At 56.4% G+C, this 122,172-nt stretch overlaps 2 protein-coding genes across 2 annotated transcripts; one reads left to right on the plus strand and one right to left on the minus strand.

Annotated features, from left to right (window-relative positions):
- The first annotated feature begins 3,006 nt into the window (after positions 1-3,006).
- Positions 3,007-14,601, plus strand: LOC121485703 (cholesterol side-chain cleavage enzyme, mitochondrial). Its single transcript, XM_041746407.1, is given in 10 exon segments — positions 3,007-3,275; positions 6,696-6,851; positions 8,213-8,412; positions 9,264-9,467; positions 10,089-10,246; positions 12,746-12,912; positions 13,129-13,144; positions 13,146-13,208; positions 13,617-13,814; positions 14,235-14,601. Coding segments are annotated over 10 exon segments (1,563 nt in total). The 3' UTR covers positions 14,367-14,601.
- Positions 14,602-16,193: 1,592 nt separating this feature from the next.
- On the minus strand, positions 16,194-120,453 carry CCDC33 (coiled-coil domain containing 33). Its single transcript, XM_041738670.1, has 20 exons — positions 120,150-120,453; positions 118,950-119,208; positions 99,171-99,334; positions 85,417-85,550; positions 80,943-81,052; positions 78,763-78,879; positions 75,626-75,717; positions 74,407-74,527; positions 68,275-68,404; positions 67,564-67,697; positions 66,589-66,660; positions 54,584-54,778; positions 20,785-20,929; positions 20,422-20,531; positions 20,109-20,240; positions 19,923-20,013; positions 18,854-19,020; positions 17,735-17,821; positions 17,283-17,396; positions 16,194-16,403 (listed from the first exon to the last, which is right to left on the minus strand). Exons 2-20 carry the CDS (start codon positions 119,097-119,099, stop codon positions 16,296-16,298), a joined length of 2,373 nt encoding a protein of 790 aa, XP_041594604.1. The 5' UTR covers positions 119,100-119,208; positions 120,150-120,453; the 3' UTR covers positions 16,194-16,295.
- Positions 120,454-122,172: the final 1,719 nt, after the last annotated feature.

Consider the following 122,172-nt stretch of genomic DNA (forward strand, 5'->3'; position numbering starts at 1 on the left):
AACTAGTTTTGGATTGGACCCAGCCTCATACGTGTGCTAACTGAATTTTTAAGCCACTCTACGGATTATTTGGATAAAACTAGACAGTGAAGTAAAAAATAAATGCAATTTCAAGCCCTCAGAAAAAGAAAGAGGAAAGCAGAGAAGAATTGATTCGGAAAGGACTGGAAGGAAATACATGAATGGATTTTGTGTTTATCTCAGGGTGGTGGAGTCACACGCATTCCAGCTGGTGGTCCCCATAACAAACCTCCCCCCACTCCCGCCGTCCCCCCACTTCCATGGCACACGACTTTGTCATGGGACTTTTTCTCTTTGGTTCCCAGAATGTCCCCTTCACGAGTTCAAGCCTGTGTGGGGCATAAATTAAAAGTTGGATGCAAAAAATTAAAATTAAAATTAAAATTAAAGTTGGATGGTTCAAATGGATCCTACTTGGCCTTATTAATTTAGGTGCAGATGATGTTTGACACGTAGAAGTGTGACAGATTTTTAGCAACCAGATTGCTTACTCCTGTATCAGAGTTCCTAGTCATCAAGAACAGAATCCAGCCAGTATTTCCCAGAGGAGGGTTTATCAAGAGATGCTACGTAGTCCACAAAATCTCTGGGAGGGTGTGGGGAGCCAGCTGCAGAACCTGAGAGCTGAGTCTTGTCGTCCTCGGCGCGCTGGGGACACGGGAGGTCCTGAGTGGGCACCCTGACTCGTGACCACACTATTCTCCAGCTGCAGCTCCTCCGTGCCCTCTTCCTTGAGGCAATAGCCTATTCTTTGACCTTTTGTAGTAAATATGTTTTTCTCTGCTTCCCAAAGTCAATCATTCCTATAGCCAACCTGTTAACTCTCTTAATAAAACCTGGAGGAGATAAAGCCTTGGGTCCGAGTCTGAGCGTGGTTTGAGTCCTATTCCAAGTCTCGGTCCCCCGCCCCCGAGGTTAAAATTCAGTGAGACCCCGAGTCTTTCTTCATATTGTTACCTCTGACTATCCTGGATCTGTGGCAGGAGGGTGGATAGTCAGGCTCGGATGCCAAGGTGTCGGGAACGTCGTTTGAATCACATCCCAGGGCTGCCTCGCTGGCCACCCACGGACCCGCACAAGGCACCCACGCTGCAGCTGGCCTGGGCCTGACGGCTCTGCCACCACATGTGCCACAGTGGGTTTCGCGTGGTGCTCACCTCTTCATGCCACCACCTTCCCAACCAAAATTTCCTCCAGAATTAGGGGAGCCTAATCCATCTGCCTGCATCCTAGTCACAAGGGACGCTGGAGAAGGGAGTTTGCAGCTGCTGCCTTGAGACAGAGGGTAGAGTCCTTAGTTGGGGAATTGCTAAAAAACCCAATCTATGAGCATCTGTGTCTGGGCAGCCCCTCCCTGGATGCCCAGCAGATTTTGATAAAAGCAGGAGCACATCCGTCGGCCCATATATGGTGACAGTCCACTGATTGCCACCTGGACCAGCTGGACAGATGTTCAGGTGTGGCGATGCCATCATCCTTACTGAGACCCATGGAGCAAACTGCTGGCCTTCCCTGCCAGGTGGCAGTGACCTGCCCAGCTTCTCGGGCCAAGGCTCCCAGTCCCCTCCTCATTCTCTGTGGGGACGTCCAGGGTGGGCCCTGCTCAGCGCCTAGTGACTATTTGCTCTCCCGTGACTCAGGGGACTTCCTTCTCCTACTTACCTTAGGGAGAGGGAGAGGCGCCAAAGCTTGAGCTGGGTTTAACTTCTACTTGGGAAGGCTGCGTCCTCTTTGTCAAAGCCTGTTGTTTTTCTTAGGAAAAGGAGTTTCTTAGGAAAAAGACAGATTTTTTTTTTTTTTCATTTTATTGTGGTACCCAGGAAGTTCTCTGATGCCCTCCCCTGGTCATTACCCCACAGGAGAAGCATTTCTTTCTTTCTTTCTTTTTAAAGACACAGAGGAAATTTTTTAAAAAAGATTTTATTTATTTGAAAGAGAGAGAGAGCGAGAGCACATGAACAGGAGTAGGGGCAGAGGGACAAAAATCCCAAACAGATTCTGCACTGGGATTAACACGAGGTTCCATCTCAGGACCCTGACTGAGATCATGACCTGGGCTGAAATCAAGAGTTGGACACCTAACCCACTGAGCCACCCAGCAGCCCAAGGGGAGCACTCCTGTCACCGCATGTTCAGTTCGCTGATTCTTACATGTCACTTGAGCAGGGTCCAAAGCTCCCACCCTCAGGTGTGGGGTTCTTTCACTCATCATGAAAGTCTCAGGAGATTTTGATTTTTCTTGTTGGTCCTTTTTCTTAGAGTTCTACAGTGAGCAACCTTGGCTGTAATTTTTTATAGATAGTTGTGTTTTTAAAAATAATGTAACAAAAAAAATAAAAATAATGTAACAATACTTGTCAATTATGACATTTTCAGAAAATACAGGGTTTTTTATTCTGAGCAGAAAAAGTAGAACTTTAAAAATTGGAGAACTATACAAAAAACAGGTTATAATCATCTCTATCTATGTATCTATGTATCTATCTATGTATCTGGCTATGAATCTATGTATCAGTCTATCATCTGTCTATTTATCTATCATAAATAAGTGCTGCCCAAAAGCTGCAGGGTGGCTCTCACTTCCAACCTGGGCCCCAGGTTGTCCACACATCCTGAGGGACGTCTGGCAGAGCCTGGGTCCCACTGCAGGGAGGAGCAGGAGGCCCTAGCAGAGGAACGACACAAAGCTGTGCCATTGCAGGGGCCTGCTGGGGCTGATAGTGAGGGCAGAGTCAGGGGAGCCTCCTTGTGCTTCGGGAAGCCTCTCTGTCTGCAGAAATCTCACACTGAGCCTCGGTACCCCAAGTCTGGGAAGGGCTGTGTGTGGGCTGGAGCCAATAGGAGAAGGAGGGAGGTTGTCTGCTTTGTCAGCTCGCTTAGCCTTGAGCTGGTGCTTATAAGCTGGACTGCAGGGGCCCAGGGCCGGAGTCACCCTGGCAGGCCTGCTGCAGTGCGAGTAGGGACGGTAGCGATCGTGGGGACGGCATGCTGGCCAAGGGGCTTCCTCTTCGCTCAGTCCTGGTCAAAGGCTGCCAGCCCTTCTTGAGCACCATGTGGGAGGGTCCGGGGCATCCCAGGGTGCCCACCGGGGATGGAGCCAGTATCTCCACTCAGATTCCTCGCCCCTTCAGTGAGATCCCCACCCCAGGAAACAATGGCTGGCTAAACCTGTACAATTTCTGGAGGGAAATGGGCTCACAGAAAATCCACTATCACCAAGTCCAGAATTTCCAGAAGTATGGCCCCATTTACAGGTAAGCCTGGCAGTGTGGGGCTGGTGGGATAGCAGGGTAGAGGGGCCTGAGAAGCCCTTCTGGACTCCCTTTCCCCAAAAGTTCTGTCCTCCATTCTAGGCTCTTGTCTATTTTTTTTCTTGTCTATTTTTTAAATTATTTTTTAAACATGTATAATATTAAAATTATTTTTAAATCATATTTTCTTTTTTTAAAGATTTTATTTATTTATTCATGAAACACACACACACACACAGAGAAAGAGAGAGAGAGAGAGAGGCAGAGACACAGGCAGAGGGAGATGCAGGCTCCATGCAGGGAGCCTGATGGGGGACTAGATCCTGGGACTCCAGGATCACTCTTTGGGCTGAAGGCAGGCGCTAAACCTCTGAGCCACCCAGGGATCCCCTATTTTTTTTTTTAGAGGGGAGGAGGGTAGAGGGAGAGGAAGAGAGAGAATCTTAAGCAGGCTCCACACCCAGCATGGAGCCCAATGCAGGGCTCGATCTTGCCATCCTGAGATCATGACCTGAGCTGAAATCAAGAGTGAGACACTTAACCGACTGAGCCCCCCAGCACCCCTGCTCTTACCTTTTCTGACTTTATTTCTTCCATGCCTGAGGACAGTGGCAGAAGGGACAAGGCTTCCCAGACAGTGGGTTCAGTCCCCAGCCTGAGGCCTCTAGACTACTCAGGTCCTATACCCTGTGTAACTTTACTGGGGTGATGGCGGTAAGAGAACAAGCCCTGTTAACTGCCTCCCTCCATCCAATATCCTCCAGATGCCTTGGCAGGTAAGGCTATCATCCCCCCTGTGGGAGGAACCCGAGGCTCTGAGTGTCCTTGCCTGGTCACCCAGCTATATCCCTGTCCTGCTGGGATGCTGGCCTCAGCCCTCAGCCCTGGCTAGCTCGGGAGCAGCCGACTTTGTGCCCTCCACTTGGCCTGGCTAGAGCCCCTCTCCAAGCCTCTGCCTTGGTTTCTGCCAGGAGGACAGGCCTTTGGTCTTTCAGCCTCTGAATGTGCTCCTCCTCCCCCCAACCCTGGAGGTGGGTTTGAGGGCTGCCCTTGACGGGAGGCCTCGCTCGCTCTGGCTTGGCAGCTTCTCTGGTGCATAGCCTTCAAGCCACACCTGGGTTCTGTTCTGACGGGGTTCTGATACTCAAGGGATATGGGAGGCGGTGGAGGTGCCAGTTGGGGGTGGGGAGAGGACCCCAGGGGTGACAGTGCTTTTTACTTTAAGTGAAAGGGTCAAGGTGGGGAAAGGGCATTGATAGGATATGTTGGCCGGCTCGCTGGTGGGGCTGGGGCGGGAGGGCAGGGGGTTTGTGTAGGGTCCAGCTGCTCATTTTTCAGGGCTCCTGCCTCCCTCTCCCACGAGCCTTTCTGAAGTCCAAAGGGCCTTCTGCACAGCTGCTTGGAGGCAGGGAGCCCCGCAGGCTGAGTGCCAGGTTTGGGAGAAGGTTACTCCTCTCTTTAGGGAGATCATTTGTTATTCCTGCTTCCTTCCTTCCTCCTCTTTCCCTGCTTCCTCTCCCTCGGGCAGGAACTCCTTTTATCAAGCCCCTTTCTGTTTTCTGAACCTCTTGACGCATCCTTAAGTGCGATGTTACTACTCACATTTTACAGTTGGAGAAACTGAGGCCGGGGAGGTGAAGGGTCTTGCCCAGATCTCACAGCTCATCAGGACAAAGCCAGGGAACCCCAATCGTCTGATTCCTAGTTTGGTATCGTCGTTCCATTCTAACGTATGGCCCAGAAATGATAAACTTCTGAATACATGTGAATAAACAACTCAGAAAATACCGACAAGCACAAATGGAAATTGCAATCAGATACATCTCAGTGTTGATAATATTTATGTAGCATTATGAATGTGAACATATTATGTATGCTGTTTGGTGGGGTCCCACAACAACACCTGGATGGCTTCTCTTTTCTCTCTTTAATGTGACTGTTTTTTCTTTAATATGATTTTAAAAGGCAGCATGGTAGCCTGTAGTGTGGATAAGCCATATAATGAAGCCAGTTCTTTAGAGTGGACATCCAGCTCTCTCTGGGATTTTTCACTATTAGATGCGATGCCTAGAGGCATCATTGTCCTGCATCAGATCACTGCCTTGGGCTAGATTCCCAGAGTTGGAATTGATAATAATAATAGCAGTTCAAGGATTTTGCTGAGCTGGGGTGGGGGGATGGAGCTAGTGGTGTGAGGACACTTGGTAGCTGGAAAAACACTGAGGGGATTTTCTGGGAGGCCATGGACGAAGCCCAAGGAGACTTGGGAAGGTAGGCTGGGGCTTAATGGGTTTGTGGTTAAAGAGCACTCTCTCGCTCTCCCCTCATCCTCTCCCTTCCTCCCTTCCTCCCTCCTTCCTCACTTTGAGGAAGGGGAAAGAGAGAGAACTTGGCTTATACCTATATATTTTGCCCTTATACCTATATATTTTGCCCTATAGTGTGTCCTGAATTAACTTTCCTTTTTTTTTTTTTTTTTAAGATCTTATTTATGAGAAATGCAGAGAGGGAGAGAAAGAGCGAGGCAGAGACACAGGCAGAGGGAGAAGCAGGCTCCATGCAGGGAGCCGATGCGGGACTCGATCCTGGGTCTCTAGGATCAGGCCCTGGGCTGAAAGCAGCGCTAAACCGCTGAGCCACCCGGGCTGCCCTTGAATTAACTTTCTTATGCAAAAGGCAGATGTATATGAGATTTGGACTTTTCTACTATTTCCTGACTGTCATGTTTTAATAGAGACCACCCACAAAGTGCTTTGTGACATATTTCTATGCTTGAGGTCTGATGTTTAACCGTGGTTTTGTTTGAATAGAGACAAAGTGCTTTGTTGGCATCCAAGGAGAGGCAGGGTGGTCACTCCCAGAGTTTCAATCCTAGAGTCTAGAAGAGACTGGCTGGCCAGGTGTATGGACTGCCTACCAACAAGCCATACCGAGTCACTCCAATGGTGACATGACCGTGCTGTTCCTGGGCTCTGCAGGGGGTGCGATGGGGGGAGTGTGCTGAGGGTGTGGACACGCAGGAGGAAGAGCATGGGAGCATGGATTCGATGGCCAAGGTAGACCCTGGGTAAGGTGGAGCTAGCCCTGGGGGCATGCCATGGTACAGCAGCAGCTACTGTGACGTGAGCATAAAGCTGTCACTGTAGAATGCCTTAGCAGGAGTCACATCCATAGACATTAGCATCTTGCCCTTCAGCAACCCTGTGAGACAGGGACTGCATTTCCATTTAGTAAAAAAAGGAAACTGGGACTCAGAGTGAGTGAATGCCTTTCCTCAGGCCACACAGCGAGGGGGTTGCGGAAGGGGGATCTGCTCCCAGGACTGTTTGATCTATGCTCTAGGCTATGAGCCCCATCCTGATTGCCCAGGGTCACCTTGGCTTCCCTGGAATCCACCGTAGCTCCTCTCCTCTGTTCCTCCAGGGAGAAGCTGGGCAGCATGGAGTCGGTTTATATCATCGACCCGGAAGATGTGGCCCTTCTGTTTAAGTTTGAGGGTCCCACTCCAGAACGATTTTGCATCCCGCCTTGGGTGGCCTATCACCAGTATTACCAGAGACCTGTCGGTGTCCTGTTGAAGTGAGTCCTGGGCCACCTCAGGGGGCTGGAGGGAGATGACGGGCCGTCCCTGCCCTGCTCTTTCTGGCTGGGGCTGCTGCGCAAATCCCTGGGGTCTTCCTGCCTCCATAAAACAGCTGACGGTGAATTACTCTGTCAGCCTCAGGGAAGCACTCAGGGCAAAGATCCTATTGAGTAAATAAAGACCTAGGAAAGTTCTCATTGATTGGTTCATGCATTAAGTCTCATCTTATTGAGGACCTACTATGTGCCAGGCTCTGGGGTATAGTGACCAGTAGGGCAGGGCACTGCCACCGTGCGTCTACAGGGACAGTGAGAAACACAGACAAGTCCATATATTTAAGTGTAACGGATACCATTTTCTACCAAATTGGTCATCAAAAGTTTAAGATGGGCAGGTCAAGTGTTGCTGAGGATACAGAGAGATGAGAGCTCTCGTAGCTTGCTAGGGGAGTGAAAGCTGGTGCCACCACTTCAGAAAATGGATAGTCATTCCTTCCTGCAGTTGGACGTTCACATACGTACGAGACAGCAGTTCTGTGTCCAGGGATAGACTCCAAAGAATGGAGTCCCAGGGGGACATGAGCTAGAAGGATTGCAGCAGTGCTGCTCATGATGGCAAAGCCCGGGAAACCAGCTAAATGCCCGACAGGAGTGAGGCTGAGTGAGCGGTGGCACACACCAGTCACGGTGAATGGACTCAGCGAGCCACAACGATCCAGATGATACTTAGAAATATAAAATCGAGTGGAAAAAGCAAACCATGGCAGCCTTTTTAAGGAGTTGAAAACAAGAATACAGTTTTTGAAAGTATGTCTTGGAATAGATACAGATCGGATAAAACTAGATATAAAAGCAAGCAAGGGAGTCCCCTTGGCCAGGGAGGCAGTGGTGGGAGGACTGGGTGGGCACATGGAAGTTACTGTCAAGTTCCCAGTTTCCATGCTGCCTGGTGAGTTTGTGATAACATCCTTATAAACAAGCAAACCCTGAAACCACAAAGAGAGCTTTGCATGGATCTACTTTCGAGTATGGGCCATAAGCAGAGACTTATCACTGACCCAGCTCGGGGCACCTGAGATCCCCCACCAGCGTCAGTAGTGGGACATGTTGGGGGTGCGGAGGAGGGGAGACTGGGGGTGTGGAGGAGAGGTGGGGGTTTTGTTCCCTCTCTCACCTTCTTTCTTCCTGTCTCCTCCCCCGGGGCCAGGCGGAGGCTGGGAGATGGGAGACCCAGGGAGCTGGGGGTGGGAGTGAGTACCCGGCTCTGAGCTGTGGTGCAGCCCAGTCAGCCCCTCTCGGTGTTTGCCAGGCGTGCAAGGCTTGTGACCATCAGGGCCTGAGGGCTCGTGTTTTCTCAGGAAGTCAGGAGCATGGAAGAAAGACCGGCTGGCTTTGAACCAGGAGGTGATGGCTCCAGAGGCCATAAAGAACTTCATTCCCCTGCTGGACCCAGTGTCTCAGGACTTTGTCAAAGTCCTGCACAGGCGCATCAAGCAGCAGGGCTCCGGAAAGTTCTCAGGAGACATCAGTGATGATCTGTTTCGCTTCGCCTTTGAGTGTAAGGGGCTTTATCTACCTGGCAGTGGTCCTGTGGGGGGCAGAACCAGCCTCCTGCCTGGAGACTCAGCACAGATCCTGAAGAAGCATCGGGATGAGCTGCCAGACACATCCTCTACCTCTTTCTGTCCCGGGGCATTGACCTTCGAGGTCTGGGAGGGAAAAGGAGGGTTGGGTGGTTCATCTAAATGGGGTATTTGAGGATATGTAGGAGTTTTACAGATGGGGAAGGAGGCCAGGCAGTGTGGGCAGAGGGAAGAGCGCCTGCGAAGGCCTCGTGGGAAGATGGTGGTTTCCTGATCGCTGCTGGAGATCTGGGATGCAAATTCCTGACCTAGTCGGCAGGAAACACTTGGGGTGGCTGTAGTCACAACCACAGGTCCAGCCACAGTGGGTCTCAGATGGCCAGTTCCCGTTGATTTGTGTGCCTTAGTCTCCATCTGACCTGTTTCAGGAAATTGTGAGCCAATTTGGTCAGTTATAGATGAGCAATCTACCTCTCTGCCCACGATGAAAGCGCAGAGGCTGCTCCAGATGCTGAGAGAGCGGTGGGGGGTGAAGCAGTTTCACGCCTCCTGGTCTGGTTCCCAGCTTTGCCCAAGACTCTGCTTCCCACCACCCTCTGCAGGGTCTCCCGCTCTCCTGTCTGAAGGACCTGAGTGTTGCCAGGGGGCAGGTTGCTCAGCCCTGCAATCGCAGCCTTTGGGGACTCAGGCCTCAATTTCTTTTCTGAAAGAGTCTGAGGTTGGGTGCAGGAGATCCTCTGTGTTAGTCGGGGTGGCGGTGAGGTTCCTGGGGGCTGAGGCCCTCTGATGGCCAGGTTGGAAGCGCCTCTTCTGTGTCCCTCTGCAGCCATCACCAATGTCATGTTCGGGGAGCGCCTGGGGATGCTGGAGGAGAGAGTGGACCCGGAGGCCCAGCGGTTCATCGATGCTGTCTACCAGATGTTTCACACCAGTGTCCCCATGCTCACCTTCCCCCCAGACCTGTTCCGTCTGTTCAAGACCAAGACCTGGAGGGACCATGTGGCTGCATGGGATGTGATTTTCAACAAAGGTGATGGCTGCATCCTGGGTAGCCAAGTCTGGGGGCCAGGAGAGCCCTGTCCACCTCAGAGGGTGGGAAACCCAGGCTGGGGAGAGAGAGAGAAGGCTCTGCGCTCTGGTGGGCAGGGAGGGGAGGCGGGGAGGCCCTGGAACCACTGGCCGTGGTGGGCTAGAGGCTGACTGTTGGAGGTGGTTAGATTTTTCCAGAGAAAGAGGATCAGAGGCATTCAGCCTGTTCTTCCAAAGTAGACCAGGATCCCCGGAGGGTCAAGGACCATGCATCAGACACGGCTGGGCGTGGTGACGGATTATGACTTTGGTGGTAGAGATGGTAAGGCAGGGTGGAGAAAGAGGATTGGGGTGTGGTGCTGATGCCAGACCGGGACTCCAGTCCACTCTGCCCCTGATGCTGCCATGACCTTGGGCAAGTCACTACCCTCTAGGACTTCTGGTTCCTTATCTGTGAAATGGGAATGACGTCACTTACCCCTTAGAGCTGGGGTCAGGAATTAGGTGGCTACAAAGGGCTTAGCAGAGAGTGTGTGCTCAGTAAAGCGGCCCAGCTTTCTAGGTGCCGCCTCGCACCTTCCCTCCCGCCTGCAGAGAGCTCACTCCCTTCCCCCCTGCACAGCTGAGATCTACACCCAGAACTTCTACTGGGAACTGAGGCAGAAGCGAGACGTCGACAATTACCCGGGCATCTTGCACCGCCTCCTAAAAAGTAACAAGCTGCTTTTCGAGGATGTCAAGGCCAATATTACAGAGATGTTGGCGGGGGGTGTGGACACGGTAAGATGGCCCTCGGCGCGTCCTGTCCCCTCCTGCGCCCTGTGCCCCTTACTCGCCAGGCCACCTTGTAGCGTGAAGCCCTATCTACGTGGGGGTGGGTCTCCCTTTCCTGGCTGCATTTCTTAAATACCCATCTTCTAGAAGGACAGATCACATTCGTCATCCATGGAGCTTGCCTTGAGGCTGACCCACACTTTCTTCTTTGCCGTTGAAAACGGAGTGACTAGGTGTGTAGATGGCCGGCTTGTGCCTGGTGTCTACAAGGGAGAAGGCCTCCAGTCACAGGCGGAGGACACAGTGCACTCATGCACTGTGAGTGCAGGAAGGCGGGCTGGCCCTCAGAAGAGCGAGGAGCCAGTCGAACTTGCCCTGGGGTCTCGTTGCTGCCTCCAGTGCTCCCCCTTCCAGACCTCAGTCCCCTCGACACCCGCCTCGACACCTGAAGACATGCTCTGTGATGTCTCCTTCAGGTCCTCTCCACAGGCAGTGCAGTACCCCAGAAACTTCTAGAATGTCAAAATGTCTCTGGCCCGTGCTCCTCCCTTTTCCCAATATCTTGAACTTTCTCATGCTGCTGTGATAGTGAGAGTTAATTATTTAGTGTTTATTATTAGTTGGAATTCAGGCACTGAGACTATAAAGATGAGTATGATAGACCTCAAATGCTCCAAATGGTTCAGAGAGGAAGGGCATATTAGTGTGCTGGTTTGGTTGCGGCCTCTCCGTGGCTTGCGGATGCCTGTCTTTTCCCTGTGTCTTCGCCACACGGTCTCTGTGCACGTCTGTGTCCTACTCTTGTCTTATAAGCATGCCAGTCCTATTAGATTAGGGCCTGCCCTAAACGTGAGGACCTCATTTTACCTTTCTTGGCTTGGTAAGGGCCCTATCTCCCGATACAGTCGCTGTGTGAGCTACTAGGGGTTAGGACTGCAACTTGTGAGCTTTGTGGGGCTGTGATGAGGATGATGATGATGATCATCCCATGATGAGGAGGAGCACGTGCACAGAGGACCACCACACCGTGTTGTAGGGCGGATGACCAGGCATGTGCTGGGGACTGGCGGTGCTGAGAAGTGGGGAGAGAGAACATGGCCTAGGATAGGGAGAGTGTGCCATACGGGACCTATCGTTCAACCTGTGTCTTGAGGGCTGTTGCCAGGAGGAGGGCGGAGCAGGTGCCCAAGCTCCCATGTTAATGACTTTCTTTCCTAGGTACCGTCTTTCTACTGTGCTCTAACAGAGGGGTGTTGGTCTATGGGACAGGCTGCAGATGCACCTCTGAGCATATTTTAAACATTGTCAGTTATGTAGAAGGCATCTCCAAAATCGCTTTCCTGCACCAAAGCAGCTTATTATTAATGTATTAACCCTGTCCTATATGGCAGGCAGGGGCCTGAGCTCCTCATATGTATTAGCTCATTTAGTACCCACAAACGACACTGGGAGGTATGTTACTATGATCCCTCATTTTTAGTTGAGGCACCTGGGGCACAGAGAGGGTAAGTAACTTAGTCGAGGTCACACTGCTAGTAACTTATTTGACGACCTTATAAAACAAGTATCTCCTGACCCTCCCACTCTGTGTCAGGCCTTGGGGGTAATAAGACAAATACACATGTTTTCTCTGAGCCTTAAAGAAAGAGAACATTGTTGCTTCCTGGGTTCGGGGAGGGGAGTTCTAGAAAGAGGAAACGGCATGAGGAAGATCTCTGGGCTTCACAAGCTGCATCTGGGGCCACATAAGGGTTTTAAGCAGAAAAGTGACCACATGGCATTTTTTTCCTGAGTGCTCCTGCGGGGAGGTAGGAGAGTGTCCAAACCTCTTGGACAGAAATATAATCCTTGGTAAGATAACATGTCCCAGCCCTAGGAGGGAGTCTGGCTCCAACCTGGGGTCCCACCACCAAAGAATCTGGGGCTGTGGGGTTTGATGAGGGTCACTCCTACCTCCATGTAGGGCTAATGGTCACCACCTCTGGCTAATACAGAGATGAGTTGGTTCATCTTAGGATCTACCACAGGCTAATTGCGACGCTGAGGGGAAACAGGTCTGGTTGTTCTGGTTTTAGGATCTTTGGGTCTCACTTTATTTTATGCTCCCCAGGCAGATGCTGAGGTTGGGGGAAGGTCTATTATGCGAGGGGTAGAATGGCAGTAATTTGGGAGTATGATCGTCACAGTAGGATCTGGCCCCAAAGCTCTCCGGGAGTCCTCTGGAAGAAGGGTGACTGAGTGACTACTGGTTGGGGAAACAGGTGGGCTCTGGTGACATCAAGGACGAGGACCGGGACAAGTGCTGCCCTAGACTGTCCTGCGGTGGGGTGGGGAAGGCTTCTGGGGCCTTCGCCTTTAGAAGTGTATTTTGCTTTTGCGGATGTGGTCTCTGGATACAGGGATGAAGATGGGCAGAGATTCTTGGAAATGAGAATTTAGCGTGGGTTTGGATGTCTCAGGAGTGACAGGTCCCCCTTGCCTTCTGCACCCCCACACTCCTGCCAGACGTCCATGACACTGCAGTGGCACCTCTACGAGATGGCACGCAGCCTGGAGGTGCAGGAGGTGCTGCGGGAGGAGGTCCTGGCCGCGCGGCGCCAGGCCCAGGGAAACGTGAGCACGATGCTGCAGCTGGTCCCGCTCCTCAAAGCCAGCATCAAGGAGACACTGAGGCAAGCCCGTCGGCCATGCCTGCCCACCTCACCCCCCAGGCCCCGGGCAGGGCAGAGGCGAGATGTCTGCGGAGACCACTGGGCGCGGGGAGGGGGGAAGGGGGGAACTAAGGGGACAGTCCTGTCTCCAGGTTCCGGGGTGAGTGCAGTAGCTGCCCCCCCCCCCCCCCGCTGCTGGCCTCGGGCCATCAGCTCCCTAATGCCTTCCTTTGGCAGACTCCACCCCATCTCCTGTGACCCTGCAGAGATACCTTGAAAATGACTTGGTTCTTCGAAATTACATGATTCCCGCCAAGGTAGGTGCAGCTGGGGCGCTTCTGGCTCTGCCAGTCGTATGGGGGAGGCTGGGTGAGGGCAGATGGGCCGGTGGGGTTCCGTCCCCTCCTAATCCCTGGTGGCAGCAGTGCACGTGTGGACAAAGGGCTGGGGACCGGGCATAAGGGGGGACGGTGTCTGCAGTGGTGCCGGAGCGCTGTGTTAGGAGGGCAGCCCCTCTGGGACAGTCCCCAGGGGCATCCTGGCCTTGAGTCTTTGGTCCTGCCCACTTGCTGGGCAAGGCTCAGGGACGCCTGGGGCCTTTGTCAAGGTCATGCAGCGGGGAGCAGGACAGCCTGGCTAGGGGTGGGAGCGGGGAGCCGGGGTATGTACGCCCCAGCTGCGAGAAGGTGACGCCTGTACTCAGGCCTCCGCCACCCTGTGCTCAGACGTTGGTGCAGGTGTCCACCTATGCCATGGGCCAGGACCCCACCTTCTTCCTCAACCCGAGCAAGTTTGACCCAACCCGCTGGCTGGGGAAGGACAAGGAGCTCATCCACTTCCGGAACCTGGGCTTTGGCTGGGGCGTGCGGCAGTGCGTGGGCCGGCGCATTGCTGAGCTCGAGATGACCCTCTTCCTCATCCACGTGAGTCCTGCCCCGGATGTCGGGCACCCGGCCTGGCCGTGGCCCTAATGGAGGCCCTGAGCCTCCTGTTCCTGTTTCTGCCCAGAGCCCAGGGAGTGCAGGGCTGGGGACACCTGCCTCCTGTGACCTGCCCTCCACCTCCCCCCACAATTTTGGGCTAATCTGCTTACTGCCCACGGGTGTTCTCTGGCCATCTGCCTCCTGGAAGTGGTGACAGGATGGGTGCGGGGTGGGCTAGGGTTTCGTAGGAGCTAAGGTGGACCAAGGAAACAAAGCACTAGTGGTGTGTTTTCAGGAGGAGCGGGCAGGGGCAGGTGACCCCTTAGAGCTCCCCTAGTCACCCCGCACGGGCGACACCCACAGGTGAATGGGCCTGGCCCTGGGGGGACAGCCCCTCCCCATCTCTCCCCTCTTTCTCAGATTCTGGAGAACTTCAGAGTTGAAATGCAGCATCTCAGGGATGTGGGCACCACATTCAACCTCATCCTGATGCCTGACAAACCCATCTTCCTCACCTTCAGGCCCTTTAACCAGGACCCACCCCAGGTGTGATGAGAGGGTGGACACTGTCTCTCCCCCCATCAGGCCAGCAGGGCTGCTGGAGGAAGTCCCGAGGGGGTGGAGCTGGGGGGTGTCTGCTCCCCGGTCCTTGGTGCCCCTCCCCTGCTCCCTTTGGACCAGCTCTCAGGAGACAGAGCTGGTGTTCAGGGGGCAGTGGCTGCGGCTCAGCGGGGACAGCCCCCTTTCGCACCACCTTTTCCCTGCACCCCCCCCCCAGGAAGGCAATAAATGGCTGAACTACAGAAAGTGTTTTCATTTCTATTGGACCCCAAGATATCCGCCCTCCTGTGGAGATACTCCCTGACAGGTCAACAGTGGGATCTGAGCAGGAATGGGCTGAGCCTCGGGGCCCTCTCTGTTGGGACCCCCCCACCTACAGCAGCTGGGAGCCCGCAGGATCAACCTCCCTGCTGCCTGGGGTGGGGGCGAGGCGCGGCAGGTGGTGGGCTATTGCCACCGTGCAGGGAGCTACTAGAGCAGTAGGCAGAGGTACAAAGGATCTGGCTGCTGAGGAGGGAACAGGGTGGCCTGAGAGGGGTAGGCTCATGCTGGCTTCGGGGCAGGGCCACCTAGCAGGACTGAGGCTCTTGCTGGGCTCTGATCGGCTGAACCTTGGGCGGGAGCTCCCCGCGGGCTCGTGAGGACTTCCTGCCAAGGTCCAGCTAGAGTTTTGGGGTGTGGCCAGGGCCACAGCCTGTGAGTGAGGGGCTGGTGTGAGGTGGCTGACCTGGAGGAGAAGCATGCTTTCCTCATCCCACCTGACCTTTTCGGGGCTTCCCCAGGCCCCGGCTTCCTATTCTAGGGAGATGTGCCCACTTGTCCACACTGTGGGCAGGAGGCAAGAAGACTTGGCCAAGTCTTGGGTGTATTATTTGGACTGTCTGACACTGGCCCTAACATCGGTCCTCTTAACCCCTCCCGAGCCGCACCACTCCTGGCCTGATCAGGTGCCTGAACCTGCCACGTTCAGGTTAGCCACGTCTAAGTCCTGCAGGCAGGCAGGGGCGCTAATCCCACTCAGTAGAGTGGCCCTGCTGCCTGGATCTCTTCTACCAGCATCTGCGGTCTCGGAGTCCACTCTTGGAGCCTTTCTGTTTTCCCTGCCATGCAATCCTCTTTCTCATTGGCTTTCTCTCTCCTTCCTGCTTCCTCTCTCTTCTCTGGGCCCTAGTTGTCTATGATGCAGAAATGTTAGGGCTGGAAAGGCCCTTACCATCAAAGAAGGCAAGCTCTGCACGGGATAGATGGGGAAATGGAAGCCCAGAGAGGTTGCTTGAGTCACTCAAGGCCACACGGCATGCTTGTAGCTAGAATCCACGGCTCCTGACTCTCAGGGGAGGGCTCCTTCCCCTGGCCCCATCTGCTTTCCTGCTCCGGCTGTATTTGGATTCAACATTGCCAGCTCAGCCTAGCCCAGGTTAATGAGGGTATTTGACACTAACCTGTAATTGATTGCCACAGGCAGGCTTTACGTCTTCCCCTTCCCAGGAAACAGATAAATGAAACTTGAAAGAAGGGATTTCAGCTATGAGATGTTTGGGGGCAAGTGGAAAGTCGCAGCCTCCCTCACATTTCCCAGTGGAGCTGGCCTCTGGTGGTCTCATTTCCTCTGGAGGTCTGGAAGGGCTCCTACTTTGGGAAGCCTCTTCTCTTCCCACCCTCCTTAGTCCTCTATGGCCTTTGGCTCTCGCAAGATAGTAGCTTCTGGGATAGGCAGGCAGCTATAGGGCCGTAGCAGAGGGTCCGGGCTCAGAGTGGGACCTGGACAGAGGAAGCCGGGCCCCCTAGGCTGCCCTACTCCAGGAAAGAGGCGAAGGCTCACTGACCTACACCATTTAATACAGTCATTTGTGGGGTGGAACGAGACTCTCCAGCGCACAGGGAGGGAGGCCTGCTCCAGCTACTCAGATCAGCCGAGACTCAGGTGTTCTGGGAGTTTGAAGGCTTGTTGAGCTTAGTGTCTGAGCTGGGCATCAAGGGATCCAGCTTCAAGGGTCGTCTGTGGTCCTTGGTGTGGACCAGGGAGTTCTGTGGTATGTAAAGCAAAGCAAAGTGAGTGCACCTCTGCCCCTCCCCTCTGGGGGAGGGGTACCCATCAGAGAGCATCTTGCCTGGCAGGCCAGGCCTCAGAGGATCCAAACCAGTGGGCCATGCCTTCACAAAGGGTTCCAAACCTGTCTAACCATGGCAGGCCCACCCAATTCTCTATGAGCCCCCAGGTCTTAGCAAGCGAGTTTGCAAAGGTAGCTAGCCCTGCTTTCCCTGTTGGTCCCCACCCTCACCCCCCCATCCTCTTCAGCCCTTCCCGGAAGTCTGGAAATGAGCAGAACCCTGACAATCAAGAGCAGGAGCTAGCAGGGGTGTTGCTCTGGGAGGCTTGGGGACTTGGGGCTGAGCTTGAGGGGGTCGTGAAGAGGTCTGTTTGTGTGTAGGGGGCCAGCAGCATTCCTCTCTGACAACGTGTTCCCATCCCCGGCAGGTGTGCAGCATTGCAGGTGCCAAGTCGCTGTGCTCATGGGAGAACACTCGGGCTCTGGGGTTGGGTGGGGGCCACAGCTACTCTGCTCATGAGCAAATCCAGTGCTAAAGTACAGCCAGGGCCAGAGCATTCCAGAAATGCCTGTGTGGACAAACCCTTCATCCACGGCCATGTCCCCTTGATTCTCACCACCACCCGTGGGAAGGGGGTAGGGTCAAGGGGGGCTTTCTCTTCCCCTCAGGCAAGTGGGGCGTGCAGACCAGGCCAGGGCTTCTGACGGTAACAGGGCAGAAACTGGGTGCAGGTGTTCTGACTGCAGGTTCCCCTGACAGTGCTTCTCGAGGCCTAGTAGTGACTCAGGGTCAGGGGTGGTGGCTGCCAGCCCCACTGCATGCACCTCACGGAGCTTGTCCAGAGGGATCACTCACGGGCAGGTCAGTGATGATGGAGTTTGAGGGGTGCCCCAAGCCGTACTCCTGCTCCTGCAGCCGTGTGGCCAAGTCCTGTTTCTCTCGTCCCCAGCGTCGAGCTGAGTCCTCTAACTGCAGACACGGAGAGGGACAAATGGGGAACCGCTGGGCAGCAGGGCCCATCCCTCGAGCCAGGACAACCAGAGCCTGAGCCTCCTCTCCAGGTAGAAAGCAAAGCCCTGGCCACCGGGGGCCTGCTGCCTTCCAGAGACATCAGGTGTGGCAGGGGTGGGTGGGGAGGGGCAGCCTGATCCAGACACGGACAGACCTTCTCTGAGTTCCAACAATACGCTGAGCCCTGACCCTGGTCACACACGGAGTCACAACCCTGGCCGGACTTGGGAGCCTAAAGGTCAAGGGCTGAGTGTCGAGTGTGCCCAGCCTGACTGGCCCCTGCCGGGCTCACCTACCTGGCTCTCCAGGGACAGGATCCGGCTCTGAGCTCGTTCTAGCTTGGCCAGAAGGCTGAACTTGTCCGAAGTGCTGGCAAGGAGATCCTGTGGGCGAAGCGGAGACTCACCCACCCGGCTCCCACGGGGTCCGCAGCCGTGGGGGCTCGGGGGGCTGTGAGCCACTGCAGAAGACGCCAGCCAGGCCTGAGTTCCCAGCTCCCCAGAGCAGAGCCTCATGCCCAGCGCCGAACCCTCCTCCCGAAGCTGACCTGAGATGGCAGGTGCTTTTGTCACCCCTGTCCTCCCCCAGGGACTTTGCTTATGTGGAGTTTCTGCAAGTCACTTTCTAAATGTAAACCGCACTAAGCAGCCCCCAAGAGCGCCCAGCAAGGAATCTTGGAGGAGGGTGTCTTTTTTGTAAAGTGAAGACTAGGGAAGCAAGGGCTCCCCTGTCCCCGCACTTTACCTGGATGTCCATGCATCAGGTGTGCTTTCAAACAGAACTCACCTCCTGCAAGTCCCGGGATGAAGAGAAGAGCTCTCCTGGGCTCCCTGCCCACCCCTCTTCTGTAATTCCAATGTCTTGTCTTTGGGTTTGCATAAAGCAGGGGCGCTGGCAGCAGCCTTGGAGATGGAGCAGGGCTCGGGTACTTCTGGGGCCGGGACACCCACCTGTGCGGGCGAGGTCTCTGTGCCCTTGGAGTGGCCTGGGCCATCTGTCTCTTGCAGTCTCTCTGCCAGGTCTCCTCCTGTTCCTAACTCCCCAGGGTCCTCCTGGGATGGGGAAAAAGCTCTCCAAGGCTGTACCATCCCAGGGAATGCTCCAGGACAGAGCTCAGAGAGGCTGGCGCCGAGTCCAAGTGCAGGCCAGCCAGGTGGCAATAGGGATCAAAGGTCAGGGGCCACGAGGGACCTGCTTTCTCCCAGGCTGCTAGCCAAGGGCAAATGTGGAGGCTGCAGGCCCACGTGTGCTCCCCCCGGGAGAAAAGAGCAGGCCTGAGGGCTGGGGGTGCGCTGGAGACCCCGGAAGCCCAGCGCCTGGTCATGGTCTTCTACTCAGATTGTGCTGGGTGCGACCACTAAGCACCCACCACCTGTTGGGCCGGCCCGGGCCGAGTGGGTGCTGGTGGCTCTTACCGGCAGGGCCTGCTGCTGCAGGATGATGGGGGCCGGCTGGTGGCGGTTCTTCTCCAGGTCTGCCCGCAGCCGGGCGTTCTCTGCCAGCAAGGCTGAGTACAGGTCAGCAGGCAGGGGCTCTCCTGCGGTCCCCAGCGGAAGGCCGGAGGCTGGGAGCACGGGGAAGGCTGCGGACGGGGCCACAGGCTCTGAGATGGGCTTTCCCGTCCGCACGCCCCTGGCCTGCTCCGCCCCGGTTGTGCTCCATTCTGCTCCTCCTCTGCTCCCAAGTCTTCCGTGGCTCCCTGCCGCCAACGGAACCGGGGCCACAGGCCTCAGGCATCATTCTAGGCTCCTTAGAACCCGCCCCCAGTGCTCCCCGTTGGCCCTGGGTCTATTGTATCTCTTAGCTGCTCTCTTTCCTTCCTTCCCGCCCCTGGCCTGCCCACGCTCTGAGCCCTCGGCCCCCCTCGGCCTCCCTAGGCCCCGCTCTGGGATGACGCTGGGGTTCCTGGAAGGCAGCCCCGGCTTGCGCTGCTTCCTGAAGGCCTCCCGAAGCGCCCCCCGCCAACACCCCATGCAGTGAAGGCTGACGCAGGGCTGGGCACACAGGGCTTCCAGGTGAGGCTGCACGGGAGGCTCGGGGGCTCCCTGCCTGGGCACCCCCGCTTCTCCCCAGCTCGTCTGAGCCACCCAGTTGGCCAGTTCTAGGTGGCTTTGCTTAACATCAAGGCCAGTACTGTTTGTTCTGTAAAAGCAGACTCTCTGAGAACTTGGGGAGACGAGGAGGTACCGGGAAGGGTTAGGCCGCCCCTCCTCTTGGGCAGCCCCTGACTGCTTGCTCCAGAACAGGGGGCGTCTCCTCTGGGGTCTGAGCAGGACCCGCTCTCTTTCCAGCCTGGCTCACACACGGTCCCGATGCATCCTGAGGGGCTCCTTGGCAGAAGAGGGCCCAGGGGACCCTTGAGAGCCCCTCCCTGCCTGCATCCGTAGGGAGGTCGCATCCTTTGCCCCAGTTCTGCCCTTGGAGCCGCTGCTGCGGGTTGCCAGGGCCCCCAGGGGTGGGACAAAGGCTGGGGAGCAGACGCACCCATGGGAGGCTTTCCCTGAGGCCTGTTTAGCAGGGGCTCCCTCCAATCCCGCAGCTTGTCCTCCAGCACCCGCTCCATCCTCTCGATCACCTGGAGGGCAGAGCACAGAGGCTGGGCTGGCCGGGGGTCTCCCCACCTTGCGCTCCAAGGCTGGCGCCCGGCGGGCTGGCCCCTGTGACCCCTGCCTTCTCCTGGTGCCGCACGGTCTCCTCCAGCGCCTTCATCTTCTGCAGCTTGTCCTGGTACCGTTTCAGCAGCGTGGCCTGTGGCTGCTGAGCCTGGTGCAGGAGGAGCAGCTCCTTCTCTCGATCATTCTTCTGATGGTGGGGGAATGAGGGGGTGGGGGAAAGAAGGGGTGCCTGGGGTCACCCTGGGCCCCTCCACTGAGCCTTCCACTGCAGTGAGCCCATCCCTCCATGCCTCTCTCCCATCTGCTCCCAGACACTTGGCTGAATACCCCCCAGCTCCCCTCCCCTCAGCCCCCCAGCCCCGGCTCACTCGAATCAGCTCATTCTGCAAATACTGCACTTTGTCCCTCAATTTCTTCATGTCCAGCTCACTCAGCACCAGTTTCTGCTTCATGGACACTGGTGGGGGAGGGAAGCTGGCTCAGGGAAGAGGCATCTCCAGCTCAGCACAGCTGGGTGGGGGCAGGGGTCTCTCAGTCCCGGGGCTTGAGACAGAGGACTGGAATCTCCATTCCCCGTTCCTGAGAGGGTGGGGACCCCTGCTGGTGTCCAGGGGCAGGCAGGGCTGGGAAAGGCTCCCCCCACCCTGGCCCACCATCCAGAGCCTGGGCTCAGCCCGGCCCCCGGATACCCTCCGTGGCCCGTGTACCCTCATCCAGCTTCTGGGCATTGCTGTTGTTCTGCTCCTCTTCCCCCTCCTCTTGGGTCAGCTGGCTCCTCAGCATGCGGTTCTCGGCCTCCAGCATGCTGGTCTGTTTCCGCAGGGACAGGATGTCCTCTGCCATCTTCTGCATGGCCCGCCGGTAGTTGTTCAACTCCTGTGGGTCCCAGAGCTCAGAAGCGAGTCCCCAGCCTCCCTGGGGTCCCCACCCCACAACCACACTTGCAAGTCAGCGGGCCAACGAACAGACTGAACTCCAAGCTGTGCCCTTGAGTCTTAGCAACTCCTTAGGTGGGTGGTTATGACATGGTCTCCCCCCTCCTGGTCACGGGAGAGGAGTTACCCTGGTGGTCTCTCCCAGGGGCTGTGGCTCTTCCCGTGATGCCAACAAGGAGGGGACCTGGGGCTCACACACCTGGTGAAGGAGCCCACAAGTGACAGTCTCGAAAGGCTGGGTTCCAGAGTCTGGCTAACTCCAAACCATTTCTCTGCCTTTTCCTTCTCTCCTTTTCTAATCCCTGTCCTCCTTACTCATGTCACTGAGAACCCACTGAGTGCTACTTGTGGCTGAGCCCCGGCCCCAGCCCCCGACCATCCCAGGGGGCAGGAAGAGACATTGGGTAGGCCCAGGAGACTCAGATAAAGACTTGAGGTCAAGGCTGGGATCCAGCTACGAGATCTTGTGTATAAAGTCAGGCCAGGCTGACGGGCTCTGTCTTTGGTTAGGAATAACGATAGTCCTAGTATCTGGTGCTCACCAGACACCCAGTGTATTCTGGGTGAGGCCCTCCCTCACTTAGTTCCCCACACTGAGCCTCAAATCTAGCCTGTCATCATCCTCATTGTACTGATGGGGAAACCAAGGCCTGGAGAGGCGTGTAACTCACTCAGTCATGAAACTAATGAGTGGCAGAGAGAGGTTCTGAAACCCAGGCCTGCTGGCCCTTGAGTCTGTGTTCTTAAGCACTGTGCCATCCTGCCACATGCCCCCATCCAGGGAAACTGCACAGTATGTTGAGAAGTGGTAGAAGCAGGGGCACCCGGGTGGCTCAGTGATTGAGCATCTGCCTTCGGCTCAGGACGTGATCCCAGGGTCCTGGAATCGAGTCCCACGTCGGGCTCCCTGCATCGAGCCTGCTTCCCCCTCTGCCTGTGTCTCTGCCTCTCTCTGTGTTTCTCTCATGAAGAAATAACAATCTTAAAAAAAAAAAATAAGTGGTAGAAGCAGCTTCCTAAAAAGGATGATCACGATAATCTTGGTGTGGGGAAAAAATTAACATCTACCTTCATGTATGTGTAGGAGATGAATGGACTACATTAATGACATTTGTTTTGTAATACAAAAATTCCCTACTGTTATTTAGAAAAAAATTTTAAAAGGAAGTTTCTTAAATATAAATATGAAAGAGGGATTCAAAATATGAGACCAGGAAGGTTGATAGAGGGAGAGGAGGTGGGAGGAGGGAAGTGAGGCTGGCAGTTTGCTAAGCCCTGGTGGCCTGTGGCTTTCCTGAGGCTTCGGAGGCCTGGCATGTGGGAGTGAGGGCTCCTAGGTCCCACCAGGCGCACAAGTTTCCAGGAAGCGGAGCTCTGCTCCCAACTCCTACGTGGGCCCCCTGCTGACCGGGGATGTAGATGGGCTCCCAGCTACTGCCTCCAACCTGCTGCCCGTGGGCCACTGGCTCCTTAGAGAAGGGTTCCCAGACAGCAGGGACTCATCAGACACCACTTGTCACCTGCCACTGTCTAGCCTTCTGGCCAGACTCCCTCTAACTGGTGCCAGTGTGGGGCCCATCTCCCCAGCACCTGCCCCAGTTGAGTTCCAGGCCTTGGCACCTCTAGATCGGCCCATCTGGGCCCAGCATTGTTCACTAAGAGGCTCAGCTTAAAGACACAGGGGCTTTGTGGTCAGGTTTTGGTCAGAAGCCCAGTGTGGACACTGACTCACTGAGCTCAGACAGGTCCCTTCATCTTCTTGAACTTCAGATTTCTCTTACAGGCTAATCACAGGGTTAGCTCAAAGCTCAGAGTCAGTCTGTGTGGCAACCGGCATAGGACCCTGCCCAGGACAAGTATGACTTGGCTTCTCATCCTATTCTCTTCTCGCCCCACTTCTGCTCAGTGGCTGCTTTAATCACCAGGTCAGGCCCCTTCCTCCTCATCCCTGCTGCCCTCACACTGGGCTCCCTCGCCCACTCCTCTGCCGTGCTCTACATCTTCCATTTCTGGCAGTCCCGTGACTGACAGCCCAGGACTGTCAAGAAGAAGCAATGTTATTTTGGAAAGGGAAATTCATCCCTCTTCTCGTTCCCCAGCCTACCTCAGACTTGTATTATGTATGCTCCGAATAATTACAGCAGTATCCAAATGGGTTTCTTTGCTTATAGGATTAAATCTCCTAAAGGAACACACAGACATGCAAGAAAACATGTTCCAAGATGCTCAGTGAGTTCAGTCTGTAGATTTCTACTCAGGCACACTCAGTCTCTAGCTACAGGCAGTACTTACAAAGAGTGACCTAGATAAATTGTTCTGACACAGAGAGATGTCTACACAATATTGTTAAATAAAAAAGCAAAAAAGCACGTGGCAAATTACTATGATCCCATCTAAAACTGGTGTGTGTGTGTGTGTGTGTGTGTGTGCATATAGATATATAAGAACAGTGGCTACTGTTGTGTTTAGGAAGAGAAAGGAATACTTGTTTCAAAAAAAAAAGGAATACTTGTTTTATTTCTAGTTGTATATTATATACATATATTTTTTTTTGAGAGAGAGAGAGAAAGCATGTGAGTCATAGGGGAGTGGGATGGAGGGACAGAGAAAGAGGGAGAGAGAGAGAATCTTAAGCAGGCTCTATGCCCCCAGCACAGAGCACGATGCAGTGTTTGATCTCATGACCCTGAGATCATGACCTGAGCTGAAATCAAGAGTCTGGCACTTAGCTGACTGAGCAACCCAGGCACTCCACTCTAATTTTATATTTCTTTTTTCTTTTTTAAAAATATTTTATTTATTTATTCATGAGAGACACGGAGAGAGGGAGGGAGGCAGAGACACAGGCAGAGGGAGAAGCAGGCTCCATGCAGGGAGCCTGACATGGGACTCCATTCCAGGTCTCTAGGATCAGGCCCTGGGCTGAAGGCAGCGCTAAACCGCTGAGCTACCTGGGCTGCCCTCTAATTTTATATTTCAAATAAGAACATATCCATTCTTTTTAAATTAAAAAGAATTTAAATCTAAATATATTGAGGGTCATACCATGTTCATGGATTAAAAGATGGAGTATTTAAAGAATTAGTTCTTCCCAAAATTGATTTATGGATTCAATGCACTCCCAATAAAAATAATAACTGTGTGTGTGTGTGTGTGTGTGTGTGTGTGTGTAGGAATAGACAAGCTGATTCTATAATGTGTGAGAAATAAAAGGGAAAGTATAGCTAAAATATTATTGAAAAGGAACAGTTGGGAAGACTTGCTTTATTGGCTATCAAGACTTAAGATAAAGCTAGAGTAATTAAGACAGAGTTATATCAGTGCAAAGATTGATAAGTAGGCCAAAGAGGCAGGATAGAGAGACTTGAAACAGACCCACATGTATATGGACCCTTAATTCATGACAAGGGTGGCATTTGAGGGCTTCAGGGAAAGGACTGCGATGGTAGTAAATGGTGCTGCATCCATCTGATATCTATAAGGGAAAGGGAAACTTGGCTGCTCTCACATATCATAAACAACATTAAGTTCCAGATAGGTAGAGATCGAAGGGTAAGAGGTAAAACAGTAAGGCCTCTAAAAGACAAGGCCAAGAATATCATTAAGAACTAATGGGAACTAATGGGAACTAAAAAAAAAAAAAAAAAAAAAAAGAACTAATGGGAACTAATTTGAGCAACAGGACACAAAAAAAAGCACAAACCAGAGTGGAAAGGATTAATAAGTTTAGGCTATTTAAGTTAAGAGCCTCTATTCATGAAAAGACATTATTTTCTTTTAATATCTTTAAAGTTTGTTTTTTTTTTATAAACCTAGAAAGGTATTTTTTTTTAATTTTTATTTATTTATGATAGTCACAGAGAGATAGAGAGAGAGGCAGAGACACAGGCAGAGGGAGAAGCAGGCTCCATGCACCGGGAGCCCGACGTGGGATTCGATCCCGGGTCTCCAGGATCGCGCCCTGGGCCAAAGGCAGGCGCCAAACCGCTGCGCCACCCAGGGATCCCTCTTTTAATATCTTTAAAATATTAAAATATTTAATGTGAGCAGCCTGGAGGGCTCACTGGTTTAGTGCCACCTTCAGCCCCGGGCCTGATCCTGGAGACCTGGGATCGAGTCCCACGTCAGGTTCCCTGCAGGGAGCCTGCTTCTCCCTCTGCCTGTGTTTCTGCCTCTGTCTCTGTGTCTATCATGAATAAATAAATAAAATCTTTTAAAAATATATTTAATGGTGAATGGGCAAGACCAGTAGGAGATATTTGCAATACACACGATGATTATAGGCTCATATTCAGATGGAAAAATAACTTTTGCGAATTAATAAGAAAAAATAGACCACCCAAGAGAATAATGGACAAGAGATTTGAACTGACACTTGATAGAATAAGTCAATAAACATGTGAATTGGTGCCCACCCTCATTAGTCACTTAAAACCACAAGAAGATACTACGATACACCAATTAGAATGACAAGAACAGAACAAAATGATCCCAATGGTGTCAAATGTGGGTGAGGGTGTGAAACAGGCAGAATACTTATTCACTGCTGGGGGGACCTGAAGGGCCACCATTGCTTTGGGGAAACACCTGCCTACTGGATACTATTCGGGTTGAATGTAGGCGATTCTCACCTACTTCTGTGTGTGTACCCAACACAAACGAGTGCATCCATACATCAAGAACATTCCTTGAAGCATCACTTGTATGAATCCCAAATGGAAATCACACAAACGCCCATCACCCTAGAATGGAGACACACTCTACTCATACAATGGAGTATAGACAGCAGTAAAAATAAATGAGCGCCAACTACATGAAACCACAGGGGGGAATCTCTCACACATGATCTCGAACCAAAGGGGCAGCCAGGGTGGCTCAGCGGTTTAGCGCCGCCTTCAGTCCAGGGCCTGGTCCTGGAGACCCGGGATTGAGTCCCACGTCAGGTCCATGCGTGGAGCCTGCTTCTCCCTCTGCCTGTGTCTCTGCCTCTCTCTCTCTGTGTCTCTCATGAATAAATAAATAAAATCTTAAAAAAAAAATCTCAGGCAAAAGCAGCTGGGCATGAAGTATGATTCCATATAGATTTGGCAAACTTGGGGCATCTGAGTGGCTCAGTTGGTTAAGTGTCTGCCTTCAGCTCAAGTCATTATCCCAGGGGCCTGGGATGGAGCAGCACCCCCCAACCCTTGACTCCCTGCTCAGCGGGGAGTCTGCTTCTCCCTCTCCCTTTGCCTGTCCCCCCTGCTTCTGCACACATTCTCTCTCTTTCTCAAATAAATGAATAAAATCTTAAAACAAACAAACAAACAAAAAACCCCAGGCAATCTGAAGCACTAGAGTTAGAAGTCAGGGTGTGAGATCTATGTGGGGCAGTGGGGGCAGTGACTGGGGTGTGAGGGAGTTTTTAGGGTGTTGGCAGTGCTACACTTCTTGACCTGTGGGACACATGGGGCTTACACACACATGTTCACTTTGTGATAAATCATTGCAGCAAACATGCTTATGTTCTGTGCATTTGTTTGAATGTGTGTACTTCACATAAAAAAGCTAAAAACATCTAACAAATTCAAAAATAAATGAATCCTGGCTCAAGTCTGTTTATGTACACGAAGCCTCCACATCGTGGTTCTCCTCCCAGCTCTCAGCAGTAATGGGTTCTTCTCAGTCCTGAGTTTGGATGCTCCCAGTGGGCCCTGCCCCCAGGCCCTCATGGCCCCTCCTCCTGCTGTGAGGCCCTGTCCAGACTTCTGTGGAGCGCAGGGAGGGTTCTGCTCCGCCTCCTGGCAGGGCCCTCTGAGGAGGAGAAGCATGAATACTGATCCTTGTTAGGGGCCTACACAATGCCTCAGAGGATCCTGTGAGACTCTGATGGCTTAGGGACATGTCCAAGGTCAACTGGCTTGCAAATGTGGCTCTAGCCCTGGAATCCAACTCTACTCAAAAAGCTATGCTCCTTGTACCTCCTTGATAGAGGAGGGGTGGAGGCCTCACCCAGAGAGAAGAAAGAATGAGTCCTGGCTTGACTTGAGCTCAACTGGTCTACAGAAGTTGAGTGGCAGTGATGGGGGAGTGGCCAGTGTCCATCTGATGTCCTCAAGCCCCATTCTGTCCTTTGTCTCTGAGGTCAAGACTGCCTCGGGGTGGAGGTGGAAGGAGTTCTCCCATCTGCTCCACAGGGAGCCATGGGCCTCCCTGATCGAGGACGGAGTCCCCAGGGTAGGGGTAGGGGGACAGCGGCCCTGAGCAGGGAACAGCTCTGCCAGATGCTGGAGCCCCAGGCCTGGCAGTCGGGGTGTGGGCGGGTGGCGGGCTGAGATCCTCCTGGCTGGCCTTGGTCCCAGCCATCTCCTCAGGTGTGGACCAGTCTCCTTCCAGCGCTGTGGCAACTCAGATGCCAAGTCTGAGGGCTCGCATGGAGGCCTCTCTCAGGCATGGGAGCCACGCTTCCCCTCCCGCACACACTCTCGTGCCCTCCTTCATGCCCGCGCTCATGCTGAACATGAGAACCCCCATTCCCACAACTGCCCCTCATCTTCTTATCGTCCACATGGGGGTGTGCGTGTGCACGTATGCACGTGTGCATGCAGGGAGTTGGGGGGGTCGCCCCTCCTCTCATCCGGGCCCCGCTCTTAGGTCCTATTGTTCTCGAGTTCCACGGTCTTGGGGGTGAGCGAGCCTCTCTTTCTAACATCCTCCCCTCCTGACAAACGAAGAGAGCTGAGACTCAGAGCAAGGGAAAAGGAGGCGGAGGGAGAGCATGACTCCTGAAGGGGTGTCCTCGCCTCAGCCAGATGGCCCCTGCTAGGGGGAGGGCAGCAGGTCCTTTGGGACTCTGCGCCTTGGAACTCAGCCCTAGAGACCTCCCACAGGCTGCTTCGGCACCCTGGCCTGCTGCTGTCTGTGGTGCCGCCTCCCTGGGAGGGTGGAGAGGACCCTGGCCTGCCTCCCTGCGCCTCTGGCCCAGCCAGCGCCCTCTGCCATGGAGCCCAGAGGAGTGGCCGCCCAGCGCTGTGCCTCCCTTCTCAGCTTCACCCACCTCCGCAGCTGAGCAGCGCGACCTCGGCAACGAGGCCCTGACCTGTCCCCGCAGCCCGGCTAGGCTCTCTGCCCAGGGCCGCGCTCTGCGTCACAGCCCGGCCTTGAGATCACGACACCGCGTCCCAGATTCCCACTGTGGTTCTGCCTCTCTGCCCTCTCCTTCCCCCAGTTCCCGGGCTGCTCTGGAGCTGGTGGGTAGGGTGCCCGCTCTCCCCGCCTCCCCTCTAGGCTAGCACATTCTCTGGGGACACCGACTCTGCCCGTGTCTGACCCCGAGCACCCTCTGTGCCGCTCTCACCCCAAGGCCCCTCACAGGACTCTGGGCTCTCAGGCTCTGTTGAGGTGAGAAGCATCAGGTAGCCCCAGATTCAAATAACCCCTCTGCTACCCTGCGAGGGGGGCAGCTGAGCTCTGAGCCTCCGGGTCCTCATACATGGAGCGGGAAAATAGCCCTAACTGGGGGCGGCTGCAGGGTGAGTGGGTGTGCGGAGGGTCAGCTCGGGCCCTAGCCCAGAGGACAACGTTGGCTCCGGTCCCTGTACCACCTGCCAAGTATTTTATTTTATTTTATTTTATTTTATTTTATTTTATTTTATTTTATTTTATTTTTATTTATTTATTTACTTTATTATTCTTTAAAAAAGATTTTATTTATTTATTCATGAGAGACTCAGAGAGAGAGGCAAAGACACAGGCAGAGGAAGAAGCAGGCTCCATGCCGGGAGCCCGACATGGGACTCGATCTGGGACTCCAGGATCACGCCCTGGGCCGAAGGCAGACAGTCAACTGCTGAGCCACCTGGGTATCCCCTTACAAGTGCTTTAAAAAAATTAGTCTTATACTAGCCCTGGGTACCAGGCATAGAAGGTATGACATCACCCATGTTACAGACCCGGGAGCCTGCCCACTCCTCCCTCTCCTCGTCATTAATTAAAAAGAAAGGGTCGTGGTTATCTTTCATCAGAGCCTGAGAGAACAATACTTACTCCCCCCTCCCCCTTCAGACATTCTTATGGTGGGATCTGAGGGGTGTCATCCAAGTGGGGGCGTTTAAACATACCTGTAGCCACTACGGTTGACCAGGTTGACCAGAAATGCCTTGAGGCCCAAAGTCACAGAGACTCAGTTATAAAGCCCAGGCTGGAAGCAGCTCCTACTCATGCAGTCAACCAACACTTGCTGAGCACCACTCTGTGCCAGGTCTGTTCCATGCTGGGGGGCCAGGGAGCACAGAGGAGCCCGACTGTCCCTCCCGGCCTGTGGGGTGTCCTATCTACACAGAGGAGATGGCAGGAAGTGCCTGTGACAGGGGGGAGCTCAAAGGAGGCTCTTAACCTAGGCTGGGAGGCTTCCTGGAGGAATTGATAATCTGAGTTGACTCTTGAGGATGAGAAGCTGTTACGTGGGGGTGGGGGTGGGGGTGTGGGGGTGGGTTCTCTGGGCAGAGGAGACACCGTGCCAAAGGCAGGGAGGTGTGTATGTGATGAGGAACAAAGCAGGGCAATTTCTGGAAAGAAGGGTTCAGGGAGGAGAGTGCAGGGGTGTGGCTAGAGAGGGGGCAGGGCAAACAGAAGAGGACCTTGAGGGCTAGTGTCAGGGCCTTGGACTTGTCCTGTAGGGTCACTGAAGGGCCAAAGACACAGGGCAGGTGTGTGTGTGCATGTGCGTGTGCGTGATAAGACCCTCCCTGCCTGCCCAGCCCAGAGGGAACCAGGCCAGGCGCAGTGGGCCAGCGACAAGAATGGGACCTGAGCAAGCAGAGGCAGCGGGCATGGAGATGAGGGCAGGGGCTGGAGGAGGAGGAGGAGGAGGAGGAGGAGGAGGAGGGGTCTGTGGTCTTGGGGGACAGGGAAGAGATGCATGCACCCAGTGGGGAGGAGGAGGTGCCGCCTGGGGAGGCATGAGGCATGTGGGGTGAGGGGTGGTCACAGGCAGTTGAGGGTGGTCAAGTTTGGGGAGCATCATGGCTGGAGGTGGGGTGGGGAGGGCAACCTGTGGAGGTTCAAGGGAAGCCTTGGAAGATTTTCCAGAGGCTAAGTATAGAATGGGGGGGGGCACTCCAGGATAAAGGAAAGCGGCAACAGGAGAGGAGCCCTCAAGTTCAGGACAAGAGCCAGAAAGCGGCTGGCAAAGCCAAGGCCGCAGAGCTCAGAAAGGAGGGTCTTTGGGTAACGGTATGTTGGGTAAAAGAGACGCTCCGCCTGCCGCCTGCAGATGACCTTAAAACCTGGATACAAAGAGGAAACCCCGTCCTCAAAGCATTCAAGAGCTGGCGAGACGCTGAGGACCTCCTCTGGGACAGGGCGCAGGGACGCAGCAGCACCACTCAGCCATGAAAAGGACCCGAGCCCCGGGCAGCCTCACTGACGGATCTCACACGTGAAGTGGAACAAGAGAGCCACACGCAAGATGACATGCGGGGTGTGATGCCCTTTAGAGAAAGGCCAAGCCATGGGCTGTTAGGATGCAGGCCGGGGAGGCACACTTGGCTGGTGACAGGATAGAGGCCCGAAGCCAGGCAAGGGGCCTGTGCTCAGGTCCTATCTAGGGGAGGGGGCACGAGGGGCTTCAGGGTGCTGGCGACGCTCTATTTAGTGACCTGGCCGGTGGTTACAGGAGCATCTGCTTTATAAGAATTTGGTTGTGGTTGTGTGTGTGTGTGTTCGACGCAACCCATGTGGGTCACATTTCACAATTTAGGTTTTTGGAAAAAAAAAAAAAAGGCGAAAAGGCTCAATAGCTTCTCTTCTGATCTGCAGAGAGAGCCTCTGGGTGCAGCCTCGAGGGGGTGACCAGGGGTGAGCAGGGGTCACCCTGGCCAGGGCTCTGAATGCCACAATGTGGGGGATGGGGTGAGGGGTACAGTGAGGTTGAGAAGGGACAGAGGGAGCTGGGGACACAGGGTAGGGGAGAGACGTGGGGGTACACAGAGAGAGGACTTCTGGGAGAGTGAGGAGCGTATGGAGGGCTGGGGCTGGAGCGGGGGTAGGAGCAGGGGGGGACTTTACTCTCCAAGGGGAAGGAAGAAGCCTGAGGCTGGGGCAGGTGTAGACAGGTGTCTGAGCCGAGGCAGTGAGGGTGGCAGGGCTCTGCAGTGGGGGGAGTGGGTGCAGAGCGCAGGGGGGGGGGCGGTAATGAGCCTGAACCCGGCGGTGGGTTTGCTGGGCCCAGCACTCGCCTCCCCTCCTTTGCCCTTCCCTGAGCAGCCCTCTAAGGTCTGGGTTTCGGGGCACCCCCAGGCCCCGCAGGCAGCCTGGGCTCCGGCCTTGCTGTCTGCCTCTGCCGCCCGCAGAGGGCAGCCGCCTCCCACAGATGCTCTGCCTTCAGCGAGCGGGAATGGGCGGAGCGGCTCAGCTCCGGCGGGTGGGGTGGCGCTGGGGGTGGGGGAGAGGCTGGGGCTGTCCTGCTGTCCTGCTGTCCAGCCCCACACCTGTCCTTCCTCCGAAAGGTCCTTGTTCATCTTCCCGCAGCTGCCTGTGAACTCCATCTCGGACTCCTGATGGGTGTCCTCTGCCAAAAATCGCCCATGGAGCCAGAGAGGACGTGACTTGCCCACGGTGATACAGCAAGTGCCAAACCCCGCGAGACCTGGGTGTCATCTACAAAGTGTACTAAACACACACGCGCATGCACCCACACACCCTAAGTCTTTGCAAATCAGACCAGATCCTTCTATCCACCTCGGAAGTCACACTATGAACACTAGGCTCAGGCGGGGCCCGCGAGGGCCACGGGCCTGATAACCGGAGCCCCCTCCTGCCCTGCACCCCCGCTCCCCACCCCGCCTTGGTGAATGCCTGCCCTGGCCAGGCCCTTTCCCTACTTTTTCTCTGGTTCAAACAAGGAGCCTGCAGGGGAAGCATTTTCATTCTGACTTCCCAGGGAGGAAGCTGAGGCCCACAGGGAACGGTTGCCAGAGCTGCGGTGACGTGGGGCTCACTGGACGAGGCTGAAGGACTGTCCTATAGGCCCAGAGAGCCAACCTGCGGTGGGAGAACCGGGGCTACGGTCTTTAAGGGGGCCGGGTAAGGTGCCACTCTGCCCTCGACCTTGCCCCTTCCCCTGGGACTGGTGCTGTTTGTCCTGGGCCCCGTGTCTCCCGGGGGAGGGCAAGTCTACACATCACCCAGGCCCGTGTGATCCCCTTCAAGCCGTGACGCACTCTTAGGGTCCATCCGGGCTGCTTTTCTGAGTCAGAGATAGAGAGATTGCCAACCTCCCACTGCGCACCCCCACTTCCCTGCCCCAGGTCTGACGAAGCTTGTTTCCTGGCGTTGCTGTACCTCTACACCAGCCTGAGTGGGGCCTGAACCCAGCCAATAATAGAGTGTTTCCACTCCCATCCCGGGATTTCCTCTGCTTGGAGGGGCATCTCCTGGTGGCATTCCCCCTCCGACTGCTGCTGGCCAGCTGGTCTGATCTCTGTAGCCTCCTCCTACAGGCAGGCCTCCTGGTTCTCTGCTTCTTTGGGCTTTCTCTGTGCTCAAAGCACAGGCACCCTGTCTGGCAGGTGAAAGATGGCTAACAACGCTGTGCTGCTCCTCTCAGGGAGAGGTGGCGTCGAAGCGCCCTCCCCCTGGACCTGGGCCAGTCTCAGAGAACTGCAAGGGCACCGCGCACTGTGCACGGTGAGGTTCTGGGACTTCTCGCGGCTGCTGCCTCCCTCCTGGAACACTTGCTGTCCCCCAGGGAAGAAACCCTGCCACCCCGAGACCCCGGGGCTTTGAGAAACCCCAACTAAGGGTGGGGGAGGAGCCACACCCCCAGCGTCGGCTGCTCCGGCCCCCTGCCCTCCGGGTCCGGGTGGGTAGAGACCAGCCCGCCCCACTATGCCACTGATGCAAAGAACAGAGATAGAGAATACGGGAAAAGTGGTCACTTCAAGTCACGATGTTTGGGGCGGTTTGCTGGTTTGCTACGCGGCAGTAGATTAATGGAACATTGTCCCTGCGCTCTGCAGCCCTTCATGGCTCCCACGTGCCCTTGTGATGAACTTCCAGTTCTGAACTTCAAGGCCATCTGTTCTGGCAAAGTTAGACCCCTTCAGAAATTGGCCATGACCGCTCTGACCATGGGCCGGCCACCCTGGGCCTTGGCCCCTCTCTATCTCTGAAGCCTTGTTACCTCAGTCAAGAAGTCATCCCTGATCCCCTTGCCCCCAGCCCAGAGCTCCCCTTCCCACCAGGGACTACGGATACGCTCTCCCTCCAGCTCCCAGGAGACCCCGACAGCATGCAAGGGCCTCCCCTCCACTCTGCAGACTCTAGTGGCCGTCCCAGGGTGGGGAAGAAGGCCAGGCGGGCGCCCCCTGGACTGGCGACACTGCTCCGGCCAGATTTGCCATCACCTGATGGACGGAGTTCCTGCAGGTCCCCTCAGGATGCCTGAGAGCCCACTCTCGGCCAATCTAAGGTTTCCAACACCTTTAATGGGACTTAGCCTCATCTCTTTAATTTTTTTTTTTTAATTTTTTATTTATTTATGATAGTCACAGAGAGAGAGAGAGAGGCAGAGACACAGGCGGAGGGAGAAGCAGGCTCCATGCACCAGGAGCCTGATGTGGGATTCGATCCCGGGTCTCCAGGATCGCGCCCTGGGCCAAAGGCAGGCGCCAAACCGCTGCGCCACCCAGGGATCCCAGCCTCATCTCTTTAAAATGAAATGGATACGTGCAGCCTGTGCAATTGGTACTGCCTTCCCCGGATCCTGAGATCCGAGCTCTGAGCAAGGGCCCAGTTCTAGGGCGCTGCCTCAAGGGGACAGGGCGTGAAGGGTCCGGGGAGGGGGATTGTGCTAAACATCTGCTGAAAGGGGTGCCTTTCCCGGGGCTCAGGGCCCATGCTGGCCAAGGATCCCCTCACTCATAGATATGCCCAAGGTCACACACTAAATCCATGACCTCTCTGCCCTTGGCCACTGCCGACCCAGTGGGGCTCCCCTTCTGTCCCATGGAACAGTGTGACAGCAGAAATCTGTGGCCGTGAGACTAGACTCTTCCTTTCCTCATTCTTTTTTGAACCTCATCACCACCGGCAGGAGGACCAGGGAGGCCTGAGAGCCCCATCGGCTGGAGGGGATGTGAGCGGGGCTGGCCCACTTAGGTCGGGAGACGATGCACGGCCAAGGGCGAGGGGCTGGGCTCCAAGCTGCACTTGGCAGGCTTGGCAGAAGGCAGGGTGCCCTGGGCGCCTGAGGGTGCCGTGGCTGGAGGATCACACACCCACCACACTCTTGAGGCAGCCAGGGCCTCTGCTTTAGGATCGAGGGCAGTCCAGAGCTACAGAAGGTCCTAGAGCCAGGGCCCTGCTCGCCCCAGATCCCTGCTCCCGGTTCCCCTTGAATGTCAGCTGAGTCTCCAAATCACAAGCGACTCTGTGCAAATTGCTGTTTAAAACAGGTTCCCCGAGGGGGAGGCAGTCGCTTCTTTGTTCAGCCCAAGGTTATGGCAAAGAAACAAAAGGAGTGCATTTTCTCTTCCTACTGTTCTTTATTTTCCTTTCTGCTGCCTCAGAGATGGTGCCTTTTGTGCTTCCGCACAGTGAGGCTCAGAGGGGTGGGGAGGCCTTGTCCTGCGCTTACCCTGGCCCCAGCCTAATTGGCCGGGCTGGAGCCAGGGGGGCTAATTGGAAGGGGTCCAGACAATGAGGCTGGGGGTGGGGCTTACTTGGACGTGGGCTTCCTGGAGGCCCATCTGTGTTCTATTCCAATTCCCCTCCCAAGCCTCCCAGAATCCTATCCCACCTGCAAGGCTCTACCCTGGGCCCTCCTCCTCCAAGAAGACCCCCCAGACCCCGAGCCCAACCATCAGTCACTCCTCCTCAGGTCTGTGGCTCAGAGCCCTGCCTCTCCTGGACTCAGCTTGGGGCCTGAGGAAGTACAGGGCTGGGCGCTCACAGGGCTGGTGAGGGGCTCGGCCCCAGCTCTGGCCTCGAGGGCCCTGCTCCCCTGATCCCACGGGTCGCCTCCTGCCGTAATCCTCTCTGGTTAGAGCTTTGCTGCCTCTGACTATCCCACGTGGCCAGGGGTGGGGGTGATGGGTAGGCAGAGAGCCCTGTCTAGAGTCTAGAACCCTGGGTTCTAATCCAGCCTCTGCCCACATCTGTTGAATGACCTTAAGCAAGTCCTTTGCCTGCTCAGACATTCATGGGCAAGCTGGGGTGATGATCTGGGTCAGGGTGTGCAATGGTGTTCTTGCCACAGAGGAAGAGCAAATGCTTTGGGAACCGGGGTCCCAGGGAGCAGGTGTCACTGAGGCGGGCAGCGTAGGGCCCTGGCCGGGGCTGACCCACTTCCTCTCCCATGCTCGTCTACCTCACGCCCCCACAGCCCCCATGAGCTGGGCCCAAACTGCAAGCCCTCTCTGCCTGCCCACCCGCCTGCCCGCCCCCGCTGGCCCAGGCCCAGGCACTTTCTAGGATGCAGGGCTCTGGACCTCCAAGAGGAGGAGACAATGGTCACTTTAAGGCATTTTCCCAGAAGCCCTTTGTCTTCCCTTTCGGGGTTCCCAGGTGTGGGCTCAGGTGGCCGGGGCTGGGGCTGTGGCCCAGTGGAAGGTTCCTGGGACCAGGGGCCTGGGGGGGCCAACGCCCGCAGGCCTGATCTTCTGGTCCTCCCTGTGCTCGCTCTGGGAACACTTCTGGTTGCCAGGCGGGACACCCCAACTCACCTGCCCTCTAGGTAAACCCCTCCTCCCAGAACCAGCGGGTGTGGAGGCAGACTTACAGAGCCGCTGTCCGGGAGGCCTGGGGCAGCTTTGGGGGCCGGAGGGGCTGGGGACTCTGGCTCCCCCATCTTTCTTGCTGGCTGTCCTGTTCCCTGGGATGCGTCCCCAGGGACCGTTGCCACAACAAGTGTCTGCTTGGTGACTGAGCCCAGCCCCAGGCTGGAGTAGGCTGGCTCCAGGGGCCACTTCCCTTTTGTTCCAGGGTGGGGAGCATCTGGGTGGGGTAGCTGGCGTCAGGCTAGGCTCATTCTTTGGCCAGGGAACTGCAAGGAGATGGTGGGGCCAGGAGCCCAGGAAGGGACCAGGCCCGGAGGGCTCTGGCTTTCTGTCTCCCGCCGGCTCTGGTCTTAGCAACCCTCTGCCCCCAGCCTGCCCTGTAGCCGTACCTCAGTGCCCCCCTTCTCCGCTTCCACCTCCTTGCTCTCTGCTCCCCCATCCCCACCCCCTCCGCGATCTCCCCACCACAGCCGGGCTGGGCTCCTCTCGCAGCTGGACAGCATGGTCTCAGGCCCCATGTCGGCCCCCAGGGCTTTCCCATCTCTGCTTTCCTCATGGTCTGGACAAATTCCTTTCCCTTTAGTTCAGCCGAGACATGGGTGGATGTTTTTGAAAGGAACTCACTGGGAAGCAAGGGAAAACAAACCCAAACAGAGCAGCCCACCACCTAGAAACGGTCTTGGTCACTAAGGCAGCCATCTGTTTGCACCACCCTTGGCCTGGGTTGCAGAGACCCCCTCCAAGGGCATGGAGGGGGTCTGTCTGGCTTTTTCCCCTGACTGTTTTGGGTCCAGACTGTCTGTCTCAGGCAAGCCTGGCCCCACAGCCTTTCCCGAGAGGCACCCCATCTACACCCAGCTAAGTGCCTGCACGGGGCTGGGACTCCATTAATATTCCTTCACCTACTTAACGAACAGATGAGTGAATGCCAGGGGTCTGGGGCCTCAGTGGTGGCACAGTACTAATCCCCGACTGGACAGTCCAAGGCAGGCAGCTTGATCTGTTTCAAAGGCTCCACCCTGGTCTAAGGAGCCCCCTACCCCTGGCTGCTGCGTGCTAGCTCAGACTCCACATGCATGGGGGGCCTCTGGCCTCTGTTGCTGGTGCAGAGGTGGGGAGGGCTTGCTCATTTGCAGGCCTCAGTTTTCATGTAATTCACTTGGAGATCCTTGGAGAGATCCTTTTTCTTAGTGGGGTTACTTCCTTCGTATAATAGGACAGTTGGACAGGACAAGCCGCACAGTGCTTTGTGGCTCTACTCAAGGAGCAGTAGAAAGACCGTGGGCCCTACGTTTGCTCAGGGCTCGGTTCTCGTCCCTGCTCAACTGCTCATTATCTGTGTGATGTTGGTCAGGGTAGTCCTGAACCTCTCGGAGCCAGTTTCATCCTCTGTAAGGTGGAGAGCATGACCTCCCCACTCTCCCGGAGCGGTGGGAAATTTAATGAGCTTGTGAGTGTAAAGCTCCAAGCAGGGTCCCTGGAGCAGATGTGCTACTGGGAATGTTACTCCCACCTCTGTGTGACTCATGGGGGCTCCAGGGGGTCAAATACTTCTCTAAAGTGAAAATGAGCTCGTGATGGAGACGGCCACTCTCTCTGGGTGGCACAGAGATGAGTCCCAGATGTGCGCCTATGCCCCCCGACTCTGCCGGGGGGAACGGGCTGCTCTATTCTGCTGTGTATGCGCCTCCCATCCTAAGACCTGGGGCCAGAAGTCGCGGATCAAGGCAATGCCACACGGGTGCCCCCTCCCCACCCGGGCTTCAGCCACCCCCTCACTGAGAGGGGCCCAGTGCTCCCGCGCCCGCCGCGCTGCCCATCGATTGAATCCGCTCCCATCCTCAGGCATGCCATGAATTTTTCATCAAAGGCCTGTAGACTTTGGGAAACGTACAATTAGAGGCCCCATCAATAATGTACCACGTGGGGGCATCGGCGGCGCTCAGCCAGGCCCAGACACGGCTGTCTTCCAGCCCTGCCCTGGCGGGAGGCAGGGGAGCACCAAGATCCCTTAGGGGTCTAGCACTGGATGCACGGCCAGCGCGGGATGCTGAGGGGGGGATGTCTCTCCCAAAGTGTTGAGCCTGCCCCTTGAAGTCCCCGGGGGGACCTATCCGAACTCAGAGACTATAACGTGGGTGAGGGGCGCCTGCGGGGCTCAGTTGGCTAAGCGTCTGCCTTCAGCTCAGGTCAGGATCTCGGGGTCCTGGGACTGAGCCCCTCGTCAGGCTCCCTGCTCAGGGGGGAGCCTGCTTCTCCCCCTCTCTGTCTCCTCCCTCTGCTTGTGCTTTCTCCCCCTCCCTCTCAAATAGATCAACAAATCTTTTCTAAAAAATCAAATGGGTGCTAAGGAGCCCCCGCCTCTGAAAGCGTGGGGAGACACAGCAGACAGGTGCCATGTCAGGATTAGGGTTCTCCGTGGGGTGGGGAGCCTCCTCCCACCGGGTGTGGGAAGCACGGGGCAGCAGGTTGGAGGGGGAGCAGGAAGAGGGGCACACAGAGACTCCTGGTGACCCGGGAGCGGGGCTCGATTCACCCAGCATGGCCTCGAGGTCAGCCCATCACAGCTGTGGGGGGTGGATGTTGGGGGGAGAGTGGAAGTAGTTCCTCCACCCACAGAACGGAGGCGGCCTCACCCCGCCCCTGCAGGTCCGTCCTTCAGGGCAGCTGCCTCTGTGCCCATCCTGCAGGGGAGGGCAGTGAGGCGGGAGCACTGAGTGCCCGCGGAGCCTGGGGCTGGCTCCTGTCCCCAGCTGGCCTTCCGGCCCACGAAGGCAGGGCTGTGTTCTCCACTTCCTCACCAAGGCTGGACCCCCAGCTCAGGGGAGCTCGGGGCAGGGCACGTATGGGTCCCCAGTGGCCGCTGAGCTCCCGCCCGCCATCCCCCAGGTCCTAGGCCTGGCTCCTACACTTTGAGGCTGTTCTGAAACAGCATGTCCCGGTGACAGGTCTGACACACGGGAGTGGTGAAGAGGCCGGGACTGAGGAGGTCCGCAGCGCTGCTCTGGCATGCCGCCCCGTGTCTCTGAACCCTGCCCAGCTGTGGGCCTGGGCTCCAGCCTAGGCTGAGGCTTATGGGCCCCCAGGGATCTGCGACCCCTGCACGTGGGCTGTGTGGAGCCTGAGACACCAGGGCCTGCAGGCCCAGCCTGTGCCAGCTGAGCATGAGTCTGCATTCCTAAGACCCTCTCCTGGCGGATATGCTACCAGTGGGCCTGAAACACTTTGGTAGGCCTGAACCCCCCTCACCTCTCACCACCCTGCTGAATCCCAGCCCCCCACCCACGTGCCTGGGCAGGATACTTGGAATCGTCCATGGCAGAGGACTCCTCGGTCCCTGGGATGGGCCCAGGGCAGGGCCCGATGGGGGGAGGGTGGGCAGGGAGCTGGGCAAAGCCCCTTCCTTGTGTGCCTCCCCAGTGCTGCATTTGCCCTAACGAGCCTGCTGCCCACCTGAGGCTTCCATGACACTACTGGTGGGCAGCCAGAGGAACAAGGGGGAGTCACCTTCTATTTATGGGGGGCCGTGAGTACTGCCCTTCCCCCAGCCCAGGCCAAAGATGCTGGGCACGCTCCAGTTCAACACATACTCTCTAGTAGCCCCATTTGGGCACCAGGGATACAGATGTGACCAAGGCTCGGAGCTTGTATCATCCTCGAGGAGCTTGTGTTGTAGTTAATGTGGCAGCAGGCACAGTGTGACACGATATATCAGCACAGTAGTAGTTGGAGAGCCCCTCAGCCAGGCCCCTTCATGCCCTGGGGTGCAGGCAGAGGTGTGAAGGAGGCCATCCCAGAAGGAGTTTGGTAATGGGTTTTGAAGGAAGAGTAAGAGTTTGCCAGGTGCCAAAAGAGAGAGGAAGAGGTGCATTCCTGGCTGAGGGAACAGCAGGGGCAAAGGTATGAATGTTAGAAGCTGCCTGGCACCCGGGGGAAGTGTAGAGAGACAGTGAGGACAGGTGGTGGGAGATGAAGCTGGCGTGGCTGTAGGGTCTAGTCATAGGGCATTGAATGCCAGGCCAAGGCCCAACCTGTTAAGCCTGTTAAGTCAGGTGAGGTGCGCTGGGCTGCAGCTACATACTGACTATGAATTTCCAAACATAACTCCCAGGATGAGGCCTGATTTCCTTGTAAATATGCCAGCGTGCTTCCCAGGTCACTGGAGCCTGAGAGGGAGGGCAAGAGGTTTGCCAGTCTCTCACAGCAGAGCCAGCCTGCATTCACCGCCCCCCCCCCCCCCCCCAGGCTCAGGAAAGCCTGGCCATCTGGGGAAACTGGAGGCACAGTCCAGCAGAGCTGGCAGCTGCTGAGAGACCCTTCTGGAGGCGAGAGCAGCCCCGAGAGGAGTAGGGCTAGGATGCCAGCCACCAAGAGCCTTGGGATGGGGAGACAGCCAAGGGCAGGCGTTATTGGGATGTTGCCTTTACTCACTGGTCTGGCTGGGCCATCTGCCTGGCATCCTGGGGCCACCAGGCCATGCCCGCCCTGCTCTGGGGGCTGCCCAAGTCCAGGCCCCTGGAGCCCCCTTGACCCATGTACTCAAGAGAAAGAGAGACTTGGCAGGGCCTTCTCACCCCTCCACCCCTGTGACTCAGTGATGTCACTGTTCTTGGAGCAGACGCCTTCCAAAGCTCAGGCCGCGGGAGGCCACGCTGGGCCCGGAGCCGGGGGCCTCTTAGCCCCCAGGGGCAGCCAGCCTTCCAGGGGATGGCTCGACTGGGGCCCGGGGCTTCCTCTGGAGGGCCAGGCCCTGCCCGAAGGGGCCAGGCTGGGGGCGGGGGACCGACCTGCCAGGGGCCAGACAGCACAGCTCCCCAGGGCGAGGCGAGGGAGGGAGGTGCAGGGGGAGGAGGTCTTGGGCGCGCCTTGGGGAGCCCGGCCTGGGGGAGGGGAGCTGCCCCACCCCAGGGGCCCCAGCCTGCGGGGAGCCAGTCCCTGCTCTGGAGCCCATCTGAGGAGGAGGCAGGACCCATACACGCCTGATAAGGACACAGGAAAAGAACAGATGGTGCCAACAAGTGCAAATTAATTGAGCGAAGCCTGTGTACACAGGCGCTGCGCAGGCGGCCTGAGGCCGGGGGGAGGTTGGGGGGCAGGGCGGGCGTGGGGCGAGGCTGTAACGAGCACTTAGCTCTCCCCGGACGCAGCCCAAGCCATATCGACAGAGCCTGTCTATAAATCTCCCGGCCGCATCTCCAGGAACCTTAATTACGGGGCCTCATTACCCCTCACACCTCTGGGCCCAGGGGACTGGCCGTGACAGCCGGGCTGAACCCCTGCAGCAGGAGGGGCCCCACCGGGATGCCTGGGGGACGCGCTGTAGGGTCTCGGGCCCCACGCGCTGTAGGGTCTCGGGCCCCGTGAAGCCGACGGAGCTCAGCCTGATTCAGGCCAAGGGCGCGGGACCGGGGGTGTTTCCAGCTGGCGTTGACTCTGGCGAGCACTCTGCCCCTTTGAGCCTCAGTTTCCCCATCTGTACAATGGGGAGAGGGCTATGATGAAGCCGAGCAGGCAGAGTCGGTCCGGGGCTGAGCACAGTGCCTGGCACCAGTGCGTGTGTAACACACGCCCCTGCCCCCACCCCCCCTGTCCCCAGTCACCGTGCCGGAGGCCCCGAGAGAGCCAAGCAGCCCTGGCGCCCGGCAATGGCCTGGCCTGCACGGCTACACCTGGGCCTGCTGCCGGACATCACTTCACAGCATCATCTGAGGCCTCTTTTTATTTAAAAAAAAAAAAAATTTTTTTTTAAATGTAAGTAGGTTCCACACCCTCCAGGGAGCCTAGCATGGGGCCTGAACTCAGGACCCCGGGATCAAGACCTGAGCTGAGATCAAGAGTTGGACGCCCAACTGACTGAGCCCCCCGCCGCCCTTCATACAAAGCCACGCTCAGACCGTGCTGGAGCAAGACAAAACCAAGGCCACTCAGAACCACGTGTGAACACAGATAAAACACGAACATTGTTCAAACCACAGAAATGACCCCACAGCAGCCTTCCCTGGCCAAACTGAGTGCCTGCTGCTTCTTTATTGAGGACAGTTTTAGCCCGTGTTGTGCCCTTGCTGCCTCCCGGGTGAGAACCACCCCGCGTCCCTAGAGCATCCAACCAGAGCGAAATCCCACGTCCTCGAACACCCCCACGTCGCCTAACTCGAGCTGCAGCCTTTCTGTCCTTTCCAACCCACCCTTCCCGATGCCCCCCACCCCTTGGCCACAATGAATCAATAAACCCAACCCGTTGGATCATAGGTGTGTCCTGGCTGGCTTTGGCCGCCGCGGACTGGGATTCTGGCACAGAGCACCATCTCCAGGTTCTTGTGTTCTCCAGGTGTGAATTCTAAGCTCGCTATTTCCCACCTGCGCCCTTTTATCGTTTCTATTGAAGGTGTGTGTGCCCCCAATTCCCATTCTGTGTCCCCTCCTGGAGCCCCAGAGCTGGGCTGCGGGTTGGGGGAGAAGTCCTGGGGGCCACCGGCCAGGTCTCTGCTGTGGGGTAGGAGCCCCAGGCAGGACATCTGGGGGTGTCTGGAGGGACCCAAGGAGGCTGAGACAATCTTGAGCTGGGTTGGGGGGTAGGCGGTGGATAGAGAAGGGACTGGGGAGAGGGGAGCTGGAGCTCCTTCTTTCTCCGTGCTCACCCTAGCCCCACCAGACAGCCCGCAATGGGGGAGTCCATGGAGAGGGGAGGGTCTTCTACTCCAAATGCCCAGGCCTGGTGAGCTGGAAGGAGCAGACTCCAGGGGCTTTCTGGAGGGGAGGCTGGCATGGCTGGGCAATCCCTTAATAGGTGCTGGGGTTTGGACATATGTAGGTCCCCGTCCTGGGAGCTCACCTACTTTGTCTCTGCCTCCCCAACCCCAGCTAGATTCCTTCTTAGGGGCTATTATGTCCTCTCCTCACCCCTCATCCTCAGTGGCTAGACCTTTTGCGGCTGGTTTGCCCTCCTGCCTCCAGCCCAGGCTGGCACATTCTCCCCAGCCCTGAGTTACTAGACACTGTACTCCATTTCTGCCAGGCTTCACTAGGTGCGTCTGCTTTCGGACTCCTGGGCAATGCTTCTGGAAATCCAGGTGTCACACTTTGCCTTTGGAGATTTGAGTCTCATGGCTATTGGTCCCTTTAGAGACTGACCCCCTTTTTTTTTAGATAAAGCCTATTTTATTTTAAGATTTTATTTATTTATTCATGAGACACACACACACACACACACACACACGCACACACACACACACACACAGAGGCAGAGGGAGAAGCAGGCTCCATGCAGGGAGACAGATGTGGGACTCGATCTCGGGTCTCCAGGATCATGCCTTGAGCCAGACGCTAAACTGCTGAGCCACCCGGGGATCCCTAGAGACCCTTCTCACCTGGCTTGCTGCCCGGCCTCTCCTGGCTGCTTGCCCCCTCATGACTCATCCTTTCCCATGAATCCATCCTCCTGGGCCCAGACATTCACAACACAGGCAGCAGTGAGGGGAGGGAGCTTCATGAGGGCATCTCCCATTGCTTGGGGTCACCCCCCTCCTGCCCCCCTGCCCTGCCACCCACTCTTTCTCCTGGGATACCTGTCTCCTGCCCACCTCAGGCCCCGGCTTCAGTCTCACAATCCAAATCCCGATTAGCCAGACCTTCTGCACTAAGCCCCTCTTCACTCCTGCGTCAGGACCCGCCTCCCGGAGTGTTTAAGCTCCCCTCCCAGGGGAGGCCCGGGTCCAGGCCCCAGGCCCCTCCTACTGAGATGGCAGTAAAATCCTCAGCTGGGCAGAGACCCATCCAGAGTGGGGATGGATTCCCCAAGGGAGGTTGCCTGATAGGAGAGCCTTGGAGGGGCTGAGAGAGATGGCATGTGGCCTCTAACCGCCCTCTCCCCACACTGTCCTCTTCACCTTACTGTGACTGATAAGCTGCCAGAGGCCCTTCACAAGTCCTCGAGCCCTCTCCAGGCAGGGAGCTTTGGCAGCCAGCCTGCAGGGAAAGGGTTATCATCACCCCATTTCACAGCTGGAAAGACTGAGCTTCTAGTAGGTGCCAGCCGGGGGCTAAGCAGAAGGCACTCTTCCTGTCTCTGATCCAGACCTGTCGTCTCCCCGGGTTATGTGGCTGCCCAGGAACGGGCACTGTATGCATTTCCTGGACGCGTTTACCGAGCGCCTACTGTATGCCAGGTACCTGGAGTGGGGCTGCAGGCGGGGGCATAAGGCAGGCTGAGCAGAGCAGCCAAAGCTTGGAACTGAGTGACTACCATTTAGATTAGGCATGGGTGGAATCTTCTGGGTTGGGGCACAGGCTTCAGAGGTCACAGGGCCACCAGGTGAGGGAGCTACAGACAGGTGTATGGCAGGGGCAACAACTAGATTTGTGCTTTGGCTAGTTTAGCTGGTGGCTAAGTCCTAGAAGGGAGGGGCCAAGTGCACAGGAGGGCGCCATCTGGGCTGTCAGCTCCTGGTCTCCAGGCCAGCTTGCTGAGGGAGCCCCGACCCCCATAAAGGAGAGGGAGGGGCCGTCCTCTTGGCCTCCATCAGGCTCCCCCCCTGTGAAGCAGCCAGAGGAGGGAGGGTGAGATGCCTCCAGTCTCCAAAACTGTCCTGCGAGGGGGCCCAGCCACCAGCCCCCCCCCAGCCCCTGCCAGACCGACCACCCCCTCCCCACGCCATCCCGAGGGGCCACCAGGCCGCCGCCCATTTGCATATCTGAGAGTGAAAAAAACTGCTTAGCACCACCGCCACGGGGCTGCTGAGCCCCCCTTTTGTCTGTTTGAGTAAGAGCTGGCGAAAGGCTGAAGGATAATTAGTCCCCGGTGGGCAGTGCTGGCCCCCCTCCTTGAAGATTTAAAGGCACAGCCCACCTACTTAGCCCATGTCTCCCCCCCAGGGCCCCCCTCCAGCCCCCCTCCCACACCCCCACCCTGCTGGGCCCTGGCGGCTGAGGAGGAGGAGACGTCAGCTGCTGGCAGGAGCCGATGAATGAGCATTTTATCTGATTAAACTGGGAGTGAACTGGCCCTTCTCTGTTATCTTTGGACCTGATTGGGTATTTAACACCAAATGCATTGTGTGTGCGTGTGTGTGCATGTGTGTGTGTGCATGTGCATGTGTGCATGTGGACAGACGGGGCTTTTCTAGTGCCCGTCAGGAGGAAATTGGATTGTACTGAAAAGCATTTAATCAGAGCTCAGGGGTGCGGCCTAAAGGAGTCCCTGAGCTGGGGGGGGGGCTGTCCTGCCCTTAGCCTTGGTGGGCAGCCCCCACCTTGGGCCCGCGGGTTACAGGGTCCTGCTCTGGCCACCGCCCTGGGCTGAGGAGTTGGTGGGGCCAAGGAGCTGAGCCCACCCCGAGCCTGAGCACCCTTCCAGACCACAACCCCCCCGTACCCGGGACCCCAGAACTCCCTCCGACTTCCAGGGCTTGTCCTCCTGAGGGCACCGAGAGAAGTCTCACGTGGTCATTGGGCCATCGGCCTATGGGACTGAAAAGGGGGCACCTCCTGGGATATGGAGAACCAGGGGCAGGGCCTGGGAGCGACACCCACCATGTTGCCAGGGTCCAAAGTGGGAAGATGGGGATTATCTGAGCTGGTGAATAAAGTGTATTTGTGAAGGAAGACTAGAACAGAACACATTTAACAGCTTAATTATTAGTTATTAGTAATTCGGAGTTTAGACGTGCAGTGTGCAGACCTCCACCCGTCCTCTCACAGGCTTGGGGTGGGCCTGGGGACGGGAGCCGCGGCCCCAGAGCTCTGTTTTGGTGTTTACCAGCAAACTGAGGCAGCCCTCCCACCCGGACAGATAGGCTGGGAAGGCGATGAGTCCAGCTCACCAGGCTCTTGACTCCTGAGTCCCGAGGCCTGGCCAAGGCAGCCGCAGGAGCAGGGACAGGGACTGGAGACCCCAGACCTGGGTTGGACCAATGACTGCTCCCCCTCCGTCTTGCCCTAGGGTCCTGGGAGGGCTACTGAGCTTCCAGCAGTTTCCCCAGCTGTAGAGTGGGGATGATAACTGCCCGTCCTTCATCAGGTTGGTGCATGGAGGAAACGAGATTATGATTAAAGTTCTGGGATCAGAGTAGGGGCTCAGTAGAGATGGGTGGGCATAGTCAGCATTATTGCGAGGAGGGCTAAGCTGGCAGTTGGCAGAAGGAATGGGCCGCATTTCCCAGGTATCACCCCTGGTTCTGTAGTCTCTCCTACGCGCACCAATCGATGATTCGAGCCCTCAGCAATTTATGGCCTCAGACCTCGGCTTTGTTTCCTGAGAGAGCCGCGCTTCTGGCCCACCCACCAGTGTTTAATCAGGAGCGGAGATGGGCAGCGATGCCACGTGGTGCCAGCTGTCTCCACGGAGCAGAGCCGAGGTCGTCCTGCCTCCGTCCGCCTTGTTGGCCAGATGAAAGGGGCAATCAGCAAGACCAAGCCACTCTCTCCACAGAGGGGGCGCTGGGGCCCAGAGAGGAGGGGGTGCAGCCAGGGTGACTGCTTAGGTCAGCGGCAGTCAGAACCAGACACAGGTCTCTAGGCACCCGTCCCGTCCCAAGCTCCCTCAGCTGTTACTTTTCTCACTCCTCTGAGGGGCTTCTGCCCCAGTGGGCCCCTCATCCACATCCCCTGTTGGGGCAGGCCCCGACTTGGCCAACCCATAGTCCCATCTCTTCCCTCAGTTCTCCCCTCCACGCCCTAAGACTTCCTCACCTCTCACTGCAGGGATGCATCCTCCCCATTTGACAGAGAGAGAAACTGAGGTCCTAGCTTCAGGACTAGATTGGAAGGAGGGAGGGCCCCCCAGTGCTTCTCGGGGAGAACCCTGACCACGGTCCCAACTTGGAGAGAGATACAGAGACAGACACACAGACATACAGACACACAGATAATCTCGACTCAACAGGCCCCTCACAGGAACAAGTTCACCGGGGATCCCTGGGTGGCTCAGTGGTTTAGCACCTGCCTTTGGTCCAGGGCGTGATCCTGGAGTCCCGGGATCAAGTCCCACATCAGGCTCCCTGCATGGAGCCTGCTTCTCCCTCTGCCTGTGTCTCTGCCTCTTTCTCCCCCTATGTCTATCATGAATAAATAAATAAAATCTTTAAAAAAAAAAAAAAGGAACAAGTTCACCGACCCGTACTTCTCTTCTACCAGCAAATCAAAGATCTGTCATGGCTTTCGTACTGACAACCACTAATGACTGACATCTGGGGTGGGACGGGGTGTTAGGTACACGGCCCTCTGTGTCCCCACGATCTCCCGGCCACCCTCCTACACTCGTCCCTGATGTAGTGACTAGTGATCTAGTGATGTACTTTCCTACGCACGCCATCCCCTCTCTCCGTCCTCTCCAGCACCTCAGCAGTCGGGATGGGGGGAGTTATGCCCTCAACAGATGAGACAGGCCCAGAGAGGGGGAAGGGTCGAGCCACGGTCACACAGTTCTTGAGTGGTGGAGACCGAACTGGAGCCTGCTTCAGCTGAACAGGTGGGAGGGCTGTGCAGGGCAAGGCCACAGGCCACAGGGCGGGCACGTAGCTCGGGCACAGAAAGCTGGCCTAATCAACGAATGAACGGATGCATACATGCGTGTGTGCACCAGGCCACAGTCACCAGGGAAGGAGAGAGGCAGCTTGGGGCCACGCGGGTGGGGAGCCCCTGACGTTTGTTCTCTGTGCCCCCTTCTTATTCCTCAAGCACTCCCACACCAGGGCAGCCCCTGGGGCTGGTGCCACCGCCCTCCCAGCTTCCCCATGCTGTCCCATTCCCCAGCGGGAGGCTCTCTCACTGGAAGTGTGCCTCCCCATCCAGATCTGATCCCTACTGTCTGTGGGGCCTGCGAAAGGGGCATAAGAGGAGGCTCTTGGCATGGGCCACCCTCTGTCCCCAAAGGGCCATCCCCTGGGCCTGGCCCTGTTTCTCCCTGAAAGTACTCGACTCTGGGGAGGACGGGTTGGGAAGAAGTCTGCATGGTTCTCAAGAGCAGACTCAGGTCCATCTGAGCAGGGAATTCTGGGGTCTTAGATACCCAGAATGTAACCTACAGTTGTGATACTTTGCCCAGCCCCACGGACCCTTCACCCATGGGGAGACACGAGTATGGTGGGAGCCCCGGAAGGACCCTCTGGATCATCTAAGGACGGTACCCCCATCTTTTTTTTTTAAAGATTTATTTATTTATTTATTCAGAGAGAGCGAGAGGCAGAGACACAGGCAGAGGGAGAAGCAGGCTCCATGCAGGGAGCCCAACGTGGGACTCGATCCCGGATCTCCAGGATCACACCCTGGGCTTCAGGCAGCGCCAAACCGCTGCGCCACTGGGGCTGCCCCTGGTACCCCCATCTTGTCTAATAACCCTGTTCCAGGGGCCTGGGGACCCTTTCCTGGGGCCAAGGTCACTCGCCCCTGTGGTCAAGTTGATCAGAAAGACAAGTCCACTCCAGCAGCCAGTGGCTTTCCCCTTGCTGGGTGGCACCAGGCTCCCCACTGCTCCAGGGACCAGGCAGGGGGTGCTGCGCCCACCAGCGTGTGAGCTTGCGGAGTCGGGGAGGGCGGCCGGCCTGCAGGGGGTCTTGCTGGGCGCTCACACAGACCAAGAGACAATAAATCGACAAACACTTAATCTCTCTGCAAATTGAAACGGAGCCGTAAATATCTGCTGCATCCCAGCAGCTGAGTTATGAGTCTTGTTTATTAATCTCTTTAGTCCCAGGTGATGGATGGGGGAGGAGGATGGCCCTCCAGAGACTCATAGGGCGGGGGTGAGGGGGGAGAGGAGTGGGCTAGGGGTCTGGGAACGGCCCTTCTGGAGAAAGGGTCAGAGGGTGGAGAGCGGCAGTGCCTGCCCCACCCCCCCACAGCTTCCCTCTCCTTCTCGAAGGGCCCATGAACACATGAACACAGCGAGCAGTCCTAAGCCTCCGGCACGGTGGCCAGCCCTCCCATTTCCAGCGCACTGCCATCTGCTCTCCTTAATCCTCCTTGCAGCCTCAAGAGGGGGACAGGAGAGACTATTCCCTCCACTTAACAATGGCAGACAGGCCCAGGGAGGTGGTGTGACTCATCCAAGGTCACATAGCTCTGGTGTGGTGGAGACAGAAGCCTGCTGGGGCTGCCTGGAGAGGAGGGGAGGGGCTGCTGGGGGAGACAACAGGACACCTGCAGGATGGTCTTCTTACTTTTTCCCACCTTTCTCCCTTACCTCCCTTCCTCAAATGCTTGTGAGCTGGCTCTCTCTCTCCCTCTCCCTGTATGTGGAAGAAGAGAAGGACAGAGTCCGGAGAGGAAGAGTCAGGAGCTGGTGAGGGCCTCAGGTGGGTCCGAGAGCTGTGACAGCCGCCCACTCCAAGATCTAAGTTTAGGAATGTGCCCCCTGCCCAGTGCCAACACGGGAGCTCGCAGTTTAGCAGCCGCGGGGTGCAGGGGAGGAGCTGGGGAGGGCTGGAGCCCCCAGAGGACGTCCTGTCGGTGGGAACTGGGCCTGGAGGGGTGGCGTGGGCTGCGTGTGCACAATGCTTGTGTGTGATGAACATATGCCCCGGCCTGGGCCTCAGGACACGGGTGCTTGCAGAGGCAACAGGACAGAAGAGGCCCGGGCACGCTGGGGCCCGGGCACCGGGCAGGGGAGCTGGGGACTACAGACTGAGAGGAGCTGGAGCTAGAGGGACAAGGTGACAGTGATGCTCCGTTTCAAAGACTGCATCTGGTGGCTTGTGTGGAGTGGCCGGGAGGGGAACCCAGTCAGGCTCACCTCCTGGAGGCTGCTGAGCCCTGAGCCGGCGGACGGCCACATGCTCTCTCTCTCTGTCCCACTTGGATTCTCTAGTGTTTTCCCTGCCTCTTGTGGCCCAAAGTATCGAGGTCCCCTGGTGGGGCTCAGACACAGGACCGGGGTGATCTGCGTCTCAGGTCGAGCTCCGTGCCACTCAGGCTCATGGGCCCAAGACTCCTGGCCTTTGCCATACCTTCTCCCAAGATGGACATTCCTGCCGCCAGCGTAGGCAGTGTCATACTCAGGTAACCACTGCCAGGACCTGCCACCTGCTGCCAGGTGGTGCCTTGGGAGCGGGGCCTGGCCTGAGCTCCTTGACCCTAGCCCCACCAGCCTACAGATCTCATCCTGGGGGTGGGGGTCGGGGAGGGGCCAGGGCAGGACCAAGGCTTTGGTCAGCGCAGGAGCCCCAGGGGACTCTGGAACATCTGCTCCAACCTCCTCTGCTGACAGAGGAAGGAACCCAGAGAGGGAAGGGAGTTCAAGGTCACCTCCAGGAGCCAGTGAGAGCTCTGTGAGAGCAGGGGGCAGTGTGCAGGGGGCCAGGCGGGCAGAAGATGGGGGTCCTGTCGCTGTGGGCTGCGGAGATGGTGAGGCTGTGGCAGCCACGACCCAAGTGGGGCTGGGGAGGGGGAAGGCCCATGCCATGCAGGTGACCCTCTTCCTGGTTCAGCTGAGTCTGTCTCTGGCTAAGACTGCAAGTCCTATGGCTTGGGGACCCCTGGGCACACAGGGATGGCTGGGCACACTCAGGCCATGCAGGCAGGCACGCAGCACGGTATCTCTGCTACACCCCCAGTCCCCCCCTTTGTAAAGGGCCTCATCTGTCCCATCTGGTCCTCAGGGGCCGTTTGAGCAGGGTGAGCAGCTCTCCTGTGCTATAGATGGAGAGACCGAAGCTCAAGGACAGAGTGCTCAGCACTACCCTGGGCAGGCGGGACAGAGCCAGCACCTCTCCCCCTGCGGAGGGGCCTGGGGTGGGGGGTGGGCGCTGGGCTCCGAGGCCTGCCCCCCAGTGCCCTGAACCCCATCTCTGCTGCTGTGCCATCTGGGACAGTCACAGTTCCTCCGGCCTGCCCTCCTCTCCTGGTCCATGAAATGGGGCGCTCTTTCTTGGGGACATGCTATCTGGGGGAGCTGAAGTCAACCTACCACCCTTCGGAGAGGTTAAAGGGGGTGGTGCCGCGGGGCAAGTGATGTTAAGGAAATGAGGGCCAAACAGGATCATTCTGGGGTCCAGCAGGCTTCAGAAAAGGAGAGACCCAAGAGCTGCACTCAGAGGGGGGCAGGCACGTGGGCACCGGCAAGGGGAGATGGAGGCAGGGGGAGAGGCTTTCAAAGAGAGAATGAGAGAAATGAGTTATTCCAGTGTGGTGAGGAGGGAAAACTCCACTGAATCTTTAAACAACCCTTGTCAATTATTCATCTGCTGGTTGAGGGCCCTCTGGTCTGCCAGCACCGGAGGGAGGGAGGGGGGAGTGAGAGAGAGAGAGAGAGAGAGAGAGAGAGAGAGCCAGAGAATCAGAAAGAAAGAGAAAACCGAAGAAAGGCAGAAGCAGGGAGATGCCCAGGTTGGGGGGCGGGGACGGGGAGGGAGAAGGGGGTGTGTGGGCGGGGAGTGGAGTGAGGGAGCTGGAGAGAGGAGGGTAAAGACCCTCCGCTGGAATTTCAGCACACACTTCCTGAATGGCAAGAAGTACTGAGTACTTCTGCTTCCTCCAGGAAGCCTTCCTTGCTCCTCTCTCTTCCTGAGGGCTCACTGGGCGTGCACGGCAATGCTGGGTGACTGTGGCACTTAAGAAGAGAAATGGTGCCAGCCGCGCCCCTTTGCCAATCATCCCTCACCTGCTTCCCGTGAGCCTAGTCTGTGTCGTTCTGCTATTTGTGGAGTGGGGCTCTCTCCCGCCTGCGGAGAACTTGCAGAGCCCGGGCCCTGGGCCTCTCCGTCCACCACCCTCCCCCTGCACCTCTGCACACAGCACTGGGCACCTGGCAGGGGATGGGGGTTTGGGTTTTCTGGCAGGTTGGAGGAACTGCTGCTGTAGCTGCCCCAGTGGGGGTGGGCAGTGGGCAGTGGGGGGCAGGGGCTTTAGAAGGCCTCTGTGAACCCAACCGGAGCCCTCCTGTTACCCGCTCAGCAGGAGGTGGGCTGGGGGAGGGCGGGAGGGGTGAAGGGGGATGCTTGCAAGTTGTTTCATGTTTGGGGGTTGAAGACTCCTGACGTTGCATTCCTCACACCCAAAAGCCCACCTCTCCCTGGAAAGACTTTCTGGGCTACCCAGAAACCCTTCCTCCAGCTCTGCCAAACCCGACACTTGACCGGAGACCACACCCATGGACCCCTGGTCCCAGTGGGTCCACTCGGGACAGGAGCTTTGCACCACGTGCACACAGTGGCACCTGAAAAGCTTGTGTGAAGACCAGCCTGCAATGGGAGACTGGGCAGGACTGCAGCTGGGAATGAAGGCGGACCCGAGGGTGTACTCGGGGAAGGGTGCCCAGGGGGCGGCTAGAGCGGAGGCTGGCAGGCCCTGGGGCAGCGGGGAGCACCCGTGGCCTCTTCGCGGAGAGGGGACCGACCCGGCATCCCCTCCACCTCCTCCTCTCTTCCCAAGGTGTTCCTTTCTCCAGAAAATGTTAGATTTCCTATTAAGCCAGAGTAGGCTCTGGAGAGACTCAGGCAAAATTGTTTCTTGGGCTCTGGAGACCCCACTACAAGACGAGACACACAAATGCACCAGGAATCCGGTGCCAATGAGAGGCTCACGGTCTGAACACAGAGGTGGAGAGAGGAGGGGAGGCAGCTTGTCGTCTGCTGGCCACTCCACCACTGCCATGTCACTGGGTCCCACTGCCACCAACCCCCGGCCCCGGGCTCTGCTGCTGGCCACACATCCAGGAGTCACACCCTGCGAGGGGGCCACTGCCACCCGGATGTGTTCAAGTGTTATTCGAGTATCTTCTATTGCTCTGGGCCTCTGCCTGCAGCTTACGTACTGTGTTCTGTGCTCACTACCACGGTAGTCTGCGGTCCCGTGTCCCGTAATACGGTGCCGTGGAGGGTCACTGCAGGGCTGGGGTCTATTGCTATGCAACTATACAGCACCGCTCCCTGACTGCGTTCTATTGCTTGTCACTTTGTCTCTTGTTTGCATGAGCTCGTCTATCGCTATGTAATTTTGTTTGGTTGCTATGGAACAGTGACCCATTGCTGCATGGCTACCTGCGATTTCACGGAGCTGCACATTGCTCCTCACCCACGCTCTATTGCTTGGGATGGGGCTTTGCCGGCCATGTGAATGTCTGGGTCCTGCCCCGGTCCGTGCAGGCTCTGGCCAGTGGGTAGGAGCTGGAACTGGGGGCTGGGTCTTCCAGACCCAACGAGGGCAAAGAACCAGAGGTAGGAATAGCCAGATGGTAAATCTGAGCTGAGAGAGAGAGGTGGGAAGGGACAGATGATGCAGGGTTGGGAGGGAAAGGGGGCCTGACACAGGGTGTGATGGGCAAGGGAGAAGGGCAGGCCCAGTGTACTGAATATTCTATGAGTGTCTGAGGGACCCAGTGGTGTCAGGTTGGCTGAACAGCACAGGCCTGGGGAAGGCAGCATGGGAGAGTGGGGTTTGGAAGCCTTCGGCAGGGTCACCCCACCTCGGGGCCTCCTCATTGCCACCCTATATCAAATTAGGAGATACCACCATCTAGCCGGGTGCCCAGCAAGGGGGAAGGTAGAAGGACGAGCCCGCCAACAGGGCTACTGGGTGATTCTCAGAGAGGGCACGCATCTCTGGATGATGCACCTAACTCACAGCCACTCAGCCTGTGGGTACAGGGGAGCCCTAATCCCCCTTGTAGGCGCTCAGAACCTTCCAGAATCTTGTCGTCATGCTCTTGGGCTACATATTTCTCCTCCTCCCCTCCACCGTTCACAATGGTTACTCGGCCTCTTGCTTAAGAACAGTTCCTGCTCTTGGCTAACCTTGACTTCTCAAGCTGCAGTCTAGAACCATCTCATACAGCAGAATCCTTAAGAGACGATGAAGAGTGACCACAGGCACTATTCATGCTGCCAAAGTCTCCAAAGACAAGGTCTGAATGTTTATTTTCAACCGAGTTGAGAGCCGGGCTGGCAGGTCAGCCCCTAGAGCTGTTTCCCAAGGGGCAGAGGTGAGACAAGGGGGTGTAGAAGGTGGCCCGTGAGTGCTCTTGGACCTGCTCCGGGGTGGCCAGGGGCAGTCCATGTGGGAGCACCCTGGGCACACCCAGCGGTCTGCAAACCTTCCTACTCATCTGACGGGACATGTTTCAGAAAGGTGCAGAAGTGCCAGGGGAAGATGCGGAGGCTGTCAGTGGAGAGGGTCAGGTCCTGAGAGGAAGAGGCCCTGGGCTTCCCTAGGGGCCAGTGGCCTTGGCTGGGGCCTTTCCTCAGGATCTTTCTGATCCATGTTCCCCATGGGATCAGCTGTGGAAGAAGGGGGGGAGCCACTCATGAAGGGACCTGTGGTACCCCTGCAGGAGACTTTGACTGGACTGTCTTACAGGTAGCCTGTTCTTCACCTCTTTGCAAGAAGGGGCCAGGACTCAGCACTGACCCTTCACCAAATTAAGATGCCACCTTCGCCACTTCATCAACCCTTTCCCAGCATCTGGTCTCCTGCCAGGAGGGGGCCGCAGCAGCAGCCATGAGCAAGGGCACAGACTCTAACCAGAGATGACATCCTCTTTTCTTTGAGCCCCAAACTCTTCTTTGAGAAATCAAAACTAATGACTCAGAGGGGCTTTCCTTTACCCAGTGGACGTGTACCTGAGAAAGTTCTGGGTTGCTCACTACCTGAGTCAATGGATGGTGTCTTACAAGTGTTGGGTTTGCCTGAGGAAAATTGTGTTGGGAGTTCCATTCAAAAGATGAAGAAACTCTGTAAAATGAAGAATCCACACCTTCCACCAGTTTAGCTTTGGGGTAAGTCACATATGGAGTGTGCTTAAAGGGAGGCCTCCTTGCCACCTGAAGAGTGACCAGGTGACAGCCAAACCCCTTCCCTGTGACCCCATCACCACTCTGGCCCTCCCAGTGCTGAGTGGAAACACTCACCATCTCATGGGACATCTTGGGTAACTGAGGCTCTACCTCTGCTTCCTGAGAGGTAGATGTGCTGGATTCCATTGTAGAGCTCACTGTGGCCTTGGACCAGGATTCACGGATGGTACCCAACTTTTCATCTAAGATCTTGGGGTCTAGGATGGGAAGAACTTGGCTGTTGTTTGGCGTCAAGAAGTTTTCCGGATTCTGAGAAGAGAAGGTGCAAAGAAATTTGTGTCTTTCTACCACAAGTGTACTTTCTAGATCCTTCAAGCTTCTCCTCTTCATGGCTCAGGAGGCCCTGCATGCGGGCCCGTCTACCTCCTACCATCCACCCCCTTGCTCACTGGCCTCACCACATTGTCCTTGGCATTCTTCCAATGAGCCAAGCTCTTTCCTGCCTCAGGGCCTTTCCATCTGCTGTGCTCTCTGCCCAGAAAGCCTCATGGGTCTTTACAGGGCTGTCCTCTTCTTGTCATTCAGGTCTCAGCCCAGATGTGATCTTCCCGGATGGGCCCTGGCCTTCAAGATAGAGGCCCGTTCTCTCTAAAGTCACCCCTCCTCTACTGTACTCTCTATTCACATTATCCATTTTACTCTTCACAGTACTCAACTCTGCCGGAAAATTAAACTTGCAAAAACTCTTTTTGCTTGTTTAGTGTCTGCCTCCCTCCTCTCCTCCCCACACTAGGACACAAGTGACATGTAGGCAGAGACTTTGTTCATCCCCAGTGGCTGCCTCATTGTAAGTGCACAACACATATTTGTTCCAGGAATAAATGAACCATGCCATCTAGGACTCTCACGTCTGGTATGGTAGCAACAGCCTTGGGCCTTTGACACCCTTTGCCGGGTAGATTTCTTTTCCATTCCATGCTTGCCGTATCCTCCTACCTTATTACCTGTTTATTACCTGTTAAACAGTCTCCTCTCTCTACTCTGCTGGGCCTCCTCTTTGTCTTTCCAGGTTCTTTTTCCTCTTCCCTTCTTCCCTTGGCAGGACCACAGCTCTCATCTCTGCTTATCTAGAACCCAGCCCCACTCAGATCCCAGCCTCTCCAGGAAATCTTGATGGCCTCCACCCACACTCACTTAAGGCTTTTCTGGAATGTTCCAGACCAGCAGCTGGCTCTCTCTGCTCTCACACTGTTCTCTAACTCCAGGCTCATTTGCCATTTTTGTTTTTCTGCCCGAACTTTAAGTTCCCTGGGCTTAGAGACATGTGCTATGCTCCCTTTAGGAGAGATTACTTTAAAGCTCTGGTGGAGATCCATGGTTAGCCCTAACGTGCATGTTGCTCAAAGGCTGTAGGGAGCTCAAAGGCAACCAGCTTCTACCCCACATCAGTTGTTGGAGTTGTCTTAGCCACATAGCAGATAAATATGCCACCATCTGTGCTAGAAGCAAATAGAACAAGGGGCATAGTGCCAACCAGGACAGGATGTGCTCAACGTTAGAGGTGCTTGAATGTCTGTCCCTGAACAAACAGAGGGAGAACAGTACAGGTAAGCCTCTCTTTAAGTGGACACTATATGAAAACCCACACATATGAACCAGATGAATCAGGATAAGGACCCTTCATTTTACCACTTGGATCCTTTAACTAATGATTCCTTTATGCCCTTTTATTTTTTATTTTTTATTTTTTTTTTTTACATTTTTTTAAATCTTTATTTATTTATGATAGTCACAGAGAGAGAGAGAGAGAGGCAGAGACACAGGCAGAGGGAGAAGCAGGCTCCATGCACCGGGAGCCCGATGTGGGATTCGATCCCGGGTCTCCAGGATTGCGCCCTGGGCCAAAGGCAGGCGCCAAACCGCTGCGCCACCCAGGGATCCCTGGCATACAGAAATTAACAGGAAGTCCTTTCAGGCCTCTGTCATTAGAGTAAGGGATAGTCATACAAGAACAGAGGTATCCAGTCCAGTCTGGGCCTCATCTCTGACCCACCCTGTCAGGTGGGTACAAGGACAGACACTTCCAAAGAGAAAGCAGTTACATGAAGATTCTTGAAATGAGAAGAGTGAAGCATTGAGTGACCTTGAGGCTGATTTTGGCACCTATTGTACCCAAACTTCCAGGCCTGTTTTGCCCCTGGGCTTCAGACCTGGCCACCTCTCTCATCTGCCTCTCCCAGTAGCTATGGTTTAGGGAGGGCGAGATTCGTTTAGAGGCTCCCCACTGAACACACCAGTGCCTTTGGATAGCATCTGAGTCAGGTGGTTTGGGGTTATCTTGTTGTCTCTGAGTTTTTTCTTTTCTTTAAAGATTTATTTATTTATTTGAGAGAGGGAGACAGATAGAACAGGAGCCAGGAAAGGGGCAGAGGGAGAGAGAGAAGCAGACTCCCTGCTGAGAATGGAACCCAACAATGTGGGGCTCTATTACAGGACCCTGAGATCATGACCCAAGCCAAAGGCAGATGCTTAACCAACTAAGCCACCCAAGTGCCCCGTCTTCGTGTTTTAGATAGGAAAAAGCACCGCATGTGTCTCCTGCTCAGAATAGCTGAACACCAGACTGGCTGTAGCAGGAGAACTACAGAATGATTACTGGAGATGCGTGGGTAGATGGATACAGGAAAGAGTGAAGGAAAGAACTAGCCAGACGGACTCCCCATTGACCAGGTGGCCCCTGGGACTGGGGCGAGATGCTGATTCAGGACCTGTAATGACATCTCTCCTCATTTCCAGGCAGAAAGCCAATCTTGCTGCCCTGGATTTCATAGACTGCCATCTAATCCAGTTAGGGGAGGAAGTGGAAGTAATGAAATCAAGAGAGAGGTCTCCAGAGGTGCCCCATCAGCTCTGAAAGCAGGGACACATTGCAGAGGGAGTCCCTTCCCCCATAGTCTGTCTCTCTGACATCTACCCTGTGTAGGCCCAGTACCAGCTGGGTAAACTCAGTGACCCAGAGCTGACGTTTACTGGGTTCCTCATCAAAGCGGGGCACTTACCAGGTACTTAAAAAAAAATTTTTTTTAAAGGTAGATTGTCATAAGTAGGGGCTCATTTAGATGTATCTGGAGTCTTGGAAGCTTGACCACCCTGTGTTCTACAAATGGACCTTGAGAGCTTTAGAGGTTCTAGCAAGGGAGCACAGCTACTCGTATACCCTTGACTGAGGAACTGGCCTTCAAAATCTAGACAGCACAGCTTCGGGAGGGATGCATGTGGAGCAGTGAGGGAGGAAGGGGACATCTGCCTAGCCAACCAGATCAGCTGAATCAATCTGGTGATCAATGGGGTGAGAGATGTTGCAGCCAGATCACCCTCACATCCGCTCACCAGGTACTTTTATGTAGGATTCTGAAATTTATCATGTATAATTCATTTAATTTTTCATCACAAAGATAAAATTAAAATGACACTGGCCCCTCAGTCCAGACCAGTGACTTCACCTTGTCAGTCTCTGAGGCAGATTATGGGGGGAAGATGTTCTCAGGAGGAGGGAAGGAAAGGCAGAGTAGTGATGAATGTCAACTCTTCTGTACCTTTGGACCCACAGCTGCTCTACCTGTAGCCCTTACCAGACTCAGTGGATCTACTCTGCTCTGAACTCTCCATAGCAGGTGTTGGACTGTACCTGTTCCCACAGCTGCTTTATGTACCTCCCCACCTCCCACACCTGTCCTTGCAGGACTCCTGCCCACAATTCTACTCTCCCGCTCTAATCAACTTTGTCAGGATCCATCCTTCCCTGGGAGTTGGGGGCAAGCAAGTGGGTGACTTTTATAGAAAAATCTTTAGACTCCCACACAGTAGAGGCCCCAAAGGGAGGTCCAGAAGCTGTTGCTCTTGTCATGTGAGGTCAGGGGCACCAGGAGGCCCACAATGCCCCACAGAGTACCTAAATTCTTCTTAACATCGCCTATTCAGACTGCTCAGCTTCAGTCTACCCACACTGTGGGGAGGCAAGTGTGCCCTTCTTCCTTGCTTCTCATGAGAAGAGAGCTTGTCTGGGGCTATAAGAAGGGGCCAGGCTGCTCGGAATGTGGGTGGTCAGGGTGGAGCATGGAGGAGGGAGACAGTGCTAAAATGAGGATGAGGAGAGAGCATAGGGCCTTGGGAACTACTCCTCCCTATTTAAGCCCAGCCTTACCTAGCTCTCCCCCTTCCAGGTGGGGGTGGAGGCTGCTAGCCCACCCCAGAGGCCGGTTTGTTTGCTTTTCTATTCGGCAGGCCTTGCCCCTGCTTGTGAAGGCAGCTTGGGGCTGACAAGTGGCCCCCTCACTCTGTGGTTCCGTGGCTGCACCGCGTCCTGCTTCATTAGGGCTGTAATTGGGAGACCTACTTTGAGAGCTCAAAGCAATGCACAGCCATGCACCGGCTCAGGCTCGCTGCACAGCCCACCGCTGCTTGTGTTGCCACAGCTGCCCCACACCACGTGAGTGTCATGGTGGAGAGAAGACTCCCTTCCTCATGCCTCTCAGGCCTCGCCGTTGCCTGTAGAGGAGGGTCTGTTGGGACAGACCAGGCCAATAGCATCACAGACTCGAGGCTTCTTGGGTCACCTGTTTCCTCCTCCTCCCCTAACATCTTCTGCCTCCCTCCTACCCACTCAGTCCCCTAGATCCCTAATCATGCAAAATGCAACAGTTCCAGCCTGCCCTGGCAATTACCCACTAGCCAGGGTGCAGCTGCTGTCCTTGGTGCTGAGAGCGCCCGCCCTCAGGCCTGCCCGCCGCTCGCCCCGCCCTGAGCTTCTCGCTGGAGCGCACACGCTCTTAATTCAATTAGCTGGCCCTGAACCCTCCCCCGGGAACCTGCAGCGGAAACTGACAAATTCTGTTTAACAAAGACATTTGTCCCCCTCCCTGCCGGCCTTGGGCTCTGCCCGCCTGTATCCCGCTCATTAGGTATCTAACAAAGTGCGTCCCAAGAAATCTGCTTCCAATCGCTAGTAATTCAGGAGGCCTGATGCAATTTTCTCCCTGATAAGGGTGTCTCGCCCGCTGGCAAGCACCATAATGAGCCCCGTGCAGCAGCTCCCTGATCAGTCACTGCTTTGTCATTTCCTGTGGTCCCAGTTGTAGGTTCTTATCTCTTCAGCTGAAGGCGAGGCTCAGAAAACGGGACCCTCCAAGAGGGCTTGCTGCCTCCCATGCATATCACAAGCCTCATTATGGCATCCTGCATGGTCTTGCACCTGCGCTGGGGCTGGAAGCTCTGAGTCTGTCTGCTAGCAAAAGAGGGTCTGAGTGTTAATCCTCACTGGGACCATAATTCATTCTCCAGAAAATGGTTTCAGAGGGTTAATCTAAAAGCAAGTTGTGGGGTCAGGGGAGGGGAGCCAGTGATAAGGATATTTTAAAATTCTGGCAAGGATTTTAGTATTAAATAGAGCCTTGCCTATAGCTCATTGGACAGTCTGTGGGCTCACTCTCGTTAGCTTGGAACCTGGGTTTTCCGCATTAAATCTTTCCCATTGGGTTCCTCCATTGTCATCTAGAGAGAGCTTTCCAACATAGAGTTGGAAATGGATCAGATCACATCTTACTGCTGCCAAAACCACTTTGAACCACCACCACCAAAGTCTAAACCTGCATCCTGGCATCCAGGCCCTCCACAGAGTAGGCTCCATCTAACTCTCCAGTCTCATTGCCCACAACAGCCGCCATTCGTTCCGTGTGCTTCTGATACTGTCAAGGCTCCATGGCTTTGCGTCTGCGATTCCTTCTGCCTTGCCAATTTTCAAGCCATTCCTTGAGGCATAGCTCAAACCATTCTTTCCTGTGACTATTCCCCAGACATTTGTATGCTCAGTGTACTTCACCCAGAAACCTTAGCAAGATGGGTGGTAATGACCTGCCAGGGTGCTTTACTGCTTGGCACAGGTTGGAGATCTAAAAACTGGCTAACAATTCATGCCTGAATGGCCTCGCGTGGAGTGGGGGTACATATGGTTTGGCTGAAGAAAGGTCTAAGCTATGATAGTGTGGCTTTGAGAAAAGTTCTGCCCCCACTCTCTGAATAGTTTGGTCTGGAAGCTTTGCCCTCTTTCATCTCCCCCCACCCCTTCCTCAACCCAACAGTTGTACATGAGAGAGAGCAGAGCAGGCCAGGGGAGGGCCCAAATGTCCAGCTTCGTTAGCCATCCCTGTATCCTGACTCAATACTTTCCATCTCTGGCTGCGAGCCACGGGCTCACTTTCTCAAGGCAACAGAATCCTGTGGTTGGTGAGCCATTTGGGGTGAGCATGCAGTATGGCTCTTGGTCCAGCCCTGCCCACTCACAGGCCAGAAAGCAGGTCTCCACTTTCTCCATCTCCTCCACAGCTCCCAGCTCAAGGCAGGGTACACTGGGGACTTCAACATCTCTGGCCTCTAGAGAGATGATTGTCTGTCTCTTCTCCATTTCTTCATTCCCTGAAAAATTGCTGTGAGACCAAATGTGGGGCTGGTGATGTTTATCTTCAGCACTTGACAAGGCCTCCTGATGTCCTTATGGATGTGAATCTGGTGGAGCGGCTGTCATGAGGGGCGGGCGCCGAGTGACAGATTAGCAAGGCTTCATTGTTCCCCTCCCCCAGGAGCCCTGTCCTCATCTCTGATGAGTTCAGCATGTTTGTCAGCAGCTACACTGGGCTGGGCACTTACACATGCTCCTTTATTCAATTTTCACTACATTCCTGGCTGGTAGGGATCACACCTCCCCTCTGTGGATGAGGAAGGTGGGACTCAGGGTGGCTAAGATCAGTGAAAGATCCAGGATTCAAACCCAGACTTAAGGATGCACCCTGTTTGCGTAGGGGGTATGGGGTGGAAAGGAAGACAGGCAGGATGTTGTGCAGTTGTGGGAGGGGAAAGGGTCCTTTTTCTCGGGATCCATCATTGTCCTTGTGGTAGCATTTTCAGAGCTGGAGTCTTGGGGGTGGGGACAGAACCCTTCAGAGGACAAAACCAGCGGAGGATGCTATCGTGCAATCCTGAACACTGGGCCTTCTAGGCAGCTGTGCTTCATGAGGAAATGGAGGCAGGTTTGTGTTGGGGCTTCTCTGAGGACCAACCCAGAGCTTTCATAGAAACTTATAAAAATTCGTCAAAAGCCAGCATGGTTCTGCCTATTACCTGCCCTCACCTCCACATTTGTTAAACAGCCACCTGTCCCCACTTTGGTCTGGTCTCCAGAGAGCTTTGTGGCTGATTTGAGTGAAAACACCAGGCAGCCCTTTGCATGGCATTGAAGACCTGCCTTGCCTCTCCCTGCAAGAACAGGGAAGGGGGAGGGTCTAAAGGGATTGTGGGAACCACCACTTCCCTCAGTGGGTGGCAGCAGGGCCATCTCCTTCTCTCCTCAAGGGCTCCTACCCTGTGCCAAAATCCAAGGAAATGCATGGGTTTCAAGTCCTTCCAGCACCTCTCAGGCTTGTGGACTAAGAAGGAGGCAGCCACCCAATGTGAGGAGCCCCATCTCTGCCTGCATAAGACTCTGGATTCCAAATTCCAGCTGGAGAGGGCACACTGTTGCCAGACACCCAGATGACTGCATAGACTTGTCCCACCTTGCAGGAGGCACATTTCCATGCAAGGAGGCAGCACTGACACAGTGAGCATCTATCATGTGCATGCTGGGCTCCCGTCCACATGGGTCAGCCTAGGAAACCTGGTCAGTATGGGCCTCGCTTCAAAGAGGTTGCCTGTAAGCTGGAGGGCACCTAGGATGCTGTGGGATCTTGAAACCAGTTCATTAAAAGAGGCAGACTACTTAGCCTGGAGAAGCACAGACTCCTGGGGGACCAGATCACACTCTTCAAAGGGAAGAGGCCAACATCAGAAGGAAAGTGGAAGAGAGCAAAAGGTTATTCATATATGTATATGTGGAGTAGCCACCATAGGCTTATGGATTCTTAGAGCTGAATGGACCTCCAAGGCCAATCCCCACAGCATGTGTGATAGAGGGAAGTTTGTGGCATATATGCATATATTGTGGCATATATATGGTTTTGGTGAATCTATGTAGTTACTCACATATTCATCTACACACACAGCTCCAGCTTAAAGCAGATCACTCTCAGCAGCAGGTGCCTGTAGACAAGTCCCATCAGAGGGAAAAAGCTTAACCCATGGCCAACAGACCTAGCTTTGAGCACAGTCCATCTTGTCATTCACAGAACCTGCAGGCTTTGCTGGCTAGTGTGCCAGGCAGCATGCCGGATGGCTGACCGTGTGCCAGTATCCCCAGGACTGGGGGCTTGCCAGGGCTGCACGGAGGAGCCTGGGGGCACAGAGAGGGTGGGCTCAGTGGGAGGTGGTCATTTCTATCTGTTGTGGCCACCAAGCCATGGGACAGGGCACTTCTGGTGGTAGTAAGCATCCTGTCATGGCAGAGTAAGGTTAAGTCCACCTGCAGTGGATGTTGTCAAGGAGAATCCTGTCCAGGGTGGGCTCCTGAGAGACAGCTCTGTGGTCTCTGCCTGTTTGGAAATTCCGCAATACTCTTGTTCCCAGGGCTCTGACAATGGGTGATGTGGAAGCAGTAGGTGTGGGGGGGTGGTGTTCACCAAAACCTCAATTAATCAGGATAACATGTCTCTGTCCTATGGAGGTTCAGGAGAAAGAGGATGTGTCCTCAGGAGGGTGGTACCTAAATAGGCCATGTGTATTTATTTCTCCTGAAGCATCACCTTTCAGTAGCACATCTGACTACTTGCAGGGAATTGCCCTTGAGATGGAACCATTAGCCACATGGATGAGGGGCCCCAGGAGGCCCGTTATCCCAAGCCCCCCTGCAGCCAGAGTGTCCTTGGGACTCTAAGATCCCAGACTGCAGGCGGTGGCTCATGGAGCTTTGAGCAGTGTTTGATTTAAAAGATGGAAGAAGGGATCCCTGGGTGGCGCAGCGGTTTGGCGCCTGCCTTTGGCCCAGGGCGTGATCCTGGAGACCCGGGATCGAATCCCACGTCAGGCTCCCGGTGCATGGAGCCTGCTTCTCCCTCTGCCTGTGTCTCTGCCTCTCTCTCTCTCTCTGTGACTATCATAAATAAATAAAAATTAAAAAAAAAAAAAAAGATGGAAGAAGCAATGGTCGTGGTCCCTCAGGCAAGAATGCAGACATGAAGGCCAGGTACCTTCCACCATGAATTTGCAGACAACATCATAGGTGCAACAGGAAGAGGCAAGGAATTCAGAGCCTGTCAAGTGTTTGCTCTCACTGGGTTTCATCAGGCCTCTTACCAGGAGCTGATGCTACTCATGAACTCACTTGGTGGTTGTCTGGTCCACATTCCCTGGATTCCTCGAAGAATGCAAGCTTTATGAGGACTGTAAGATCTCTCAAACCAGGACAGTATCTGCTACACAGTAGGTGCCCAATAAATGTTGGCAGTGGCACAGAGAACACCAGTGTTGTGATCTTGAGGGCGATGGTGAGTGAGGGAGCTGGGGCTGGGCCCTCTGGGCTCAGCTACGACACCATCCACCTGTTCATCAGCTCTCAACACTCTCCCACCACCCCTAGCGAGAAGGATGCCAAAAGGGCTCAGATGCTAGCAGAGAGCCAGGTCCAAGCCCGATGAGGGTGAAAAAAGGCAGATGGGCTCCATGGCTGCCAGTCCCTCCCTCTCCTCATTGTATCCACAAGGACAGCCAATGAATGGCTTGGGTGCCCTGGCTGCAAGAACCTATGTGGAACCCACCACATTTGCCCCAGAATTGGAGTTCAAGATTCTAGAATCAAAGTGAGTCAGTTATGGGCCAATTCACATATAGTGTCACCAAGGAACAGTTTAGCCACAAAGATATGCAGCTTCTGTGCACGCCAACAGGGGTGTGAAAATGTCTGCGTGGCAGCCTGCATTGTGTGCGAACATGGGTATACGCATTAAGTGTGTGCACCCTTGCAAAGGGGGGTGGGGGTGCACACGTGTGCATGTCTGTGCATATGGGACCGTCTCATGCGATGGTGTGAGGAGTGTGCGAGTGTGGAACTGTGTTTGTGTGTGAATGCTTGGCTGCAGAATCTGAATTTCCTCTAGTACTATTTTCCTGGTTCACACCCAATCTTGATCCCTTTCTTTTCCTTTCTTCTCGGAAATCCATTACTGAAAGGTTTTTTTACCCGCCTCCAGGGGGAGGAGGGCTGGGGGAAGGGGAAGCTAAAATCACAAGGCCCAGATCAAAACACTCAGCCGCTAAATGAATTCGGCAGCGTTTTCCCGCATGACTTGGAGGGATAATTTAGTGAGGCCGCCAGCTGGAAGGAAAGGGATTAATTCTGCACTTAGCACAGCTCTGGTGAATAATTCATCAATGAGACCTTTGTGCCTAGCCCTTGGGCAACTGGGGAAGGGTCTGGTCTACCTGCCTGTTGCCTGCCTGGGTCCCCCAATGGCCTGACCAGGGGCACTTGATGCTCCTTTCGGTCCTCAGGACACATGTACCCCAGTGAAGGGTTGGGAGGCAGGGGCAGGTGAGGAAGGGATGGGCAGTGGCCACCGGCAGACTCAAGACCCCGACAAGAGGCGGTGGGGGGTTGAGCTCCAATCTGGGAAATCTGTGACATTTTCTCTAAGGACCCTGATTCTTTCTTGGGGTCTTTTGCTGCTTCTATGTCCTCCCCTCCCAATACCTTCTTGGTCCTACACCCGATGTGGGGATGGAGGTGGGGGTGGGAGCGGGGGTGTGTGACGGGCTGTATCTGACAAACTCTCTTTCACCAGGAATTAGAGGAATCAGGAATTAGAAGACAATGCCGAACATTCCAGAGGGGGAAGTGCTAATGGGAAGTCCCAGGTACCTACCAGAGGCCTTGTAGGGACACCTTTTTCGAGTGGCTACATTCCCAGATATGTGCCTCTTACCCTACACCAGGCAATTCCCTGTGTGCTCCATGGGTGAGGTCACAGGACAAGTATTATCCCAGCGCTAGTGGCTATTTTTCCTGGTGTGGGAAGCTGGCAGGAGGGGGCTGACCCAGAAGTTGGCCCCTGGTCACTAGTTCCCGGGCTCATGGTCCTGAACGGCCCACATCCCCGCTTTGTGTCTGTCTTAGCATCCCAGACTAAAAAGTGGCAGAAGGTGCCTGCCAGGAGCCAAATGACCAGGGTCCAGCCGGGACTCAGAGTCCAGGGAGCGCTGGCTGGAGGAAGGGATCCCATCCATCAGGCGGGGCTCGGCCGGTAGTAGCTTTCCACTTGGATCAACCCAGCTGTGGTAGGCAGGATTCCAAAAACGGGTCCCCAAGATTTCACACCCTAATCCCCAGCACCCATGCCTATGGGGAGCTATGACCCCGGGGATCACGTGGCACAGTTGACCTTGAGATGGGTACATTATCAGAGTGGGCCTCCCCCATCACATCGGCTCCTCTAAAAGCAGAGGGTTTTCTCTGGCTGTTGACAAAGGAGAAAGCCAGGGAGTTTTGAGGTATGTATGGGGGGGATTTGACATCCCTGCTGGCTGAAAGGTGGAGGGGGGCCCTGGGAGAAGGAACGTAGGTAGGCTGCAGCAGCCGAGAGGCCCCCCGGCTGACAGCCAGCGAGGAAACAGAGATGTTGGGAGTCTTGGAAGCACACTCTTTCCCAGAGCCTCCAGAAAGAAATGTGACCTTGCCAACATCTTGACTTGAGTCGCGCCCTGTCGGATTGCCTACCTATGCAAGTGTGAGCCCATAAGCGGGTGTTGTTTTAAGCCGCTAGGTTGTAGCAGTTTGTTACACAGCCATGGAAGCTGACATCCTAGTTGTAGGTTTGTAGGACTTGAACAAATCCTAGTTGTAGGACTTGTAGAACTTTGATCCCAGTGAGGCAGGCTTGCCTTGGGCTGAGTTACAGGCCGACTCCCAGGCCTGGGGGGCCTCTTCTCTCAGCCCTCCTCTTCCTAATCTCAGTTTACTGTCTCGCTTTCTGGAGCCTTAAATCACCCTCAGACATTTCTAGCCAAAGCAGTGGTCCCTCCTCCCCAAAGCCTCTGGCCCCAGCCCCTGGACAAGGCCAGCAATTGTGCAAGGGGTTGGAACCCACCACGGGGCTACAGGAGCTGGCGCTCGGCTGCCCTCCACATCCCCACAGCCTTACCTCAGAGGAAAGCAGCTGGAAGGAGATATCCACTGTGGGGGCCTCACCATTCATGGTTTTCAGCTTGGTGTCCTGGGGAGGAGAGCGGAGAAGTCAGTCCATGCTGGCCAGGGCAGCTTCTGCCTCTGATCTGCCCGTTGCTCTGGATTCCTCAAGGGGCCTGCTGGGGGCTCTGCCTGGGGAGTGAGAGGGAGGCAGGAGCTGGTCCCCCTGCCTCTGCTCACCCTCACTGCCTTGAACTTCCCTTCCCGGCTCCACTGAAGACCTGACTGGCACTTCCAGACCTGCATCCTGGCACAGGGGCGAAAGTCCCATTTACAGAGGTCTATTATGTCAGGAAGGCCAGAAGTATTTTAGGGGAAAAGGTGGCATAGAAATAAACCATGATGATTAATTCTTATTGAGAACTTATTCTAAGCACTTTACACATATTACCTCAAAAAAAAAACCTCACTGCAACCTTATGAGAAAAATTCTATTACTATGAATCCATTTTACAGACAAGGAACTTGAGCCACCAGGACTCTAATTTTTCCCGCAGTCATATAATCTAATGAGAGGTGGAACCAGAATTTGGACCTGGACAGGCTCTAGAGCCTGGGCTCTTGGCTCTCTTATCGTACAGAGAGATCCTATAAAGGCACGTTGATCCCATTTTCGAAGTGGGCACTCTGAGGTTCAGAAAGTCTAAGAAACTTGCCCCAGGTTGCACAGTGAGACCTAAGGCAAGTCAGGATTTAAACCCAGGCCTATACTCTTGCCACCGTCCGGTGGGGCCTCCCTGTGCTTCTCTTCCTGTTGCTGGGGCAGGAGCTTGGGGAACTCCTTACACTCGAAAGTGGTCGGCTTCCGTGGTAGGGGCCCCGGTGGAAGCTGCCGGAAAAGCTAGATTCACTGGTGTTAGTGGGGCAAGGTGGAACAGGGTGGGGTGGGGCGGGAGCAGGCACCGGCATGGGCTCTGTTGGGGGCACTCACAGTGATGGGGAGCCTCTCCACACGAAGCCCATTCAGACCTTTCCCTGCCAGCATCTTGCGGTACAAACGGCTCTTCAGTGGCAACACGGAGACGCCCAGGGGCTTGCTGAGGGTCCAGGGCTCACCGCCTTTCACTGCGGGGAGGACCAGCTGGGACTCCGACCAGAACCCCAGCCAGGCCCCCGGGCCCCGTGTTGGAGGCTCCAGCAGGCGCTCGATCCTCTGGTTCCTAACATCCCGTTCTCCCTCGCCTCACTTCCCTGCCTCCTGGCCTTGCCCTGCCCAAGTAGCCTCCTCCTCTGCTCTTAGGGCTCCCTGAATTCAAGGCCAGCTCTCCATATTTGGTGTTTCTAGGTTGTACGTGGATCTCCCCCCCGTCTCTGCCCTTGGGGGCCTTACTCTCTCCGTGGTGGAGGAGCGCCTGCCTGGCTCCCTCGTCCTTTGGCATGGGCAGGACACATGGGTCCTATTCCCGTATTAGATCCATGCATTTTTATCACACGACTACCCCCTCCCCATGTGCCTGTCAGTGAGGACGGAGGGATAGATCCCTCAGGGCTCACAGCTTGGAGGGGAAACTGGCGCCCGGCAGGCGCTCCTCCACCTGTCTGCATGCACTGGGGCGTCCCTCAGGGGGTGGAGGCAGGTGGTCTGAGCACCCTGGTCCTCAGGTCCTGATGTACGGCTACCCCGGCACCAAGGGGCACTTACTGGAAGTCGAGGAGTAGTATTCCAGCACCAGGGCTGTGTCTTCTGAGAAGTTGGTGGCTCCATCTCGACCTTGGAAGAGGAAGGACTGATTCCACGAGGGCAGCTCAGGGGGTCCCCCAGGCTTGGACAGCTGAAAGGAGACAGTGGGAGTCGGTGGCGGGGCCCTGGGTTCTCCCAAATATAGCCATACGTGTGTGTCTACACACATCACAAATGTTCGTCCCAATTATAAAAGCAACAGACGTGTAATGAATGAATTTTGGAAAATATGGAGAAGTAGAAGGATTAAAAAGAAAAACCCCAGCGGTGCCTGGGTGGCTGAGCCAGTAAATCGTCTGGTTGTTTTTTTTTTTTTTTTTAATTAATTTTTTTTTTTAATTTATTTATGATAGGCACACAGTGAGAGAGAGAGAAGCAGAGACATAGGCAGAGGGAGAAGCAGGCTCCATGCACCGGGAGCCCGACGTGGGATTCGATCCCAGGTCTCCAAGATCACGCCCCGGGCCAAAGGCAGGCGCCAAACCGCTGCGCCACCCAGGGATCCCAAATTGTCTGGTTGTTGATCTCAATTCAGGTCTTGGTCTCAGAGTCACAAGTTCAAGCCCTAAGTTGGGCTCTGCACTGAGGTGGAGCCTACTTAAAACAAAAACAAACAACCCTCCCCCCAAACACTGTAGATTCCTACACTAAAGACAACCATCCTAAGGCTGTGTGTTTCTTTTTTTTTTTTTAAGATTTTTATTTATTTATTCATGAGACACACAGAGAGAGGCAGAGATGTAGGCAGAGGGAGAAGCAGGCTCCATGCAGGGAGCCTGACATGGGACTCGATCCCAGGACCCCGGGGTCACGCTTGAGTCAAAAGCAGACGCTTAACCACTGAGCCACTCAAGTGCCCCAGGCTGTGTGTTTCTTTCTAGTTTTTTCCTAAGCCTATTTTGTACTTAATTATCCTAACATCCTATGCTTTTCATTTACTGTGAAAATCTAAGCATATCCAGAGTCACAAATAATACTTGGCATCCATGATCTCAGTAGCCAGAGGATATTTTGTCACGTCCAGGTGCCCTGGTTTCCCCCTTCCCACGTGGCCCTACAGTAACACTGCATTGCATATTCTTTGACATGTATTTCTGTGTCTCAAATCATTTCCTGCGTACCCAAAATGGGAATGCTAAGTTCAAGGATGTGCATTTTAAGGCACTTGACTACTCGTGGGTAAACTTTTCCTAAAGAGTTGCGCCCACTCACACCCATGACTGGTGGTGTCATAGATGCCAAAGTAGACATGAATTCCACCCTTGGCCCCAGCCCCCCTCTGCCCCACATGGGTTGCAGAGGCTCTTCAGATGCCTGAGCCTTGGTGCATTGGCAACGCAGGCCGTCGGGATTTGGGGGATTTGATAGCACACCAGGCCCCAGCTGGGGCACGGGCGCGAGTCATATTTACACAGTGAAACAAGATGGCATTGACTAGAGCCCCCGAATAAGGGGGCTACATGGGACATTCCCGACGGTGGTCACAGAAGCTGTCTTGCAGGAAGCAGGACCAGGGGATGGCTCTGAAGCAAGACGTGGGTGGGCAAAGGGGAGGAGGGAGGTCTTCTGGCTGGGAAAACAGAGTTGGTGGTGGTTCCAAGCATGGCAGGGCTGGAGGATGCCTGGAATAAGGCGGGACTCCAGGGGGAGGAGGCCTCTGCAAAGGCTGCAAGGTGGGACAGGGGGAATGGAGCACAGCAGGCCGCCCTGCATGGTCCCCACACAGGGAGGGGCTGGGGTCGTTGGTGCAGACTCCCCCGGAGGCTGCCTCGCCTTGTCCATCCCCAGCCAGGGGCTGTCAGTGACAGTGGCAGCCGCTCCCACCTCCCGCTCCCCTGCGGGAACCCGTCATTGCTCAGAAAGGTCAGCACAAATGCACCACTGGCTTGGAGAGTTATTGATGCAGGATCTTGAAATATCAGTGTGGGCCCACCCGCCCCGGCCCCCGCCCCCGCCGCAGTGGCAGGCCCTCCTGCCTGTCACTAATGTGTCCGCTCTTGTTCTCTGAGGCCCAGTCCGAGGTTCAGCTGTGTCTGCCTAGGCCCCTGCCCCTGGGGACATGGGCTGCAGTCACTTCGGGGCTAGGGGTCCTGAACACAGGGACCGTGACTGGGGTGACGGAATGTTCCTGAGAATGGGCTCTGGAGGGAGCTCAGGGACAACCACGTGGCCACCAGGCCAGGCTAAAGAAGCTGCTTCCAGGTTCTGTGGGGCTTGGAAATGGTCTTTCAGGACTGATCCCCAAACCATGCCCATCCCAGAGCTGCCCCATTCTCTTGGGAGCCTCAGGGGCCTCCCCATAGCCCGGACCATCTGCCAGGCCCTGGGGCACTCAGTCCTCTTCTGCCCCCATCCCTTGCTCCCACCCTGGAAGGGGGACATTTAATGGCTGCTGGCTGTCCTCTCTGGGGCCTGTTAATGTGTCCAAATGGAGTTGACTAAGCAAGAAATAGTGTCTGACTGCTCAGTAAGGACAGGTCTTTCCCTGAATGGGTTCCCAGGAGGAGTCCTCCAAGAGAGATCCCTTCAGACCTCCATCTGGGGAGAGAGGAGCGGCTTCTCTTGCGTGCGCAGGGAGGGACGGAGGGGGAGCGGCAAGGACTCCAGGTTAAACCACCTTCGTAGTCTGATGCCAGGGCCCCGGGGAAGGTGCTGGTGGCGTGTGTGTGGCAGGGTGGGGGCAGTGTGTGTGGTGGGGAAGCCACTGACCACAGACAGTAATGGGCAAGGCCATGGCGGGCTGTAGAATTAAGGAATGTGATTAACCCTCCGCTGTGATCTTCAGCAAAGCCATTAACCCCTGGCCACTGAGGCAGACCTGCCTTCCCTGGGGACAGAGCCTTCATTACGTGGGCCCGTAGGGCCTCCTCGAATTTCCCCTGGGCCCCCGCATCCACACCCACACCTACCACAGCCGGCTCTGCGCATCCTGGGGAGAGGCTGAGGCTGGGGGACCTCGAGGGAGCTAGGACACCCTGGCTCTGGACGCCTGCTTGGCCACCAAGATGAAAGTTCAGCTGAACTCAGCCGAGGCGCCTGGGGGCGTCTCCATGCTCTATACCTTAGGAGTGCTGCGGGGCAATTCGGGGAGCTAGAGTCAGACCCTGTCCCCTCTGGAGCTCACCATCTTCCTAGGTGATGGGACACGGACACGGACACACACACACACACACACACACACTCCTATGATCCATGCAGAGGTCTAAGCAAGTATGGGTGGTGGGAGCTGGGATGTTGGAGGAGAAAGCAAGGCTGGGGGGGCGGGGAAGATCCGAGGGAGGGGCCATTCTAGGCTGGGTGCAGCGAGACCTGAGAGGACAGCATGTATGCGGACACCTGGCTACCCAGCGTGCCTGCCAGAAGCCTGTGGGGCTGGGCCAGTAGACCTGGGAGCCGTGACTGCACGCCAGGGCTGCGTCCTGTCAGCCAGGGGTCCAAGGGAAGGGCCTGAGCGGAGGCCACTCCCATGGTCCATGCGAGAGACATGGCCCGCGACAGGGGCCCCATGAGAGCCTGGGTGCCCACAGGCGTGGGAGCTGAGTTAGGGGAGGACAGTGGGCAACTTCTTTCTCCTCTGTTTCCTCCCCATCGGCCAGGAACTCTGCCTCAGCTCTGCAGGGAGGGCAGACCAACAGGGGCAGCCTGTCGGGCAATGGCCCCCCCAAAGGTGCAGGGTGCAGCAGGGGGAGGAATTGCTGAGTCCTGCTCCATTTTGGGCCCTGCGGCCCAACTGTCCCTTCACTGACCGTCGTGCCTTCATCACCAGGCTCCCAGGGGCGTGAAGCCGACCCTAAGGGCCACTCTCCTCCGTCCCAGGTGACCTGCTTCAGCTGGTGGCCCACCCCTTCCCCGCACCTGTCACTTAGAGACCCCACGGTGATGCCACGCCCCCCATAATTGGCTGAGAGGAGTGCACGTGACCCAATTCCGGCCCATGAGACAAGAGGGGAGCATCCGGGGACCTTCAGGAAAGCCGCAGGTGCAGGTGCCAGTGCAGAGGGGAGGCGCTCCCTCCTGGCCCTGCCTGGATGGGGTGCCCCGACATTTTGCTTCCAGGAGCTGTTAGCCAGCTGCAGGTGGCAATTCGGGGGTGTCGGGAGCAGGTCCTGGGGACACTGCTGACATGGTGCATCCACCAATTCTGGTAGCTGCCTGCCTAGGGCCCCGTGCCCAGCGTGACGGCAAACCTCGTGGGGCCTCATCCCTGAGGTGTCTGTTACTTGTGGTCTCAGGGGGCATCTAACACTGGGGGAGGAGCAGCTCCGACAGGACAGCTTTGACAGAGCCCCTAAGCCCCTGCCCCCACCCCCCACGCTGTGCGCACCTGAGCCCTTTAGAGCGCACCTGACAGCCCAGTAAGGGTAGGACTCTGGGACTGGCGGGACCAAAGGCCACGCAGCTCGCAAGTCAAGAGCAGGGGGCAAACCCAGGCGCGCCAGGCCCTCAAATCGCCGCTGCAGGGCTCGGGCATGTGGGCAGGGTGGGGAGGAGGTCACAGCAGCTCAAGGTGTCAGGGGGCAGGTGGCCCCGGACACTACCTGGCCCAGCCACTGCCCCTGAAGTCAGGTGAGGCGATGGAGGCGCAGGAAGGGAAAGTGGAAGGGCAGCGTGAAAGCTGCTGGCTGGCACCCACCCCCACTTGCCCCCCGCCAGCAAGCCTGCCCCGTCCTCGCCGCCCGCACCTCTGTGAGTTCTCAACCTGCCCAAATGCCATGTGGCCTCATGAACTTCGACAAGTGTCCTGGTGTCCCAGGGCCCCTGGCCTCCATCCCCCACATGCGGGAGGCCCTGGAGACAGGTCTCGGGAGCTAGGGAGCTTGGTCCCCTCTGCTACACAGACTGGTGGGGCAGCAAAGGCAGCCGGAGAGGGCCCGGGGTGGGGAGGGGGCTCCCTCATTACAGCAGCCAGGCCTCCTGCCCCTCGGGATCACCTGCTGATTGGTTCATAATTTTCTGGGCAAATGCAGGGCCATGTGTGAGAGGACTCTGGGGAAATCAGGCCGAGGATTGGTTTGGGTTTGAAGCCTCTATCCCCCGGGTCCCTCTTCGTCCCACCCCTCCCTGCCACCATCATTCTTGTCCATATTTGAGCCTTCAAATGTCCTTGCCTTTAAATGAAGGGGGCTCCAAAGGGGTGCCTCATTCTGTATTTGCCATGCCAGACATGAAGAGTGGTGGGCAGACAACAGGAAGGACTTCCCAGGCACCCCTGTCTTCTTTAAGGCTTCTAGGAATGTGGGGACCATCGTGTGGGGCAAACTCCAGCTGAAGTAGAGACTATGGGAAGAGACGGACCCGGCCATTCCCTGGTACCCAGCCGCAGTCTGCACACCCCTCCCCCACATATTCAGACACACCACTCACTCTCCCCTCTGGCCCTGAATGTGCATCTATCTTGTCCTGCGCACCCCAGCTCCACTCCCGTGCTCTCGTTCCCTATCGCCCTGCACAATCCCTCCCCTATTAAACACTCAAGAGTCTTGTGTCTGGATACCCAGTCCAATCAGCCAGGCTTCACGTCCCTCTTGCCTCGAATTAAAATTTATTTTTTATTGTGGCAAAATGCAGACAACATAAACTGTCCCATTTTAGCCGTCTTTAGGTGCACAATTCAGTGGCATTAAGTAAATTCACAATGTTGTCTAACCATCACCACTATCAATTTCTAGAACGTTCTCACCAGCCCAAACAGGAAACTCTGTACCTATGAAACAATAACACCCCCGGCCCCCCAGTCCCTGGCGAGCACCCTTCTACCTCCTGTCTCTGCGAATGTGCGTACTCTAGGGACCTCCTATCAGCGGCTTCAGACACCATTTGTCCTTCTCTCTTGTGCCTTTTACAGGCCTGACAGTCCCTCCTGGTTTGTTACTAGGTCACACACTACCTGTGTGGGTGTGTGACCCTTTCATGTGCGTGAGGCCTTCTTCCCTGGACCAAGGGCGCCCTGAGGGCAGCTCCTCCACAGCACAGGAGGCTTGGCTCTGGGGACACAGTAAACCCCTTAGGGGTCAGGGGAATAGCCCAGCGAGGGAGCCAATGAATAGACACGTGGGTGGGACACTGGAGGTGCACGGGGAGGGGGGCGCGTACCTGAGGGCACCCGTTCTGGCTGCCCCGAGGAACGTCGAAGCGCATCACGGATGGGTTAGGGAAGGAGAGGCGGGTGATGGGCAGCCCCACGGAAGCTGCATCCTGCTTTATCTGGTTGACCCTGGGGAGGCAAGGAGACGGTCAGCCCACAAGTGCCGCGGGTGGCTCAGGCCTGCAGGAGGGCGCAGGGCTCTGGACACCAGGACAGGTGATGGACCCTGGTCCTTCTGATCACCGGCCCAAGGTGTGGGAAAGCTCTCTGGGTCTGGAGATGAGCCGTAGCTCCCAGGTTCTCCCCATGACTTGCTGTGGCCTGGCCATATCTGACTGCCCCAGCGGCCCCATCTTTAAAAAGCCCTGCCATTGGAAGTCCTTGCCGGAATGACCCACCCTGGGGGTGGCAGTTCTAGTTTAGGTCAAGGGGGACGTGGAGGCTGCAGGGGCAGGGTCCAGGGTGTGTGTGTGAGCGAGCGAGCGAGCAAGCAAGCGTGTGGCCATGTGCCTAGCTCTTAAGAGGGCTGGGAGGGAGTGTATCAGCTTCATTCCTTCAATAAGCAAGGAGTGTTCACAGGTCAACAGATGGTGTGGCACAGTCCTTTTGGGCCAGAAGAGTCAGAGGAAGTGACAGAGGCAGACAGCTGATCCCCAGGAAATGGAGCTGTCACACAGGGCCCATGTGCACTGGAGGACTCCCCATGCTGTGTGACCCTCAGGGGCCATGCTAGCCCAAATACCCTTCCTGAGGACGACAAATCCACCAAACCCCCAAAGGTGGTCTGGGGAGGAGGGGCACGAGTTTGGCTGGAGCCAGGAGACCTCAGGAGGGTGAGGGAGAGGACTCACAGGAGGGGCTAAAGGTCATGAAGTTCTGAGCGGACCCACAGGCTGCCTTCTTTGGGAAAGACCATTGGCTGGAGCCTTGGTCCTGCGCTGGAGTAGGAGGGGGGACTGTGGGACGGGGAGCAGGTATGGAGGGTTGAGGACCTCCTCCATGTGCTGGCTCCCGTGCAGGGAGTTCTGAGCCGCCCCTTTCCAGGCAGGGACTGTGGGCAACTTCCTGAACCTCAGACCCCAGTGGGAGGTTTGAAAGGCCTTGGGGAGGGGAGGGTTCTAGGGTTCCTGGAATCAGGGCCTGTGGTGGCAGCGACAGCCCTTCCCCTCCTCTGTCCTCTGCCCTGCCCGCCCTCTCCTTGCCCACACCCGCCTGGGCCCCACTCACTTAAAATCATTGTAGTTGGGAACCACCCTGGCAATGACCACCATGGGGTCACGGTTGTTGACCAGGGGCTCATTGACTCCCCGGAGAAAGACCTGGGGAAGAGAGGAGGCAGGTGTGCCTTAGGTGGCTTTGAGCCCTCTCGGGGACAAGGCCAACCCACCTGCCACCTTTCTCCCCAGTAATGAGCTCATCCCTGCCTCCATCTGCCTCACTTACTTCCTTCTCGGCTCAAAGCTGCCCTCCTTCAGGCTCTGACTAGGCCTTGGGAAGGCAGGGGGAGGACACGGATTCTGTCCCCATATACCTCCACTGCCCTCCCGAGTGACTCCTGATCTGGCTCCTGGCCCTCACCCCTTGCCCACCAAATGGGCTCCCACTTGCCCCTCAGCGCTTACCCCAACCCCTCAACTGTGAGTCCTATGGCTCCTCTTACTTCTGACCCCATCACTGGCCTTTGCTTTTATTTTGCCCCCCAACCCATCCCCTTTCCCCAGCAATTTAATACATGATGGCAAAAACTGCTTTCGTGAAAAATGAATTAGACCATGTCATTCCCCAGCTTGAGACCAGCAGTGACTCCTCCCACTGCCCTTGGAATGAATTCCGTAATTGTTACCATCAGGGCCAAGGCCTGCATCTGTTGGCCTATCTGCCCTCGGCCCCCAAGTCCTCCCTTGCTCCAGCCTCACACGTCTCACCCCTCTGACCTGCTCACTTGCTTCTGCCTCAGGGTCTCCGCACATGATGATCCCACTGCCTAGACTCCCCACCCCCCCCACCCCCGCCCCACCCCAGCAACTCAGTGGCTGGCTCTCTCTTCCCTTAGGGTTAACCGTCACCACCTCTGGGAAGCCTTCTGTGACCACTCCTACCAAACTAGCCCACCCCCTTCTCTTAGCTCCTCCCCCCCCTTCCTCGGCAGGCACTCCTCATAGCCTGTGTTCACTCTAATTTCTCTCTTTTCGTGTTCTGTCCATCTGGCTGGAACCAAGTCTCCAGAGGGGCAGAGACCATGTCTACCTCATTCACTGCTATATCCCCAGCTGGTAACAGACACACCTGGCACAGAGTAGGAGCTCGGCGTGTGTTTTCGGGATAAATGAGCTCCATTTATGAAGGAGAAAAGTAGGGGACCAGGGAGGGAGAGGCTGTGTTTGAGTGTGAGAGAGACAGAAGCGCTGACAGCTGGGAGGGGAGGAGGAGAAGCCAGGCCTCAGGGTGGGGCTGGGCTTGAGCTGCTCTTGGGGGATGGGTGAGGGTCCTGATTACGGGGTGCTCTTGGGAAGGCAAGCAGTGAAGGAAGGGGCTGTGAACACAGCTGAGGGGCCACTCATGAAAAGCTGGGCCACTGTGTTACCGAGGCTGGTCCCTGCTCCACTCTGGGCCTGAGGATCCCAGCTCAGACCCTGAGGGGTGGGACGTTACTGTGCTGGTCCTCCTCACTCTGACCTTCATGGGGAAGAGGGCACCTGGGACTAGGGGCTTGCTCTGGCTCCTCTCTCCTCCTCCCTGCGCACTCCCTTCTAGGCCCCTCTGCCAGGACCATCTTAGCTGGTAGCTCACAACTCCCCACACGTGTGAACTGATCAGGCCTTAAAAGAGTGCTTAGGAAAGGGCTCAGTGGCTCAGTGGTTGAGCGTCTTCCTTTGGCTCAGGGTGTGATCCCGGAGTCCTGGAATCAAATCCCGCATCGGGCTCCCCACAGGGAGCCTGCTTCTCCCTCTGCCTGTGTCTCTGCCTCTCTCTGTGTGTCTCTTATGAATAAATAAAATCTTTTTTTTTTAAGTGCTTAGGGCCTTTCAGGGTTCACTGGGGTCCCTGGAGACTGAATCCCTGACCCAGATTCAAAGGACTGGATCTGATGTGGGTATTTCAAACTTTGAGTGGGGCCAGGAGTCTGGGCTGGGGGAGTCCACTGCAGGGCTGTCAGGCCCTAGAACTCACAGGGGCTCCAACAGGTGTAGGGGCTGAGAGTAGGCCTCTGAGAGGTGGGTGGTCGTGGCTAATTTACACCTGTTCAGCGCTGAATGGTCAGGTGTGAATGAGATAGCTGCCCAAGCCCACTTGCTCATGACAGCCAATAAGTAACAGAAGCAATTTCTCTTCCCACTGTGCTCTCCAGTCTGCCATCAGAACCAGAAGGGGGGACAGCTGTGCTGGGGCCAAGGGGTAGGTGGAGCGCTAGAGACTCTATACCAGTAATTCTGGGGGCTGGGGTGGGAGTAGGATGGGTCCTCCGTGGAGACTCCTGCAGGCCAGGGTTCTGCTGGGTCTTAAGCAAATGGCCTTTTCACTGTGGGGTGTGGCCTGGGAACGGCAAGGTCGAGCTGTGGCCACTCTTCCTTGTTTCGTGTGTGTGTGTGTGTGTGTGTGTGTGTGTGTGTGTGTGTGAGAGAGAGAGAGAGAGAGAGAGAGAGAGAGAGGATTGCTGGCAGGTCTCAGGAAAGGACACAATGTAAAAGGGAGGGAGACTGGAACAGAGGGAACCTGCAGGGCTGACCTGCACTAGCATACAAGGTGACTATAGGGTTGTACGCCCTAGATCAGGAGAGAAAACAGAGAATATGGGCCAAAGTGGGGGCTTCCCCCCCACATGAGATTCAGGCAGACAGAAGCCTTTGGTGATTCTCCATCCTCCCTTCACAGTGTGTGTGGAGCAGAACAAGAGATGGCAACGTTAGGGCAGGACTGTGTCCGGAAATGCTGGGAAAGGTTAGGCCTCATTTTCATCTCTATCCCTATCCCTGTCATCCCAGGGCTTGTTCTTCACAAAATATTTTGGTTATTCCTTTTTTTAAAGATTTTATTTACTTATTCATGAGAGACACAGAGACACAGGCAGAGGGAGAAGCAGGCTCCATGCAGGGAGCCCAACGCAGGACTCGATCCTGGGACTCCAGGGTTGCGCCCTGGGCCGAAGGCAGGTGCTCAACCACTGAGCCACCCAGGCGTCCCTATTTTGGCTATTCTTGTAAAGCCCTGTTGCTTTTTCCCTCCTTGGTTTCTTTCCCAGATACCCCTCTCTGCCTCACAAAGTCAGGCTAATCAGAGGTGGCGAAGGGCAGGGCTTGGATGTTGCTCAAAGTTTGCCCCTTCCCTCCTCCCCTTCTCCCCCCCAGGGACCCCAGTCTTGGAACCTCCAGAGCTGTGTGGTTGCTGCCGATGTAGCGGGGGAAGAAGCTGCCCTTCCGAACGACGGTCGCGTACAGGTGGGTCTTGGCAGTGGCTTCCTCAGCTTTTCCGGACTGGGCGGCCTGGGGACAGGGTGAGGGAAGAAGACACACAAGAAGGAGAGTGACTAAGGGGCAGGCCCTGCCATAAATCCAGCCCTCTGTAGACAATCACTTGGCATTGCTCCACCGGGGCTCCAAGCTGATAATTAAAGCTCATGGTCCCCGCGAGCCCTTCCAAGATCAATATAATAAATCTTTCCTTTTCTATTTGAATATTTCATCACCCTCACAAGGACCACTGCCTGACTGCTCTCTTCATGAAGGTGTGATAACAAGGCCTGTGTTTTGAAGTGGCCAGAGAGCCAGAGGGCCTGGGTGATGATCGCAGAATCACAGCTAAAGTGCTGAGTCTTCCAGGTGAGTCACTCACTGATCTCTCTGGGCCTTCCTGTCCCTGCCTGTCCCAGGTACCTCATCCAGGCTTAGGGAAGGGGCTTATGGAAGGTAAAGACCCCAAGGCCATGGTTGAGGAGGTGCTTGGAAAGAAGACTGGTGCAGGGCCTGATGGGAAGTGGGGAGGGAAGAAAGGAACAGAACTAACCCAAAGTGAGCACCACTATGTGTCAGGTATTTTGCTAGGGGCTTGACGCCCAATTGTTGCATTTGACTGACCAAATGGATGCTCAATGTCTCTCTAGTTTGCCAATGAGAAGCAGAGACCTAGGGGGTTAAGCAGCTTCCTATGGATATATACTTAGCAAGACGCAGACCCCCGATAGGAGCCCAGGCAATCTTACACCACATTGTTCTTTACTCCAAACCACAATAGGGGTCTGGAGTGCACTTTTTTTTTTTTTTTTTTTGAGTGCACATTGAAGGGAAAGTAGTGCTTCTGTTCATCTCTGGTCCAGTGCCTAGCACACAGTAGGTACTTACTAAGTACTTGAGCACTGAAAGAGTGAGTTCTCCCTTCCACCAATCAGCACTGGGGAGAGGGAGTCGGTGGGGGAGCTGTCCTGGGGAGCTCAGGCCACGGACTAAGGCACCTGCGGCTCCTCACTCAGGCTCATGCCCAGCTGCCTACTAGAGGGGTGCACTCCAGGGAACAGTTTCCCTCCCATATGTCCCAAATTTCCGGGGCCTTCCTCCTGCCAAGGCAGTGTGTGGAGACAGCACAGAAAGAACTGACCTGGGAGACAGTGTGACCCGGGCTCACCCTCCACTCTGCTACTCATTTGCTCTGTCACCCATGTTGAGAGGATTCCTCTCTCTGGGTCTCCAGCCCTATGTATGCAAAATGTAATTCACCTTGAGGATTAGAGATGGTGTCTAGCTCAGGACCTGGGACATACTAGGTACTCTGTAAATACTGTATTTCTTTGATTTTTAGATATATTCCCACTTTTATTTTTATTTTTATTTTTTTAAAGATTTTATTTATTTATTCATGATAGTCAGAGAGAGAGAGAGAGGCAGAGACACAGGCAGAGGGAGAAGCAGGCTCCATGCACCGGGAGCCCGATGTGGGATTCGATCCCGGGTCTCCAGGATCGCGCCCTGGGCCAAAGGCAGGCGCCAAACCGCTGAGCCACCCAGGGATCCCATATTCCCACTTTTAACGTATGAAATCAGAAAATATCTTTTTTTAAAAAGAGATTTTATTTATTTATTAGAGAGTACATGAGTGAGAGCAGGGATGAAGGGAGAAGCAGATGCCCTGCTGAGAAGAGAGCCCAACATGGGGCTCGATCCTAGGACCCTGGGTTCATGACCTGAGCCTAAGGCAGACATTTAACCAAATGAGCCACCTAGGCGCCCCTAGAAAAATATGTTTAACTGGTGTATTCATTTAATGTAGAAGATGTTCCATGCTACTGGGCTATTTTACAGAGATGAATTTGGAGAATTCCGAATTCTCATGGAAATCATTCACGTCAAAAAAAAAAAAAAAAAGAGGAAATCATTCACATCTACCTGTCAGGAGCTGGGTTTCTTGAGTCTCATATGGCCCAAGACTTGTCATACTGCAGGATGAGCATGGGAAGCTCTGAAGGAATAGCTGGGGGCATCAAGGTGGTTCCCACCTGTTCTCCCCCTACCTGTCTCAGGCCCACATAGGCCCAGGGTCCAGGGCCCTGACTCACCTTCACCAGCTCAAAGTGGTAGGGGTGGAAGACACGTAGGTACTTGATGGGGATTTGGTAGGACAACAGCTCCTCTTTCTTTTTATTGTCTACCACCTTGAGGATCACATCTTAAAAGAGAAAAAATGAGCACAAGTTCAAAACAGGGCTGAGCTGACCAGCATTGCACTCCCAGTAAAGTGAGCCAGTGGGAGGTGAGAATGTAGCTGAGAGCAGAAATCAGGGGCCATATTAAGGAACCAACATGCAAGTATACACATGTGGGACATACACACACAACTTCACAAGCACTGTGTGAGCCCCAGCCCAGAGCAAGTCTCCATGCTAGGTGCTGTTAGGATCCAAAGATGCAACAAAGATGTTCCTGTGGTGGAAAAACCCAGCCCAAAGATGGGCACACACAGCATGGAGCCCCCATGGCAACAGACACACATGTGCTAGCACAGAGACACACACACAAGCAGGCGTAGTACCCCTTCCTCTTACCAGCTCCTCAGGCAGGGAGCGGAGGGCTTATCTCCCACATGTTGCAAATGTCTCAGTCTCAGTAAGGAAATGTGATCTGCTCAAGAAATCTTTCAATACAAATATCAACAAAAGTCTACTCCAAGGAAATGAAAACTAGTCTAACACGAAGAACTATGCACCACTTAGAAAACAGCCTCCACGGAGACTACATTTTGTCATAAAATGCATGAACTTCAGGATGAACTGTGAGGAGAATGCCAATGACCTGGAAATAATCATGGCGATTCTGCTTGGTGAGCACCTGCTGCATGCCAGATATGGGAATGGGTGCTCCTGAGCCATTATTCCAACAAATCCCCACTGCAACCCCTCAAGTATGAATCACCATCTCTGTTTGTAAAATGTTAGTGGGGGGATGCCTGGGTGGCTCAGCAGTTGAGCCTCTGCCTTGGGCTCAGGGTATGACCCCAGGGTCCTGGGATTGAGTCCCGTATCCGGCTCCCTGCTGTGAGCCTGCTTCTCCCTCTGCTTGTGTCTCTGCCTCTCTCTCTCTCTGTGTCTCTCATGAATAAATAAATAAAATCTTAAAAAAAATGTTAGTGGGGCTGAGAGAGGTTAAATAACTTACCACCAACACAGATCTAGTAAATGGCTGATGGGAGAGGTTGGACTTGTGACCTTGGAGGCATCTTTCCACTCTGGAAGTCCATGGTTTGAAGAAGAAGAGGAAGTGGGGAAGGAGGAAAAGGACAGAAGGAGGGAGGAGGAGAGAATAAGGGAGATGGAGGAGGGAAGCATCTAAAAGTTCTGGAGAAGGATGGGAAGGACAGGTGTATCTGAAGGAGACGGGAGCAGCCCCTTGCCTCCTGCCTCCTTCTCGAGACAAGGCCGTGTCAGCACCACGGACAGCTGCCGGCCATGCGGGGTCAGCAGGCTGGGAGCCCTGTGTGGTTGGGTCACTTGGAACTGGGTGGGTCATTTGGATGAGCATGTGGTGGCGGAGGAGATGGAAGAGGAGGAGCAGCGTTTGCTAATTACTCTTCCCCCCCCCCCCCCCCCAGATATCCTGGATACATAGAGAGAGAAAGACACTTGCCAAAGTCCTTCGAGAGCTGGCCATATGGGATCCGTGCCAAAAGGAAAGAAAGGGAAATGGGTACCCAAAAGACTTAAGGTTGCCTTGCAGGACGTAGAGTAAGACAAGGGATTTGAAGAGAGGAGACCTGGGTTCCAGTACGAACACACCGACTTGCTCTGTGGTCTTTAGTCAGTCACTTTAACCTCTCTGAGCTCCATGTTCCCGTTCTGCAAAATGTTAATATTTTATAAAGGAAAAACCTTATCCTTCTCCTAATATTGTTGTAGGAAGGGAAATGTGTTTTTCAAGCTATGAAATTCTAAGCAAATGCTCCGTGTAGCTGTCACTATTTTCCTTCTCATTAACCATCTGTAGTGCTCTGTATACTCACCCAACCCTGAGCAGAACTGAAAAAACTCAGCTGGAGGATTCCAGTGCTCCCAAGCTAAAGCTTCGGCAGTAGCTGTGGAAACTGTAGCCCCTCATGGCCACTACCCATGGGCCCCAAGTCCCCAAATCTGGTCGGAATTTGCTGAGGCTGAAGAAGGGGTATTTGCATTTTCCCCCTACCCCAAGCTCTGTGTGGGCAGCCAGCAAATGAGCTGCAACTGGGGGTAATGGACAGCCACCCCTCCCTGTTCCTGTCTCCATGCTACAAACATGCTTCATCAGCTTCTTCTCTGGGCATTGTGCCCTTCCAGCCTCCCCCTGTTCCCTTTGTGTGGCCAACAAGCCATTTCTGTCACCCGCCTGCTTTGGCCCTGACATGGGTCTGCAACTCCCCTTTGCTTTTCATTAACACCTCCTTGAGCTACCTCCTCCCCTCCCCGCCACCTCTTGGCTTGGCCCGTCTCCCCCACCCCCACCACAGACATCACCACAGCAACCGGTTCCAACCAGGTTCCAATGAGCATCCAGCTACTTCAATCTGCAAAGAGGCGCCTGCCAATAGTCCCTGCCTATCCAGGAGGGCTTCCCTACCCTCTTATTCTTTCTGCAGTGCGTCCTGTGCCCCTGTCTGCTGCACAGATGGGCCCCAGGGCCACTGACTTATCATGTCCTTTCCTATAGTCACCCCAAATGTGTAGAGCTCAAGGTGGGATCCCAGCCCAGGGATCACTCACCACATCCCCTAACTTCCTGTCAGCCACATAGATGCATGCATACGTGCACACATACACACACACTACACACACGCGTATTGCCAGGCACACAACACATTGTGACTGCACGTACGTGTATATGTGACACACAGACACACAAGCCTATGGGCACAGTCACAAGCGCGCACTCCACACACCGCATTCACACACACGAGCCAATAGGCAGGCATTCACAAAGACGTTCACACACAGGCACACACATTCATGTGCATGAAGTCCTAGATAATTTTTCCTCCTCTTCCACATATTCTTTTTTTTTTTTTTTTAAGATTTTATTTGTTGGGATCCCTGGGTGGTGCAGCGGTTTGGCACCTGCCTTTGGCCCAGGGCGCGATCCTGGAGATCCGGGATCGAATCCCACGTCAGGCTCCCGGTGCATGGAGCCTGCTTCTCCCTCTGCCTGTGTCTCTGCCTCTCTCTCACTGTGTTCCTATCATAAATAAATAAAAAATAAAAAAATATTTTATTTGTTTGACCAAGAGAGAGCGAGAGCACATGCAAGGGATGCAGCAGAGGGAGAGGGAGAAGCAGGTTCCTCCCTGAGCAGGGAGCCTGACTCAGGGCTCCATCCCAGGACCCTGGGCTCGTGACCTGAGCCAAAGGCAGACACCTAACCGACTGAGCCACCCAGGCACTCCCCTCCTCTTCCACGTGTTCTTAATTCACCTCCACAGCCCCACTTATCCCTTTATAGGCAGAAAAATATCCTCTGGCTTGACCCACATCTAGCTCCTTCCCCTTTTACTGGTGTGCCTCCTGTGCTTTGTTCCTCTCCTGCTCCCTGGTCTGTAGCAGCTGCTCTCTGTTCTTTGTGAGGCAGACAGGAGCTCTAAGTCCTAGTGAGATTTCAAGAGCAGAAGGAAAGCTGGTCCTCTGAGGGGAGCCTGTAGGGAGAAGCACCGCCTCAAGGCTTCTTGCTGACGAAGCCTGATGCCAGTGTCCACAGCTTCCTGGCATCTGCCAGTCTCTACTCCTGTGTGCCCAGCCTGAGCTCTCGCCCAACAGTGGAAACCATGAGTGCACACACATACACAGGCACCTGGAGATTTTGGTATGAGCCCCAACTTGAAAAACTTAAATTACCTACAGTGTTAGAATTTGCTAAAAGGCAGGACTGGAAATGCTTCTAGGGGTGGGGTGGGGGAGCAAGAACTATCAGGCAGTTTCTAGAAGAGTGCACCTTGCCCTCAGGAAGCACGGGAACACTGCTCTCTGTGACAGTGGGCAGTGCCGAGAAGACAGGGCAGGATGAGGAGCCATTCTGGGGAAGCAGCTCGAACACTGGAACTGCAGTAAGAGCACATGTGCTGTTCCCAGGCTTTCCATTTACTGGCTGCCTGAGCTTGAGCCAGTAATTGATGTTCCCTGAACCTCAGCGCTCCCACCTAAGCAATGGGAGCAGCATCACTTCTCCCAGGAGGTGTGACTCCAGCGAGCCACGTGTGGGGATGTGCCAGGAAGCTGTAATGCGCTGGTTCAGTGGGAGACGGTAGTAATAACAACCATGAAGATGATAACAGTGGCCATAAAAAGATAAGCTTTCATTGTCTGGAAAATTCATTTATGTGGAACAACTCATTTTTCGAGCAGACTGAGGAGATGAGGCATGACAGTATTATGTTTTTTTTTTCCTTTAAAGTGCTTTTAACTGAGCCCAAAGAGGTGTTCAGGTGGCTTCCAGCTGAGTTGAGAGGGAGGCTTCCTCTGCCCTGCACCCCTCCCGCGCACACCAGCCATGTCGGCCCCCACCCCCGCCCCGCCTCACCTTCTCGCCCCGCATCCTCAGCTTGCAGCTCCACTTTGACCGTGTCCCCCCAGATGGGGGCTGTGGTGGGCTCTGAGGTCACAGATGTGACTGCCTTAGCATTCTGGTTCTTCGTGTCCTCCGATGTGGTTTTCCTGGGGAGGGGAGGAGGAGGCTGGGTCAGAGGAAGGATGTCCTGCCTGCCGCTCGCCCCTCCTGGACTCACTGTCCATAAATCTGAGCAAAGCGTGGACAAAGAATGAAGAGCTCCCTCCGAGGCAGACACACTCCAGTCATCCCAGGCCCAGGGGACACTGGGACTCTCTCTTCAGCTCCCCTGACTGCTCGGGTGACCACACTGTCTTGCTGACCACCGCTGAGGCCTCCCTGTGGACTCGGGCACCAGAGGCCAAGGGTGGGGATGGGAGAGGGGATAGATGCCTTGCCTGTCTGACTTCCTGCCCCCTGCCCGGCCGGGCTCCCCAGCAGGCGCCTGTGTGCATAGACTCCCCGTCCTGCCTCTCTCCTTTAGATCCTGTTCAGCGGGAGGAAGTCCCTGGGCAGGGCAGCTGTGTGGTGCCCGCCTGGCTGGCTTCTTCTTTGACCTTCGCGTCTCTAACCTGCTGGCCCAGGTTCCCCAGGCTCAGCCCAGCTTCCCAGCTTCCCAGGCTCTGAGCGTCTTCAATGGAGCGCACACATGCTCCTGCCTTCTGCAGCCCTCCCTGCGCCCGGGGCCCTGGGCTGGGCACTGGCATGGGACAGGCCATGAAGGGTCGTGCGGGGCCAGGCCGTGCAAGGTGAGGCGGGAGCTTGGGCCCTCTGCAACCCAGTGCATGCCACAGGGTATCTGAATTAAGTGTCCCTGGGCTCCTGGGCCATCAAACAGTTGAGCGAGTTAATACTTCTTCTGTCGAGGAGGTTATTACGTGGGGCTGTAAATGGCACTGCTACATTAACTGCAGGGATCATCCCAGAGCCTGGAGCAGGGGAGCCACACCAGGGACCTGGGAGGGGAAGGTGCCATGCACAGTGGTTTCCTAGGCGGGGAGGCGGGAAGCACAGATGGTGTCCTCACCAGCCTCGGACCCACCCCTGGAGGCCCCCAAGGGGAGTGTGGGGTGGGCGAGTTGGCCCAGGAGCTCAGAGCCAATGTGCCCCATGTGGGAGCTAAACCTGCTAGTGGCCTTCGCAGCCCAGCCTGTCCTCCAGGAAGCCTTCTGGCTCCCCCCACCCCCAGGTCCTCACTGCTTCCTCCGACCTCTGGACCTGAGGGATCTAGCAGCCTGGGTCTTTGCTCCCAGCTCGCCTACTGGATGCCTGCGGGCAACTGTTCTTGCCAGTCCTGTCTCCAAACTCCCTCTGCTTCAGCGGAGGGCCAGTGTGGCCTGGTGATGACAACAGGGTCCCTGGAGTTCCAAAATCCCAGCTCTGCCCCTTAGTGGCTGTGTGACTTTGGCAAGGTCTTGCTGAGCTTTGATTCCCTCATTTGTGAAAATGGGGCTGGTAACCCAGGGCCATTGTGGGCAGGGAATGCATTCGTATGTGTAAGTGCATGGCCGCTTTAATTGCTTTTGGCCTGGTGTCCCCCCATCTTGACCCCCAGTCTGGATCTACCACTGCGGGGGGGGGGCTCTCTGGCTGCTGTGACCATGGTATGGAGTCCCTGAGAGAGCACCGGCTTCAGGGACCCACACAACTGGTCTGAGCCCACAGTTGCCTCTTGACCAGGCCACCTGCCCTCTCTGGGCCTCAGTGTCCTGCTCTGTCAGGGCACCCTCCCTCCCAGGGTGGTTACACGGACCAGGAAGAAAGGCCTCAGTTCATGTTATTCCCTCATTTGTGAAACAAGATGGATGTTTCTCAAAGGTCACTGACCCAGAGTGGCCTGGCAGGGGCTGGGAGCCTTGCAGGAGGGCTAAGACGAGGAGCACGAGGAGCTTGAGGAGCTCGCATCTCCCAGACACCAGGCCTCCCCACACCTGCGGAGGGGCTGTGTGGGAGCCTGCCAGGCTGGAGAGAAGGCATCAAGGCTGGGAGGCACTGGAGCGCCCTTCCTTCCAACGACTTGATGACCTCTGCTCCCTCAGGGGAGCAATCTGAGCCCTCCTCCCGCCACCCTGTGCCTTACATTCTGTGTAAGGACGAAATCAACCCTCTGCACTGTAAACATCCAACCTGCTCCTGCATGAGCACCTGGTGTGTGTGTCCCTGGGCGCTTGCCAGTGGCCAGAGCAGACAGACACAGCGGTGAGCAGGGGACTCGAGTCACCAGCAGTGCAGTGACAGCAGGTCAGGTTGGAAGCCAGGACCTGTACTTGCCAGCCTGTCTTCCACCATCCCGAGGTGCTCAGCCTCTTGTTCCCTCCCCTTCTCTCACAAGCTCCTGGGCTTCTGGCAGGAGGGCTTCCAGGTAGCAAGAGATGGGGGTCGGCAACAGACAAGGCCAAGGGAGAGGGCTGGTGCTGACTCTGCTCAGGCCTAGGAGGGGGTAAGCGAGCATCTCTTTCCTCCCTTCCCCCAAGACACACATCAAAGAGGTCTGCAGGGGCTAGGTGAGTGGGGGCCAAATAACTTAGGAGGGGTGAGGCCCCAGGAGAAGGAGGGAGGCTTTTAGCAGGTGGAGGGAGGCCGTCAGGGTAATGGCTTCTCCTGGCACAGCTGACTCCTGTAGGCCTTGATGCTATTCTAGAAACTGGAGATCTCGAGGGGTGAAGGGGGCCGGCTCACCCCTTGCTCCTAGTCCCCAATCTGTACCCTGAGCTGGGTATGTGGGAGGCTGGGTTCTAGGATGCCCAGCCCCTGATGGGGCTCAGGTCTCCCAGGGCAGTTTCTGAGCCCAGGGGCCCCTTCAGGACCTGCACCCGTGTGGCCCAGCTGCAAGAGCAGGATCCTGCCTCTCGTCCCTAATGCCCTGGCCTGGCTGTAGCACGCAGGCCCTGGGGGAGCTGCGTGGTGCTGCCTGCTGTCCTGGGGCTCAGACTTAATCCAGCCATGGGGGGCGGGCAGTCACACCAGGATGGAACTGGAGTTGGGTTCAGAGGCACAGTTGAGCAATCCTGGTCCCTAGGCTGTGGGGGATGGCAGGGGGGGAAGGACCCTATCTCTACCAGACCCACCCCCCAGCACACTCCTCCCAGTCAGGAGGCTCTGGGGCTCCCACCCAAGCAAGAGAATGGGATTGAGGCCCAAGTACATCTGGGAGCAGGAAGGAAGAAGATGGATTTTGCTTTCCTTCTTGGGGCTGTAATTAAGGGAGGTTCATGGTCTGGTCCCCAGGGGCTGCAGCCATCAGGGAGGTGAGCGGTGGGGAAGCACGGGGCACTGATGGGGAGAGTGCAAGCTCCCCAGCCACTCCCCATACCCATCCTCTGGAAGGCCCGCTGCTAGAGCACACCCTCGAGGGGTGGGACCTGTGTGTGCCATTGTCCTGCCTGTGGAAAGTTTCCCCTGATCAGTTCCTCCGCCTCCTCGGGTTCCCCTCCACCAGCACAAGCAGGTGTGTGCGTGCATGGAGACTTGCTTACACAGACACAGAGGCTTCCCCCGGGAAGTCTGGGTGCCACAGGATACCCGTCTCCACACCCACAGTGTGCCAGCCCTCAAGCTGCTTCCTAGGTCTCTAAGCCCCCCCCAACCCTGCACTTGCCCTCCCTGTCTGCTTGGTCTCCCACACTCCCCAAGGTATGGAGCATGAACAGCTGTCAAGGTCTGGCTGCCTGCAGGGCAAGGCTTTGGAAGCCCAGGATGCGGACTCCCTGGCTTGTCCTGAGGGTTGATCCCAGGGCAGCCCCTAGGAGAGCAAGGGTAAGGGGAGGACCCCAACGGGGGTCTGTTCTGGCTGCTGGGGTCCCAGCTAGGCAGGACTCTGAATCCTGAAAGACCAGAGGGATGTTCCCAGGAGCCTCGAGGAAGGAGGTAGGCAGGCAGAACCAGGATGGACAAAGGTTGGAAGCTTTAGGTGGATGGATGGTAGAAGACGTCTTGCCGTCTTTTGACCTGATCCTTCACAGTCCTACTGCTTGCTCACCTGGGAAACTTAGAGAAGGTGAGGAAACTGGTTCAGATTGAGAGTCCTCCAGGCCAGGTGCCAGGTATGTCATGATTGGGCCCAATTCTGTCCTGAGACGTCAGGGCAATTCCCCTCTACCTGTACCCTCTCCGCTGGCCTCTGCGCCGGCAAGGCCAGCCTCCCCATCCCCCGGAAGCCTAAGAGGCAGCCAGACTCCCAGGCACAGACCTACTTCCATCCCTGGAAGGCACAGAAAAACCCAATGACTTGTCTCCTGCCCGGCCTCACGCAACAGGGGTAGGAAGGGAGACTCGGCCCCTGCAGAGACGGTCACCTGAACGGTCAAAGGCCAGCCTTTGGCTGGATCCAAAGGCTGGATTCTTGGGTTTGTGACCCTGCCGGGGCTGGACTAGGGAGGCAAGGCTTCTTGGAGGATGCAGGGCTTGCAGAGATGGAGAGGAGGACCTTTCCAATTGGAGGATGGGGCCTGAGGCTGAGAGGCCTGAGCAGTCTCAGGGGCAGGTGCTGGGAGGGCACAGCTGGCTCATCCAGGGTCCGTGTGCTGGGACCATGGGCTGGGGGAGTCAGAGGAGTGAGGCTTGTGGTCCTCCCTGACCTCGCTCCTTCTCCAGCCCTCTTCTCTCCATACTCATGTGCATTGTCCTCTGAGGCCAGCAGGAAGGAGGGCAAAACCCTGCCCTCCTCTGGCCTTGGCCCAGCTCCCCTGGGATTGCTGGGCCAGAAGACGCGGCCAGGGCTCCACAAAGAGGAGCGAGGATTCCAGGCAGGGATGCACTTGGCCCCCGAGGTCATCATTGGCGCCTGCCCAGTGGGTGCCCCTCCCCCAGCCCCCAGGGCAGCTGGTTCTTGTGGGCTCTGAGCTCTTGGGAGGCTGCCACTTTAGGCAAGAGCAGGGCTGGTATCCTTAGCAAAGCAATGGCTCTCATCCTGGGTTTCATTTATTAATTGGACTCTAATGAACCATCACTAATTGCTGATGGTGCTACACCACTACAGGTGGGCCCCGATTGAGGGAAGAGCTGACTCTGGAGCCCTGGAGGCCAGCCAGCTCCCCTTCCACGTGGGCGCGGCTGCTCCCCTCTGCCAGTCCTGCAGCCAGTGGGGTCTGCTCTGAAGATCAGAAACGAGGTGTTGCCAGGGACTCTGGGATGAGCACCCCGGCAGAGGGGACAGGTTTTCTACAAAACAAGAATGCTGCTCCCCACCTTCCTACCCATACATAGGTCATCTGAAACAATCCCACTGTTCTCAAGGAAGACCCGCACGGTCCACCGTGTACCCCTCTCCGTGCTCAGGGAGGCAGCAGGGCAGGGGTATTCTCTCCACACAACCCAGGGGAAACCTCGAATTCTGTGATGGGTGCAAAGCCAGACTCCAGGCCCAGCCTGTCGGGCATTGTCTGCCGAGGCGGGGGTGGGGGTGGGGGTGGAGGTGGGTGGCCAAGAGCTATCTGCTAGCCTTGGGAGTGTCCAGCTGTGGTCCACCCTGTGGCCTAGCTTGGTAAGGGGGCTCGAGAACCATCTTCTTGGGCAAACGGGAGAGGGTCCAGCTGTTAGGCTGTACAATGGCCCTACAGGGCAGAATGACAGTCCCTTGGTGAGGTACAGGCCTGGGTGAAACAGCCCTGCTTGGGAGGCTTCACTCTCATTCATGATGGATTACTCTGAACACCCCCTCTCTTGTGGATGCTGTCTTCGGGAGGAGGAATGTGGGCAGACATAGAGGTGAACTTCCCAACCTCAGGGGAGTGACCTGAATCATTCTGATTCTTGTTTTTGGCTTAACTTGCATGGCATTCAGTCCAAGGTCTGGGTCTGGCATCTCAGACACAGAGCCTGCCTCCTGCCCCCTTCCGGAAGAGACCAGCCTTCCCCAAGGGGTCCCGATGCCCAGGGGTCTGGAGCCTGCTCAGCTGCCTTCTGCCTTGGGAGTCTGTGGGCAAAGGATGAGTGAGTGTGATCTGTTTAGTGCACGGCCCCTCCCACCCCGGACTGTGACAGTGAGCTCCTCACACACAGGGACTTTCCACTGCGGGAACTGTTTCCAGTTCCCACCTGGGCACAGTGGGACCCAGCAAATGCTTGTTGAATGAGGGAAGGGGTGGCAGACATTTGGGTCCTCACACAGGGACAGAGGCAGCCCTTCCTGTCCAGCTCTGCTAGGCCAGCCCCTGGCCCAGGCTGTTGGGACCCTAGTCTATTTTTTTTTTAAAGATTTTATTTATTTACTCATGAGAGACACACACACACAGAGGCAGAGACACAGGCAGAGGGAGAAGTAGGCTCCATGCAGGGAGCCCGATGTGGGACTTGATCCCAGGACCCTGGGGTCACAACCTGAGCCCAAGGCAGACGCTCACCCACTGAGCCACCCGGGTGTCCTGTGTTGGAACCTGTTCTAAATCAGGGCAGCTTCTCAGTACGGCCTCAGGAGCAGCTCTTGGGCTGGGAGGAGGCCTCAGGTCTCAAGTCCTAGCCCAAGAGCATGTCCTCAAAAGGAGGGAAGCAGAGCTCAGCTGTGGAGACTGAGCCCCCCAAGGTCCTGGGACTCCGGGGCCCGATCCTGGGTCTGGTTTTCCTGGCTACACTGACCATCCCAAGGGCCCCCGCTCACAGTCACAGGCTGGCCCCAGGCCCTGCTACTCCAGCCCCCCAGAGCACCCTGGCATGTGCCCGGCACTTCCCGCAGGCCCCAGAGCTGCCCGAAAGTCAGACAATGAGTGATGAGGGAGGGAGATGCAGGACAGCCAGCCTTTCTGCTCATCTAGGGCCAGCAGTGGATCTGTCCCCACCTTTGTTTGGGAGCAGCCACAGCCTGCCCTCCCCAGGGATAAAACCCCATAGGCTCCTGAGCACCTCTGGGCCTGTCACGCTGAAGGCCAGATGGATTGACGCTCGGGCTCACAGACTGTGCTTTCAGCCCCGGCCCCGCTGCCTACTGGCTTTGTGGTTCATCCTTTAAACATCTCTGAGCTCAGCTCCTCCACGTAATTGTGTTCCACACCTCACAGGTTTCTGGAGGGTTGGTGAACCCCAGCTATTGGCGGGGTGGGGGGCGGGAGGTGACAAGGCCAGTCTGGGGAAGGCTGAGTGTGAGTCTGAGGTGGAGTGTACAGGTGAGTCCGTGGGGCTGGAGCCAGGAGAGAGGCCTGGGCTGGATCTATCCATTCCTGGGCCTTGGGGATGGGGCCTGGGGCTCGCCTGGGAGGAGGAAGATCTCCTCTCCTCCCAGGGGAGCAGAGGTCCAGGGAGAAGCCAAGGACTGGGTAGGGAGCACCAAAACGTCCAGAGTATAGGGAAGAAGGATGCCACACAGGAGTGGCTCAAGGGAGAAGAGGGCATCAGGAGAGGCTTGTCCTAGAAACGAAGAAAGAGGGGGCTTCAGGAAGGGGGGTTGTCTGGGAGTCCTGTAGAGAGAACGGGCATCCGCGGGGAGACCAGCGGCCCCAGGCAGAAGAGGATGCGGGGAAGTGGGATGCTGAGGTTGAGTTGGGCGGGCCCAGGTTTCAGCGGGGGCAGACGCGAGGGGAGGCCCGAGGAGTCAGCTGAGCCCAGGTGTCTGGGCTGCATGTAAAAACTAGCTGATTGCACTCCACAGTCTGGATTTCTGGCTTCTCATGAGAAGTGGAAAGGGCGGGCAACCGAAGCCCGCATTCCTCCAGGCGCAACCTCAGTGCGGACCAGGCGCTCCTCTGAAGAGGCCCCGTGCTTGGACCCGCACAGCCAGTCGGCTGCTTTGAGCATCTGCGGAGCTGGCTCCTTCTGCCTGAAGGCACTGACTCGTCACCCCCGGGGCCCTCTTCTGATGGAAGCTCAGTGTGTGCAGGGGCTGGGAGGAGACATAAAGAGGGACAGCACTAGGGCAGGAGGAGCCCAACTGGAACCAAGCCCTCCCCGCCCAGTGGCTTGCCTCCCTCTTTGACAGATGCCAGACCGTGCAGCACCTGACCTGGAAGCCCACGGTGGGAGGCCAGCGGGACAGCAGCCAGACAAAGCCCAGAGGGAGGACCCAGCCTCTGGCCACTTGCGATGTCCCGGGCAGAAGGAGGGGCCCTGTCAGCAGCTGTGCCCATGCTCAGAAATAAGCAGATGAGACAGCCTGTGCATAATGCAGTGAGGACACCAGGAGGGTCCCCCGGGGCCCGCCTCATGGCCTGAAATCTTCCCATTAGAACTTGCTTCTCTTGGTCAGCACTGCCCTGCTGGGCTGCTCTCCAGGATTCGGGTGTCTCCGGGAAAGAGCTCTTGCTTTTTGGGTCTGAATAAGGGTCTCAAGCGTGAGAAGACCTCAGGGCCCTGCACATCGGTGATAGGGGAACATCTGGAAAGGCCTTGTGGCTTCAGTCTGGCTGGTGGGGTTCTCAGGCAGCCCCCCCCCCCCGTTTTAATCTCTGGTACCAGCTGTGTTTACAGCTCTGGGATACAGGGATGTTCTCACTGAACAAAAATTCTGAGGCTCTGAGCCTCGAGGGATTGACATCATTTGGAGCAGGTGCAGATAGGTCAGGCCACGCCATAGGCTGGGGTCCCTGCAGGGGAGATAAGACCTGAGATTCTCAGGCCTCCCTGGGCCTTCTCCCCAGCACTGTGCCTTTTTCTACAAGCATCCTACTGGGAGGGAAGCAGCTCTACCAGAGTGAGTTGCTAGTGGCCAAATGGGAGACACTTATCTTCATCTGCTCCACTTTCACTGGCCAGCCATGTGACCTCAGACAAGGCCCTTCATGTCCCTGGGTCTTGACCTCTTTGGCCATCACATGGGGCTTATGCAACCTGTCTGCCGGGGCGGCTGTATAAAAGCCAGAGTGCAAGGAGAACCGAGCTCTCTGAGAGCTCATCATGGGCCACTGTCAGCAAATGGGGGCTGCTTTATTCCTGGTGCTGTCCCATGATCACTGTCACTGCGTATTATTATTTTTGCTGAGCCCAACCCTCTGGCTGCTGAGGCAAGCTCCCGGGTCATCTGTGAGTCATGCCAGGCCTCCACCCACCCTGCTGGAATCCCTGTCCTCTGGGGCCTTTGGCCAAGGCCCACAGCTGGATGGGTGAAGGTCTGGGCAATCCAGATCCCAGGAGGGGTCTTTAGACTGGTCACTGGATCTTCTCTGGAAGTCTGGGTTAGGACCCTGATGCCAACACACCCCTTCTTTTTTTTTTTTTTTTTAAGATTTTATTTATTTATTCATGAGAGATACAGAGAGAGGCAGAGACACAGGCAGAGGGAGAAGCAGGCTCCATGCAGGGAGCCCCACACAGGACTCGACCCTGTGTCTCCAGGATCAGGCCCTGGGCTGAAGGCAGTGCTAAAACGCTGAGCCACCTGGGCTGCCCCAACACTCCCCTTCTGAGAGGGGTGACCAACTGCATGAAGATCAAGTCAGGAAGTGAGGTTGAAAAAGCTTTTATGTTCTGGAGTCCCAGATCCTTGGGTACTCACTAGTTCAGTAATATTGGACAAGTCACGGAAACACACTGAGCCCTTAGTAATCTCATCTGTAAAATGAAGACAATATTTTACCTAGCTCAAAGGCCTACATGATGATTAAATTATGAAAAACACCACACACACAAACACATACACATACGCGTGTGTGCATGCACTCCTAGCATATTTGCCAGGTACGCGGTAGGCACTCCGTAAATGTACCCTCTCTTACCAGGACCTTATGCAATTGTCCTACTTTCAATACTTTCTTCAATTAGTCATCAGGGTCAGAGCTCAGTGTGTGGCCAGGGTAGGGGCTCCATGTGTGATTAGGACTCAGTCTGTGACCAGAATCAGGTTTCAGTGTATGACCAAGGTCAGTCTCCATTAGGGGCCAGGGTCAGGGCTCTCTGATCCAAGAAAACCAAAGATCCTTGGAGTATGACTAACTGGCCCTGACCTGTGCTCTGCCCCTGCCACTGTGGCAGCATGGGCCAAGCCTTCCCCCAGGCTCACAGAGGAAGCAGCACTTCCCTGTTCCTTAGCTGTGGGCAGCAGGCAGTCAGAGACGCAGCTGCCAAACCGGCAGCCCGGCCACCAGTCCTTTGGCCAAGGGTCAGAACTCTACAGGATGTCTCCCAACTGGCCCCTTCCCCGCGGCCAGCCTGCTGGGGCACCCCCCACCTGTCAGGGCCACTGCCTTCCGGGTCCCCGCTGTGCTCTGATTGGCAGGTCTCTCTGTGCCAGGCTGGGAGGCAGGTGCTGGGCACCGCTGGGGCCCAGATCAGTCAGAGGAGACCCGGGACCTGGGCAGCAGTCCAGCAGACCTGGGTGCGGAGTCCGTTCTGCGTGTGCAGCTGGGGCACTCATGGTCTTTAAAGAACAGAGGCCAGAGCACAAAGCAGCTCGGCAAGCCTGGGGCAGCACGGAGACATGTGGGCCCCGGGAAGGGAGGCTCAGAGCGGGCCATGGCCTGGCCTCAGGTCACACTGGGGGTCAGGTGCGTGGGCCAGATTCTGGCTTTTCCTGGCCCCATTCTAGCTTCTCTCCACTGCCCCATGGCTTGCTTCTGGTAGATCTCACGTGCCCGGTGTGGCACTAAGGATCTCCCTCACTCCGGGGCAGGCTTAGGCCTGTCAGCGTCTCCCTGGGCCTCCACCATCTCTACAGCCCTCCCACGCAGGTTCCCAGGTGAGGTGCTGGGGCATTGAGAGGAGAAGTAACTTCCCCGAAGTCCCAGAGTGAGTTAGAAACGGGGCCAGAGTCATTCAACAATTATTTACTGACAGTGTCCTAGCTCCAGGTACTTTGTTAAACAGTGGGGGATAGACTGGAGAGCAAAACAGACCTGGTGGTCACTGGTGGAACTAGAGGGGCTCCCTAGGGGTGGGCACTGAGGAGGAATATGCCCGTCATCCCATCAAAGCACATCAACCACGTGGAGCTGCAGCTGTGACCTGCAGAGGTGTGTGGTCCCAGGGAAGCAGGGGGTGCGGGAGCCTTTGGCCCAGTCTGGGAGGTCAGGGAGGGCTTCCTTGAGGAGGTGACTAAGCTGGGATCCAAGGAGGGGAGGGGAAGGGAGGGTGTTCTGGAAGAGGGAGCGTGAAAGACCTAGGATGGGAGGGAACAGGGTCTGCTAGGGAACAGACACACCCTGTAGGGCTGGAGCCAAGAAAGGGAGGTGGGGAGGGGGGTCTTGTTCCTGGGGAGCTTGGGGGGTTGGGCTTGGCAAGGACCCAACCATGCGGGGAGCCCGGAATTCTCTTTACTCTGGGAGCAGTGAAAACCCTTGGGGTTTGACGAGGGACAAGATCAGATGTGCTAAGAAGAAAACAGCGGTAGCCTAAGATCAGGGAGCCTGGCGTGGAGAAGCAGCCAGATTCAGAGGTAGGAGCCACAGTGACAAGAAGGGGACGGGGCGGTGGTGGGGGTGGAAGAATGTGATCCTCCACACCAGGATGAGGATGAGATCTCCTCGCACACAGTACAGAGGAAGAGGGGTGACTAGGGAGGAAGCCAGCATCACTAGGGGGGCACAGGGTGAGGGCACACAGGGTCAGGCCCAGCCCTGGCTTCTGAGAAGCTACTTCAGGGGAGTAGTGGGGTCGGATTGGAAGCTCAGGTGGAAAGAGGAGGAACCACAAGATGAGCCTCGTGGGCTTCTTGGTCTGGACAGTCCCAACCAGAGGGGCGCCCTATCATTAGCCAGGCCGGAGGCTGCACAGGAGTGAGCTGCTCCAGCCTCCCCGCAGCGCCCCCAGCTAGGGGGTCCCCACTCTTGAGCTGAATGAGCTCATGGCTCTGGGGTACTCTCAGGCCTAGCTTTTAGCTCCTGCTCCTCTGCAGCCCCCAGAGGTCGCCGGGGGTGGGGGGTGGGGTGCGGGGTGGGAATGCAGCAGACCCCGGCGGGGACCTCAGCCAGGACACCAAGCTGAGGGAACCAATCACACGGGTGACAGAAAAAATGAGAAAATGTGTTTCGAAAGAACATGAAAGATTATTAATGCGCACTGAGGAGACACCAGGTACACTGGAAGCCCCACATCGCATCAGGAGGGGCAGGGGCACTGCGGCACTGATGCTCCCGCCTGCGCGGGCTTTGTCACTGCGCTTGGGGCCCTGGGGCTTCTGGGGGTCTGGGTCCTCGCTCTGGGGTGCCCCCCGCGCCGGGGCTGGCTGAGAAAGCCCCTTCCAGGTCCCTGACAGCTGGGCCTCCCGTCTCAGAAGCCCTCCCTTCTGCTGTCATTTGCATCTCATTAGCACCCGGGCTGGTGGCGCGCGCCTGGGGCCTCGAACCCGAGGCTGCCCCTGCCCCTGCCCCTGCCCCTGGCCCTGCCGGCGGAGCTGGGCACCGCCGAGCGCGCCCCGCCCCGCCCCCGCCCCTGCCGCGCGTTGCCATGGTAACCGGTGCCGGCGCCGGGTCGCGGCCGCGGAGAAGCCGCTGGCGCCCGCTCCCGCCCGCTCCCCGAGCCCCGGCGGCTTGGTGATAGGCAGGGCCTGCATCTCCCGGGATGATCGGCGATAATTGGTTTATGGAAATAGCTGAGGGGAGAAGGCAGCTCCCTGCCAAGCCCGCGCTCTGCCACCTGTCCCTCCTCGCCCAGGAGGGGGGTGGGGAAGGGGAGCGCCCAGGAGCTGGGGCGGGATGGGGCCTTTGAGACGTGCAAGTGTTCCACCTGTTGGTCCCCAGCGCACCCTCCATCCTCCTTCCCACTGCGTGGGGGTGCAGGGCTTGTCTCAGTGGCTCCTCTGCCCAGAGGTGGGTGCTCAGGCGGGTGCTGGGCGCATGGGTGGGGGGGAATGCCGGAGCGAGGATCTGTGCTCTGGAACCCCAGTTTGGGGGACACAAGAGCAGCACCTGACTGTTTATGTAAAGTGCGTTGGCTCAGAGGTGTCACTGCTCTGCCGGACCCCAGAGAGGGGAGAGCTCAACTCTGGTGGCTGCCTGGAAGAGGAGGCGTCAGGGGTAAGGCTTTGAAGGTGGGATTTCAGCAGGTGTTGGGAGAGGGCTGCAGCAGGCACTGAATGAGGCCGGATGTCCTAGAGGAGGTTTTGAGGAAGCCCTGGTGGCTCCCACTGTTTACACAGGGGCTCAGGGGCGACAAACTTGTGGGAGGGTTACCGCACAGCACCTTGTAATCAAGACCAAACGCACGTCCAACGTCCATACCGAAGGTTGGCTGGATGGACACTCTTGCTCCTTGATGCCTTTCTGGGAGGAGTGAGGCCCTATGGCGAGCTGCGCACGTAGCGGGCAGGCCTCACTCAGGCACTAGGCTGTGAGAAGTGTGCCCTGACTGCAGCTGGCGGGCGGGGGTGTGGGGTGCATTAAAGGAACTAGGGAATCCCCTGTGATAGCAATGACCTGAGAAGTAGTGGGAGCCGAGGAGCAGGATGGTCATGAGCACCTACCCCGGAATGGGGCATCGTCGGATGGGGCACCCCGAGGCCCAGAGAGGCAGGCTCAGGTCTTCTTCCTTTGACCACCACCCTGCTCTGAGCCCAGCCCAGGCCTCCCTGCAGGGGAGGGGCCGACCTCCCTGAGGTCAAACTGTGGCCAAGCCGGCCCAGCTGGCTGCGGGATCAAGGAGTGGCTCTTCCTTCCTTCCTCAGCCCTGTGAGCGGCCTCCTACCCAGCAGGGAAGATGTCAGGCCTCACTTGGACAGAGCCTGCAGCCCCTGTGTGATTCACACTTGGCTTCCCCCCCTGGGTATCACAGTGCCGCCCCCGACCTTTGGCTGCTCACACGCAAACGTCCGTACACTGGTTTCTGCTCCCAGCCCAATGCCAGCCCAGACCTCTGCTCCCAGCACTACTTACACGACCACGTAGGGCCACGGCTCAGAGCCATCCTTGCAGGTGGGTAGGTGGGTGGCCCCGTGGAGAGTAACCATGATGGTCTCCTTATTAGAGGGGGACAGGTGGCTGGTGATGGGTTCCATGCTCTGGACGGTGTTCAGGGGCTCCTCTGGGTTCTCCGCGACCTGCGGAGAGAGCCAGGGCTGAGTGCCCTCCTCTGGGTGGTTGCCTGTCCTTCCAGCCTCCCTATTAACTCCAGCCTTTTATGGCTCCCCTCCAAGCGCCTTTCCCTGAGTCGTCCCTCCACCCAGTTTGGAACTACAGGGCATTTGCCTTTGGCCCCATTTTCTCCCCACCTCTGGCCCACATCCCACGCACGTCCGCCCCAGCCCTGCGTCACTTCCTGCAGAGAGAGATGGGCCTCATCCCTCAAGTTGTCTCACCACTGGGCCTCTGCTTTTGCAGGTGTTTGCGTCTGATTCCTAAGTCCTGCCTGCTTTTGAGGTGCTAGCAGCAGGCCATCCTCAGTCCACCTGTAACCTTAGGCCCTTCCCATGCACGGCTCTTTACAAAGTTTATCCACATCCACGGAGTCACCTGATGCATTAGCAAAAAGAGATGAATGTGTCCCCTCTATCTTCCACCCAGAGAACCCTGCAGACCGGGAAGGCAGAGAGGCGCCTGCCAGCGCACGGGCCTCTGGGCTGGTGGCCCCAAGCAGACTCACGTGGGAGGGAGTTCAAGAGCCCAACAGTCCACAGCTTGGGGATTCAGGGCCCCAAGGACCATGAGAGCTGCTGAGAGGAGACAGGAGCAGCTGCCGGTGCAGTCAGAGAAGGCAGCTGGGAAGAGGAGGCCTTACAGGGCTGGGAAGACACATGTGGCTGGGAGGACGGGAAGCTGGAGCAAGGTGCAGGGCGGGGAGGGAGCTCCCACAGCTCAGGGCAGGCTCGAGTTGATTCCGGGGGCAGGAGGACTCGCGGAGGGCAGCAGAACCAGCAGTTTGGGAGTAAACACTGTGGGCTGGGGACAACTGTGGACCTGCGCTGCTGTGGATCGGGCTGCTCTTCCTCTGCACTGGCTGCTGGACTCTCACTCCCAGTGCCAGGGCTGGACGTGGGTGACCCACATCCAGCCTGGCAGAGGCTGCCCTCGTCCTCATCCCTCTGCTGATCGATCAGCACTAGCTGATGCGAGGGGCCCCCCTCCTGGCCACAGGAGAGAAGCCAGGGACCTCCTCAGCTTGGAGATGGGCCCCTGAAGGGGGTGTGAGGGTTGCCCTTTTATCTAGAAAGTTCGGCCTGTCAGAACCTGCATTCCAAGGCAGGCCCTGGTAGGGGGAGTCCTCAAAGTAGGACGCATCCATGGAGATCAAGTACAATGTCCTGGGTATGCCCACGTGGCTCAGTGGTTGAGCGTCTGCCTTTGGCTCAGGTTCCGACCCCGGGGTCCCAGGATCGAGTCCCGTATCGAGAAGCATGGAGCCTGCTTCTCCCCCTGCCTGTGTCTCTGCCTCTCTCTCTGTGTCTCTCATGAATAAATAAAATCTTTTAAAACAAAACAAAACAATGTCCTGTGACATAGAGGGGAGACGGAGGCCAGGAGAAGAGTAAGGACCCAGTTCTGGGGGTGGGGTGGGCGTCGGTGGATCCCCTGGCCCAGTCCTCATGCGCCCTAGGCGGAGGGAGAGCTCTGGGCCAGTCATGCTCCGGGAGGCCGCTTCCCCAGCGGGATGCTCCTCCAGCCCTGCTTCAAACCGGGTCTAGACTCGGAGCCCTTCTCACCCTTCTCACCGTTACCACCAAGTACTCAGGTGCGTGACACTGGATTTCTGCGCTCCTGACTGCTTTCTCACTTCCTCTCCCACCCTGCCTCCGCCCAGCCCGTCTCCCGGAGCAGCCCCGTGATCCTTCATAGTCGGACCACATCTCTCCTCTGCTGGAAGCACCAGCTCCGGTCCATCCAGAGCTTCGCAGTGGCCTGTGAGGACCTGTAAGTCCCTCGAAGGCCTGTAAGGACCTCTGGCCCAGGAAGCCGCCCTCACCTCATCCCCGGGCCCCCTGCCCCTGGCTCCAGGGGTTTCTTGCACACCCCAAGCTGGCTCCTGCCTCAAAGCCTTTGCCAGGCCGTTCCCTCCTCCCCTGCACGTCCATTCCTGTGGCTTACTCCCTCACCTCCTATAGGTCTCACCTTATCAGAAAGGCCATCTTGGTACAAGCTGTGGTCCTTGCCTAACAAGATGACTAATTAGGAGGTGAGAAGCCCACCTCCCAGGCCCAGAAGTGCCACCCTACAGAGGCCCCCTCCCTCTGACTGAGGAGTGCCCCGTGACTAGGGCCCAGGGGGGGGCCTGTCACCATCTGCAGAGGTGTTGAGAGTTACTCCTCCCCCCTCCCTGTTCCCTGAGCCAGGCCAGGGTGGGAGGAACAGAGGGAGGTCAGTGCTCAGGGAGAAACCCTATGGGGTGGGGGGTGGGGGCAAGCAGGCACAGGGCCACCCCTCCCCACTCATAGATCAGAGACACTCCCTTCCTATGTCCCCCCACCCCACTGTGTGCTCCCCCATAACCCACTCCCCTCTCCAGCACGCTTAGTCTCCTGGTTCAGCGTGCGGGAGCAAGACCAGCCACCCAGGGTGTTGAGAGAGGTAGGTTTCAGGCTCTGCCAGCTCTCAGTCAGGGCCAGCTCTGCCCTGACTTCCTGTGAGGTCCTCACTTTCTCTCCTGGTCAGTGGGGATGTCTGGGATGGTTGTAATTCAGTCTTCCCCGTAACTGGCCTATGGTTTCTGCGGTGAGGCCAGGAGAGATGACTAATGTCTCTCCGATGGCCCAATTCCCAGGAGCAGCCTAAGAGGGTGGCCCCATCCCCCTTGTTGCTGTGTGGGTACGGGGCCTGTCCCCAGCTCCCTGGGGCCCCAGAAGTGAGGGCCCAGCAGCACAGCAGCTGCCCAAGGGCTCTCACTGACTCTCTGGTAGCCTCGGAGCCCAATCAGTGATTTTGCAGACCGGGCCCATGAATTGCGGCCCCCTCTCTGTCCCCTGCTTGCTCTGGGACAGCCTTCTGGGAAATCAAGCTTCGGTGGGGGGGGATTGATAGAAACTGCTGGGCTTCATTTCTGCGCAGGAGGCCAGCTGCCAGGCTGGCACCTCCTGGTGAGGCCTGCAGGCATGTGCCCGCTGGGCTGGCTGGGCCCAGAGCCAGGGAGGCCAGGACCTAAGTGTGAGGCCTGGAGTCGGGGCTGTGAGCCAACCTCCCTGCCTCCCCTTCCTCTGTCTGGATGAGGATCTGCAGGCTTCCCTCCGAGAGGCGCCTGCCGCCCCCAGGACCAATGCTCCCTCCCACCCCTGCTTCAGTTTTGCAGCTGTGTCATAAGGTTTTGAGTTAAAAAATGATCCTGTGTGTTCCTTCTAGTTTCAGCATCTAAACTTCCTTGGGGATTGTGATGGCCACAACCTAGGTAGGGAAACAGGCTCAGGGAGGCAAAAGCACTTGCATCTGGGTGCTCGGCTCAGCTCGCAGACGTCCCTGCTCTGCTCTCTGGATGTGCTGAGCTTTCTATGGGCCACAACGTACACGCTCTTGGGCTCCTGACCCGGGGAGCCCGTGCTTGTTAGTGGGAGCAGTAGGAGTTGTGCTATTCAGGGAGAAGAGGCTTTTCCAAAGATGACACAAAAGTCAGAACTCGTAAAGGGAAGGGCTGATGCTCTGATTCCATTAAATATCCATGCCAACTTCTGTAATAACCGCCAATTCACCACGATACGAAGGAAAGACAAACAGGAGAAAATATTTGCAATATGTATAAAAGAATGAATTTCCTTACTACACAGAGAGCACTGACGTCTAAGATCTATGGAAGATTCACGCAAGAAGAAATGTGACTGTGTGCTACCGTGTACGTGATATGAACGTCCTTATGGGGCATTCTACTCAGTCATTGAAAATGTTCCACTAACTTATGGATTAAATGAAACAAATCTGTGTCCTTCTCAGGGCTCCCATGCATGCTCCTCAGATCCCCAAATCCAGCTCAGGTGGGCAGGTGGGAATGAGCCTCAGGACCAGCTGGCCACTTAGCGCCCCTGACATTTAGAAAGGAGCTGAAAGGGGGAGGGTGGAGTCAAGGGGAGGAGGCAGCTGTAGGGAGAGAACACCAGGAACCACAGACACCAAAGTCAAGGGTAATAAAGTAGAAACCACAGTGGGGCACCCGTAGCTTATTTGGTTTGAGTCTAACTGCAAAGAGGCTATTCCCAAGCTAGCAAGTACCTGGTGCCTTTGGTCTCAGCTCACTCTGCCCTCCCTGTTGGTACTTGGCACAGTCAAGGGCCTTGGCTCTGCCTTGACAGTCAGCAGAGGGTAAGGAGAAGCCTCATACTGAACTGTTTGCATTTTTAAAAAAGATTTATTCATTTTTTAAAACTATTTGCATTTCACGGCACTGGGATCTTCGTTCCCTCTTGGCAGGGTCTCACTGCTCTGTTCCCGCTATTTATTAAGCACCTACTATGTGTCAGGTGCTGTGCTGAGTGTTGGGGATGCAGCAGTGATCAAAACTGACCAGAATCCCTTCTTTCTAGGAGTTGAGCATCTGTGGTCTGGGGCAAGGGTCTGAGCCAGGGCTGGAGGGGCGTAAGATAGTGGAGCTTTGGCAGTCCCAGGGCAGCAGCCTGGGAATCTCCTCGATCTTGGAGGGTGATGGGGAGCCATCTCAGTGGGGTCTCGGAGCCTCCGTGACAACGGGGCAAAAACTCCTTTCCAGGCTGTTGGTAGGGGAAGGTACCGGTTCAAGCTTTTTTCCCTGGGTCATGGGGATACCAGGCAGAGACAACGAGGTAAGGGTGGCGGGGGCTGACAACACCTGCAAGCATGCCAAATTTCAGATCCCATGTGGCCCAGGAGTCTAGCATGCCTAACTTGGAAGCATCGCAGAGACCTCCTTGCTCTCCATTTCGCAGCTGAGAACACTGAGACCCAGAGAAGGGAAGCTTTGGTCGTGATTTAGTAGCAAATACAACAAGGGACTTTGAAGGAGAGATGAACTCAGGCAAGCGCAGGACCCATGCCCTCAGGCCTCACCTTTTTCTTTTTCCGTCCCATCTCTTCAGGGGCAGGAGTGTTTGGCCTTGTTTACCGATCTTGGGGACCAGTACCTGATATCTGTGGGCAATCAGGCATCAGTCCTGTCCAGGCAGCTGGCCTGAGCACCTTGGAGCCTTTGGGCTTGGTGTACGGTAAGGATCGTCAGTGTTGTCTCAGGGGTGCCATACACGGGCTCTGGGACCTGGACAGGGTAACAGGCAGGGGGACAGGCGGGGCCAGGGAGGAGGGCAGCCTGGAGCTTTCTCAGTAGTGAGACATTCTTTAAGTGCAGTTGGCTTCAGGCCTCTGGGCCATGACCAGCTCCATAGGGTCAGCGACTGAACCAATTGGCTCTCGGTACCCCCAGGAAGGTAAAGACAGGGGTTTGCCTCTCTCCAGGCCTGGAAAAGCTATGAGCTCTTCCCCCCAGCAGGATCACCTGGGCAACGTTGTGTGACATCACAGGGCAGAGCACAAGTCACCCAGGTAGAGTCCAGGTGAAGTGGGGTGGGGGCTCAGAAGCCCTTCTCCGTGTTTTGGGAGCTGGGTTTTGCCTGCATTGTGGCCCTCACTCCTCACCCTCCCTGCTCTTTGTACCCCGAACTGCACGTCCACCAGGATTCACCAGTGGTCTAGCCCAGTGGTGGAGGCTGAGACCCTGCTCGCAGGAAGTTACAACTTGGCTAACAGCTATTTCGGTTAAGGAATCTGCAGCCGTCCTGCCTCTTTGGGTGCCCGTAGTCTCTCATTTGTTGAATAATCATAAACACCACGTTGGAGAAAATGGTTTCATTTGGAGGCTGAGTGGGAAGGTGGCAAAGAGAACAGGGATCAAGGAGGTATGTTATTGTAACGCCGCTTACATCGGCCAGTTAATGGGTGTTCATTATATCATCAAAAATAAATCATAAATAACTAAAGAGAGCCAACAATGTTCTGGGGGATGGACCCAGTATTATGACTCGTCCAATTCTGAGCTCCATAAGGAATTATTACAAAGATAACCGTTCTTTTTACGTAGCACTTACTATGTGCCAGGCACGGTTCCAAGTGCTTTTCTGTGCAGGGAGAGGCCAGAATGAGAGGTGGCTGGCCCCTGGCCTGGGGTGAGGTCGGCTCCACGGAGATGCTAGGCAGCATGGCCAGGAATCCTGGGCTAGGAAACATGAGATCTGGGGTACTAGGTGGGGTTGACAGGCATCTGGAAGACTCCTGTGGCCTGCCTCGTTCTCTGGCCAGCGGTTTTAGACTCCATACTGTTTGTTTTTTTTTTTTTTTTAAGATTTTATTTATTTATTCATGAGAGATCCAGAGAGAGAGGCAGAGACACAGGCAGGGAGAGAAGCAGGCTCCATGCAGGGAGCCCGGGTGGGACTCGATCCCCCACGATCCCAGGTCTCCAGGATCACGCCCTGGGCTGAAGGCAGAGGCTCAACCGCTGAGCTCCCCCAGGCGTCCCCATACTAAGTGTTCTTTGCATTGTCCTGGGCCTGGGGACCAAAATCAGGCCCGCAGGGTACTTCGGGAGCAAAGCTGAAAGCGCTGGCTCTCGGCTCTCAGGGCTATGAGGGCGCTCCTACCACCACTGTCCGCAAATCCTGCACCCTAGCCCCATCCCTGCATCACTCTGGCCCCTAGACCTGCCCTGCCTGGACTCGGGGTGCTCACCCAGAGAGAATTTTGTGCCCAGGGAGCCCCAGCCTGCTGGCCTTCTTGCCTGGGAAGAAGATAATGCAATTGGACTCTGGTTCCAGGCCGTCTGGCTCCAGCGTGCTCGCGAGCCTGTGCACTCAGCAGCCACCAGAAGGGCCTTCCTACCACCCCCCTGGAGGGCTGCCCGCACCCTGGGCCAAGGACCCCTGGGACACTCGCTCCTGTGCCACACGAACCCTCCCCCGGAACTGCTCCTCCCTGGCCGGTGAGAAGGCCTGATATCAGCCCAGGCCCGGGACTGCCTGTGGCTTTCTTACTTAACGCAGCACGAGCCCCACCTCTCTCCCTGCCCCCCCCAGCTCCTCCTCTGGCCTCATGGCCCTTCCCCGTAGCTCTGGTTCCCCCAGCCAAGGGAAATGAGCCGCACCCCAATGCCCAGGGGCTGGAGCCAGGCTCTGAGGACTCGGAGAGATTCCAGCTTGAGGGGAAGCAGGTAATGAGTGATCTCACAGCTAATAGGTAACCCTCCCCGCTGCCCCCCTACTTGGAGCGGCCTGGTGGCCCCGCCAGGGGTTAAACGGCCATTTAGGGAGCCCACAGCTACGGAGGGCGGAGGGCGAGCCGCTGGGCTGCATCTGAGGCTGGCCCTTGGGGAGGGAGGGGTCCTGCCCTCCCGCCTCGGCTCTGCTCTGGGCTTGTGGGCAGCAGGAAGAGTGTAGACAAGTGGTTCACAGCTGTTTACAGTCCCTCCTGCCGCGTCCCAGATGTCCCTTGGGCCTGAATATCCGTGCAGCAAGTCCAGGGAAGTCTGTCCCCCAGAGCCATCAAACCTGGCCTTCGGTTCCCCGTGGGCCTGTCCCGCACCCCTGGACACACACACAACCCCGCTCCTCCTCCCCTCCTCTGTGCCTCCCCCACCCATCACTCTCTCTTTATTTCCTTTGGGCTGATGCATTGGGCTTAGGTAAAGGATGACCAGGAAACTGAGTGTGATTCTGTAGCAAATGGCAGCTTAGAGCCCTGTGATGTTGGTTCAAAATACTAACCCTCTCTGAGCTTTGGCCTCCCTCCTCAGAGTGGGGAAATCGGTGCTTCTGTGAAGACTGAAAGAGGCAATGCAGGTACCACACTTAGCACTGACACTCAGCGGAGTACTCCAAAAATGCTCCTCGTTCCCTTGCTCAACAGACTGAGGCCTGGAAGGTTCTCCCCAGTGGACACGGGCTGGAGAAGCAAAAAAAAAAAAAAAAAAAAAAAAGCCTGCAGGGTGAAGTGCGCGCCCCTCTGCCAGCATATGAGCATGCGAGCCTTCTCGCCCTGCGCCCCCGGCTTCCAGGCCCAGCCGCCCCTCTTCTGCAGACCCACCCCTGGCTGGCTTCCAGGCCCTTCCTTCCACAGCCTTTCTCCAGGCCGACATGTCAGCAAGGCCGCTTGCTTTCCTACCTCCATTCCATTTGTCCTCAGGGTCTGGCTCAAGACACTTCCTCTGGGAAGCCTTCCTGACTCCCTTCTTCCCCTGCTCTGAGTGGTCCTCTTTGTCCGTGGTGACGCCTGCCTGTGTCTATGCTGCAGAGTCTCTGTCCCTCCCCTGGCATTTGACAGTTGTCAGCTGAGGCAGTTCTCTTGGAGGGTCTCCATCTCCAAATGCCAAGGCGTGGCCCCCGGCCCAAGTGGTATATGCGGGGGGGGGGGGGGGGGGGTGCTTGGGCTGAAGGAGGGCGGACCTCAGGAGAGCCCCTCCTGCAATGCTGAGTCCGTCTGTCCGCAGCCCGCCTTGCCTTGCCTTACCCTGGGCTCCGCTTGGCCCCGCAGTGAGCATCTGGGCAAGCCTCTGGACCTGCAAAGCAGCCAGGATGTGCCACCTCCCGGGGCCTGGTGAGGGGCAGGTGCTCTGAACCCAGCTCCCCCTCCCCCCACCCCACGTGTGCACCAGGGTGCCCTGACTTGAGCCCCTGTGGCCCCAGCCTCGCAGCAGGGGACTTGTAAACGGCAAGCTGCTCCCCTTGCGCTCCCCTTACTGGCTCAGCAGGGCACGGTTATTGACCGCCCTGTCGCCCTGTCAAAGGAGGCTTCCCAGCGCTGGGGAGCCAGAGTTTTCATGGGGGCAGCTCCGGGCCCATCCTCACGTCATGAATCACTTTGCTAAAGATGCAACGTGGCTTTGGGGCATTTTTCTTTTGAAAAATCAATAACTCGTTAACAAAGAACTAAATAAGGGGGTGAGCAAAGAAGGCCACCTGCCATTCCCTTTAGTTGGTGCGGAGTGCAGAAGCCAGCCCCGCTAAGATGCAGAGGGGGGCACTCAGGCCCTCCCCTCACCCCGACTCTTTCACCCACAAATCTGACCGAGTCCCTCCTCTGCCTCAGTAAACATGTCAGGAGGGCTCCACTGCTCTCAGGAGAGACTCGCCTTCTCCCACAGGCCCCCTGAAGGCCTCACGTCTGCCCAGCCCGGCCTTTCCAGCGTCAGGGCGGCCGATCCCCACCTCACACCCATGCTCCAGCCACATGGTGCCTGCAGTGCCCTGAATGGGCTCCCTGACCCTCACATATGCTGTTCCATCTGCCTGGACTGTCTTCCTCCCTCTGCCAGCCTGAATAATTCATGATGCCTGTTCGAGACACAAATGGAACAATCTCTAGCAAATCATCCCTGAAACCTGCCCCTACGGCCCCCATCCCCACCCAGGAGCATTGGATTCACAGCCCCTAGGCCTCTCTGTGCCCAGGCTTATGACCCAATGTTCTTTTCTGGGAGAGGGTCTGTCTCCTCTGAGGACAAGAACTCCACCTGGGGGTCCCCCCTCAGCGCCCAGGCTGTTGCCTGGCACAAGCTCGGTGCCAGGTGGGTGCTCATTGAATGAGTGAAGGATGACATCAGATGCCTTCCTCCCCATAGTTCTCCAGGAGCCCCCATTTCAGCTGAGGATAATGGTGTCTGCCCCCCAGATAATCCTCCTTCCTCCAGAGTCCAAGTTCTCTATGGCCTTCTTGCCCTCCTAGGGCACAAATTGTGTGTGTGAACCTTGTATTAAACCTTGTATTAAAAGCTGAAAATTAAGGGACACCTGGGTGGCTTGGTGGCTGAGCATCTGCCTCTGGCTCAGGTCGTGATCCCGGGGTCCTGGGATCGAGTCCCGCATCAGGCTCCCTGCAGGGAGCCTGCTTCTCCCTCTGCCTGTGTCTCTGCCTCTTTCTGTGTCTCTCATGAATAATAATTAAAAAAAAATCTTTAAAAATTGACAAGCACTTGCTATGTGGCAGGCCCTATTCTACACATTTTACATATGTTACTCAGTCATTGCAACTAGTCTTGAGGTAAGTACTACTCTAGTCCCCATTTTACAGATGAGAAAACAGAGGCAGAGCCTGGAGCAGAAGATCCAACCTTCAGACCCAGGCCATCTGGCTGCACAGTGTGCTTGTAACCACAGGCCTCGCCCTTACTGAGGTGCTTGTGGGGAGTCTGGGGTGCCCCCCCCCTTCGGCTGGGATGATCCAGCAGGAGCTTGAGCTCAGATTACAGGAAACTGCTTATTCAGGCCTAGTGGGCCTGGGATCCCTGATTCCCTGTCTCTCTGGCTCTGGTCCCTCACCCACATGGCCGGCCCGTCTCCACCAGAGAGCACAGCCTCTGGCCCTAATCTCATTTGAGGCCATGAAATCGCATTTGCAGCGTATTAATGCAGCTCAGCGCTGGCCCGCCCCGCCCGGTCCCGGAGGACTGGAGCCTGCACAGCACTCTCGGGAGGCGGCTCCCGGAACACCCGCCGACAAAAAGCAATTATGCTTTAAGAGGAAGATTAAAATAATATCTCCCCACCCCCACCCCAGGGCCTCAGCTCCTCGAGGCCCCCACCCCCACCCAGCAGTCAGTCAAGGGCAGGCTCCCTGCTCAGCGAGGGGTGGGGGCAGACTCCTGCTCCTCACCTGACCACCCCCCCTCCACCCCCATATCGCCCCCAAGTTCCCAAAGGAAGCCAAGCCTCTGGGCCTTTGCCTAAACGTTCCCTCCCAGCCCTGTCTACCTGGCAGGCCGCCATCCTCCAGCACAAGGATCACAGCTAGTGTTTCTGAAGCACTTCGTGTCCTCTTTAAATTTGCTGCAAATTCAAGTCAACAATGTCAGGGGAGTCGTGCCTCCACCATCTGACAGGAGGGAAGGAAGCAGAGCAGGGGTTGAAGGACCAAGTCTTCACCCTTTCCCCCAGGGTAGGCTCGGGGCTTCCCCTCTGACCTCCAATGACCGCAGAGGCCTTCCTGGGGTCCCTTGTCTCCTGGGGAGCCCCAAGAGGCCAGGCCTGGCCCAGAATCGGGGCCTCACACAGAAGAACCCTGCACCTCCAGGCGGCAGCAGAAGGCATGCGGACGTGTGTCCTGCCACCCCTGCCTCAAGGCTGGACCCGTGGTGCCTTCCAGTCAGTCTCTGTTCTGGAAGTCTTTGGAATCTCCTCTTCCCCAGGAAGGGCTGCCGAGTTACAGTCAGGGTGGCAGATGATTTAATCCTCACAATCCCGCCGCGGAGTCAGCATCGTTACCCCCATTTTACAGAGGAGAAAACAAAGGGTCAGAGAAGCGACTTGACCAGAAGCACCGGGTATGGGGCAGTGACTGGGATCTGAGGCCAAAGCCCATGTTTCTCCCCTGCACCTTCTCGGCTGTAACCCTCCCGCACCCCTCAGCGAAAGGGCACGGTTCTGTCCTGGGACTTTTGATGAAACACCTTTTTCTCCCTGGCAGGTGCCAACTCCGGTGGGCTAGGAGGGTTGCCTGGGGACCCTGAGCCATTGACAGCCCCCGCCCCATCCCCAGTCCTGCTCTCCAACCACCCAGCACCAGGGGCACAATGGCTCAACTTCAGGCTCCGTAATCCGTCTTGACTGGACTTGGTGCCATATGGGGCCACCAGGAAGAAATCTGTTCCCCCAGACCGCCCCCCCTTGATCCTGTCACATGCTTTAGAAAGCCCGTCAGAGTAGGAGTCTCCCTGGGAAGGCATGTCCCCCGTCATTCCCCCCTCTGTGCTAAGTACTGCCCCTGAGAAACCCAAACACGTGGGGACCCCTGGATTCCAGCCTGGCTTTGCTACGGACCCAATGAGGAGCCACAGGCAAGCCACCACCTCCTCTAAGGACTCAGTTTCCTGCTCCAGAAAATGGACGGGATGAGAGCTACCTGTCCTACCCCACCCCCAAGACCTTTATGACACCTCAGTGGGCTTTGCAGTCTCCTCCTTTGCCAGCCTGGCTCAAAGCAGGTGCTAGCAGAGGGCTAGAGGGCTCGGGGTCCTCGGAGCCAGCACACCTGCCCTCTGTTCCCTTGGCATCCCTGCAACTCCCCGCCCCACAGAGATGCTGTCCCCACTTCTTCCTTCCTCCCTGCTTGCTGTTCCCTCACACACCTCCACATTCTTGCTTCCACACTCTTGCTCACACTGTCCTCTCCGCTTGGAAACCACTCTTCTCACTCTCTCTTGGAATCCCACCCATTCTTTGAGAAGGGATCAGATGTCCCCCTGACATTTGTGAGGTGGGTTTTGACGAACCAAGCAATTTCCCGCCCCCTTCCTCACCTGACTTCACAACCTCACCGTCAGTAGGCACTGCTCTGCCCATTGCACAGATGAAGAAATTGAGGCACCGTTAGGTCAAGTGGTTTGCTCCAAGTTACACTGCAACGGAGACATAGGTCTAGACCAAGGTCTTCTGACTCCTGACCAGAGCTGGTTTTCCTACAGCAGACCCAGTCCTTGATCACCCAGTCATGCCCATCGCTTCCTCCCCAGGTCCTCACTGTCAGCTTGGAGAGTCACTGTCCTCCTGTTGCCTCTCCTTGCTCAGCTTGGAGGCTCGCTGAGGGTTCGGGGACACAGCTACCTTGTTTACTGCTGGGGGAATGGATGAATAGACAGACGGATGGATGGATGAACACCCTGGGCCCGGGGAGGTTGCACCGCTGGGCTCCAGGGCAGGCTATCAGATCCAGAGGGAAGAGGGAAAGCCCCACTTATTCTCCAACTGTCTGGGGAAGGGGCTGGGCCCTGCTGGCTTCAGCTGCTCCTGAGCCCAGGACCTCTGCAGAACCAGGCCAAGACCAGGCTGGGGGCTCATTTGACTCCCCACAGGCCAACCCCTAAGCAGGCCCAGGTCAGGCTGGTGGGGGTGCTGTCCATGTTCCTTCTCTGCAGCCCTTCGCCATCCACTGTTTTCTTAAAGATTGGTTTCACATGCAGTTTTAATTTCACCTCGTACCGCATACCTGCCATGTCCCCAGGTCCCTTTCTTCCCTAATAGAGGCTGCACGTGAGGGGTTCTGTACAGGGACGAAGCCAGCAAGGCCCCAAGGAGGTGCAGATCTGTGTGTGGGAGGGCGTGTGTCCCATGTGTGTCCACCAGTTAGCTGGTGTGAATCTCTCTTTGTGATGGGGGGCGGGGATCTCTGTATGTCCAGGATGCGATGTGCTGGGTGTGTGTATACCCGCACATGCACGAGGGTGGCTGTGTTCCAGGGGCACATCCCCCTCCCAGGGGTGTCAGGGAAGGAGAAAAGGGGAAGATGACCATAAAAGGCCAGAGAACTGGAGCCTCCCGCCCCTCCTCCCTCCTATTTCACTGGGAAGGTAATTTCTGGAGAGGAGAAGCCCACCACAGTTCCTCCCCTGGGTGGGCTAGAGAGAAGCACATCAGAGGCAGGCATCCCCTTCCGCTCCATCTCCCCCTTGCCACACACACACACACACACACACACACACACACACACACACAGGGCCTCCAGCCTCCAGGAGGTGGAGGTGTGAGTCAGCAGTAGCCCCTGGCTGGAGTAGGGGGAGGTGAGGAGGGGGAGGGCAGGGGGGCCATCTGGCATGCTCAGTTACAAAATCTGCTAATGGAGCTTTTTCCTAGGCTAGCATCAGGCTGGTCCAGGCTTCTCTACTCCGAAACCCGGTACCCAGGCGCCAGAGAGTGGGGCTCCCAGGTTCCCATCACCCCTCCCCTGGAGGCTGGCTAGGCAAGAAGGAGCAATGCTATTTTCTAGATAAAGAAACTGAGGCCCAGACACATCATCTCGACTCATTACTAGAATAGCAAGCACTTACTCAACACTCCCCCAGGGCAGGAGGTGTAAGCAGGGCTGTAAACTAGCTCATTTATCTTCCCAGCGATGGAAGACACAGGCACCGCTCGCCCCCATTTCACAGATGTGGAAACCGAGGCTGCGGGAAGTTACGCAATCTGCACAAGGCCACACAGCTACCAAATCGGAGCCAGAGACTGATCTGAGCCCAGGCTCACTGGGCCCCAGGGGAGCTGCCTGACCCCGAGCTGCGTCTATACTCCACCCCACTGAGCTCGGGGCACCTGGCTAGGCACCTGGCTAGGACTCTGCGAGTATAGGGAGGGGACAGAGAGGGGACTCGGGAGTCAGTAAGGAGGGGCTGAGGGGCAGGCCTGGCGAGGACGTGAATAGGGGTCGCCCCAGTTTAGGCATTTTCAGGTCTGTATCTGCTCTGTCTGGGGAGCTCTGAGGTCTCCCTCGGGGCCCCTAAGGGCAGAAAGTCCTTGGGAGTTGCAGAGGACGAGGGGGCGGGAGGCTGGCCCCCATCGTGGTACATTTAGCCGAGGGCCCTTCCCTTCCTGAGGGGGCAGTTTGGTCCCTGTCGCTGGGCCAGCACCAGCCAGCCCTGCTTCTCCTGCCTCTCCTGCCAGCCTCAGCCCTCCCCAGTGGGTGACAGGCTCCCTGGGAATGCCCTGACAGTGCCTTTGTTTCCCTGAAATAAAAGAAAATCGAGCTACAAAGGGAAACCTCAGGTAGCTTTTAACGGGGGCTCGGCTGCCTGAGGCAGAGTGTGTTCAAGCTGGAGGCAGTTGTCACGGGCAGAAGGGGGAGCTGCCTGCAGGCCCCCCACCCCCCCACTACCGTGATCGAGTTTACTCCAAGAAAAGCCTCTTCCAAAGAACAGCAAAGGAGGAAATCAATGAAAATTGATAGAGAAACGTAAAGCAGCTGTCCGCTGGGTGCCCGCGTGTGCGTGTGCGTGTGTGCATGTGTGTGCGTGCTCACGCGTGTGCCGCAAAAGCCTGCTGCCCGGACCCAGGCTGAGCGCCGAGGGCCGGAGGCCAGGGGCTGGGAGTCGCTGCAGCTGAGCCGCGGAGGGTGCGGGTGCTGGGGGAGGGGCCGCAGCCCGGGCTCCCTCGGTTAAGGGAGAGATTAATATATTCAATGCGCTTGGGGTAATTGAGGGAACAATCGAAGTGTTTTTCTAAAGCCCATAAAACGGCCTCATTTGCAAGGAGGAGCTGCCCGCCCCCAATCCCAGTATTTGATGGAGCTGGGGAGGGAGGGAGGAGCAGGGGCGACCCCAGGGGCTGGGGACAGAGCCAGGAGGGGCTGGCAGGGCCGGTCTACCCAGTTCCCACGTGCCCACCTCTTACCTCTGTCCAGCCTGGGCTCTGCCTCCCGGAGCCTGGGTCCCCACCTGTGCAACGGGCCACGGGCGGCCTCCCGGCAAGAAAGTGGAAGGGGGCGGCAGGAGGGGGGCTGCTCTGGGTGGGGGAAGCCTACCTGCCGGGGACACCTAAGGCCGCCCAGAGGCGAGCCGAGCAAGGGGGGCCCATCTCCCCGCCCCCACCGAGCTGATCTGCAGTAAAGTTAATGAGACCCACATGGCGCGCCCTGCTCTCCGCAAACCCTTCCAGTCTCCGGGCGATAGAGGCCGCGTGTGCAACAGTGAGCAATAAAAGGCACAATGAATTTAAAAGAATAAAGAGGGAGGAGAGGGAGGACTTGGAGCCGCAGGCCGGCCGGAAGGGTTCAGGCTCAGGCCCAGAATGGGGGGCCTGCGGGGGCAGGGGGGGGCGGAGGTCGAGGAGGGGGAGAGGGACTGGGAGGGAGGGAACAAAGGAAGAGAGAGGGAGCCAGAGGTCTAAGGACCGAGGGCAGAGGGGACGCCGGGCCAGCCACTGCCATCTCCGTTCCCCTCCACTTCTCCTTAATGAAAGCCCCCAGCCGGTTGGTGCCAAAGCCACCATCAGAAGCCACAGGCTTCAAGCCAGGTGCTCCGCATTTGGTGATTGCTTTATTAGCTTTTTCTTCTCTTTTTTCCCCCTCCAGGGCAAAAGGGAAAAAAAAAAAAAGTGTTTTAAATGGAAAGAATAAAAAAAAAAAAAAAAAAACCCTTGAAAGCGTCATTTAAAAGGCTCCTAGGGAACTGAATCATTTCCATGAAACAAAACTGCAATTGTTTGGAGGAGGTAAATGCAGGGCAGAGTAGGGGAGGGAACTCCCCTCCCCCCCTCCCGCCCTCCCCTCCCCTCTCCTCCCCAGCTCCTGCTTCGGTGGGAGGATGCTCGCCTGCTCTGAGTGAAGGAGCCCTGAGGATGGCTCCCAGAGCCACAAGCAAGGCATTTTTAACTTCATGTTTCCAGAAATTTCCATCACTGGGAATTTCCAGCCCAAGGTTTCTCTCTTAAACTGCTCTGCCTGTGGGAGTTTGTCCTTAAACTTTCAGCATCTCTTAGAGAGGTTGAGTGAGGTACCAGGAGGGATGTGGCCCTTGAGGGATTTGTGGCTTGAGGCCCAAGGCTGTGGTGTCCTTTGCCTCCAACTCCACAGGAGGCAACGTTCCCCCTTAAAAGAATTGACTCCAGCAGCCTGACTGTGGCCTCCACCTTGGGCTTCCTCACCTTCCGGGACCCTCTATGCCCAGCACTGGACAGGCCACCCTCATTCCGGTCAGATAAACTCCCTCTTGCTCTGGGGGAAGGAGGGAAGGCCATGGAGGTGCCGGGGTGGCACGGCCATGTGGTCTTAAAGCTGCCAAGAGGGTAGGGAGGTAGCTCCAGGGGCCAGAATGAGTCTGGTGGAGCTCTGCCCAGAGAGGAAGCCACCAAACACCCCATACAGCTCATGGCAGGAAACCTGGAGCTCGCTCCACTCTTGGGACCCCCCCCCCCCCCCCCCCCCCCCCGCTCCGTCCCGCCAACGGGGCCCCTGCCTAAGTGTCAGTGCCCCATCCATGGGTCAGGGGCCTGGGGAGGGATCTGTATGGATCCCGGCACACACGGGTGAATTCAAGAACTGGAGAAGGGAGGGTGTTCGCCAGCCCAGCAGAGTCTCAGGATCCTGGGAATGCAGCGGCAGCACCAGTGCGTCCTTTTTGGCCGCACGCACATCCTGTGGACATGGCTCAGGGGCACAGGGGCTGAGGTTCAAGTCAGTCACTGCCACCCACTTGGAGCCCCGCCTCCTGCTGCCTGCCTACTCTCTGGATCATTGCATTCCTAACCCCCTGCCCTCTGCCCTGGACTCCGCACTCAGCCTGTGACCATCAGCAGTTCTGCTTTGAAGACTGACACACAAGATGGAGAACAACTTGTGAGCTCACAATGAAGCTGTACGTCGTCGAAGAGATTCGATGGTCGAAGTGCCTGATGCAGACACGACGACGGAAGGTAGTCCGGAAGGAACGAAATCAATGCAGAGAAGGCTTCCTGGAGGAGGTGACCTTGAGCCTGGAAATCCATTCCTGGCCCCCAACTGGCTGCAGTGCCTGCAATCTCCTCTCTCCATCCTTCTGCATCACTTCCTCGACTCACCACCTCACCCTACCCTCCTCTCCGCTGTCTTTCTCCTCCTCTTTAGTTGAGAGCCCAAGACAACTGGGTGAAGTCCTTCCCTCCTGGGCTCCATTTTCCCATTGGCAAAGGGGAGGGAGGAGGGTTTCCGAGGGCTCCTGCGGTTCTAGGCCACAACTTCCCCAGGGCACGGGGGATTGTCCCTGCCCCCGTCTCGCTACTGTCCTGCCAGCAGTAGCTTGGAGCCTCTGAGCCCCAGCTCCAGAAAGGTGCCCGTCGTCCTCGTTCACCTGAGCGGAAACAAGGCGGCCCGGCTATCCTCTGAAGGGCCCCGTGGCATTGTGTCCCCCACTGGCTTCCAGGCCCTGCCATCAGGGTTGTGATTGCTGACCTCCCAGGAGGGAAGCGATCTTTCTCTCCCTTGAAAGCCATTTTCTTGTCTTGGTAGAAGCAGACATCTGACACTTTAAGAGGTGGAATGGCAGGGAGATGATGGCATTAAATAACAGAAATTAGAGCAGCCGCCGTTGTCTCCTGCAGCCCAAGGCCCCCCTTCCCTGTAGCCACTGCCCCGCCACATGCATTCAGGGCAGCAGCCTGCAAGCTGCCTGCATGGCCCTGGCTCGGGCTCGTCCCAGAGAACTGGAGACGGCTTTCCCCTGAGCTCTGAGCCTCTGTGTGTGTGTGTGTGTGTGTAGCCCTGTGACAAACTAGGACAGAGGGGCCAGGGCCGCCCAAGTCAGGGCGCATGCAGTCTGAGTGAGCGGGATGTCAGGTAGGACCCTGGGGCCCTCCAAGTCCCTCACAAGCAGCCTTCTCCGCCCCCAGCGCGTGGCCAGGTATACAAGAGGTGGTCCAAAGTATTAGTAGATTTTTTTTAAAGTATTTGTTGGGGATCCCTGGGTGGCACAGCGGTTTAGCGCCTGCCTTTGGCCCAGGGCGCAATCCTGGAGACCCGGGATCGAATCCCACATCAGGCTCCCGGTGCATGGAGCCTGCTTCTCCCTCTGCCTGTGTCTCTGCCTCTCTCTCTCTCTCTCTCTCTCTCTCTCTCTCTGTGACTATCATAAATTAAAAAAAAAAAAAGTATTTGTTAATGGACTGATGAGTGAATGAATGAATGGATGGATGGACAGAGGCTAAAGTGGCCCGGTAACAGGCTGAGACCTGGAGGAGAGACTGCCTGGGTCCCTTCCGGTTGTCCTGCACGTGCTGCCGGATTGCTGTCTAACGCGCGGCTCACTATGTTATCTTCTCTCCCCTGTGCCTCCTGAATTGAGCATCCACCTGGCTCTTTTGCCACCTTACCCTGACTCGCTCCCCTTTCTCCGGCCCATCAGCCCCCCTTGAACGCCACCAGCCCACCATGCTGGGCTCCCCGTCAGGCCCAGAGAGAGGAGCTGCAGGAAAAGCCAGGTGCCTTGGGCTCCAACCTCGGCGCGGCCCCTGCTGCCAGTGAGACCCTCTCCTTTTCAGCCAGCTTATTCTGGTCCCTCCCTCTGGAATACCTTCCCCAGAGCCCGGGCCAGCACCCTGGGGTCCTACCCGCCGAGGATAGGCCCATAGGGTCGGACCGTCAGCACCTAACAAATGTCTGATGGTTGAACGAATGAATGGACTCATCTCAAATGACATCTCTTCGGAGGAGCCTGACTGGCACCCTCCCTCACCAGAGCGCCCCTTCCAGCACAGCCCTTACGGGACTATATCAGGCCCACACTGTGTCCAGTGTCATCAGGCTAGGTGGCACCGCGAGCTCTGGGACTGGCCTGGCTTTGGATCCCCTTCCCCAGTGCACACTAAGGTCCCCCAGGAAATGTCACTGGTATTAATGGAATCCTGCGTCCTTGGGGATGATCCTCGGTTTCACTGCCTGTGAAGTGGGCTACTACTGGCTCTACTAGCTTCCACCTGTCCTGGCTTCGAGGCCCGAGGCCCACCAGCCACACTGCCTGGCTGCAGAACACAACCACTTTGGGAGACCCTCCTTCAGCCTGGACAAGGACTAGACTCTCTTCCTTGGGTCTGAGGCCACCAGGATCCAGGATCTGGTTCAGGGCTGAACCCCTCCTGGCCGAGGTGGGAGCTGGACGGGGTTGAAGGTGGGCGCACACAGACTTCTGTCCCGTGGTCATTTCGGTCGGGCCTCTCTCAAAACTTGATGACAAGGCGTGAGATGGAATTTGGGGACCAAAGGCTCTCAGGGGACGCTCACCCATTGGGCAAAAGAAACCCCATCCAGTGCTGTCCCTGCTCTGTATGGGCATTGCTCCATTTTCCTGTCACCCCCTGCAAACTGGGACCCCCGCCTCCATTCTCCAACTGCAGGTTCTCCGGAACGGAATGAGGCCACCCTCAGAAGTTCTGCTGCTCTGCTCAATGAGGATCTGGGGACGGTCAGGCCCATCGATCAGTGACTCTGGGTCTTCCAGCGGGGGTGGGTGGGGAGTGCTGATGCCAGAGCCAGAGTCAGGTCGGAGGGGACACCCACCTGCAGCACCCACCCGACGGCTGGGGCTCTGGGTGCGGAGACCAGAGTCCTGGAGACCAGTGTGGGGCTGGAGGCTGAGCGCCAGGGCTCTCGGAAGGCCACGCTGTCGGGCAGGCCATGGGGTCGGTGCTCGGCGGCCCACAGGTCCATGAGGGGCTGGTCGGTCGCGGGAGGACCCCGAAGAGGGCCTCGCCCACTGGCTGGGCTGCCTGTCCTGAGGCCCTGACCAGCCAGTGCCTCCACCGCAGCTTGCAGAACCCTGGAGACGGGAGGCATGTGCTCAGGGGCCGGGTCTGGGGGTTCCTGGCCTCCCACAGGGTGGGGATGACACCTGGGTGGCCTGTCCTTTGAGTGGAAGCCCAGCCTGGCTAAGATTTCCCTGCGGGTGGCACCCTGACCCCTCTCGGGCCCCACTCTGACCCCTCCCTTTACCGATGTGGGGATGGGAGGGCTCTTAGCTGGTGACAAGGTCCTGAGTGTCCCTACGTGGAGGGAAGAATCCAACCTGTCCCTCATCTCTGGCCACCGGAAGGCCTGGGACTTGGCTTCCCCATTCCCTCACATCCCACCTCCTCCAGGAAGCCTGCCTGCATGGCCTCCCAGCCTAGGCGTAGACCTTCTGCTCCTTCCAGATGACTTAACTATTCTCTGTTTGAAATTCCTGCCCCTCTACCTAACCTGGAAACTTCCTGAAGGCCAGACCCAGGTCTCCCCCGCTCTGTCCACCCCTATCCCCACAGTCCAGTGGTGCTCGGGGCTGGGCACTCAGGACCCTGGCTCTAATGTCACTCAGTGTGACATCCAGTGGGACTGGCCCCAAACCTGCTGGGTGCTCAGCTCTTGTGAATTTACAAAGCCATTCCTTATCTGTCCTTTTATTTCCTCCTCACCTGACCAGTGTGACCAGCATTAGTGTCCCCTGTCACACTGAAGGAGACAGGGGCTCACGGAGGACCCTGCATTTGCCCAAGATCACACAGGCGGAGCTTTGGGATCCAGTCCAGGGTTCTGCCCCTGCCCCTCCCAGCTTCCCCGAGGCTCCCTGGGGTCCCTGATGGGGCTTGAGGTGGGAGTTACAGGACCCTTCTCTCCCCCCAGCCACCTTTGAGCAAAGTAAAGACCAACTTGTTCCTGGTGAGGGCGAGGCTCAATGACCTTGGTGACAGCAGAACAGGTAGGGAGGGGGTCCCCATCATTTACCTGCAACCGTACCCCAATCCCTGAGCCAGCCCTCAGGGGGTTCTCAGCTGTCAGCTGCAGGGCATATCCATCCTCCTCGTTAAACTCCACACTCAAGACTTCAAATTCCAGATCCAGTGTCTTCTCCTCGGCCTTTAGCCTCTGGCTCTGCAGGGATGGAGGGACCCAGGGTTCAGGCCCCCTGAAGGCCATGAACTGGCTGGGGACTGACCCCTAGGCTGAGCACTGCCCCCTCCCTCCCACAGCCTGGGCCCAGTCTGAAAGCCTGTACACTGGGCGCTCAGGGCTATACCCCACCCCTCTTTTTGTTTGTTTGTTTGAGGAGAAACTAGGTAACAAGCCAGGGAGCTGGGCCTGTTGTAGGGAACAAAGGCTGCCATTGATCTGTCCCTTTCAGCATTTGTTCATTCAACAAATATTTATTGAGCATCTAATGTGTGCCACGGATTATTTTAGGCGTTTGGAATATAGCGGTGAACCAGACGAAGGATCCTGTCTGCCTGAAGCTTCTCTTCTAGTGGGGGAGGGAGGCTGGGACAGATAGAAATAGACACAAAATATAGAAAATAGGTAAATTATAACATATGATAGAAGATAATAATCTATGAGAATATTAGTGCAGGGTCAGGGATTAGGAATACTGGGGTGGGGAGCACAGAATTGCACAGGCTATTGGTTTCTCAGCACTTTCCATTTCTGGGGGAGCCTGTCTCTACATACCTATTCATTCCCAAGAGTTGGTGAGTTGAGGGGGGTGGTCTCAAGGAAAGAGGGACAGTGTTTGTTCTCTGGGACGATGGCCTTGGCACCTGCTTCTGGAACCAGTTTGCCTTTATAATCAAAACTCACAGTATGGGGCACAGCTTCACTTTACAGAGAGCCCAAAGCTTCTTACACTAAAGAGTTGTCATTCTGGAACCCAACCTTCCTGAGCCTGGGTCTTGCTGATACCCAAGAGGAGAGGAGAAATTCTGAACACGCCTCAGTAAGAACCATCTCTACCATCAGCATCACCACCATCTCTGTCACAACCAACATCATCACCATGACTATTACCATCACCACTACCATCATCACCATTGTGTCCATCACCACCATCACTATGACTGACCATAGTCACTGGAGTCCCGGGATCGAGTCCCACGTCGGTCTGCCATTACCACCATCACTATGACCATCACCATGACCACCATTACTACCATTACCACCATCACCATCATCACCATCATCACCATCGCCACCATCCCACCATCTCTACCTCCAATATCATCATCATCATCATCATCATCATCATCACCATTTATGATACTCATCGTTGAGCAGCTCCTGCATACCAGACACTCTATGTGACTCTGTGATATAGATATACTCATTTCCGTTTTACAGATGAAGAATCGGAGGCTGAGAGATCACCCAGATCTGTACCTATCACCACACTTTCCCCTACTAAACCTGTCCTGGGGGCACCTGTGGGACTCAGCGGTTGAGCATCTGCCTTCTGCTCAGGTCGTGATCCCAGGGATCGAGTCCCATATCGGGTTCCCTTTGGGAAGCCTGCTTCTCCCTCTGCCTGTGTCTCTGCCTCTCTCTGTGTCTCTCATGCATAAATAAATAAAATCTTAAAAAAAAAAAACCCGTCCTAGGACTGTCTCAGAGCCTGAAATTCATACTATTAGGGCCTTCTGTATCCTAAAGCTGGGGAAGAACAGCTCTGAGTCCAAAAAGTACATGTATGGAGACATAGGCTTCGTTCAAGAGTTCATTCGAAGTCACCTTGGCTGGAATGCATGATTTCCATAAAATAAGAGATAACCAGTCTAAAGATGGTATTGGCCAGCCCTGCTAAGGGACCTGATGTATGTGGTAGGCTTCCTCCGCAATGATTAGAATCCAGTTCCTTCAGATTCCCCCAAGAAGAAACTGAGGCAAAGAGGGTTTAGGAGACCAGAGTTCTAGTCACCTGACTTGCGCGTGAACTCGGGCAGTGGCCCCATCTGTACCGTAAGTGTGAGTTGGATGGGAA

Source organism: Vulpes lagopus, chromosome 2, assembly GCF_018345385.1.
Source record: "Vulpes lagopus strain Blue_001 chromosome 2, ASM1834538v1, whole genome shotgun sequence".
Lineage (NCBI taxonomy): Eukaryota > Metazoa > Chordata > Mammalia > Carnivora > Canidae > Vulpes > Vulpes lagopus.

Excerpts from the sequence above, each read along its gene's own strand:
- CCDC33 (XM_041738670.1), bottom strand. The coding sequence starts at position 119,099 with ATGGACCTGTGGGCCGCCGAGCACCGACCCCATGGCCTGCCCGACAGC. Across the intron at positions 81,053-85,416 it reads TGAGGATGCGGGGCGAGAAG|ATGTGATCCTCAAGGTGGTA; the intron begins GTGAGGCGGGGC and ends TTCTCTTTTAAG. Across the intron at positions 16,404-17,282 it reads CCATCATCACTGACCTGCCC|AACTCCCTGGTCCACACCAA; the intron begins GTGAGTGATCCC and ends TACATACCACAG.